We start from the raw sequence: 142,359 nt of genomic DNA on the forward strand, positions 1-142,359 counted from the left end.
CACAATGTCTTGTTGAATGATTCAACCAACCCATTAGCCAGGGCGTTGTACATAGAAGAAAAGAGCAGCTTGAAGTGATATTTCTCACAGAGTTTCTCCATGGCACTATTGGAAAAGTACTTGGCACTGTCTATGATGATGCAGCACGGAACACCATATCGTTGAATGATATTCCCTTTAATGAAGTCTATAACGTTTTCTTTCTTTATTTCCTTAAGAGGCACTGCCTCTGCCCACTTTGAAAAGGAATCCGTAGCCGCTAGAATGTATGAGTGACCGAAGAAGAATTTTGGAGTGATGGGCCCTACAACATCAAGTCCCCACACATCGAAGGGGTAGGAAGCAATCGTTGGATGCAATGGCTCTGGTGGTTGATGGATGAAGTTTGCATGAAACTAGCAAGCTTGACACCTTTGTGCATACTCCATGCAATCTTTAACCATGGTGGGCCAATAGTAACCCATCCACTTCACTTGAAAATGGAGCTTAGGACTTGACTGGTGAGCTCCGCATACTCCTAAATAAGCTTCCTCCATAGCCGTAGCAGCTTCCTCTTTCCCCAGACACTTAAGGAGTAATCCATCGAATGATCGTCAAAAAGAATCTCCTTGTAGTAGAAGAAGTGTGGTACTTTTCGTCTTATGTCCGAGCGTTACTTTGGGTCATCGGAAAGCTTATTTCGCTTGAGGTAATCAAGCAACGGGTACCTCCAGTCATCAATATCAATCACGTAAATAAAGAAAACATTAGAGTCTTCATGCCAAAGGTCAGAGATTGTCGGTACGACCCACCGTTGGCAGATTGGAAGGTGTATGATTTCATCCTCTGATAATGCCAAAGCTGCTGCTTAGTTGACCAAAGCGTCTGCCATTTGATTTTCTTTTCTTGGCACATGCGTTAGTGTGACAACACCAAAACCCTTTAAGAGTGTTGTGGCGAGCTGAAAATAAGGAACTAAATCCTCTTTCTTCACTTCATAGATAGTTAGTAATTGATCAATTACTAACTTCGAGTCTCCATACACCTCTAGATTTGAGATTTTCATTTCAGTTGTGGTTTGTAGTCCTATAATTAGCGTTTAGTACTCAGCAACATTATTGGAAGGATAAATTTCAGTTTAGTACCCTGTGGTTTGGGGTAACATCATGTTAGTCCCTACTCTTTCAATTTGATTAGCAACACCCCTGTGCTTTCAATTTCAATCAGCTATGCCCAAATTTTACTATTCCGTCCATTTTGAACGTTAACTTTGACTGGATTGACAAAGTAAAATTTGGACGGAACAGTAAAATTTGGGCACGGCTGATTGAAATTGAAAGCACAGGGGTGTTGCTGATCAAATTGAAAGAGAAGGGACTGACATGATGTTACCCCCAAACCACAGGGTACTAAACTGAAATTAATCCTTATTGGAACATAGTTCACCAAGGGTAAAGGCATAAGGCAATATCCGCCTTTGCGGAGAAATGAAGACCATACTAGCTCCTGCCCCATCTGCTCATGAAGACCCATCGAAGAACATTTGCCAAGCAGGGAGGACCTCTGTATTAAAGACTTCGCAAGTCATCTGAAATCTCCCAATCCGCAGGGATAGGATGGTCCGCTAGGACATCAGCCAATGCTTTAACCGCTTTGGCCGGTATGTAGATGATTTCATACTGATTGAGGAGTAGTGCCCATTTCACCATTCTCCCTGTTAAGACTGGTTGTGACATAACGAACTTGGCTGGGTCAGCTCGTGCCATTAGATGCACTGTGTAAGCTTGCATGTAATGTCTTAACTTTTGGATGGCGAAGACGAGTGCGAGACAGATTTTCTCTATCGGTGGATAGTTCAATTCCGGTCCTGTGAGAGTTCGACCCAAGTAATACAACACCTTCTCCTTCTTTTCTTCATTTTCTTACACTAGGAGTGCTCCGAGTGATAGCTCTTGAGCAGCAATGTAGAGGATAAGCGGTTTTCCAAGGATGGGTGCACCTAACATTGGAGGGTTTGCCAAGTACTTTTTTATAATTTCAAAGGCGTTATAGCAAGCTTCATCCCATACGAAAGGCACATCCTTCTTCAGAAGTCGACTAAAAGGCTGACAACGGCCTGTGAGGTTCGATATGAACTGTCTAGTAAAGGCGAGTCATCCTTGGAGACTTTATAACTCGCATAGATTTCTTGGCTCAGGCATGTCTTGAATGGCCTTAATCTTTGACTGGTCCACTTCAATACCACGATGTTTCACAATGAATCCAAGAAATTTACCTGAACTGACGCCAAAAGCACATTTGAGAGGATTCATCTTGAGCTGGCACTTGCGTAGTCTATCGAACACCCTTCTTAGGTCTTGCAAGTGATCCATCCTCCTTTTTGACTTGACCACTAAATCATCGACATAACATTCCACGTACTTGTGAAGCATGTCTCCTAAGATTTTCTGCATGGCACGTTGATATGTTGCACCAGCATTTTTCAATCCGAATGACATGACCTTGTAGCAATAAATGCCTTTGGGAGTGTGAAATGCAGTAAGCTCTTCATCCTCTAAAGCCATCCTTATTTGATTATATCTAGATGACCCATCCATGAAGGATAAAGCTTCATGCCCTATTGTTGCATCCACCATGAGTTCAATGATGGGCAAAGGGAAGTCATCCTTCAGACATGCGTCATTTTAAGTCGCGGAAGTCCACACATACACAGAGTTGTCCATTCTTCTTCTTGACAGGAACAATGTTTGCAATCCACTTAGGATATTGAACCTCTCTAATGAAACCTGTGTCAATCAACTTATCAACTTCAACTTCAATTTGAGGAAGGAGTTCTGTTAGAAAGCGTCGTTGTGTTTGCTTGATCGGTCGAGCCTTAGGTTTAATTGTGAGATGATGAATCGCTACCTTTGGATCAAGGCCAGGCATTTCTTTGTACGTCCATGCAAAGATGTCTTTATATTCAAGTAGCAGAGCATAGTATTCCTTTTCTTCTTCGGTACTCAGCGAAGCGCTCACGAAGATAGGTCTTGGATCTTTATCAGTTCCCAAATTGAGCTCTTTAAGCTCGTTGACAGTAACTTGCCACTCCTCTTCAAGTTCTGGAGGAGCTTCATCTACTTCATCCTCGGAATGATTATGGTAATCTTCTTCGAAAGCCTCTGTTTCTGTTACTGTGATATGATAGGCGGACTGAACAATCTCATCTTCATCATTGCCATTAACGTTGCCCATTCCAACTTGGCCAGTGAGTATAATGGTATGCTCTTTCACTTTGAGTTGTTCGCTTGAGCTCACCTCTAACACAGAGCGTCGCTTCATGCGTGGTGGGATGAGACTTTATGTGGTTCCTCATTGCGATTTCTTGCCATGCTAGATTCCACTTCCTTATTACTCACTTCTGCAGTCTTCCCTGTAAAGGGTACTCCAACTGGGAGAGCTTCCTTTACTGTTTCATCATCCACGTAGAACTTAGAATCCCTAAAGTAAGATTCAGCTTCAGTGAATGGTTTAGTGTCACCTGCTACCGTTTTTACTCCGCCATGGTAGAACTTGAAGCATTGATGAAGAGTGGAGGGGACAACACCATTTTTGTGAACCCACAGTCGTCCCAACAATAAATTGTACGAGGTCTTCACATCGATCACGTGGACCAAAGTATTCGACTTCATTTCTCCAATTGCCATATCTACTCTGATCATCCCTATAGCTCTTTGCCCCCCTTGGTTGAAGCCTTGAATCATGAGACGGCTTCAACACAACTCTTCCACATTGATGCCAAGCTGCTTCATAGTTGACCTAGGCATAATGTTTACAACAGACCCTCCGTCTCCAAGCATACGGTTTAGATTTTGATCTCGCACATACCCTATCACGAAGAGAAGTCTATTGTGCGGCTTAGAGCCTAACTGAAGGTCTTCATCCGTAAAGTGAATGGCATCATAATCTGCAACACACGTGACACATTCCTTTGGTTTTACCTTGTTAATCTCTATGGAGTACTTGCCTATGTCGATCAGCACCTGTACCAAAGCACATCTTGCCTATTTTGGCAATTGTAGTAGATCAGAAATGCTAAAGTGCAATGGTAGGTCTTCTAGCTGCTTCAACACCTCATTCTACTCTAACGTTTGGTTCGTATTGACCGTGCTTGACTCAGCCTTGGCAGAATTCTTCGAACCAATTTCGTAGCTTGTTGTCATGTGGGCAACTCTCACTTTTTCTTATTCGTTGCCTCTCTTGGGAAATGCTCTTGTTGATGAAGCCACACCATGGGATCTTCGAACGAAAGTATTGCCCCTGCCTTTGACAAATCTTGTCCCACCTTTCTCGAGACACTGACGACCTTTTTGTGATTGCTTGTATTTTGCTTCAGTAATAGGTAAACATGGTGATGGGCTCTTATGTGCCTTCCTTCGAGTGACAAGTATCCATCCCTCGTCATCGACAACTGAGTCAACTTTAGGGGTAGCAACAAGTGCGAGGCTCGCTTGCTGGATTGGCTTGACTTCCTCTAACTTTGACTTCATGCATGGTTTTCTCGAAAGCTGATATGGTGCTTTCATTGGAAGAGAAGGCAACGGGGCTGGCTCGAATGACCCAAACACGATGGTAATAAAGTTTACCTCAGCAACATTGTCGACATCAAGCTCAATCCTTCCTTGCTTGGCGAGATTCATTATTAAATCTTTCAGAACGAAGCATTTCTCAACTGGATGACTGACGATCCGGTGGTACCTGCAGTATTTCGGGTCCTTGACATGATGCATTTCCTTGGGCCGCTTGCATTCTGGAAGCTTTATCACCTTCTTGTCAAGTAAAACTTCCAACATGCCTGCCACGTCAGAATCTAGGAAGGGATATGTCTTTTGTTGTCATTCCTTCAACGAACCCTTTGTTCTGTCGTAGGTAAGAGTTAGCACTGCTTTCTTAACCTCCTTATCTTGTGTAGAGATTTTGACTAGGGCAATATTGACGGCAATTGATTCTTTTGTAGATTTCTTCGGTGCCTTGTCAATCTTGCTTCCGAAGACCTTGTCTTTCCTTTGGTCAACAATTAACTATTTCTTCCCTTTATGGCTAGCTATACTCAACTCCATGTCGTGTGCTCGTGTAGCCAGCTCTTCAAACTTACAAGGCTTTATTCCATGTAGGATGTATAGCAAATCAAAGTGCATGCCTTGGATGCACATTTGCACTACAGATACTTTTGATAGTCCATCTTTACAATCGAGACTCAACGAACGTCACCTATTGATGTAATCAAATGCGCGTTCATCCTTCCATTGCTTGGCCCTAGTAAGTTCCATCATGCTCACTATGCATCTCGTGCTATAGAAACGATTCAGGAACTCACGCTCCATTTGATCCCAACTGTCGATTAACTCAGGTTCCAAATCTATGTACCATTCGAAGGCGTTGTCTTTTAATGAACGTACAAACTGCTTAACAAGATGATCTCCCTCCGTTCCAGCATTGTTGCAAGTCTTGACAAAATAAGCAATATGTTGTTTTAGATTGCCCTTCCCCTCGAATTGCTGAAACTTGGGTAGCTGGTACCTATATGGCATCCTCAGGCTATCCACTCTTTTTTTGTATGGCTTGGAATGTGAGAGAATCACGAGAGGCGCCTCCATATTGAGCTTTGATGGAGTTATTGATCATGTCTTGCAGCTGCTGGACGGACAAATAACCAAGTAGACTTTCACTGTCTTTATCATTTGTCTTTGAAGTTTCTTCTTGTTTCTCTTTGTCATTCTTGTATGGAACCTTAGCAAAATCATCATCATTTTGTTTCTCTAGCCTGCTCCAAAGATGAGCAATCTGCATATCCTTTTCTTTGACGGTATTGGTGAGCTTTTGAACCTCCTCCATCAGATTAGCTATCTGCTCTTCGAGCGTGGTTGCCCCTGTCATCATGACTTGCATTGCTGAGAGGTGAGACGTACTGTCTGACTGCATCCCCGAAGTGTTATTTTCTTCAGCATCAGGACTTCCATGATATGATCTGGTGCTTGAGTTGTCATCAGAGGTAGGTGAGAACGACCGTTCCCTTGATTTTGTATTTGGAGCTTGTCTCTCTTCACTTCGAGGGACATGTTTCCCTGCCCCTAAACTTTCCAAGGTGATGATTGGTTGGCAGGGCTTAGAAGGCAAAGCCACAAATATTGTAGGCTGAACTTTTGCCATGCTTCGGGTGATGTGACCAGATGAGTTGCTGCTTGATTTCGAAATTGTTGGCTTGGACTTGTTTTTGGGGATGGCTTGAGTGTTCTTGGAAGCCATTGCTCGAACGGATTTGTTTGAAATTGTTTTATGGAGAAGGAGATGAGAGGCAAAGAGGTCACACTGGGCGTGCCAATTTGTAAACACGGGAATCTGAAAACAAATAGAATGCAGACACGTGTACAAAAAAAAATTTATTAAGAATTTGAGTGCGGGTTACAATCTTTGGTAATCCTCTTATTCTATCTCTGACGATGTATTTCACTCAAGGGTTTGACGCTTGATCTTAAGTCGTACGATGGTCACGAGAGTTGACACGTGACGAATGTTTTGTCTTGAGGTTATTGAGGAACTAGCTATTTCACAGCTTGATGGTTCTTCACGAGCTTGGGAAGCTTCTTAAATTTTGAGAGTGTTTTCTTCTTCTTCTTTTTTGCTGAAGTCCTTTTCTTGATTTGAGAGAGGGTATTTATAGTGTTGTTATCTCTCTCAATTTGGAATGCCTTGATGACACGTAATTAATTTCATTTCTGTAATAGCATAATTGAATCAATCAACCTTAATTAATTGATATAATCACGATCATTAAGGAATTCAGCCAATTAATTTGATGACTGATTTTAATTGTATTTCATTAATAGCATAATCAAATCAATCAGCTTTGATTAATCGATTTAATCATGACTATTAAAGAATTTAGCCAATTAATTTGATGACTGATTTTAATTGTATTTCATTAATAGCATAATCAAATCAATCAGCTTTAATTAATCGATTTAATCATGACTATTAAAGAATTTAGCCAATTAATTTGATGACTGATTTTCGTCTCGATTATCAATTTAAATAAATTGACATATAATCAGTAGACGACATTTAATGCTTGATTTTGTTCGGAATCAATTGATTTAATCTGATTGATCTGCTTTAATATCAATTGATTTAGCTGGAACAAATTCATTTATTGCCGTCAGGCTCAGGGGCGGAACCAGGATTAAGAGTTTTGGGGGGGGGTCTCCAAATGTAAAAGTAATTTTCTTTTTTGTCATCTTAACTATAAGCTTGAAGTATATATTAAAATAAACAAAGAATTAATGATAGTTAATGTCTTTTTAGTTTTTACAACTATATTAAAGGTGTTGCTAGATAAAATTTAATGTTTGATACATATTTCCCTAATGGATGTTTTGAAAATATTAAATATAAACCAGAAGCAAAAGGAAAGACTAAAATTAAGGGTTGAAGTGTAGTATGAAACTATGAAATGAGAAAATGAGAAAGGAATGATTAATGCACAGGGGCTTCTAATACAGTATATACATAGACAAATAAGGAAGCTATTCAAACTGGCAGGGGTCTGGACCCCCCCAGACCTTAACACAGGTCCGCCACTGGTCAGGCTTTTCATGTGTCACCAAGTGTCATTCTTTGAGTCTGTATGATTTTGCTTACTCACAAGCCACGTGCATATTTTGTAGGACCCACATGCCGACTAAGTTTGTTCGGTTATTTTCATTAAATTCTTATGTCTACAGGGTTGCAGGCGTTAGTTCGCACAGATGTTTTTAGATCTGGACTTGGGTTGAGGTTGTGCGTAGGCTCAGTTCGTTGGTTGGTGACTGATCACCAGCGAGGGGATCGATGGCCGCCAGAATGGAACTCAGTTGCCCTCGTTACTAAGGATTCATGGAGATCTGTTGGCTGAATGCATTCCAAACCCATGGTACTATCTAGATCCAATTTATGCTTCGTGGTCCAGTGGCCATCGTCAGCCAGAGGTTAACGCCGGTCGCTACATGATGTTCCAACTGTAGTTGAGATTCAATGGTGTCCTATCGGCTGGCTACTAACGTTCATTGCATGGAAGACGGGAAACTGGTTTGGGCCTGTGTTTTTGGGCCCCTGTTGGTGGCCTACTAGTATTTTACGTTTTAATTTTTATTTCTTGTTTTTAGTTTACTGCTTTGTTTTAACAATAAGTCCCTACGCTAAAATAGTAGGACAGGTTAGGCTATTTGTCTGTGTGTGCACTCTAAGTGCCTTATCTACCCTCACGAGGCTGCAACCTATTTCTATAGAAAATTGGGCGCAATCTCCTAGTGGTGGGATGAAAAGTCGTGTTGTCGGATTTATTTCCACATGTCAGCATATTAGGAAAGCTACTTGATTGGTTTCTGACATTCCTTTAACTTTCCAATATGTCACCATTATATGTGACACTCTTTGCTAGTAAATGCATGTTAGAATACTTTGTAATAATGGAGAATCCTGTTATTATTTGGAATGTCCTCTCTGGGCGTACTGTAAATTGGGGTTTATGCACTATGTCCTCCCCCCTCTTCTCTCCCAACAGGTGTATTCGAAAGTTTCATTTATCAAGGCTTAGGGAAACCGCACCAGCCCATATTTCAAGAAAAAGAAAAAGAAAAAAAAAAAAAAAAAAAAGGAGGTTAAACTTTTTATTGAAATGTGGAAGATTACTGCAAGCAAAATGCATTAATAAAGAAAATAAACAATAAGCAAGGAACATATGTACAAAACGCATAAAAAATACAAAGAAAACTAAAGGAATAAAAGCAATAGCGTCTCAATGTAGAGCTGATTTTGTACTACAGAATGCAGTCGTGTACTGAATTGAGTAGTCGTTGGTTTGAGTACCCATGCCAATCCAATGCACAAAATGACAAAAGACAATTTGGTGTAAAACATGGGGTACTCTTCCACCCGAAGATTGAAGCCGCCAAGGTTGTCAAAACATGGCCGTGTTTGCAGACTATCTTTCACAAAAAGATATGTACCATAAACTTGGGTCTTGAATCCAATACCAGTAATGCACAGAAGCCCCAAGCCAATCTAGCAATTGATAAACATGCAGCCCACCAAAGATAGTGGGCCGCAGTCCAAGCCCAAACCCTATTCGGATCCCAGATCCGGATCCATTTGCAAAACCCACCCGGAGCAAAACCCACCCGGATCCCAGGTCCGAATCCTTCTGCATAGCCGGTACCAAAATCAAAATTTCTGGCTCAGGCCCAGCACTACTGCTAGCTCGATCCCTGACCGCCAGCCCACTAGCTACGTGAAGAGTTCAAAGTAAAAGATCGAACCAACCTGCATAAACAAAACCAGAACCCATAATCACCAGGATCCCATAGTCCCTAAATAGCCGAGCTCGAACATGATACCTGGCCAATGTTGCCATTAGACAGAACACCACCACCATCACATGCGACCCAATCACCCAGATTCATATTCACGTGATCTATGTGAACAATTACCTGCATTGACAGACCACCAGAACGCCATCGTTCAGCCTTGGCCATAGACCATCTTTCGAAGACCATGATTAGCAAAGAGGAGCACCATTGAAAGACGTCATCGATGTGCAGCCTTAGACAGAGATCACCATCGTCAATTGTCTTGAAATTGCAGCAGTCAAACGTACTGTCACTGCCACTTTAGAGAGCGACGAAAGCAGCTAGATACATGCCTAAACCTGGTAGTGACACTATGAAAATGGAACATGTACAGGAGTGACGAACAGAAGAGGCCGCCGATTCCCAAACCCTAGCAGAGCTGGATGATGCCAAAAGAGAGTTTCCTTAGTTAAGCATCGACTAAAAACACTTGATATCAATACAATTTGTACTTTATTTAACTATGGTACCATTTTTAGTCTTTACAAGTGTCCAAGAATAAAACGGGCCCACAACTATATATTTTACCAGCACAATAACATGTCTACCAGTTGTGGGCTTACTACTTTCGTGAATGGTACGTGTAGAACATATGGTTTAAAGTTTGAACCCTAAATCTTAAGCCCTATCTTTGCCGACCCGGCCTATAGAAATGTTGAATAGACCAAGATTAGAGATTGTTTGGTGGTTGGTCCACTCATCGAGGCAAAGGCAGGATCAAGAAGGATTAAAATTTTATTTTCAATTATTATTTATTAAACAATGATTTTGTAGAAATAAAATACATGATAAATAAATAACCACATATATAAACAAACATGAATAGGAAAGGAAATTTTTTGTTCTCTTTAAAAATAATTTGTTTACTCTTCGGCTTCGTTTGGTTCACGGAAAGAAAATCAATTCTCTTATCTTTTCCATAGAGAAAGGAAACTAAAGTTCTTTTCAGGTTTCCTTTCATCTGTTTGGTAAAGCAGGGAAAGTATTCAGAAAAAACCATTTGATTTCCATTTCGGTGTTTGGTTGGTGCAAGAAAGGAAAGTAAAAATATATCAATGTTTCAATAATATCCTTGATTTTAAAATAAAAACAACATCATAAAAATTCAAAAATATACCCATTCTTTATGCAAGAAAGGGTTGTTATCCAAAATTTTTGTAACAAATACTAGGAAATGGGAAGGGAAAATCAATCCCATGGAGTCTGAGTGGAATGATTTTCCCCCTATTTTCTCCTCTGTCAGGAAAGTATCTCAGGAGTTTGTGGTTACCAAACAAAGGAATGACTTTCCTTTTCTGAGTCTTCAATTCTGCGAACCAAATGAGGCCTTCATGTTGCATGGGAGGGAATTGATCTCCTCTCGTGTAGAAATGTAGGTTTAATTTGGTGAAATTTTACTCTGCTTTCATCTCTTCATGTACCGCCCGGTGGAATTTGAAACCAATTTTTCACAAAAAACGGAATGGGGCTTTATCTAAGTGCATGGCGCCTTGTCAATTGAGATTCAGTAATTAAGCTTTTCATGAATTTATAATGCATAACAATAGCATTGTCCACAAATCAAAACAAAAAGTTATTGAATTATGATTAAGATATTGTAGTGAAATTGCACTTAAATTCAAATTATATATAGACATCATTTGTGTTAACACCAATTTGATTACAAGTAAATCAAGGAGGCCTCTAGATTTTATTGTTGATGGATCTTGGCTAAGATAGACCTCAAAATCTCACTGGTGCTTACTTGACGCCTTTATTTGTGGGATCAAAATTACATTAGTGGTTTTACCCATCTCACCGGGGGTGATTGATAAGCTTGTTTGGCGTTCCTCTAGTGATGGCAAATTGCATGACAACTACTCAGGCCTGTAACTTTCTGCAGTAACACCAACCCCGGCTCCTTGGGCAAAATGGATTTGGAACTCTTGTTTTCGTCCACGTAATTCTATTGTGCTTTGGAAACTTATCCATGGTAAGCTATTAACTAATTACTTGCAATGTCCTGGTTTCTCTTTCGCCTCTGCTTGTTCTCTTTGCTTTGCAAACACAGAATCTGTTACTCACCTCTTCTTTAATTGTGCTTTTGTCAAGGAGGTTTGAGTTAGACTGCTATAGTTGTTTCGAGTCTCTCATGCCTTTAACAATCTGGAACAAGTACTTTTATATCCCATTGCACCCAAATTCAGAATATTGGTGGGGTATGATTGGAGCAGTCTTTAATGAAACCTGGTGTGCTAGAAATATTCTTCGCTTTCATGATAGAAGGCTCTCTGCTTCTTCCATGCTTAGCATGCAAGTGCAGCATGTTTAAGACGCCAACTGATCTATATATTATTCGATCTTCCTCATGCCCCAAAAGTCATGCATTCAGGTTATTTGGCAAGCTCCTCTATTTTCACAGGTGGAAGTCAACACCAATGGAGCTGCTCATGGTTGTCCAAGTCCCGCAGGTTACGGGGGTATTTTTTTGGCATCCGTTAGAACGATCCTTGGGGGGTTATGCAGAGCCGTTGAGTTTTGCTATAACGTTAGAGGCTGAGCTTCATGAAATTTTTCATGCAATTAATATTGCATGGGAGAAAGTATGGTACTCACTTTCGATTGAATGTGACTCTTTGTTGGCTGTTTTTTTTTCCCACTTCCACTTCTGTAGTTGTCCTTTGAAAACTCACTATTTTTTGGCATAATTGTCGTATATATTCTCTTATCATAAATGAAAGTTCGTATCTCTTATATCTATAGAGAATGCAACCAAGTTGCTGACAAATTTGGTTATGTTAGTGTCTCTAATACTCATGTTTCTTCGTGAGATACTTGTCATCAAAGTGCTCAGCGCTACCTATGGCAGAAATATGTCAGGCCTTCCGGAATTTCGATTTGTTTGATTTATTTTTTGTTAGTTCTGTGATCTCCTTTTGCTTCCACTTTTGAGACCGGTTAAACTAAATTAACATTTTTGCCCTCAACTAAATTTAAATACTACAATAACTGCCACACTCTCTCTCCAGCACGTTGAAGCTCTCTCTCCTCTCGCCGGAACTCTCTCTCCTCTCTCTCACGCTGGAACTCTCTCCTCTCTCTCTCTTTAGCACACCAGACCTCTCTCTCCTCCGTCGAGATCCGGACCCCGTCGGTCCGCGACGATTGGCGTCTGATCATCCCGTTCGCCGAATTCCTGTTCACACACAAAGGCTGCCTCGAGCTCAACATCTCCAATAAGATAGCCCTGTCCCAGCAACCCGGCCCGGATCCAGATCTCTCCCGAGTCGGCTTCTTTCTCTGCACCCTGGACTCATGGATCCACGTCTTCCAGCAGCTCGAGGAGGACGAGATCGGCTACGCGCTCCATTGTGTTCAAGTTCTATTAGGGGGCAATAGACGTCTATTGAGGAGCAATAGAGGTCTATTGGGGGACAATAGACGTCTAATTGGGGCCAATAGACTATTGGGGCAACAGACGTCTATTGGGGGGCAATAAACCTTTCCGGCAACCTCTTTGGGGACCTCTAGGAAGGTTTTCAGAAAAGTCTGGCAGGCGGTGACCGTTGACCAGTGACTTGATTCCTACGAAGTTGACCGGAATCCTGCGACCGGTGACGGCTCCGGCGAAGTCTCCTATGATTTCTCTCACTTCCATTTTCTCTCTCTTTCTCTCTAAGTAACAAAAGGGTGAGGATAAAATAGTCTCAAAAATAAACAAAAATAAATAAATTAATGGGGTATTAGGGAAGTCGTTTTGGATAAGGAGAAATTAAAAAAACTTATTAGGATAAGTGGGAAAAAAATCTCTAAAAATAGGATAAATGGATAAAAACACAAAAGAATTTCTTTGTATATATGTTCGAACCACAGTTGGTCATTTTCTCTCTATCGAGAAATCGAAGAAGCTATCCAAAGATTTTACCGACCCTACTTGTATGATACCTAATCATATCGTATCGAAGCTACGTAATTCTACACACTCGTGTGATTTTTGATTTCTCTATATTCAAAAGCTACTGGAAAGGGAAGTTTTACACGTTTTGCGTTGAATCTTTCATGTTGATTAAATAATTTATGGAACTGACAACGTAATTACGTTCAAACATGATTGCACATTACTAGGTCACTTTATTAGCTCATTGTCCACAAAATTCTAAAATCAGCTTAACTATAAATGACACTATTAGTTCTAAGCAAGATTGAGAACTTATTTAAGGGATTCAAACATTACCCATATGGCCATATATATTATGAAAGAATGGGCTTGATAGGCTGATAGTTTGTCAATGCTTTAATCAAAACACAAGAAAAGACAGAATTTTATAGGCCTCATCAAAAAGCTCGTGGATCAAGTGGGCCAATGGAGGCCCGCCGGCCCGCAGGGCTTTTGGCCCGACCCGGCCGGTCAAAAAACCCTCAAAAGCCCGCCTTGGTGGGCCAATGGAGGCCCGCAAAAAAGCCTGCAAAAACCCGGCCCGGCCCGTAAAAGCCCGCAAAATATTATATATATATATATATATATGTGTGTGTGTGTGTGTGTGTGTTTATATATATATATATATATATATATATATATATATATATATATATGTATGTATGTGTGTGTGTGTGTGTGTTATATATCACTATGCCAAAAAAGCCTTCAGACGACACACCTCAGACGACATAAGTTTTGTTTTATGTCGTATGAGTTTTTCAGACGACATAATTTTTTTTTCTGTTGTCTGAATATACACTTAAACCATACTGGTTTAATTTGGAAAAATGGTGAGCATTCAGACGACACATTTGTGTAGTTGTAGAAGGTGGTGATTTCCTATCTCAATTTTGGATAAATGGTGAGCATTCAGACGACACATTTGTGTAGTTGTAGAAAGTGGTGATTTCCTATCTCAAATTTGGAGGGAATATCCAAAAGTTGATCGAGTCTTTTCCCTCTCAAATAGCCACGCCCTATTTGACTAGAAAATATTGTGACATTCAGACAACATTTAAATGTTGTCTAAATGTGGGGATTGTTTTAAAATTTCCCAAGTTATTTTGACTTGTGCTATTTGACATATATCCCTCGCAATTAAGTCACTTTCGATCTGTCCTAGCCTTGTCATCACTAGATCTCTCAGCTCGACCTAGAACGTTAACCCGGCCGCAAAAGCCCAAACACCAGCCTCGCTCTCTCCTTCTCAGTTAGCTCTATCATATCTCGATTCTCACTCTCTCCTTCATCTTCTGACTTTCTTCATCAACCTTAGTCTCTACTTCGGCTTTCACATCCAAATTAATGGAGCTCTGCAGCGACTAGTAGAGCTATTTTCGATTCGGATATTGGTAAGCAACTTAGGGTTTCAATCGTTTTTTAGTTTTGGGTTTCAACTGGGTTCAATCGATTTTAGTGTTTGATTTCGATTCGGTTTTTTTTGTTTCTATTTGGGGATGGGGCGATTGAATATCATTTTTCCTTTTATCCTCGATTCGGTGTTCCGATTACTGAAAACCCAAATCTCTCTCTCTCTCTCTCTCTCTCTCTCTCTCTCTCTCTCTCTCTCTCTCTCTCTCTCTCTCTCTCTCTCTGTGTCACCCTCCTTGACAGTAGACGGCGGCGGAACGGTGAAGGTTCATTGACTCTTGTCTTGGTGTTAGTTTGCTTTGGAATTTTGTTGAAACAGACGAAAAGAAAAGAAGAAGAAGAGGAGGAAGAAGAGAAGAAGAAGAGGGAGACGGGAAGAAATTGATGCTCAATTCCAACAGAAATTGAGTAAACTGATCATCCTAGGTATTCTTTGATGGGTTTGAATTTGTTTGATTTATTTTTTTGTCTGTCTCTCATCTTTTCCATTATTATACATAACCGTTTTGGTTTTTCAACTCTTTCATTTCATAGAAGTTTTTTCTTTTCTCAGTTTTCTACCTGTCGTAATCGGTGTTTGTTTTGTTTTTGTTAGGTCAAAAAGTGTTGGGTGATTGACGCGAACTTCTCTCTCTCTTTTTCTCTTCGTTTTTGGCTGGGCTCTTCACAGCTAGAGGTATGCAGTTGTTGGGTGATGGGTTCTACATGTCGTTGTTATGTGCATTTCTGTTCGGTTAAGCACTTATTTGTTGGGTTTTTGTGAGAGAGTGTTGGGTTTGTGTCTGATTTGGTGTTTTTGTGAGAGAGTGTTGGGTTTGTGTCTGATTTGGGCGAGAAGGTGGAGGGTGATTTTGGTAGAAATGGAAGAGAAATTCACAGCTAAAGACTAAGGGGTGGGTAAGCTATTGATTCTGGACTCAAGTATTGGCTTTGATTCTGTATGTTGGATCCCTCCAACTTACTTATGAATGATCGTATTGTATGATTTGGTTTGTAAATAATCCGATTGATTTGTGGGGTAATCGTTTAGGTTGCATCGTTCTTTTTTGGGGGGAGGGATTGGTACTGGAGAAATTGTAACTTGAAGGGAAGAGTTGTCTTCTTTTGGTTCAATCTAGTGAAAATTTTAACTCATGGTGGTTATCAAAAGAAGAAGAAGAAAGAAAATTCTTGAGTGAGGGTGTTATATTTGCTGAATACTTGAGAAAGAGAGCGCTTTTTCCTTTAACTACCTTTCTTTTACTGGTACTGATTCATTGGAAGATCCAACTGGATCTTAGTTTTCTGATGGAAGATTTGTTATATTTGCTACAAATGGATGGAAAGTTCCAGCCTTGACATATTTTGTAGAATTTTGTTCTCTTGAATTTCTTAGGAAAAGTATATGACTGAAGGGTGAGGCTATGGAGTTCAATTTTTAGTTTAATCATATTTACTTGTTTTGCATTCTAGATATGGATTAAATATCTCTTAAAGATGGATAATGGATACCACTTGTTTCTCCAAGTTTAAATTATTTGTACTGTGCTGTTAACACTGGGGAAATGGCAGACTATATTGTTCCTTTCTTAACGGTGCAAATGCATTCTGATCTAAAACTGAGTCCCCAGTCCTTTGTGTCCCTGTAATTTGAGGATTTTCCATATCTGTGGATCATGTGAATGCACAGAGTGATAGCTATGGTTGCATTATTATATATAAATCTTAACTGCTCACTATTTCTGCAATTCTTTTCCATATTAGGTATTGGGTTGTAGTAGTATAATATTTGACTGGTGTGAGTATGTCTCATTGGAGGCTTTACAGAGAATACGACCTTGGGTGAGATTTTTTGATTTTTTTTGGTTGGAAAATTGATATGGGTCTGTTATTGATTAGGGATAGCGAATTACGTTTGGAACTAACATAGAGAATTATTGGTAATGTTAGTAAGTGATGGGGCTTATATAAATAGTGTCTTACCTTCTTACATGATATTATACTTTCCCTATTCAATTGGCAGAACGGAATTTTACAGGCTTGAGAAGGTAAGTATAATATCATGTAAGAAGGTAGTCAATCTAACATGGTATCTGACTAAGCAAGGCCAAAATTAATCACCTGATATAAAAAACAATAACCCACTTATTGATTAAGCAAGGCGAAAATTAATATTATATCTCCTAGATATAACATCGGCTCCTCAAAATTGTTAGATCATGCTAAGGGATTTGTATAATTTGAAGTGCAGGTACCCTGTGATAAATTTATACTACATAATATTCTTGAGTGATCTTCATAGCTCTCACTAATTTATTTGGATTGATTTTTTTCTTGACAGCTTTTTTTTTTTTCTTTCTGGGAATTTAGTTTCCTTCAATATATTAATCTACGACACTAGAACCAGATTCACTTTTTCTTTGTGCTTTGTCAACTCCGAAATGATTTCAATTTTGATGGTACAGGTATAAGGCAAGGACAACAGCTGCTCTCAAAGTTCCAGAGTTTTAACTTGAGAGTGATCCTCTGTCTATTTATACTCAAATATGTAATAGTGCGTTGCTAAGGTACTTTCTTTTTCCTCAATATTTACTATTTCCAAAACTGGTTTTTTTTCTTTAACTTTTTCAAAGATTCATTTCTGTATAAGTAAGGTATGCTTGCTAGGAAAGACAAGATAGAAGGAAACTGTGTGGCCCTGCATCTGTGATACATATAACAATTAATAGTTTTCTGTATTATCTTGAGCTTAGTATTTTTCCTTCCCATTTGGTTTATGGTTAATGTTTTTCATCAAATCCCTTTAAAATGCTTTATCAATAATTATTGTCATAATTATTGTCAATAATTATCAAAAATTGTTTTCTGAAATCAAAATTGTGCATTTGAGAAAATAGTGTCAATATTTGAGATTGAACTTTCTCCTGTTCCGTCTGCTGCTGAATAATTAGCCCAGGTCTAGGTCTGTTTTCTAGGTTTGTTTAGTGTGTTTTTAACTTGAAAGTTTGCTCTGGTAAAATGGCTAGCTTCCTAAGCAGTTTACTAGCATTAGATGGCAGTCAAAATTGGCTATTCCATTATTTTTTGGTTTAAGACTGAGCTTATTATCTTAACACTGCACCTACTTTGATTTGGCCTGTATTAACTTGCAAAAATACAGTTCACATCCGAACTGAAAGGAACATTTAATGAGGTTGCAAATGTCTTCCAAGACTGATTCTAGCTATGATAGAAGGGTACAGATAAATTTATAAAAGAAATCTCTTGTTGTATGCCTAATTTAGGTTTAATTTGTACTGGGGATGGTTTATTTTCAGTGCAAAAGTACAATTTAGCCATTCCTTAATTAATTTCCCAATCTTTTATCTCTTGATGTATGCCTAATTTAGGTTTAATTTGTTTAAATCTTGTTGTCTTGTATTTTTTTGGTTATAATCTTGTTGTCTTGTATGTTTAAGTATTTAACCTGCATATAGCCTTTATATATTTTGGCTATAACTAATTCTATATTTTTCCCCTCTTTTTTGCAGCGTTATGTTGACTTTGGATTACAGCTTATAGGCGCTGATCTTATGTCAATACTTGGCCTTTACAAATTTGTTCAGGTATAATGACTTTATGTGGATGTCATTTTTAGATGTGTAGCCCCATGTAGAAAATACTTGTGCACTTGCTAAGCCCAAGTACAAAGCCGACTTATTAATTAAGACTCCCAGTGAAGAAGCTATAGTTGCAAAGTGTCTAGGCCAGAGTAAACTTTGATGACTTGCATAACTAAAGGCAGCTTCATAAAATACGAGTCATGTTTATGTACATATACACATATAGGAAGAACTTCCCACCCATCGAAACTGCAGTATTCATACAGTAATAATTTCTATTGAGGTTTAGGAAGTTTCAAGACAAAGTGTGCATAATATCCTGTTATTACCATGAGATCCATGACTATGAAAAGGAACTGCCATAGTTCTTATGTTTTGTAACATGTTTCTTCTGTTTTGTTGGCCTTGATAGGGAAACTTGGTGGAACAAAAGGATTTGCGAAGGAAGGCTCACTGCTAGTACTAGTGTAGAGAAAAACAGAAGGCTTTTTTTCTGTAAATTTCTGGTGAGTTTTCAATGTTTGTGCTTTATACATTATGTACGTGTTAAGACCACTCTTAGTAGTACTAGTCTTAATGAGTATATTGTATAGTAAAAGTATAAGCAACGGTATCTTTGACATAGAGACAGTATTTAAGTGTGTTTTGTTATATATGAAGGAACCTAAATATTTAAGATGGATAAGTCATGGATGCATGCTGATAGAAGGTCAAAGAAGTTTGAGCTAGGAGTAGCAGAGTTTCTCAAGTTGGCCGAGTCTAATGCCAATAACAAAAACAAGATTTCTTGTCCTTGCTTGAAATGTAGTAACACGAAGGGATTTTCTGTTGGAGTTATTAAGGATCATATATTTTGGAATGGTATTAATGAGAGTTATAAGCATTGGAGGTGGCATGGAGAACCTACTACATCTGCTATGAATGACAATAGAGTTGAATCTGAAACTATAGATTGGGAACCTGGGATAGGGGAGAATGATTGGGGCTTTGGAGAAAGTGAGGATGAGCAGATTTCCGAAGACTCTAATGAGTTTTTGAAGTATGTAGAGGATGGGGATCAACCTTTGTACCCAGGTTGTACGAAGACAACCAAGCTGAATGGTCTGATTCAGACCTTCAATTTGAAAGCAAAGCATGGAATGACCGATGCTTGCTATTCAGATATGCTTATCATGATTGGGGGTCTGCTTCCTGAAGGGAATCAGGTTCCTTTGTCTTTGTATGAAGCGAAAAAGACACTTAGTGCTTTAGGGATGGAGTATGAAAAAATTCATGCATGTCCTAATGACTGCATCTTGTATAGACAGCAGCATGCAGATGCTCTTATCTGCCCCAACTGTGGTGTTTCAAGGTGGAAATTGGGTAGGGATAAAACTGTGAAAGAAGGGATACCAGCAAAGGTTTTATGGTACTTTCCACCAATCCCAAGGTTCAAACGAATGTATCAATCGACCAACACAGCTAAGAATCTTACTTGGCATGAGTATGGTAGAAAGAAAGATGGAATGATGCGACACCCAGCTGATTCTCCTACTTGGGAATTACTTGACAAACAATATCCAGAATTCAGTAGCGACCCTAGAAACCTCAGACTAGCCCTATCTTTTGATGGATTTAACCCGCATAGTTCTCTAAGCAGCAAGTATTCTTGTTGGCCAGTTATACTGGTCACATATAACCTTCCTCCATGGCTTTGTATGAAGAGGAAGTTTATGATGTTGACATTGTTAATATCGGGACCAAAGCAACCTGGTAACGATATCGACATCTACTTGCAGCCATTAATAGATGATCTGAAAGTATTGTGGGATGGGGTTGAGGGAGTATACGATGCACTAAGAGGGGACTACTTCAAATTGAAAGCGGTCCTGCTGTGGACTATTAATGACTTTCCCGCATACGGGAACTTGTCTGGTAGCATTGTTAAAGGATACAATGCTTGTCCAATTTGCCTTGACCAGACTCGACCTTATAGGTTAAAAAGAGGTAAAAAAATGGCATTCATGAGGCATCGCAGGTTCCTACCTAGACATCATCCGTATAGGAAACAGGCTGTTGCTTTTGACAACACCGTAGAGGAGGACCTACCTCCTCTACCATTAACCGGAGAGGAGGTGTTTGCTAGAGTAGAGGGTCTGAATTGTGTGTGTGGGAAAAAGAAACGCTCTCCTCCTGCCAAGGGTGTTGAAGACCAAGGCAAACCTTGCTGGAAAAAGAAGTCTGTCTTCTTTGAACTAGAGTATTGGAAATATATTCCGGTACGACATAATCTCGATGTCATGCACATCGAGAAGAACTGTTGTGATGCCATCATTGGTACGCTGCTGAACATTCCCGGGAAGACAAAGGATGGGGTTGCAGCGCGTTTTGACATGGTGGAGATGGGTATTAGGTCTGGTTTGAACCCAGAAGTTGGTGCCAAAAGGGATAAATTACCTCTAGCTAGTTGGAACTTGATGCTTGGTGAAAAAAAAATAGTTTGCGACTCTTTTTTTGAAATGACGGTTCCTGTTAGGTTTTCGTCAAATGTAAGGAATCTTGTCTCTATGGAGGATTTAAAACTTGCTGGTCTGAAATCGCATGACTGTCACACTATCATGCAGATTCTTCTTCCTGTTGCTTTACGTTCTGTTCTTGAGAAGCCGGTTAGGTATGCGATCATCCGCTTCTGCCTTTTCTTCAAGGCAATATGTGCTAAAGTGATCGATGTTTCGAAGCTGGAAAAAATGCAAGCAGACTTGGTTGTTACTGTTTGCTTATTGGAGAAGTACTTCCCGCCTTCATTTTTCGACATTATGATCCATCTAACTGTGCATCTCGTAAGAGAAGTTCAGCTTTGTGGTCCAGTATTTTTTCGGTGGATGTACCCCTTCGAGAGGTACATGAAAGTCTTTAAAGGGTGGGTTAGATGTCGAACGCATCCTGAGGGATGCATAGCAGAGTCATATATTGTCGAAGAGGCTGTTGAGTTTTGCACTGAACGTATGCTTACTGATGCTTCTACTACTGGAATCCCTGAAAGTTCCAAACCACGAGCCCGTAATGCATCCAAACCGCTATCAGGCGCTACCATGATTTCTGTCTATGGCAAGGAGATGCATCAAGCACATCTGTGTATATTGCAGAATACCGAGGATGCAAGTCCTTATTTCATGTAAGTCATAAACTTTTAATTATCATCAGTTTTCCTACAGTCCATGAATTGATTCAATATTTTGTTACTTAAATTATTGAGTTTTGTGTGTTTGATATTCAGTGAACATCTGGAATTGTTGAAGCTTCTCAATCCAAGGTTTTCCAAAAATAAAAAGTGGCTGAAGGATAAACAAAACCAGACCTTTGCTGTCTGGTTAAAAGAGAGGGTATGTGATCATATACTTGATTGTTAATATATAAGTTGAAAAAATAAGATTTCAACATTACGCTAATGTAATCTATTATTGATTTGAAGGTTTCAAATGAACTGCAGTTTCCGGACAATAATGTTTCGGAAACAATGAGGTGGATGTCAAGTGGACCGAATCATGTAGTGCCGACCTTTAGTGGATACCAGGTTAATGGTGTTGATTTCAACACTAAGGAGCGGGACAATGTGCGATCAGTGCAAAACAGTGGGGTTTTTTTGGTGGCTGATGCAATGCAAGTTTCTAGTGCAAAGGATAAAAATCCCAAAACTAATGATATGGACTTCTATGGTGTCATACAACAAATATGGGAGCTGGACTACTACAAGTTTAGGGTACCGTTGTTTAAATGTGATTGGGTTGAGAATGTTAGGGGCATTAAAGTAGATGAACTAGGGTTCACATTGGTAAATCTGAATAGGAAAGGTCATCTTAATGATGCTTTTGTCTTAGCTAGCCATGTTAAGCAAATATTTTACATTGAGGATCCCCTCGATGCTCAATGGTCAGTGGTAGTAAGGGTGCCAGATAGAGACTATCAAGGGGCTGATTCGGATGAGGAGTTAGAAGATATTGAAGTAGAACAACAGCCATTTGAAGCAACAATGCCATCCATCGAGACTTTTGATAATATAGATGGTGATCAGCATAGCAATTATATGCGTCCTGGAGATGAAGCAATATGGGTGCAAAATGACTGCAATGAACGTGGCTGAGGAAAAAAAAAACATTTAGTGAAAGTTGTTTGTTCGTGATTGATTTGTTTTAGAATGCCTATATATATGTACTGATGTGTTTGATGAAACATGTATATTAACACTTCTAATTATGTTAGTTATTTCATTGTCTTCTGTGTTGTTTAATTTTGAGTTGCATTGTGTTAGTAATTTCATTGCTTTATGTGTTTGTTATTTCATTGTTTTATGTGTTTTTGTTTCATTTGTTTATTCACATTAATTGTTAACATATAATATGGGGCTAACTGTGTTTATTGTGTATTGCAGGTCATGGCTCCATCTGCAAGCACATCGAAAGTTGCTAGATCTATAGCCTTAAGGATAAAGGCGGTGCAGATGAAACGTAGTAGAAAAACCGTATCTGAACCACCTATTACTTCTCCAAATCGTAAACCTGCTACCCCCAAGAAAGCTGAAGCAAGACTGACAGAAGCCAACAAGGCTACCCTCCCTAGGAGAAGTCCGCGAAAACATAAAGCTACTCAGTCCAGCAAGGATGCGTCCGCCAGGAGAAGTATGCCACCGCCTAAAGCAGGAAATTCCAAGAAGGCTGTGGCAGCAAAGAAGTCATCGTCCGGTCATAAGTCTGCAAAGAGCAAGTCATCAGAGGATTTTGATGATGATGATGATAACATCACTGGTGGATTGAGGTTGCTTAAGCGAGGGATGGTAACCATGAATAAAATTACTAGGCGACTGATTCGAGGAAAGAAGCTAAAGGTGAATTCTAATGCTGATGGGGAGCCAATTGGGAAGGCAGCTAAGGAGATGCAGTCATACATTGGGGTGTTGGCACGCACCAAGATCCCAATATCTATAAATGATTGGAGAAATGTGCCTTTGGATGAAAAAGACAAGATTTGGAATAGTATTCAGGTAAACAATCAGTCTATATATAAGTTGTTGCTAGCTGTTTACTGATTTACATTTCATTATTCTTATTTTTTTTCAAAAAATAGTAATTAAAGCTATGATACTTTGTATTCATTAATGTGTAGGATGCTTATGTGGTGCCAAAAGAATGGAAGAAATTGGTGATTACATCAGCCGGCCATAAATGGAGAGAGTTCAAGAGCAAACTAACGAACTGGTACATTATTCCCTATCTGGATTCTCCTGAACTTTTACAGTTCCCTCCAGATGATTATCGATCCATTGAGGTATCTGAATGGAATACGTTCGTGGCTGATAGAACTTCACAACAATTTCAGGTTTGTCTAATACCATACTTGGACAATGCAGTTGTGGAACAGTTTATGCATTATTAGTTAGTGTTTATGCAGATACTAAAATATAATGCATAATTCTATATATGCTTTATAGGTACTCCGTGAAAAGCAGAAAAAAAATAGGAAAGAGAATAAGTATCCTCATCGAATGTCACGGAAAGGATATGCTAACTTCCAAGAAGAACTGGTCAGTATTCGTCTTACAAATCTATTTACAATATATTTGTTATTCTTTTCGGTTTACACCAAACTGATCATGATGTCACACGTATCTATTCATATTTATAGGCTGAAAAAATACCGATTGAAGAATTGGATCGTGCTACGATGTGGATAAAGGCCCGGCAAGACAAGAGCGGCAACTTCAAAGGGCCAGCAGTGAAGAAGAAGGTCGAAAAAATTGTAAGTTCAGTTTTTTGTAATTGTTTATTACTTGTTGCTTTTTTCTTTTTTTTTTTTCAGGTTTTGTATCCTAAGGATAATTTTTGTGTGCTGTGATTGATGTCTATATCAGGAAAGTTTGAAGAGGAAAGTGTTTGAAGGAGAAATCAACCCTGAAGGAACAGATGATGTTCTGACTTTGGCGTTGGGAAATCCTGAGTATCCTGGTAGGGTACGTGGTGTTGGTGGCTTCGTCAAGCCTTCGGCATATTTTCATCTACCTAAACGCCAAATGCTAAATGTAGAAGATAGTGTCAGGGTAAGTGTTAAGAAGATACTAGCAGAAGAGAAAGAAAATATCATTGCTCAGGAAAGAGCCAAATGGGAGTTGGAGATGGAGCAACAAATTGCTAGGGAAAGAGCCGCTTGGGAGGAAAGGTTTCAGAAGTTAGAAGCGATGGTTAATGGGAAAGAGATGCCAGCTGACTCACCCAAACCTGTGACACCGCTGAATGATTTAGGCTCTGGCCAAGGCAGCTGTTCAAGGCACCTTGAAAAGGCTGGTTTGAAAGCTATTGAAATTGAAGCTGCCAAAACTGCCAAGAAGAAGTTAGATTTAGGGGAGGACCAGCAGAAAGTAGTTGAGGAGAATGAAGTCTTTGTGGATGGGGAGCTGAACATCAAACTAACCTCGATTATTGAGGAGGAGGTTAGAAATGATTTAACTCCGAAAAAAAATGCAGTTGTGGAGCAAGTGCAAGTGCCTGTAATTAATCGCTACCCTAGCTTTACTTTCTTTTTCCTTACAATTAGTTTTCTTTTCTTTTTCTTTACAATTACATTTCATCAACCATATTGATGACATTGCTGCCTGAAATGTGACTAATGCTTACATATTTTTTGGTTTGAATTAGCAGGTTCAGTCCACCAATATTGTCCAGTCAGGGTGTAAACTTGCGATAGATTCATTGGACAACATAGTGGCTGAAGGAACGATCATTCAAGTGGATGTTGACTCCAGCAAGCAAACTATCCATGGTGTTCCATTGGCTGAGGAAAATGTCCGAGTATCGATCACCAAATCTATTGTTGCTAATGCTTTGCTACCAATTCCTATTAATGATGAGATTCTATTTGTCCGCGATGCAATTGGTACATGCATTGCTTGGCCTAGAGACTGGGTTATACCCACTGCAGCTGATGCAAAGGTAATGTAGTTTGCTTAAATTCATTTTTAACCTTTTTATTCTTACCAAAATGACCATGTGAGCTGCTATATTACATGATATAGAAATACTAATCATGCAATGTTATTTTTTATATCAATTGCAGCAGGAAAAGATTAAGGTTGTGAGGAGGAAAAAGAAGGATATATATGATGATTTTTTTGATCATGATGATTTGGACAAGCTGCCACCCAATTTGCCTCCACCACTTAAGACGTTGGCCACATGGGCTAATGATAACTTGAAGGATGGGATCACCATCCACACAACCTTAGGCGAGGAATTATTTGGATATCTAAAAAAGGTCGCCATCTTCAGAAGGGATGTGTATGCCATGACCAACATGAAGGAGGTTTCTGCCGGCTGCATTGTGATGTATATGAGGTTTGTAATGCATTTTAAATGAAGCTGTTAATTCAGTGTTATTGAATGATATTTTGAGACTTGTGGTTTTACAGCTTTCTTTATCAAGTGTTGAAGAAATCGAAGATGCTTGACATGATTGGCTTCGTAGATCCTGCTAATACTGGTATCATTGGCTGTGGAAATCCGACTGAACGGGCTCGTTCTTTGTCAGTTTCTTATGAAAGAGGGAAGCCTGGTCAGATTTTTTTGGTCCCCTATAATTCAGGGTACGAAAGCTTCATTCATGCATTTTTGTTTTTGTAAATATTGACTTCTGATCTCATAAATATAGCAATGCAAGTACCTAAATCAGATTCGTGTTGGTATTGATTATCATAAATTTGAATGCCAGCGGTCATTGGATGTTGACGGTGGCAAACCCCACTGAAGAAGTTGTGTATTTCATGGATCCGCTAAAGAGGCGACTCATCACCGGTGAATGGAGAACTATTGTGGACAAGTAAGTGCAGCTAGCTTGTTGGTTTTTTGTTGGTATTATGTACAAAACGGTTTAGTCCTTTTTTTTTTGGAGATATCGATTCTCAATTTATAAGTTGTTAGTTTCATCATAATTTTGTGTATTGTGTTGTTGTTGAAGCTCCATCAAAATATTCAATGCGCAAAAACATAGGAAAGGCCGAAAGACAGTTCAATGGAAAAACTGTGCAGTATGTGTTCCCCATCTAGCTAACTATTTATATTTGCATTTTTCCAGTTCAGGCGAGGTTTATTAGGTACTGAAAATATTTATTTGTTTCAGGGCATTCCGGAGCAGATGGGTGATAAGACTTGTGGTTATTGGATTATGCATTACATGAGGGATATAGTGGAGGACAAAAACCAAGAGTGGAGTGCTAAGGTAATCAGTAACTAATCTATTGTACTAGTGATTTATTGGATTAATCCATTGTGATGCATAACTGAGCTTCTGTCCTTGCAGTGGGAAAGAAAAGCAAATCACTATTACACAATGGAGAATGTTGATGCTGTCCGGGCAGAGTGGGCAAAGTATGTTATGAAGTTCAAAGATAACTAGTGCATGTGTAGGTTAACTAGTAGTTGAAGATATGTAGCACCAACTTTTGGACATGCAAAGTTGATATATATATATAGGCCAGATTTTGATTGCAGTACTGCTAGCTATTTTGCTATGTTGTTTAGTTGGTTGCCCACATTGTGTAGTGCTTCTGGTTTATTAGCAAGCAGTACTGCATGTATATATTTTGCTGGCTGCCCAGATTAGTAGATATGGGTCATTTAGAACTGATGCTGATCGATGATTAGGTTTGTGTACATGAGACGACAATGGTGGATTAATGGAAATTGTAATATGATTTTGGATGTGGATTTTATGGTTTCAGGAATAGCTAATTTTAATTTCCAGAATGCATGCATACCAATTGTACAGGGGACTACTAAAATGTGTCGTCACAAACTGCAAGCTACAACAAAAGCACACCAAAACGTGTGGTTGCAGCTGCATAGACACAACACAAAAACCAATAAGAAGTCTATTGTCTTTTTGACAATGAGACAACACAAAATTGTAGTCTGAAAGGCAAAACAACAACATAAGTTAGTTGAAAGTATTGGCTAAAGTGTATAACAACAACAAATAAGTGTGATTGGATGTGATTACAGACAACATAAAACATATATTATTAGTGGTCCTTTTTATATTCAGACCACAAATATTTGTCGTCTAAATAATCTCAAACGACAGTAAATTGTCGTCGTAATGAGACTGACATAACAGAAAGAATATGATATCCATTGTCTAAACCATTTCCCAACATCACATATGTATAATTTCAAATCCTTTCACACAACACTTAAATGTCATACAAACCTACCCTAGAACGACACTTAATTGTCCTCTGATGCTCCTTACGACCACATATAATTATCGTTTAAAGTAAATTAGCACAACCTTTAATTTTTGTTGTATGAGATAAGAGACTACATACGAGGTTTCATATTTCTTATTTAAGGGCATTCAGACCACACAAATAAGTCTTGCAAATATGCTTCACACAATAGCATTTAAAAAATTCTGTGGTTGTTTTGTCTATCAGACAATACAAAACTGTTGTTTGAATGCTTTTAAAGATACAGATCACAATGTTCCCAAAATGCAAAACTCATCAGACAACACAAGATTTTTAGTTTTTTATGTCGTCTGATTTTTCAGACGACAGAACACTTCTGTCGTCTGATGCCCCCAAGAGACGACACCGTACTAGACGACACATTTTTGTTCGTTCAGACGACAGAACAGTTCTGTCGTCTGAAGGCCTTTTTGGCATAGTGTATATAGATATATCTATATGTGTGTGTGTGTGTGTTTATAAATATATATATATATAGACACATATAGATATATATATATATATATATATTTGTGTGTGTGTTTATATAGATATATATATATATATATATATCAATATATCATATATGTGTGTGTGTTTATATATATATATATATGTGTGTGTGTGTGTTTATATATATATATAGAGAGAGAGAGAGATAGATATATATAGATATATATATATATATATATATCTATATATCAATATATCATATATGTGTGTGTGTGTGTGTGTGTGTTTATATATATATATATATATATATGTGTGTGTGTGTGTATAGAGAGAGAGAGATATATATATATATATATATATATGTGTGTGTGTGTGTGTGTGTGTGTGGAAGTTCTTATACTATTATACTTCTATATAAAATATGTGCATATATATATTCTACATATCGGTTAACCAATCCGATCGGATTCGAAAATATGGTGAAATTGGCTAAATTTTTTACCACACTCATAATTTATTGTAATAAACTCATCCAACGGTCGGTTTTTCCATTTTCTTTGAATTGATAGGGGTTGCTCTTTGGAGTGTATGATATATAAATATAGGTTTATAAGAGTAACTACGTTTGACCTAGTTGATCGAATTCGAAACGAGAACCAAATTGGTTGGATTTTCTACAACCACCATAAAACATTACAATCTCTCTATCGAGCGGTTGGTTTCTCCGAATTCATTTTCTACTTCATGGTTGCTTTAGAATGAACCTAAACAATTTAAATGCAATGTATAAGTCATACAACTATAGGAAAAAATTGGTATAGACCAATGTGTTTGTAATTAAAATTAATTTTTTTTTATCTTATGTCCACGCACATGCATTGATGGAATATATACAAACGTGATGTGAAAAAATAAGCACGTTTCGCAGTTGTCACGACATCGGTCAACCAATAAAACATATAAGTGACTACGGTTGACCAATCCGATCGGATTCGAAAATATGGTGAAATTGGCTAAATTTTTTACCACACTCATAATTTATTGTAATAAACTCATCCAACGGTCGGTTTTTCCATTTTCTTTGAATTGATAGGGGTTACTCTTTGGAGTGTATGATATATAAATATAGATTTATATGAGTAACTACGTTTGATCTAGTTGATCGAATTCAAAACGATAACCAAATTGGCTGGATTTTCTACAATCACCATAAAACATTACAATCTCTCCATCGAGCGGCTGGTTTCTCCGAATTCATTTTCTACTTCATGGTTGCTTTAGAATGAACCTAAACAATTTAAATGCAATGTATAAGTCATACAACTTTAGGAATAAAATTGGTACAGACCAATGTGTTTGTAATTAAAATTAAATTTTTTTATCTTATGTCCACGCACATCCATTGATGGAATATATACAAACATGATGTGAAAAAATAAGCACGTTTCGCGGTTGTCAAGGCATCGGTCAACCAATAAAATATATAAGTGACTATGGTTGACCAATCCGATCGGATTCGAAAATATGGTGAAATTGGATAAATTTTTTACCACACTCATAAGTTATTGTAATAAATTCATCCAACGGTCGGTTTTTCCATTTTCTTTGAATTGGTAGGGGTTGCTCTTTGGAGTGTATGATATATAAATATAGGTTTATAAGAGTAACTACGTTTGACCTAGTTGATCGAATTCGAAACGTGAACCAAATTGGCTGGATTTTCTACAACCACCATAAAACATTACAATCTCTCCATCAAGCGGTTGGTTTCTCCGAATTCATTTTCCACTTCATGATTGCTTTAGAATGAACCTAAACAATTTAAATGCAATGTATAAGTCATATAACTTTAGGAATAAAATTGGTATAGTCCAATGTGTTTGTAATTAAAATTAAATTTTTTTTATCTTATGTCCACGCACATCCATCGATGGAATATATACAAACGTGATGTGAAAAAATAAGCACGTTTCGCGGTTGCCACGCCATCGGTCAACCAATAAAACATATAAGTGACTACGGTTGACCAATCCGATCGGATTCAAAAATATGGTGAAATTGGCTAAATTTTTTACCACACTCATAATTTATTGTAATAAACTCATCCAACGGTCGGTTTCTCATTTTCTTTGAATTGCTATATGTAGCTCTTTGGAGTGTATGATATATAAATATAGATTTATAAAAAATTAGTGTCTTTAAAAATTTATTTATCAACAAATTAGTATCTATATATAAATATAGATTTTTTGGGTACATATAGTTATATAGATTGTTATCTTTGGTTGTATTTAATCATTATCTATTGAATTTCCAAAGCTTGATTAAAAAAAAAAATACTTGTGTCTTTAAATATTTATTTATAAATAAAGCCCGCAAGGCCCGGCCCAAAAAAGCCCGCAAGGCCAAGCCCGGCCCGGCCTGAAAAAGCCCGCAAAGCCCGCTTTATATGGACGGGCTTGGATCCTTTGATTTTTAATAAAGCCCGGCCCGGCCCAAGCCCGCTATGAATGGGCCCGGGCCCCGTTGACGACCCCTAGAATTTTATGTCCGAAATAATTAACAAAAAAAAAAAAAAGAGAAACCAACAAAAACTCGGAAAAAGTTTCCATTTCAAAAAATATGTGTCATCACCAACCGACTGAAGGTACCTAGTTGACAAATTATTCCATCAGCACGTAGTGTAAATCATGAAACAGGTTGATTCTGAACTCATGCTCATCTTCCTCTGGGTTCGACATGTATAGTTAGTTTATATGTGGCAGGTCGGAGAGTGAGGGGCACCCTGTGCGGTTGCATGCCCCGCTTGTTTTACGAAGATGCGTGCCGACTTATTTCCTGTGGCTTCTTGCGCTCCTTGCTTCGTGTCAATGGCGTAGTTCAGGCTTCTATGGCTTCTTTTGCATGCTAATTTGGTACGTGTTCAATCATACGGACAAAAATAAAAATATCAAACATAAACAAAAAACACAAAAAAAGAAAAGAAGGAAAAGAAACCAGTACAGTTTCCATAATAAATAGACAGTGCATCCATCCCATACTCCACCAGATATCCCAGTTCGTCAATTCCTACTATTAATTCCCGGATATACCTCAAACTATGTCTTCACAAAAAGAAGATCGAAAACCAGAACCAGAGCTTCCCTTGAGAGAAATCCCTAGGGACGATGGCGTGCCCTTCCTTGGGCCCATCAAAGATCGCCTAGACTATTTCTACAACCAAGGCAGAGACAACTTCTTCATCTCCCGAATCCTAAAGCACCAATCCACAGTCTTTCGGACCAACATGCCTCCTGGTCCCCTCATTGCTTCAAACCCCAACGTCGTCGTTCTCCTCGATGCCAAAAGCTTCCCCGTTCTCTTGGACACTTCCAAAGTCGAAAAACGAGACGTATTCACGGGAACTTATATGTCCTCGACCGCCTTCACCGGTGGCTACCGCATTTGCTCTTATCTCGACCCCTCCGAGCCGGACCATGCAGCTCTCAAGTACTGGTTCTTGTCCCAGCTCTCCGCTCGCAAAGACAGAGTTATACCACTCTTTCGAAACCACTTGTCCGACCACTTCCTCAAACTCGAGGACCAATTGTTCAAAAATGGTGAAGCAGACTTCAACAAACTAAACGACCAAATGTCCTTCAATTTCATCTTTGAGCTCTTTTGCGACAGACCACCATCGGACACAACTTTGAGGACCAAGGGTCCAATCTTTGTGTCCCTCTGGCTCTTGCCTCAGCTTTCTCCTCAGATAACACTAGGATTGCCCAAGTTTCTAAACTTTGTCGAAGATCTCTTGCTACACACTGTTCCATTTCCTGCTCTTCTTGTCAAACCATTCTACAACAAGCTTTACAATGTCTTTTGGGACTCCGCAACTTCGGCTTTGGACGAGGCCGAGAGGCTTGGGATTCCGAGAGATGAGGCTTGCCACAACCTGGTGTTCTTGGTATGCTTCAATGCTTATGGCGGCATGAAGCTTTTGTTCCCTGCTTTGTTGAAGTGGGTTGGAATAGCAGGACAGTACTTACACCGCCAACTCCGTAATGAAATCAGAACCGCTGTTAAAGAGGCCGGAGGAAAGGTAACCCTATCAGCATTGGAGAAGATGAACTTGACAAAATCGGTGGTTTATGAAGCCCTGAGGATTGAGCCGCCGGTGCCATTCCAGTACGGTAAGGCCAAGAGGGACATGATAGTCCGCAGCCATGATGCTGCGTTTGAGATCAAGGAAGGGGACATGTTGTTTGGTTACCAAACTATAGCAGAAAGGGATCCAAAGATTTTCGAGAATCCTAATGAGTTTGTGGGAGATAGGTTTGTTGAGGAGGGAGAGAAGCTGTTGGAGTACGTGTGGTGGTCCAACGGCCCGGAGACGAAGAGTCCGACGGTGGAGGATAAGCAGTGTGCAGGGAAAGATCTGGTGGTGCTCATGAATAGGATTCTGTTGGTAGAGTTCTTCCTTCGTTATGATACTTTCATTGTTGACGTGGGGATATCTTTGTTGGGACCAAAAGTGACGTTCAAAACGTTGATAGAAAATGCATCATATATTGATTAGTCCTGGGGAAACCGCGCGCTTATGGATCATACGTTCTCAGGGTGCGATTGATTCGTTCACTAGTGCTAAAACTACGAGCCTAGCTCCACTACTCTCCACTTTCGATCGATCTTCTCAACATATCTACATACATGCCTGTCTATATATTAATATATGTACATGATATAAATATGTGTGTTATATATCCATTTCTACTCTTTTTTTTTTGTGTGGTGGTTTGTTTAATGTAAAATAAAACTATATAATAAATTGAGATTAATGAAGTGCATGGCGTATGCTACTTTATTTATTTATTTATTTTTATTTATTTATTTTTGGGACGAAGTATGGTACTTTATTGGGGTCATGATCAATTACCCCATTTTAGCCTAATATTTTTCCAATCACTCCACCTTCAACTGCTTGTGCCCACTTACCCAATTTAACATTATGAGGACTATTATAGGCTCCGAAAAAAAAGTAATCACGGTAGTGCCATTACCCACTAACACACGACTGTTCAATTTTCCGTCTATTAAACGTCAAATCGATTCAAAACTCTCCCTCCCTCTCTCTCTCTCTCTCTCTCTCTCTCTCTCTCTCTCTCACACACACACACACACACACACCTCGGCACTCACAGTTCGACGGTGACTACGCTTCAATGTCCGGCAACAGTTTTCCCTTTTTTAGCTTCAAAGATATAGAAACAGGTAAAAACTCAATTTCCGACTCTTTTTTTTTTCCCCAGATTTTCATGCTTTATGCGGAATCTATTATAAAAATATTAGGTTTAAACTTCTTAATAGATTCATTTTGGTTCCATATCTGTGAAATTTGTGAGACGACTTTGCATGTGCGAAAATCTGTGAAATCTAGGGTTTCTGGTTCATACTTGTGAAATACTGTTGCGAATGTTGTTTTTCGATTTTAAACTATTAATTGAGTGAAAATGATGTCTGATTGAAAGCCTATTGTAAGGACATGTTATAAAAGATAAAACATTAGTGCCCCCCAGTAGACTTAGTATTGGGGGTCAATGATCACTGATATGTTCATTGAAGTACAGTAATCTGCTATTCCAAAGTAAATGGAGAGTTTTTCAGTTAGTCTACTGGGGGGCAGTAGACAGATTATTGACTCCCAGAAATGTTTGTACTATGGTTCATACATCAACTATAATTAAGGCTTTGATATGCATTTTGTTTTTTGAGTTTGTTATGTGGTTTTTGAAGTTTGTTAAAGAGCATTAGTCGTTAGATGAAAGGAATCGTGTTGTTTTTGTTGGTCTAGTGGGAGGCAGTAGACAGATTATTGCCCTAAAATAATATGGGTTTTGAGACATTATCTGTTGTTTTGTGTATACCGAAGTGCAATATTCAGTGAACAAATTATTGGGGGGCAGTAGACAAATTATTGTCACCCAATAAGTCTGTATTAGGGGTCAGTAATCTTATTTTGTTGATTATAAAATGATCGTGTTTGGTTTTGTTTGTGATAAATTGCAATACTAAGTGAATCTTGAAGATGGTTTATTAGGGGACAGTAGATACATTATTGCCCCCCAGTAATGTCTATTTCTTGGGTCAGAAATCTTCTCTTGTCGATTTTCAAATGATCATTTTAGTTTTGTTTCAGTGCAGAATGGGTAGACCAAAATTCACCCTAATGAGTGACTAGGAAGAAGATGCCCGGGATTCAGAGGGTTCAGATAACGGTAGTGAGTCGACGTTTAACCAACCCCTGCAAAAAAAATTGACGAAATTAGAAAGAGGAAGCGACAACAGGAAGATGAGATTTCCGATGAAGAATCTGCCGAAGAAGAAGTCAATAAAGATTCAGAAAAATCTATTGAAGAAGACTCATAATCAGAAGGCGAACAGACAACGAAAAGGTTTGTAATCAAAATAAGACAACAGCTAAAAAGGAGAACAGTTCAAGAGAAAGAGGAATCAGAAAAAGAAGAACCAAAGAGGAGGAAAGCCAGGAAGGCAAGGAAAATGACAATTAAGAAGGAAGTGCAAAAGAAAGAGGTTCAAAAAGCAAAGATTGAGTGGAAGCAGCAGAAGTGCACACTCAGTTCCTTCTGGAGAATAGTAGATGCACACAAGGAGAGAATACCATAAGAAACGAAGGAAATATTGAGGAGCACAAAATTTGGCGAAATGATTGAACCATTTTGGCAAGACAAGCTAACCGAAATACAGCTCCACAAGCATGAAGCGGACCTAGAGATAATCATGATGCACTTTGACCGGATAGCCAACAAGTGGAAGTTTGGTGATGTTGCCATGGAAATAACGGAGGAGGACGTCACGGCTTTGTTTTACCTCCCGGCTGAGGGAGAGGTATTCAATGTGAACAAGCGTGTCGTGAGGGATGAGATGGAGGACTCCCCTATATTTGGCAGCCCTTTAAAGACGCAGGCCGTCCTTAGAACAAAGGTGGAATCGGAGCTAGTGACTGAGTTGTCAAAGCCAGAAAAACAGAAAAAGCACCGAAAAATAGTTGTACTAATGATCACGTATCTATTCAGCACATTCTTCTTCAGCTGAACCGCAGCTCAAATTACATCGGATATGGTTGCCATATGTGAACGGATTGAGACCATAAACATGTACAACTGGCCAAGACTGATTCTGGACTTCTTGATGGAAGGGCTGCAAAAGTATAAGAGAAATAGTCCATCTACAATGAATGGATGCCTTCTTCTAATCTATTACTGGTTCCTTGAGAAGACCAAGGCGGACCTGGATACCTGGAAAGCAAAATGAAACTCTGCAGTTCATCCGATGGTCGATAAAGGAAATATTTAGCCTGAAGCAGTTGTACAGGAATGAGAACTTAGCTGTGGTAAGCAAATCACAATAAAATTACATGGATGTACATACCTGATTAGTACATCGAACTGACTTGTCAAAATGTAACAGGATCTGTTAAAAGATGGACCGTGGTCTGCGAAAATTGAACTGGAAGATCTCGAGCTGGGAGATGAGGTGCAGGACACACCAAGCTTTGACAACTGGGTGAGTAGCTTCACTTATCTTGTCTTCTGCCAATTTTTTGGGGAGCAGTAAATTCATTCTTGGGTACCAATAATATTTTTACAGTTGATAAGTCATAACTTAAACTAGGCCTTTGAAGTGAAAAACTGATGATTGTGTGTTTATTTAATACAATGTCTTGTTTCCCATGGAAGATTGATGTTTTATGGTGGTCTACTGGGGGGCCATAATATTATTATGGGCCCCCAGTAAATACATTATTAGGGGTCAATAACTGATAGGTATTGGTTCTATTTCTGGCAGGTCCCACAGGCAAGCCAAGCGGAAGAAGATCAAAATGAAAGACTGACAAGGAACATTAAGGAGCTACTAAGCAAGATGGAGGCAGCCATTGGTGAGACAAAGCCAACCAAAGAAATGGAGGCAAAGCTAGGAAGGCTTGCCAAAGAAAACGAGGAACTGAATGCGCAGAACAGAGATCTATGGGCCAAGCTTAAGGTTGCTGATGAGAGAATCAAAGTTCTAGAGAATGAAAAGAGGGCCAAAAGTAACCTCATCAGGGCGTTGTACATCAGGCTTGGAAAGGAGAAAGGAGAGGTCCCCCTACCCCAAAGGCAGCTTGAAATAGTTCCTTTCACTCCCAAAGTGGCCCCCCAATATGAAGTGTTGGATGAAAATCCAAACTTTGGACCAAGCATCGGAGAGGAAACCTATTACGCAGCCAGTGTGGGAAAGTCAACGGACACAGTGTCATCAGCGTTTCCTATTGCAATGGAAGTACCCGAACAACAAGAAGAAAGCCGTTTACAACTGGGGCAACAACAAGGTGGGAATGAAGAAGAAGATGAACAGCTCGACAACATAATAAGGATGATTATTGAAAAAGAAGTGATGGCAGAAGTTCGAAAGCAACAAGAGAAAGTAGGTGCCCGAATGGAACAGCAAAAACAGAAGAAAACTCCAGAGAAATATTCAATAGAAAAGAATGTGAAGACGTATAGAAGGGCTGCCAAGAAGGCTAGAGACGATGAATAGGAGTATGACACTCTCGAACAAGCAAAAATAAGGAAGAGAGCTGCACCCAAGAAAGCTGGAATCATGCCGCAGGCCCAGAGGAAAATAGAGCACAAAATAAAGATCAAAGGTGTCAACACCGATAAGCCAACATGGAGGACACTTAACCCAGCAGTGGCAAGGCACTATCGAGACTTCTTCAACGTTGCTGAGAAATATAGGTAAGTACACAGCCTGGTTTAATATGGTAAAACAATTCAATTTCTCTATTTCATCTGCATTGAAATCAAATGTCCCTGTTTGAACAGGACAGAGTATTGGATCAACAACGATCTTCTATGCCGGATAACCAAGCATGACCTCAGAGTAATCATCCAGGAGGGGGAAGTCGAAACCGATGTAAGTTTTCCAATGAATGAATTCAATTAATGTATTATGGGGGGGGGGGGGGGGGGGGGGGCAATAGGGGCCAATAGAAAGATTATTGCCCCCCAATAAATAAGGTTAATTAGGGCAATTTGACATAATCTTATTCAACTATATGGTTTTGATGGAAAATGAAATGACACAATTTCAGGTCATCAGTGTTTACATTGACTTGTTGAAGTCTGATGCCACAAAGCAAAATGCACAAGTGGGATTTCTGACTATAGATGCAGCGGTAAGTAGCTAAAACCCAGCACATTGAATTTTCAGTTTATTAAAGACTAGTAGTGTGTAAGTGGCTTTTAAAACAGAGTGCTTTTGGTTGGTATATTGGGGGGCATTAGACAGATTATTGCCCCCAATAATCTATTGACTCTATGTTATTATTTGTGGGAATTATGTTTTCAATAGCTGATACGTTTATTTGTGTTTGTAGAGGGGAAATGAATTGTTCTACTTTGGTCTATTGGGGGGCAGTAGACAGATTATTGCCCCCCAGTAATGTGATCTTTTGGAGTCATAATGGCTTATTACACAACAGTTTTGAGTCTTAACTTGAATTAAATTGGGTTATGTTGTCTATACAGTACTATGCTATAAAGTATGAAACAACAAAGAAAAAAATGAGGATACTAGGCCATTTGAGTGTGGGGTCGAGACAATGTTGTATGAACCTCTGTGATCAATCTTCCATTTGAAAAAGGTCCTACTACCAATTCACCACAGTACAAGCATGCACTACACTTTACTGGTAATTGACAATGAAAAAAGGAGCTTCACTCATATGAATTCAATGAGGCCAGCAAACAATGAATTCACCAACCAGGAGAAGTGCCACCTAAATGCAGCAAGAGTGGTATGTAATCATTTCACAATGTTTGTTTATGATTTTCATATTGTTCAGCATGCTTTTGAACAACTAAACTATTATATCTGGCTCAATACAGGCAAAGCACATCAGGAAGTTCATACATGTTGTGAACTTAACTAAGCTGAGAATCCTGAGTGACAGCCAAGATCCAGAGGTCACACGAGAAAAATGTAAAGGCGAAGATGACAAAGAAAACCTACTAATTGTTGAAGAAGAAATGACAGAGGAGGAAAAACAAACCAGAAACTGGATATTGCATAACAACATCGTGGAGACAGACTATGAACTCTATGAAGACTTTGAGTGCCCGCAACAGACCACAAAATCATAAGTAGCTCAAACCACACTGCTTGATGTTGTAAATGTGAAACATGTTATTATTGACCAGATTTCTAAATGCCACAAAACAATCTCACTACTTATTGCCCCCCAATAAAATTTAAATAAATTCATTTACTTATTTGCAGTGTTGATTGCGGACTGTTTATGCTCCATTTCATGGAGAGCATAGTAAATGGCGAAGAACCTACCAAGGGAGGCAGAGACAACATGAGGCAAAGAATGCTTGAGAGGTTCATGCACCTTCTTATGGGGAGAAAGTGAATAGCAAAATTAGGGATAACATATGTAGGAATTTAACTTTAGCATTTGAAAAGTAGGGATTGTAAAGTTATCGTACTAAACTTATTTTGAAAGTATGAACAAATGACATGCAGTATTGGATGATATTTTGCTGACATCAATTTATAACAGGTCCTTCAAAGAAATTATGGTCAATTTACATGTACTATTCGATTCATGATCCAGTGTAGTCAAGATTATTGCCCCTAATAATCTTTATATTTTGGACAGAAGAGTAATGGGTCCCAATAATAGTTAAGAAGATGGCCAAAGGTAACTCTGTAGGTACTTAAATTTGTTGGCTACCGAACAGTTGGGTTTCAAATCACATAAAGATGTAACGTTCTTGAAAAAGTCAGGCATTATTGGGGGGCAATAATGTTTCTATTGCCCCCCCCCCACCCTGGGGAAACCTCATGTAAGAAATCACTTGAACTCAAACCTGTTCAAAATTTAAATTCATTCATCTAAAAGCAACCAAAAGTAAAAATCTGTCATCCTGAAAAGAATAATTGTTGTTTGAGCCTGAATATCAACAATTATGGCTCCCCCCAATAAACCAATTAGTGCCCCCCAATAGAAAAATATAAAAGTTATAAATCCTTTATAGAAACATACATTACTGCTGAACAAGAGGTTCTGTGCAGCTCAACTTGTTATGACTGCCCGATTTGCCACACTGACCACAACGAATCAGCTTCTTTTCAACTTCTCCAACCGACTTGAACCGCTTCACCCTAGGCCTCTCAGGTGGTCTCTTCACAAGGGGAGGTAATATATAGTCAGCAGCAGATTCAGAAGAAGACAAGTCAACATTGGTTATCGGCCGGATAGGAACACCGTAGCTTTTCTTAAACATATCAACACAAAAGTACTTATCAATATAATTATATACATTTTCAGAGGCAGCTTGTATTGCAGCAAGGCCGTAAGGACAAGGAAAACAATTGATCTGCCATTTCACACATGAACAAGAATGTTCAGAAATGTTGATTACATAGGAAAAGTCAGATCGAACCTCGTAAATCCAGGGCTAGAATAATGGACACTGAAACGACGAGATTTTTCGATCTGCACCTTCAACCTTTCCTCCATTTTGGGAGTTAGTTCTGTGGTCCAACGTTGTGCCTCATCCCTCCTCTCACCCATCTGCTCCATTTGTTTTATTCTTGTCTGATCCAGCATACAATAGACCGGCATCAAACGCTCAATTGCAATCCAAGAGTTAAATGATTCAGCAATCCCGTTAGCCATAATTCCATATCGGCATCTAGTATAAAATGCACGGCACCAATTTTCAGCAGGGATTTCAGCAAGAAAATGGTCAATTATATCGGCCCCACGAACTGCTCTAAACAACTGCAAATTGAAACGGTATTCCTTCTCAGTAGAGGACTATGCAACCTTAAAAAACTTCTGCTTAACATCTTCTATCAAGACGGAATTACCTTTACCCCTATATTTACCGGCGAGGTTCGCCACTAAATGCTTGTAACAAAACAGATGAGGATGACCAGCAAATACCTTATCTAAAGCACTCAACAATCCAGTACCCCGATCACTAATAAATGTGATGACTCTTCCTTAAGGTTCAAGAAAACTCTTCAAATGCTTGATAAAGAATGTCCAATTTCTATCTGTCTCAGAATCACAAAAACATATGGCCAGAGGGTAGAAACTTGCATAAATCAAACCACAGAAAAATCAGTCTACTGGGGGCCGATAATGTTTTTATTACAGGGCAGTAAACTACCGCAGCGTGCCACTGCACTGCAAAAATGGTATCAAAAACAATGAAGGAACCTAAAACAACAAAAAAATAAACACACAGCTAAAGAAACTATAACAACAGACAATATTACTGGGACCCAATAATAAAATTATGGGGGGACAATAAAGTATACAGCTACCTTGATTCTCATTCCTTCCAGTTGCATAAAGAATCTGACCCTTGTAAATGCTTTTACCAAACGTTCCATCAACCTACAACACAGGCAAACAGAATTGGAAGCCTTCAACACAACCTCCATAAGCTACGAAAAGCCACAGAAAACAATTAGTAGACGGGTCAACTTCCAACACAAAAGAAAAGCCAGGGTTATTCTGCAAAACAGCTTCCTTATACCATGATAACTTGCTGAACGAGTCTGCAGCGGAACCATAAATCGCTTCTTTAGCCCTATGCTTTGCTTTCAAGGAAACCTTGTAGGAAATATTAAACCCATATGTTGACTTGAACTTACTCATAATCTCCCTTGGCTTCAATGATAGATTATAACTAATATCAGCAGCAATGCAAGTCTTGACAACATTGGATGCCAAAAGCTTGTGCTTTTGAGTCCTAACTACACCCTTGCAAGTGTGAGTATTATTCAACTCTGTTATATAAAGGAAACCATTGGCAGATGATGAAAGAACGCGAAGATGCCAATCACAACCTTCAGTCCCAACATTTGCACATACTGCATAAATACAGTCCAAATCATTTATGAGGAATACAAACTCGAAACCAATTGCAATTGCATACTCCTCGACATGATGAATATAAGAACTCCACTCATCAGACAAATACGCCTTGTTAACTTCAGTCTTGAATGCCTCCCCCACATAATCGTCTTCTTCAATAACTTCTGAACAACTATCCACTGAACAAGTTCTGCTGCAACTTCCACCAACCTTTAAAAGAGAAATCTCAACACAATCTAACTTATGTATTCTAGCGGCGCAAAACATCATCTGGAAATCATGATCGTTACAAAGAAAACAAACTTCACAACCAGGAACTGAATACTGAAGCTCAATAACATCACTTGGCAAAAACTGGAATGTATGGAAAATGTCCTCATACAACTCAGAGTAGCTCATACATTGATTCAAAGGAATCATATAACCTTTGCCAGAGTAAAGGCACCTAGCAACCAGAGGATCAGCCATAATCCTGGGAAAAAAAACATCACGAATCTATTAGAATACATAAACATATCATTGACCCAAATAAAAAGATTATTGCCCCCAATGATTTATTCAATTCAAAACTACCAAAACACATTAGAAGCAGTACCAAATTACTTTTAAAATAATGAAAACCATAACTAGACAACAATTACTGCGACTTAATAACACATAATGAACATTATTGCCCCCTAATACACAGATTATTGGTCCCCAATAATAAAGACAAAACTACAAAAAACCCTTCGGAAAATGTAATAAATTGCTATGAGCATAAATAAAAAGATCATTAAACAACAAATATAGAGACAAAATATCATTTAACACACATTATTGGCACCCAATAGAAATATTATTGCCTCCTAATAATATAATCAGAACTACAACAACACTTCGGTAACAGCTCAAACCCAAACACGAAACATGAATTCACCAAAAACAACACGAAGTTAATACAGAAATTCAAACCAAACACAATGCACTCAAAAAACCCTGGAAATTCAAATCAAAAATTGCAAAAACAATGCAGAAAAATCACACGAACCTTTGATTTAGAAAAATTAGTTGGAAATTAACACAACAATTCGTACGCAAAAAGACCTAAAATCAAACAGATTAAATCGAGCTAAAGTCAAACAGATTAGATCGAGCTAAAGAAAAAAATAAAACCGCAATGGAGGAACACAAAGAAGATCTCCATCTCGCTCCATGTGAAAACCGCAGCAGATCTGCTCTCGCCAGGAATCGCAAGTCTTCTATCACTAGCTCTAAATACAAATCGCAGAGCTTCAAACACTGAAATCGCCGCAGAGCTTCACACACAAAAACTGCAGCTCTAGAAAACGCACATCTCCTCTTTGCCGTCTTTAGAAAACGCACAGCTCCTCTCTCTCTCTCTAAATGGTAGAGCTCCACTCTCAAAAACCAGGGAGCTTCTCTCACTACAATTCCAGCCGATCTTCTCTCTCTCTTAAAACGGAGAGCATCACTCCCTAAAATCACGTTTCTGTTACAATTTGAAAGCCTTTCAGTTATAGAAGGCAAAACGGTAAAAAAAGAAGAAGGATAAAACAGCCCCGTTTTGAAAATGTTGGGTAAGTGGGGTTTAAAAAAGAAAAATGTTGTTTAAGTGGGCAATATCTAAGAGTGTTTGGATAAGTGGGTTTGATTAACCCTAAAAATGGGTAAATGATCATTTCCCGTACTTTATTTAACCAAGTGTGTATTATGGTACCATTTTAACATTTTTAGGTTTACATAGTCAAAGAATAAAAGGGGCCCACAACCCCATATACTAGCAATCAACACACAACATGTGCTGCAACATACAGAGACACCCTATGTGTATAATACTTATATAACCAGTAATTTTTAACCTGTTCTGCAACTTTTAGTCAACCTAATTCATAACCGCAGAAAGAGGCAAAAACCAATATCAATTTCATCACCTAATTCATCACCTAATGAATACAAACAAAGAATTTCAACAAAAATTATCTTTAAGGGGGAATCAAAGCACTTACCAAGAAACCAACGATATGTTAAATTATTAGTAACATTCGATACATCACCAAAAAGTAAATTTCAATCACTTACCTCAACGTCAAGATACTTCAGTAGCAATCATTTGAGAAAGAATTGACATAATTGCTCATGAGATGTTGAACCAATTCTTATGTGTTTGTAACTTATCTGTGTTTGGGGAAATATATATATATATATATATATATATATATATATATCTATACTATTATTAAGAAAAGAGAGTATGTCAGCTAAAACATAAAAATTTTATCAAAATATCCCTCAAATATTAAAAAATATTTGAACTGAAATATCTGAGAAAGACAAAATGGTCAATTCACAAATAAAAGAAAAGAAAAACAAAAGAAATTTATAAATATATATATATATATATATATATGTGCAGCAATTTTCTCCACATTCTGTGGAATAACTTCCCACATAATTATCTAGTAGGTCATATTATTGTGTCCTGAGAAATTGTTAATGTCACCTTATCCAAATTAAAAACTATTTCATTGTGGAAGCTCATATACCTGTGCTAAATATTTCTAATCATTCATAGTATGTTTGTGTGTGTGGGTGGGTGCGTGCGTGCATGCGTATATCATAGAGTTAGAAAGAGTAGTTGAATTCACTTTGAAGTTTAATCGTGGAATACTAAGAGGGGAGGAGTTACTTTGTTTTGGTGCAGGGCTCTTCCACGTTCTTAACCCATCTTCCTATTATTTTATTTTATTTCAATTTTTTTTTTTAATTTTTCCCTTTCTGGCTTTTGAGAATTCCACCCTTTATTATTAAAAGTTATGTAAAGTTCTTTTAATATTTGAAGGACATTATGGTAAAAAAAATCTGTTTTAGCTAACAAAGCATATTCTCTTAATAATAGTATAGATTACCAGCACAATAGCAAGTCTACCACGGTTGTGGGCTTCTAGTTTCGTGAATGAGAACATATGATTTAAATCCTATAGTCCTATCTTTGCCACCCTATATTAATACTGAATAGACCACGATTAGAGATTTTTTTTCTAGTTGGTCCACTCATTGAGGCAAAGGCAGGATCAAGAAGGATTAAAATTTTCTTTTTAATTATTCACTTATTAAACAATAATTCCGTAAAAACAAAATGTGGTGAATCTGTTCAGAGTCGTTTGGGTGCCAAAGCTTGATCTAGGGATTCGAAGATGGCTTCACAAGACGTTAACGAGGTTTGCAGAGGGGGCTTTGTTCCTCTAAGGTGGTCGGTGACAACCATGGCCTTCAAGAGAGGGTGCTGGTTTTCTAAGTAGGCAGTGGAGGTATTCCGGTGATCCTTTTTTTGAAGTAGGCTTCCGAGTCGGACTCTAGGAGGACCCAGCGATGGTGGAGGAGCGTTGGAGGCTGCCGGAACAGTGATTGGCCGAGCTGCCTTCTGGGAAGGCTAGTCTTGTCCGGCTGGTGTGAGGATATCTTGGCAATGGGCTTGGGCCTCTGCCCTATGGGTTGTGATTGCAGCCTAGTGACCTGGGCCTTGTTTTGGCCCAGCTCTCTTCTTTCCTTTTCACTTGGTTTGGGCTGGACTGGGCTTTTGGGGAGGTAGTCAGTTTTTTGTCTAGCCCTACTCTTGTCTTCTAGATGTTACCGTGTGACTGTGTTGATTTGTTGCGACGTACACCATTTGGGTCTTAGGCGTCAAGATGCTCAAGACAGTGGTTCCATCTTCAGATAGGGTAGGGTTAGGGAAGTTTTATTTTTTTCTTTTCTTTTTTACAGTTCCTTTAGGTTTTAGTTTTGTTGGTTAGTAATAATTTGGCTGCTTTGGGCAATTTGGTTAGGAGATTTTGGCTGCTTTGCGCAGTCTATATTGTGCTTGTACTTGTACTATGAGTGGTTTCTTGAAACCCTCTAACTTGACGCTGTGATGTCGTAGTATATTAGAACCTGATTCCATTTCCCTCAAAAAATACATGATAAATAAATAAACACATATATAAAGAAATATGAATAAAAGCACCCCTAAACATATTAGAGAGAGAGAGAGAGAGAGAGAGTAAATCTGGAATTTTCTCTCTCCTCGACCACTAGTTTCTAAGCATCCGTGACTCACCTCTGCCATCACTGTGCTTCCCAGTCTCCGACGAGTCATATCCAACCTCCATGTCGTCCGGCGACGCTTGAAAGGGATCTCAAGTACCAATGCCTTTGATACCTAGAATTGATTTGGACACCCACCGGCTTCATTACTCTTAGATGGTCAATTCGCAATTCAACCTGCCTTTCCGAAGGCCTCAAAAAATGACATAGAAGAAGCAAATATATATATTTTTTTAATGGAGCAGAAGAAGCACGATGTATAGGCAGATCGGGTGGAGCAGAAGAAGCAAGATGCAGAGTGTTCTTCTTATTTATTTTTTGTGAATTTAGCCCCAAAGGTTATTTTGGGAATTTAGTCTTCTTGGAGGTTCAAAGGCTGAAAAGTAAGACCCCATGTCGGCTCCAACTTAGCAAGTGACGTCACAAATGGAGGAAAATTTGAAATTTGGACGCAGTTGTTGCAATTTGGAAGCCTAGGGATGTTTGTGATTAAAAAAAGGGAAAAATGATCGGGGACCAAACTGATATTTTCCCCAAAGTTTTGGGAGTAAACTGAATTTAGTCCAAAACAAAAAATTGTTGAATTATGATGAAGATATTGCTGTGAAATTCCACTTAAATTCAAATTATATATATAGACACTAATTTGAGAGATGAATAATAACACTAATTTGCACTAATTTGATTACAAGTGAATCAAGGACGCCTCTTGATTTTATTGTTGATGGACCTCGGCTAAGACCTCATAATCTCACTATAGGTGCTTTGATGACTTTGCAGGATGAAAATTACATTAGTGGTTTTATGACTTTTATCCATCTCACCGGGGGGTGAATGATAAGCTTGTTTAGTGTTCCTCTAGTGATGGTAAGTTGACAACTACTCTAGCCTAGAACTTTTTGCACAAACACCAACCCCCGGCTCCTTGGGCAAAATGGGTTTGGTACTCTTGTTTTCGTCCATGTAATTGTATTGTGCTTTGGAAACTTATGAACTAATCCATGGTAAGCTATTAACTAATGACTTCTTGACTTGCTGCAATGTCGTGGTTAATTTCTCTTTTGCCTCTGCTTGTTCTCTTTGCCTTGCAAACACAGAATTTGTTACTCACCTCTTCTTTAATTGTGCTTTTGTCAAGGAGGTTTGGGTTAGACTACTACATTTGTTTCGAGTCTCTCATGGCTTTAACAACTTGGAACAACTATATTTATATCCTCTTGTAAGTATATTGGGCTATTTCCATTCAACACATACTTTCCCAAGACTCCTAGGAGATCAGAGGTTGCAGAGGATTAGGAGAGTACTTCTCCTACTTTCCCGGTGTTCCAAGGAGACTAAAGAAGATTGGAGGATCGGGTCACTAAGAGAAAATCAAGGTGAATCAAGCTCACTGATTTGAGGATAAAGGTGGTTTAATATTCATATCATTCTGCATGTTTCATGGTTCTAAAAATGCTATGCATATCTTCGAATTGATTTAAAGATTCTTATCTGCATTAAAAACGTTTTCATAAAATCATATCAGAAAAAGATTGTGATTGCTTATCAAAATCAATTTTGAAATCTTTCCATGCTGATCTTATGCTGTGGAAAAACAGATTTGATTAAGGGGGAGTCTTGCTCCTCTATAAAAGGCTTTCAGACTGCATTTTGGTAGATAGAGTTTTTGTGTCTAAAAAGGTGTTCATTGTGTGATGCATAGTCCTCACAAACTGTTTTAAGCAAAACTCTCTTTGATTGTTACATACGTTGGTTGTTCACTGCATTCTTCCCATGCATCATCCTTGAGAGGCTTCAATTCAAACAGAATTCACAACCATGCATCAAGTCTTTATCACTGCAATAGATTGATTTATTCTAGTTTAGAATAGGTTATTTCAAGTTGTGAACAAGTTAGCTATATTGCTTGTAAAGTCGTTGAGTTGAACTAGAGGTGGCAAACGGGCCGGGCCGGCAGGCCCTGCCCATTTTAAGCGGGCCTAGTCGTGCTTCGTGCCGGGCTTGGGCCGGCCCATTTATTATGGTGCCGGGCTTGTGCCGGCCCATTTACTTAAACATTAAACCCGGCCCGGCCCATGGCCCGAGCCCATATAGTGGCGGGCCGTGCTCGTGCCTGGTCAATAACGGGCCGTGCTCGTGCCTACCCACTATAAAGCACGATTTTAAAATCTTAATTTGAACAAATAAAAATTAATTTTATTTAACTATTTAGAAAATTAAAATAAATTAAGTTCTACAACGTTTTTCTTAATCTTAGCTTTTTAAGATTAGATTTCTAATAATTTTTTATATTTCACTATAAGAAAGAAAGAAAAAAAAAACTGAAAATATATTGTTTTTAGTATATTATTGTGAGATTAATCTTTATTAATATAATGAAGATTTAGTATCTATTATTATTTCCTTCATTCTATAGTTGTATTATTATGAGATTAGTCTTTATTAATAAGCATATATTTAATATTTACAAAAAATACTTATGTCAAAACAAGGATATAATGTTTTGTTTCATTATTTTGACAATATAAAAGAAAGCATTGGTGGAATTGTCATGAGATTTTAAATAAAAATGTCTCATATTCAAATCTCATCATTGTAGTTTTTTAATATTTTTTTTTTAAAAATGAAATTTTGTGTTTGTAACGGGCCGGCCCACAATATGTCGTGCTCGGGCCGGGCCAATGGGCCAATATTTTTAGGCCCAGCCCAACCCGTTATTCTAACGTGCTCGGGTCGTGCTGGGCCGCTTTTAAGCGTGCCGGGCCTGTGCTTAGTGGCCCGTTTGCCACCTCTAAGTTGAACACCACAGCTTGTGTCTTGTAAAGACTTGATTTCATAGTGAATTGTTTTCTTGTGTGGGCTACATAAACAGCCTCGCAGTGACGTTTCCTCAGTGGTGAGGTTTACACTGTGTTAGCAAGTTCTTGTGTTATGCTTTGTTGATTTCTTACATTAAGACTTATTCAAGCAAGATTGTTTTCTTCAAAAACTGTTCCATCTGGTGTTTTCACCTCTTCAGTGTAATTTCAACACCCAAATTCAGAATTTATGGTGAATAATGATCGGAGCAGTTTTTTATGAAATCTTGTATGCTATAAATATTCTTCGCTTTCATGATAGAAGGTTCTCTACTTCATTGTTCACATGATTTGTTTGCAGCTTAGAGATATAAATATGCCTAGCAAGTGCACCATGTTTAAGACGCTAACTGATCTATGTATATTAGATCTCTTGATGTGAATGGTCATTTTTGTCATGCCCCAAAAGTCATTGAGGTTAATTGGCAAGCTCCTCTATTTTCACAGGTGGAAGTCAAGACCAATGGAGCTGCTCATGGTTGTCCAGGTCTCGTATGTTTCAGAGGTATTTTTCATGATATCACTTAGAACACTCCTTGGAATGTAATGCATGGCCGTTGAGTTTTGCTACAGCGTTAGAGGTTGAGCTTCATGCCATTTATCATGCAATTAATATCACATGTGAGAAAATATGACTCTCACTTTGGATTGAATGCAACTCTCTGTTGGTTTGTTCATTTTCTCACTTCGACTTCCGCAGTTGTCCCTTGGAAACTCACTATTCTTTGGCATAATTGGCATACTCTCTTATCTCGAATGCAAGTTTGTATATCATATTGACTCGTAAGAGTTTAGGGGATACTTTCAAAATGACTCTCGACGGTAGAATTCAGGCTATTCAGGAAGAATCGCAACAATTCTCCAATCCTAACGAAGTAGTTCGTCTAGAATCCAATGAACAACAAGGCAACCAAGCTGCTGACAAATTGGCTTATGTTAGTGCTTCTAATACTTATGTTTCTTGGTGGGATACTTGTCATCAAAGTGCTCAGGCTGCCTATTGCCGAAATTTGTCCCGTCACACGAAATTTCGGTTTGTTTGATTCTTTTTTTTTTTTTAATTTTGCTATCTCCTTTGAGACCCATTTTTGTAATCTTCTTCTTTGTTCAATAAATTTGGTGTTATTTAAAAAAAAATAATAATAATAAAGGAGGCCTCTAACCAATACCAGCCCACATATAACACCAGCCCAAACCGCAAAACCTCCTCCTCCTTCTTCTTCAAGAAAAAGCTCTGCAAAAGCACTCAACTTGCTCGAGAACTCAGACGCTCACTGAAAATGGAACTCATTCCCGAAGAAGGCACACACAACCACGCCGACTCCTCCACTCTAATCCTGGTCTGTTCGATTTGGGTCTGTTTGGTTTCGCAAAAAGTCACAACCTTGAAAAAAAAAGGGAAACTTAAAGTTTCAATTTTTGATTTCAGCTGGCGCTGTCGATCGGAAATGTGGGCCAGCTCGCCGTGGATCTCTTAGTCGCGTCGACGAAGGCTGAGAGAGTCGGGTTTCTGGATAGTCCGTATGTCCTTCCATGTGTTGGCAACGATGCATATGGCCCTGTTCCTCAAGGCCACCTTGCTCTTCCTCTTGAAGGTTCTCATTCTCTTTGCTTCTGCTTCCTACTTACCTTTCATTATTTTTCATTTTTTGAATGGAATGAAATGAACGAAATTTGGGTTCTGCAGCTTATGAATCGTCTTCTAATGGAATGGCTTTAATCCAGCAAAGGTCACCTGTTGTTAAGGTATACTAGGACCCTTTACTGCACATTTTAGTAATGTTTTTGATTTTTTTAGTTTGATTATAGTTTTGAAGTTTGAAATGTTAATTCGAAGCAGGGCAGAGAATTGATATGTCAAGGTATAGATAGCGTTAATCTTGTCTTCTGTCGGATTGTTTGAATGGTTCAAGTTCTTTTTATGCATTTCATGCAGCTTGGTTATAGTAGTTTGTAATATTTGAATGCAGAGACTAGCAAGGGTGTTTGTATAGAAACATAGCTGATATGTTGAAGAAAACTTTATAAACTGGGAAATTTTTTGGTACTTGATAGAAAACTTTGTGAGGGTACCGGGCGTGGGGCTGAGCCTCCCAGCTAGGCTGGGTTCCAAACCCCTATTAAAAAAAAAAAAAAACTTTGTGAGATTCATAAGCATTCAACCTTCTGTTTAGGCACTTAAATGAGAGACACTATCGAATTCAATTATTACGTAAAACTTGGTCTCTTATGTCTGCCTTTACTTTATTTTCAGAGGTGAATTATGATCTAGCTAACATTAAGGAATATTTACAATCAAAAGTAGCAACAAAACTGTGTGCTTTTGGAACGTATGAAACCATGAAACTGTTGTGAAAACAAAATATTAAATGAGAAACACTATTGAATACAATTATTACGTAAAACTTGGTCTCTTATGTTTGCCTTTACTTTATTTTCAGAGGTGAATTATGATCTAGCTAACATTATGGAACATTTACAATAAAAAGCAGCAACACAACTGTGTGCTTTTGGAACGTATGAAACCATGAAACTGTTGTGAAAACAAATCATCATACATTCTTAAACATCAGTGACTGCTCTTGTTAAAGAAATGAAGCGGTTCTGAACTCTGTTTCGTGGAAATGATCTGGCTGTGAGGCCAATTCATTTGCATTTTGATTTTTCGAATTTTAAAACTTTTTTATTTTATTTTAAATTGATTTGTCTTTTGTTTACCAGTGGTTCCCAGATGCATTACCTGTCTAGCAGCAATGCCGATGGAAAAGATGATTACTGCGAACAGCTTGGGTGGAAAAGACTTCAGGATTATAACCCCAATCAGAGGTCATGGAAGTATCTTAACACATTAGCTGATGGCAATGCCATGCCAGAGGACAGCTTACCTTTTGAAGGTGAATTGGAAGAAGAAGAATACTACTACCCAAGCTTGCCTTTTTCAGCTCTCTTTTCTTCCTTAAAGGTATTCTTTTTGAATTATACCCAATAATGAAATGAGCGGACCCGGACCACAATTACACCTGAAAGTAATTAGGGTGTTGCTACCACTTGAAATACAGAAAAATTCCATGTATTATTTCCTTGCTGAACACCCTATCAATATATTGGAATTACTCTGCTCGCCTCTACTCATTGGGATCACTTCTTGCTTAACTTCTCTCACCCACAGCCACAGCCACACATGAAAAGTGAAAACCATAGATCATAAGACTGTTTAGCTTTACGAGCTAGAATTTTCAGATAATATTGAATTTTTTATCTAGGTTTGCTTTTACTGAATCAGGCAAAAGGATTGAAGGTCGCCTGTTTATTATGCTACTGCTCAGAAGGAGACAATACACCTGATGCTTTCCATTTGGCTGAAGCAGCATGCAAACTTCTGGGTGTGAGTCCCAGTAATTTCCATTGTTAGTTTCTTTTGATTTCCGTCGTTAAGTTTACTAACTAGGTGCTTCTGTTTAAGAGGATTTTGGTCCCTCATACCCATCTTGCCTCTTCAATATTGTTTTGTTAGTCTCTCTTTTTAAAGTAAACAACTACAAGTATAAAAAAGAAAGGGAGGCGCCTGGAAATTCCCATAAGCTTACGTGTGTTTCTTTCCCTGTTGTATTGGTGTGCCTGTTGTCGTTTTCATGGATGTTTTTATTTATTTATATATTTTGTTTAGATGTCATATGTAAGAACACTTTTGCATTAGTTTTAACAAGATTTATGTCTTCAAAATTAAGTTCTTTTCACCAATTGCATGCCCGGCAGTACTTCCATTAGAGACAATCTGTGTGTATGGGTGAGTCTGTGCAGATGCACACACGGTTGCTGACATGTATATGTGTTGGTGCTTTAATGCATCTGCAGTCTTGACTGCAGATTAACACATATGTACCAATAACTTCTTCACCTCTTTTATGTACTTCCAGAGTGCCAAGAGGATATTGATATTGGCAATACATGATCTGTTCTTTTTCATATCTTGTTTCTTTTTCTTCTTTTGAATTGTATAGATTAGAATCATTAGGTATCTTGTCTAAGAATGGTTAGGCATAGGCATGATTTCAAACCCAATGCACTTATAGCGTGCCTCAAATGGTTGATGGGGTGTGTAACAATAAGCCAAAAGGGTGAGATGGGTGCCATGCTTATCCCTAAGAATTGTTTCCATTAGATCTATTTCTGTTTATACAGGTTTAGAGCCCTGATATGGTGGATCTTGCTTTGGAGTTAGAGGTATACTCATCTTTTGCTAATTTGCTTTGTGCAGGCAACACTGATAATTGGTTTATTCCAATTTCTTGGAAGACTGTGTATGGACCACCCGCAGACATGTCTCTCTTTTAAGCAGGTATAGGATTCCTCTGATCTGAGGTAAGTTCCTACGGGATTCAGTACCTACTACCTCATTTGAGCTTCTTAGCCTGACTTCTTCTATTGGAAGATATTGATAAGCTATTCTAATCTAATTAGTTTTTAATACTCTTGATCAAGTGTAGTTGTGGACCGTCTAAAGCTGTGGTATAAATACCTCCAAGATGGAGAGAAAAAAATCAGAGAACTGAATCAAGTTTATCAGTTTTATCAATTTCAACTTCTCTTTTTCAGCAGAATCTAAATGGGTTGAGAAACTGAAGACGTACATCCATTCAAATAAACCACTAAAAACTAAAATATTCTATGAAGGCATATTTCTTCCATCCTGTTCAGCTGAGCACTGTTATAGTCTTAATTTGAATACCTTCTGTAATTCTTTTATAGAAGATTCTTCATAACCAGGCTAGGTAGGGGATGCTAATCTTGCTTCTGTCTTAACATTGTGCTTTAAAACTCTGAAACTTACGAAATGGTTGTCTAAGTTTGGTGTCACAGACATTTTCAATCAATTATAACACGTAGAACACTAATACCAACATTGTACCAAAACCTTAAAGCTGCTTGTTAGCTAATCATAATTAGAGCTTTTCCTGATTGGTTACTATTAGAGTATTTGGTCTAAATGACCTATGCCACCTACTTGGCATATGATGTATATGAATATGTGTTGTACATCATGGAATAAAGTGGTTATGTAAAAAATAAGGCTAAAAGATAATCTAGGTGTGACATTACTTGCACTATCACTATGCATTCAAGTAGAACTGGACTTCATGTGTTAACGTTAGAATCCGAGGGGACTCTAGTTAGCTATAAATAAAGAGAGAGAGAGAGAGAGAGAGAGAGATTGACACAAGATGTATAGTGGTTCGCCTCCGCATGAGCGGGAGACTACGTCCACTTGAAAGCTATACTAGTGTGTCGAGCCTTGCGGCCTAACAAGATTACAAGAGATGTAATGAATGTGTTGAGTTGTGGGAGGAGGCATTCCTTTTATAGATGAAGGAATGCCTCTCATTTACTTGTTCTTCGATGTGGGACAAGCAAAGCTACTATTCTAGTCTATTTAACATGTAGAAAGCTATGTTATGGGGGCATCTTGGCAAGGGCGGAAAGGTGGCTTCCCGGTGGCGGATTTGTGACTTCCGGATACCGCCGCGTAGCCTGAACATAGGGCTACACGATGCATGTCTCGGTTGGGCCTTGCCATGTCTTGTGGATGTCCCAAAGTAGGTGTTACTTATGCTTGGTGATGTAGTAAATACTCCATATTGTTGGAGGTATGTACATCATGGAAATAACATGGATAATGGTTGGTTCTGATCCAATACATTTATTTCAAGCTAGAAATGTAGTATAGGTTAAACCAGTTTTACAATTGTTCGTAGATGTTCTTTAAGATCTCACTTCTCAGGACTTTTATTATTATTCGATTATAAGATGTGCATCTTAGAATTTGATGATTAGAGCTGCAGAGAACCCTTGTTTCAATTTTCTAGTAGCAGTAATCGTTTGCAGACTTTTGTAGGTACACTGGAGGCATTTTTTCTTGTACTAGTTATTGATGGCGTTTTCAAAGGCTGACAAAATTTGAGCAGATGGGAGGTCATTACCTGTTCAGAAGCTCAATTTAGTGTCACCTCCAGCAATGTCGTTTTGTAATCCCTTGTTCCTCATTATCGGCTTTGAATACACAGATGGGATCATGAGCCAAGATATATCATAGTGTTAGCTTATTCAGTGTAGTTGTGCCGTCCCCAACTGACACTGATGTATGGCATTAGGTAGCGCTTCTTTGATTGGCAATTTGTCATTTGACAGAAATCTCATATTTAATTACTTTACTGATACGCCGAGTGAGATAGCTAGCCTCAAATCAGAACTCACCTGGACCCTTCTTAATTTATTAGGAATTATGATATTGCTCGTTTGTCACATTGTCGGTATAAAATTCTAGGGAAAATTTCGCAAACAGTACATCAATTAAAGGTTACTAATAATTCTTATACACAAAGTTTCAAACCAAATATTTCGGTACACGAAATCTAAAACTCGACCCACTATCAGTATATAACGGCAATTTTTGACACCAAAATGTCCATTATACCCTCAGTTCTTTTTTTTTTAAATAATTTTTTTCTGTTATTATTATTTTTTCCTTCGTTTTTACCTCTTTCTTCTTCCTTCTTCCGGGCTCACTCGATCTTTCGCCGTCGGGGACGGCTCTGTTCTCGGCAAGGCCTTCGGCTTCGGGACCTCAATCTGGCTGAGCAGGACCCACGAGCTTCAGTTCAACAACTGTGAGAGAGCCAAAGAGGCCCAAATCCACGGGATCGAGACCTTGATCTGCATCCCAACTTCCAACGGTGTTTTGAAATGGGTTCCTTCGGTTTGATCAGAGAGAACTAGGGGTTGATCCAGCAAGCCAAGTCGTTGTTCGGGTCGAATCAACCCAACCCGGAAACAAGACCGCTCGAGTTCATCAACCGGAACTTCTCCATTTTTGACAGCAGCATCATTGTCGGCGTGCAAGAAGAGGATCACAGCTCATACAATGACGACAAGAAATATGTTTTTGGTTCTAGCAAGAAGAAGAACGGAGCTCCGAACCCAAACCCGGACTTCGCAGATTCCGACTGCCAGATGAAAAGAGCGCCGAAGAAACTGGGCTGGGCTGAGACACGCCGCTCGACCACGTGGAGGCGGAGCGACAGTGGCGGGAGAAGCTCACCTCGCAAGGGCGGCGTTGGAAGCGAGGGAGTGAGCCCGGAAGAAGGAAGAAGAAAGAGATAAAAATGAAGGAAAAAAAAATAACTGAAAAAAAAATTATTTAAAAAAAATTGAGGGCATAATGGACATTTTGGTGTCAAAAATTGACGTCGTGTATTGATAGTGGGTCAAGTTTCAGATTTCGTGTACCGAAATGTTTGATTTGAAACTTTGTGTATAAGAATTATTAGTGACATTTACTTGGTGTACTGTTTGCGAAATTTTCCCAAAATTCTAAGATAACTAAAGCCAACCTTTCGAAAAAAAGAAAAGAAATTTTTTTTACTAAAGCCATTTTTTTTGTTTGTATTTTTTACATTGCCATTATAAAATAGCAAAGAGAAAAAAGAATTTAACACATTGAAAATATTGGTATCATTTTCATCATGCACGTTCAAATAAATGTTCTAATCTTGCTTGGCACTTACAAAGGAGCTTTGCATTGGATTGACACTATTTAGAACTCTCGAAATTTTCTGCAAACGGGGATGACATGACCCGCCGTGGTTTGACAAACTTTTACATTCAACTCTGAGTGATATTTGTGGTACATTTAGATACAAAATTGGTCAGAACTAAAATCTAAATTTATGGAGGGGGATGCTGATACCCTCCTTGGACAAACCTATCAGCTGAGACCATTTTATAAAGTGTAAACTATAATTTTGGGCTCGTTTGGTTCTTGAAAGGGAAATCAATTCCCTTGTCTTTCCCATAGGGAAGGGGAACTAAAGTTCATGTCAGGTTTCCTTTCCTCTGTTTGGTAAAGCAAGGAAAGTATTCAGGAAAGACCATTTGATTTCTCTTCCGGTGTTTGGTTTGTGCAGGAAAGGAAAGTAAAAATATATCAATATTTTAATAATACCTTTGTGCAAGAGAGGGTATTGTTGTCCAAAACTTTTGTAATGAATGCTGGGAAATGGGAAGGGAAAATCAATCTCATGAGATTTGAGTGGAATGAATTCCCCCCCTACTTTCCCCTCAAAAGTATTTCCGGAGTTTGTGGTTACCAAACAAAGAAAAGACTTTCCTTTCCTGAGTCCTTAATTCTGCGAACCAAACGAGGTCTTGGAGTAACTACCTAAACATTTTATGTTGGTTTTGCGAAAAACATGACCACTAATAGGTATATTGACATTTGAAACATAATTTGCCATTCTCCAAGGAGTTTGGCTCTATTTAGTTGGCAAATGTTGTCAAAATCCGGCGGCCGTACTATGGCTAGGATTCTAGTAGGATAAAACTAGTACACATACCTTCAATGCATGTGCTTGATGTGATTGTATGGGCAAATATCTCAATTTGATTGGAATATTTGATGATTAATAACCTTTCCGAATATTTCTTCATCACATACATTATTGTACAATAAAGTTGATGAACACATATAAATCACGGAATTCAGTTTCTCTGAGTTCTTATTAATTAAGTGCACGAGTTACTTGTGTGGATTATGATTCCATCATACCTGATCGAGTTGCGAAAACTTCTGAATAGGTGTTCATCATTTGAACTGAATTCTTTCTGGTTAAAGATAACTTCTCCAACTGAACTAAATTCTTTCTCGTTCAAGATAACTTCTACTTCCTACTATTAGATTCGAACCAAAGACTATCTTAGTTCGAAGATACACATATGTTCCATGTGATTGTGAGTTGATATGATTCGGTGCCAAGAATCTTTACTTATGATTTCATTTACTCTGTACTCTGTACTCTGTACTTAGTGTTTTCTGCTGGACTTTTTGGTCTTTGCACTTATTGAATTTCTCATTATTCTAAATATACGAAAGCTAAACTACACTTTTCCTGTTTATTTCAGAAAAGACAAAATTAATGAACAGTGAATTAACGGTTATGCCCTGCATTTTTCGGCTGTTTTACAGAATTGCCTTGGCACCCTGTCGTGCTGCTCAGTGCTACGTGTGTTTGCTTTACGCAATGACAGCACGGGTGAGAGGGAGATTCAGGTCAACCAGCTGGATAGTGAGTGAGAGTGTGAGATTTAGTTCTGAATCTGAGAGAGGTTTTGATCAACAGTTGTGGTTGTTGATTGACAGAGAAAAAAGTGCTTCGTTCTTTCCAATTTGTTGATCGAGAGAGAGAGAGAGGAAGAAAGGATAGGAGCAAGGTATTTTGCATGTTTTCGTTCTTCTAAAGTCTGCTAAATCCGACTCCTACGCATCTTCCAGCTCTGGCGCCGACAAATCTCCCGATTCTAAGGTAAACTATTTCAATTTTTTGGCAATTGATTGTTGGGTTCTTCAAAATTGAATCTTCCATGTACCAATTGGTCTATAAAATCTTGATGATTGCTCAAGTGGTTTCATTGTGGTGGTCCTTCCGAAATTCAATATTGAATTTTTCTCTTATTCTAGGATCCTTGGTGTTTGAATTTCTATGCGTACAAGGCCACATTCAGACAAAGCATATATAGTCCTTTTGGTTTGCTGCTACTGAATAATCAACCAAGTTCAGATCAGTTTTCTAGGTCTGTTTAGGTCAATTTCCAAGAACCTTACGTTTTAGTTGTATTGTTACTTTAATAAAGAATAACTTTATCTGTCTGATGATATGTCTTTCAGGGGAAAGCTAATAGATGCATACCGATTTTTACACAAAGAGAAGGACATGGAGCGTGGCTTCTCCTGGTCAGGAAATCCCATTGGAAAGTAAGACCATATGATTCATGCACATAGGAACTTGCGGTTGAAAATAAATTGGATTACTGTTGTGTTGGTCGAGTTGAAGTGATGTAGAATCATGGTGATTCCATCTGAATGTGCAATCATTAGATGTACGTACATAGGAAGTTAGGAACTGTATTATAATCATATATTGTTATTATACAGTTTTCACCACATAATAAACATACCGGGTGGCTTTCTGGCAGGTATAGAGGCAAAAGGATGAGGATAGACTACTTCATAGCTGCAGAGCAACTCAAAGATAGGATTGTTTCATGTGAGATGCACGGGCAAGGGATGAATTACAAGGTATGACTTTTTCCATTTCAAATATTACCTCTGCTGGCTGTGTATTTTCTTGCAGTAGTCGGAACTGGCATAATATATACGAATTACAGAAATAGAATATATAGTTTAAAATAGGAACAGATTCTCATTTCCAACTTAATAGGCCAGTATTACTCATCCATAAGCTCCAGTTGGTGGAGATCATAGCATGTATAAAGGCATGGTCTTCTTCTGATGGCTGACCAAATCATGTAATTTTGGTTTTCTGACATTATTAGCACATTGATTACATCCTTAAACTAAAATATAGTATTCATTGAAACAAGCTAAAGAATCAGAACACAAAGAAAATATCTCTATATTGTGTTGGTAAAAAAAGTATAGCTGAGCAATAAAAGATATTTGTTAAGTTTTACTGCTTAGTGATGTTTTCGGTGTTTATCTTCTAAGCTTGAACTTTTTTACTTTCTGTAGTAGGTTCTTGAACTATAATCATGATTGTCGAAGGTTTTGCAATACACTCATTTGAATTTGTGGTTTCAGGCATCATTTTGTGATTTCAATTAGTATAATATTTATGCTTTGTCATTGAAAGATTATTAAGGTTCCTCAGTTCCTCACAAGTTAGCAAGATCTGCAGTTACTGAATTTTATTCAGACATTATCTCCTTCATGTCATGTACAGATAATGGAGATAATTAGTTGGGTATTATGTTAAAAAAGAAAATTGATTTCTGCATATAGTTTTTCATATCGATGGAGATTTTACTAAGTCTTCAGCTTGAATAATACAAGAATGCTTTAAGTCGGTGGTTGGTAATAGGTGTTAAAAAGATGTTTGTATCATGCAAATGAGACATGTAGCATTTATACTTGCTTTCAAGGTAGATAATGACTTTCAATGGTTGGAATTTCTTTCAGTTTGCTAATGTAAAAGTGAAGCAAAGTGTGTAGAATGATCAAGAGAGATCAATGTCTGCATTAGGCTTCATTTCCTGTTCTTCGTTTCCGTCAAGTGTTTTATAAATGGAAGAATCAGAGATGACATTTGTGCGCGTATAAAGAAATTGAAATTGTTAATGGACGCTAATATTGCTATGCTGTGATGGAAATAAAATTGTTGACATTTCCTTGATCAACTGAAAAGAAAAGAAAAAAAAAAAAAGATTAAGACAAATGTACTGCAATAGCCTTTGAAGCAGCCCCATTATACATCAACTTAAGTTTTTTTCCACTGCACTGTACAGGTTTGCTGACTGCGGTGCAGAAGGACTACTTTAGACTTCTACATTATCAAGAGTTGCATTTCGATGATTGTGGAGATCGTGTTTCTCAGTTGTTACATGTTGAATTAGCTGCCCCAGCTTCACAGTTTCAAAACAATGATATTCTAGAAGACCTCATGATTCAAATTTGTGTATAGTAATTAGCTAAAGTACCAGATTTTGGATCATGTAAAACAATATTTGATGTGTATATACAACGCATTTATAGTGTACCTAATATTTGTAAATTCAGTACTGTTGAAGTCAATAATGTCTATGATATACCCGCAGCATCGCGCGGGCTATCTCGCTAGTGCATATACAAAAGTAAAATGAGATTTTTACTGTTGAATGAACAGTACTACAGTGATTTTCTGAATTTGCCCCCAAACAGATAGACATAAAAAAAATAATAATAATAAAATCTCGCTATACGCTTCTGGATATACCCAAGACCAAGTATCTCTTTTTGCGGGAAACTTCTGTTTACACCGACCTCCACTGTTAGACCCAAATTCCTAATTGTGCCGCTACCTATTCTTTCGTGTCTTCTACAGCTGTATAAGAGAGATTGAGAGAGTTTGGTTCATTGCTTTTGATCTTTAAATTTGGATTTTCTTTCTTTGTTTCTGCTCATTATTTCCTCTAATTTCAGGTGAGAGGGTTGGATTCGTTTGTTGGTTGTGTATTCTGTGTGTTTTTCAATGTGTGATTTTGTGATAGGCTTTTGATGCATTTTTCGACTTTTCGTTGGGTCTTTTATCAAGGCCATGTTCTTCTTTCTGAAATCATATCTTATTTTTAATCCGATTGATCTTTGTTACGATTTTGTCAATTATGACAGTTACTTTGATCTATGAATGTTTAGTCGAAAATTTTAGCTTAGTATTTAATTTGGTTGAAAATTTCAAATTTTGATCCAAACACTTTTGTTTTGGTTCCTTTGATTATAAATATAACTAGCTATTACGTACCTGGAATGTTTGAAAGTTTTCTCAATAATTCAAATTTTGATCCAAACACTTTTGTTTTGGTTCCTTTGATTATAAATATAACTAGCACTAGCTATTACGTACCTGGAATGTTTGAAAGTTTTCTCAATAATTCTAGATTAGTAGGATATAGCCCAGCATATGGCTGATGGCTACTGGTTAGATAAAAAAAAAAGTCTACCTTGTGGTACTATTGAAACGAATGATTTATTACAAAGTTGATTACGTTACGTATTGTTTGGAAATAACAAATTAGCTGACTGCTTACAACTCTTTCGTCTACTAAAAACCAGTTTCATGTTACGTTACGCTACTGAAAACCAGTTTCATGTTTTTGAAAATAACAAATGTTTCGTCTCAAAAACGAATAGTTTATCCTCAAATAGTTTATAGCTAGATTTCATTAACTTGATTTGTTGACTCTATTAAATCATAGGGTGAGACTATTTCCACCCTACCAAATCTTCACCTTACAATTAAATTTTTATCATGAAATTTTTAATTTCACCCTCAAATAATTTTAAAAAGAAAAAAAGATATTACCATTGAAAATGTGAAATCAGAAAAGAAAAAACCCCATGCCTTCTAGTTTCTTTTTACTCTTTTTTTTTTCCTCTTCTCTATTTTCTCTCTTCATCAACTACTATGACATAGAATCAAACACGAGTCATATGAAGTAGAACAAAATAATACTAACCAACAATGTTTTTCACTTATTGCTATAACTTGAAAATTTCGTCTAATTATTTGTTTGGTTAGCAATGAAGAAGCTAAGATGATAATTCTTTCTTTTTTTGGCATATAAAACTGTTATGATAATTAATAATTAGGATGTCTGTTGGGTAAAATTTTAATTAAAACAAAATTGATTTCTCATTTTCATGATTTTCTGTTAATAATTGTTGTTAAGGATAATTTTGGAATTTTAAAGAAAAAAATTTGTTATAGGGTGAACAGAGTATTTAATAGGGTGGAAATAAACGCACCCTAAATCAAAAGTACCACAAAGTAGATGGTAGATGGCTCTCAGTGATCGATCAGAGACTTTAATTTCTTTGTCATTCCTCTTGGCCCCTAGCAACCTAAGCAAGTCACATGGCTATAAAAAAATAGCACACGAGAATATGATGTCAACCAGGTTCAATAAGTCTAGTATAAATATATCTATATGATTCTACTATATGCTACTCAATTTGATAACAATGTCTTCATCTTCTTCTAACCCATCTAACTCATCATCATCTGCACCAGCAAAGCTTCCATTGAAACCAATCCCAGGCGACTATGGCGTACCCTTCTACGGTGCCATCAAAGATCGTTACAACTATTTCTACAACCAAGGAAAAGATGAGTTCTTCAAAACCCGAATCCAGAAGTACAACTCCACAGTCTTCCGTACCAATATGCCACCCGGCCCCTTCATCGCTCGAAACCCTAAAGTCATTGCAGTCTTCAATGCCGTGAGCTTCCCTGTTCTTTTCGACACCTCCAAAGTCGAAAAACGTAATGTCTTGGACGGCACCTACATGCCTTCTACATCCTTCACCGGCGGCTATCGCGTCTGCGCCTATCTTGACCCCTCAGAACCGAACCACGCTTCTCTCAAGCGCTTCTTATTGTCTCTACTCGCCAGTCGCCACCACAAGTTCATCCCACTCTTCCAAAACCACTTGTCCGACCTCTTTCTCAACCTGGAAACTGAAATTTCAAAAATTGGCAAAGCAGACTTCAACACCTCGAGCGATGACATGTCCTTCAATTTCGTTTTCTCGTTGTTATGTGGATCAGAAAGTACTTCATTGGGTTCTAAAGGGCCGAACCTGGTGGCTGTATGGCTAACGCCGCAACTTGCACCGCAAATCACACTCGGGTTGCCCAAGTTGCTGAGCTTTGCTGAAGATTTCTTGCTGCACACGTTTTCCTACCCTGCATTTTTGGTCAAATCGACCTACAAGAAGCTCTACGATGCGTTTTACGAGTCGTCGGCTTCGGTTTTGGATGAGGCTGAGAATAGTTTTGGGATTCCGAGAGACGAAGCTTGCCACAACCTTTTGTTTTTGGCTTGCTTCAATGCTTTTGGAGGCATGAAGCTTTTGTTCCCTACTTTAATCAAGTGGGTTGGATCTGCAGGAGAGAATTTGCACCGCCAGCTCAGAAATGAAATCAGGGCTGTTGTTAAGGAAAATGATGGGAATGTTACTTTCTCGGCGTTGGATAAGATGACTTTGACCAAGTCTGTGGTTTATGAGGCTTTGAGGATTGAACCTCCGGTTCCGTTCCAGTACGGGAAGGCCAAGGAGGATATGGTGGTCCATAGCCATGATGCAGCATTTGAGATCAAGAAAGGGGAAATGATCTTCGGATATCAACCGTTCGCCACGAAGGATCCGAAGATTTTCGAGAATCCGGAGGAGTTTGTGGGGCATAGGTTTGTAGGAGAAGGTGAGAAACTGTTGAAGTATGTTTATTGGTCGAATGGTCGCGAGACTGATGATCCAACGGTGGAGAATAAGCAGTGTGCTGGGAAGGATTTGGTGTTGCTTGTGTCTAGGTTAATGTTGGTAGAGTTTTTCCTTCGGTATGACACTTGTACCATTGATGTGACTACAGTTTCATCGGGTACTTCAGTGACATTCAGAACATTGACCAAAGCCTCCTGAATGTCATCATGGTCGATGACTTTTAAATCGTGCCTATTTCGTTCTCAATGCCGTTCACTTCTAGCATGCTTGGAGGCGTTGAGAGTTGAGCTTACTAGTTTGTCTCAAATGTAATAACCGATACATTAGGGTGTATCTTACATTAGTTGATCGAGGTATTTTCTTTTGGTTTGAAGTTGGATAGCTTATGGACTTTTGGATTATAAGACATATACTATTTTAGCCTGTTTGTAATAATATTGTAAAGACGTATTCTCTGTGTCACTGTATTTTTGCATAATTTCATATGGACCAAAAAATAGTGTAGCAGTAGTGGAGTTACATTGGATTTTAAGATGATCATAGCCTCTTCAAATTTTTATGTTGCTCATAATTAAGATGAAATTTTTTTTTTCGTGCGAAATTTGAAAGCCAAAATGGAGGACGTCACAACTTAGCAAGTTAAGTCACAAATGGAGGGAAATTTGAAATTTGGACGCGGCTGATGCAATTTGAAAGCCCAGGGATGTTCATGATTAAAAAAGAAGAAGACCAAATTGATGTTTGCCCCAAAGTATTAGGGAGTAAATTGAATATAGTCCAAAACAAAAGGGAAAAATGCACCAACAGTGTGCGGACACTTTGAGGATTGTCAAAGTAATACCTGAACTTTAAAACTTATCAATGTGATACCTGGACTTATATTTTCTTATCAACACAGTACCTATGTTAACTTTCCGTCACGGTGCCGTCAAGTTAATCACGTGTGACTGAAAAAAAGAGCTAAATGACTTATGTGCCCTTTAAAAAATAAATTTTATAATAAAAAAGAGAGAAATAAAGAAAGAAATAAAAAAAAATGTAAAAGTAAGATGGGAATATGTCTACTCGTTTCATTAGAGCATCTTTAGCAATATTAGCCATTTTTGAGTCAAATTTTAGCCAAATTAGCTAAAAAATCATTTTGGCTAGTCACTTTAGAAATACGTCTATATCAGTGCTCTCTATTTTAGCTAATTTTAAATTTATATTATTTTTTAAATGAATATTAAATAGTTTAAATATATTTATAAATTACATGAAATAACTCAAAATGAATGTTTTAAATTATAGGAGTGAGATAGCTAAAAGTTATAATAGAGAGCTACTTAGGAGTCTGGTGTAGCTGCTAAAATAGATAAAAAGCTAAACATGCTCTCCAAAATAGCTAAGGAGACAAAATAGAGAGTCTGCTAAAGATGCTCTCCAAAATAGCTAAGGAGCCAAAATAGAGAGTCTGCTAAAGATGCTCTTAGATAGTCTCTTTATATAGGGTGATGATTACAATGGTAATAGCAATTACAATAATGACAATAAAGGATGATTGAGCTGTAATCGCTAATTCCCTCTTCGTCAGTTACTTTGACCAAGGCACATAATGTGTTTTTCCTTTAACACTCCCCTTGTGCCAAGTCAAAGACTAAATGGTGCATGAATTGTTGCCTCACTAAAAACCTTGCCAAGTAACAATAAAAACCATGTGGGACAAAAAATACACTTTGGTCAAAGGAAAAGAGCGCAACGCACCTGTTACATTTGATGATGACATGTGTATGTTAGACCCCCTACCTGACGTCTACAGCCCCCCTGATCCTTACATCAGTCAAGGGAGCTTGGAAAGTCTTCGCATTCCTATGTTTTTCACATGTTTCTCAAATATGGCCTTAGACAATGATTTGGTAAACAAATCTGCCACATTCTCCTCAGACATTTCTTGATTCACTTGAATCTTGAGGAGAGCCTGTTGTTGATGATTGTAGAAAAACTTTGGCGATACGTGTTTTGTATTATCACCCTTGATATAACCTAGCTTCATCTGTTATATGCGAGCTGTATTATCTTCATAAATGCAAGTAGGCTCTTCAGTGGTAAAACTCAAATCACTAGTCCCTTAAATATGTGTAATGATAACTCTTAACTATATACACTCACAAACCGCCTCATGTAGAGCAATGATCTCAGAGTGGTTCGAGGAGGTAGCCACAAGGGTTTGCTTGGTTGATCTCCAAGATATCGCCGTGTTGCCAATGGTAAATACATAACTAGTTTGGGAACAACCTTTATGTGGGTCAAAGAGGTACCCAGCATCTGCAAAACCAACCAAAACATTATTTCGGGTTTCAGAGTAGTGGGTGGCGCTTTCGCTATCTACATTTTCTTTAGGGATTGCAGTTTCATCTGCGATCCCTCTTATCTCTCTGTAGGAAAGAACAGTCTCAAGTCAATGGTTCCTTTTAGGTATCGGAAAATGTTTTTGATACTATTCCAGTGACGCTGCGTTGGCGCTGAACTAAATCTAGCTAACAAGGTTCAATGAGAATGTAATGTCTGGTCGAGTGTATTGGTCTAAGTACAATAATGCGCCTATTGCACTTAGATAAGGAATTTCAGCTCCCAACACCTTTTCGTTATCTTTTTTTGGATGAAATGGATATTTCCTTACATCCAAACTTTGACCGATCATAAGAGTGCTAGCAGGATGCATTTTGTCCATGTTAAATCGCCTGAGCATCTTTTGGACATACGCAGATTGGTGGATTAGTATTCCACAAACTCAGTGTTCTAGTTCAAGGCCTAGACAGAGTTTTCCTAAGATCCTTCATCTTAAATTCTGATTTCAAGTAGCTCGCGGTTTCTCTTATTTCATAAGGAGTACCTATTATGTTCATTTCATCAACATATACAGCTACAATTGCAAATCCGAAACTTGTTTTCTTTATGAATACGTAGGGGCATAATTCATCGTTCTTATATCCCTTCCCAATCAAGTAGTCACTTAGACAGGTATACCACATCCGTCCGGATTGTTTCAATCCGTAAAATGAGCGTTTCAACCTAATTGCAAACGCACTCCATGGTTTAGAGTCACTTGATTTAGGTAATGTAAGGCCATCAGACACTATATATATATATATATATATATATATATATATATATATATATATATATATATATATATATATATATATATATATATATATATGAATCAAGATCCCCATAGAGATATGGACTAACCACATCCATTAGCTACATTTACAGTCCTTCGGTAATTACCAAGCTAACTAAATAGTGGAACGTTATAACGTCTGTTACTAGAGAGTATGTCTCCTCATAGTCGATTCCAGGGTGTTGTGAGAAACCTTGCATCACAAGGCTAGCCTTGTACCGCAAGACTTCATTTTTCTCATTACGCTTTCTGACAAAGACCCATTTATGTCCTACAAGATCTACACTTGGTGGGGTTAGCACTACCGGACCAAATACCTATCTCTTTGCTAGATAATCTAGTTTTGCCTGGATTGCTTCTTTCCATTTAGGCCAATCTGTTCTTTGTTGACATTCTGCAACAGAGCGCGGTTCGATATCATCGTGCATTATGATTTCTTGAGCAACAGTGTATGCAAATACATCATCAGTGTGTATGGAAGATCTTTCCATCAACTCATACACACTCATAATCCATTGAGATTTCTTAGTTCTCTGGAATCATTTCAAACATCGGAGTGTCCTCAAGTATTGATTCATGGACATAACTATAATTAGAGACAATCTCATGAGAGGGATTCTCTACATTTATGATTAATGGATTGATTTGTGCTTTACTCACCCTCTTCTTCCTTGGGTGAGTGTTAGTCGAACCAAATGGCCTCCCCCTTTTCCTTTAGGGAGCTATGGCCTTAACCACACCTCCACTAAGTGTGGTTGCAACGCCTCTATCTACAGCATCATGACCTTTATTGGGGACTTCTAACCTTGCAGGCACATTTGCAGTTGGTGTATGTGATCTCCTTACTTTTGCGATATCAGTAAACGCATCAGGCATCGAATCTGCTACGTTATGAAGATCGATTATTCTTTTCACTTCACTTTCACATTGTGAAGTGCAGGGATCAAAATGAGACAGAGTGGGGACAAACCACAACGATTCCTGTCGTTCCCTTGGAAAATCATTTTTCCTATCTCCCCCTAATGAAGGGAAGAATGTCTCATCAAAGTGACAGTCCGCAAATTTAACAGTAAATAGATCGCCTATCAAGGGTTCCAAATAGCAGATAATGGTTGGGGATTTGTATCCAACATAAATACTTAATTGTCTCTGAGGACCCATTTTGTGCGTTGTGGGGGCGCAATAGGCACATATATTGCGCAACCAAATATGCGTAAGTGTGAAATGTCAGGCTCATATCTAGTTACCAACTGGTACGCAGAAAATGGTTGTCTAGCAGTGGGTCTGAGATGAATAAGTAAAGCTGCGTGCAATATTGCATAACCCCAGGCAGATATAGGCTGGTTGGTGCGCATAACTAGTGCCTTAGCCACCATCTATAGCCTTTTGATGGTTGCTTCTGCTAGACATTTTGTGTATGCACATGGGGTACATGATGCTCTACATGGATCCCAATAGACATGCAATAATCATCAAATGCTTTTGATGTAAACTCTCCAGCGTTATCAAGCCTTATAGACTTCATAGGGTGATCAGGATGGTGAGCCCTTAAATGTATAATATGTACTAGGAGTTTTGCAAATGCAGCATTTCTTGTGGACAATAAAGCGACATGTGACCAGCGTGTCAAGGCATCCACCAGAACCATAAAGTACTTGAATGATCCGCATTATGGATGCATAGGTCCACATATATCTCTTTGTATCCTTTGTAAGAATGGCATGTTTTGTTTTGTATCTTTAGCATAGGAAGGTCTCGATCCTGTTTTTTCTAAAGAGCAGGCTTTGCAAAATGAGTGATGTGCCTTTGAAATAGTCAATGAGGCATAAGGGGTGAGAGGTAGTGCTTCTGGCACTTCAGAAGGCAGTGGCTGCATTTGAGCAGTACTAGGACCGAGATCTTGCAGTGTGACGGATTTTTATCCCATTTTATTTTTCACTCAAAAGAAGGGATGTTTGTGTGAGGTCTTTAAAATACGGATCATCATGTCACGACCAGGATGCTCTAGGCGGTCATGCCAAAGCCTGTATAAGTCAGTGTCCCACATTTCATTGTTGGTGAGACATAGGATTCAATGATCCGAATAGTAGTGAGGTACAGTCCACTAGATTGACTCGTTAGTTTCTCTAAAATGTGTTTCCTTCCATATTCATTAGAGATAATATAAAAGTATTCGGTTCCATTCTCACAGTGGGTTTCTATATGATAACCATTGGCACAAATATCTTTGAAACTTAACAAGGTTCGATTAGCTCATGGTGCATACAGAGTATCTGTGACTTTAAACATTGTGCCGTTAGGCAGCAAAAATTTGGCAGTTCCTCGCCCTTTAATTACTTGTGGTGATCCAATCATCGTAGTCATAAAGGAATTATAGGCTATTAATTCAATGAATAATTGCCTATTCCTTAATATGGTGTGGGTAATCCCACTATCAACTAAGCACTCAAGTTCTCCTCAATTCATTCCTATAAGTAAATGGGAGGTATTATTAAATAATTCAAAAATATATCTCATATTCTTTAGTGTATTTCTATTTAGGTAGAATGATAATCTTTTCATTCTAATTCTTTTTCTAGATGTATTGTTTTACATCTTTATAGCGCTATTTCAAACCATGTATATATGTGTAGTAAATAAAATAGAATAAATTGAATGCTTCAGAATAAAATCTGAAATTTATTAATAAGCCAACAATAATCAAATCAAGGTCTTGTTCAGAAATCTAATTCATCAAACCATTATTTAAACTTTAAGACCAATCAATAGTCTAATTAAAAAAAATGAGGCATTATGCCTTCACAACTATCTTTGGAAAATAAAATAAAGCAGATCAATCAAAATCTAGAGCATCCATTGACTGAGCAAGTTCCTTGTTGCCATTGAAGTATGCAATTGTAAGGTTGATGTCTGGGTCATGGCCTTCTTCTTCCATATAGTGAGCCTCTTGCTCTTTAGACTCCCTATACCTCTTGTAAATGGCTACTACTCTGTTGCTTGCTTGGAAGTTCTTGTACCAATGCCCAATAACTCCACACCTATAGCATAGTTCATTGCCAACTCTTTCCTTTTTGACTGAAAGGTTCTTAGGTGCCTTTTGCACCTTGTTTCCATGACCACTAGGGCCAGCATCACCATCTCTGCGCCATACATTGGAAGGGCCTCCACGGCCCATATCACGATCCCTATGTCCCTTTCCACGTGGTACGTTGTTGCCGCGTGGGTAGGGATCAGCACGTCCAACCCCCTTTGCATTGGGGTTCTTTCCACCTTTCACTTTGCCATAATTAGCCTCGAGAATTTTCTTTGACCTAACGGGCCTAACATTGTTGTTCAAAAGAACCTCATTATGCCTCTCAGCGACTTGCAGTAGGTTGATAAGCTTATTGAAGGTTGTGATTATGACAACTCCAGCCTATACTGGTTCGCTAGTATAAGTGCTGATGTAGGAAAAGTAGAAAGAGTCTTTTGGATCATATCATCTTCTGTGAGTTCCCTTCCACAGAAATTGAGACGTGCCTTTAAGTGCAACATTTCCTTGTTAAAGTCATTGACCATTTTGTAGTCAAGGAAGCGGATTTCATTCCACTGAACGGTCAGTTCTGGGAGCAAAGTGTCATGAATTTTCCGAAAACTTCCTTTAAGGGCATCCCACAGTTCTTTGGGTGTCTTCAACTGAAGGTACTCCCAGTGTAGGCTAGGATCAATATGTCGCCTTAGAAACATTAAGGTGCTTGCTTTCACCTTGTTTGACTGTCCATTGTCTTTGGAGTTGGTGGGAGTTACGATGGTGGCAGTGTAGTCTTTCGCCACAAAAGCGGTTTCCACATTAGAATCCTAACGATGGTACTAAAGTCCTTCTGAGTCCAAAATGTCAAATTCAGGTTGAGTTGGATCAGCCATCTTAAATGAGAGAGAAGATATATAAATTACGCAGTCATAAAGACATCCACGTGAATTATTTTCTAAGAATATGAATTAGATTTTAAGACCAAGATTCGTAATGGTCACATTTTTTTTCAATGCTATGTGAAAATACTTTATCATGGTAATTATGTATTTATAATGCGCATGAATTTTCATTATCAGGGAAAAACTCAATTTATATAACATGCGAAATAAAACAATGATAGAAGGTAGTAACATAAATTACAGGATCATGCTCAAATTTCACAAATAATATATAAAAAAAATATATGCTACCCATAATAACAGCAATAATATATCATGCTCAAATTGCAATGAATAATAAAACATAGATAAAATAACAAGGCATGCTAAAAGGATTAATATTATCTAACCATACGGGCTCAAAATTTCTAATTTTACATAAGGACAACAACAGAAAATATATGGCATGCTCAAAATAAAATAGGGGAAATGATCATTTACCCGATTTTAGGCTAAAAATTGCTCACTTGCTCCACCAACTGTTTTTTAACCCCATTTATCCAAAACACTCTAAGGGATTATTTCCCCTTTACCCAATTAATTCTTTTTTATTTTTTTTTTTGAGACTTTTTTGCCCTCTCCTTCTTTTTCACTTAGAGGGAGAAGTCATCCTCCACCTTGCCGGCCTCCAGTGACCAGTGGTAGGGCGCCGGCGACCGGTGACCAGTGGCAGGGCGCCGGAGACCGGTGACGGAATCCGGCGACCGGTCCCTAATAATATCCAGTAGCCATATTATTGCCCCACAGTAATCATATTATTGCCCCCCAATAATCATCCAATAATCATATTATTGCCTCACAAAAATCATATTATTGCCGTCCAGTGAATTGTATGAACTCCCAAAACCAAAATGAATACACTACAGGCACAATTGATCAATTTATAATCATATTATTGAGAGCTCCCAATAATCATATTATTGCCCCCCAATACAAAGTCCAATGTCTCTACTGCCTCCCAATAGACCACCAAAACTGCACTTTTTTGTAGGATTCACAGATAATTTGACTTTAATACACAGAAAACAACATGTAACTTATCAAAACACCACACTATAGTGATCCCTGTCCCTCGTATCAAAGTCTACTGGGGGCCAATAATGTGTCTACCACCCCCCAGTAGACCATCAAACAAACCCCACAGTTACATTGCAATGTCAGATTACTTACATTGTTGAACAGATAGTAGATCATTGGCCTCCAATCCAATAGACATTCAAAAAAAAAAAATGCTATTCCTTGCCAAAAAAAAGAACTGAACAACAATAAAAAACGCAGCAACCGGAGTAATCCATGTCACTCCTCCGGCGACACCAACAGCGCCGTCGCTCGGCCCAGACGAATGAGGACCTGCAGTGCCTGGGATATGCAAAGAGAGATGCAATGTCTCTGCGGCCGAGCACAAGAACCGAGGTGAGGAAGAATTGTTACAAGTCGGGGGTGGACGCCGATGTTCCTATCCGACCTGAATTCCCACATCGGGACCAGCGCCTCCGGGAGCTTCCAGCACGAGCAGCAGCGACTGGGACGATGGGCTTTGATGGTGGGCTCGAGGTCGGCGAAGATTACGCCTGCGATATGCTTGCCGGCACCGATCTCGGAGAAGAAGATGGTGGGCTCGGGTTCGGCGAAGATTACGCCTAGGACATGCTTGCCGGCACCGATCTCGGAGAAGATGGTGCTGAAGGCGTCGTGGCTCGGCATCTGGCCGTCCGGTTGGGGGGGAAGGGGGAGAGAGAGAGAGAGAGAGAGAGAGAGAGAGAGAGAGAGAGAGAGAGAGAGAGAGAGAGAGAGAGAGAGAGAGAGAGAGAGAGATTAAAATGAGGGTAATTATGTCAGTAGAAGTTAGATTGGGTAAATGGGGTCAAAAAACTCTTAGTGGAGCAAGTGGGCAATTTTTAGGTTAAAATTGGGTAAGTGGTCACGGCCCCAATAAAATATAAACAATAGCATAATATAAAGGCATGCTTAGGGATAATTATATACGCATAAATGAAAAAGGATTAATATTATCTAACCATACGGGCTCAAAATTTCTAATTTTACATAAGGACAATAACAAAAAATATATGGCATGCTCAAAATAAAATATAAACAATAGCATAATATAAAGGCATGCTTAGGGATAATTATATAAGCATAAATGAAATTCACAAAAATGCTCAAAATTTCATAATAAAAACATAAAAAATAACAAATTTAAAGCATGCTTAAACATAATTATGTAAAATTCACAAGGTATGTTGATTCCATAATTTTCCGGAGTATGAAATTAAATAAATATAAGAGAACATACTTGGTTTCGAGAAAACAAAACGATCCTAGCGCACGCCCGTATTGATGCAGGCGTGCGTAGCGATGTTTTTGGGCTTGAGAAAAATTGGGCCTTCTCCTATTTTTCTTCTTTTTTCTGGGCTGCAAGGCCTTTTTTTTTTTTTTTTTTCTTTTCTCTTTATTTTTCCTTTGATGCGTCTTCTTCTTTCTCCTTGGTAGGGCTGTTGCATCGAGGTCTGGTCACATGGGGGGGCCGCGTCGGTGAGCAGGGCTGGGTGTGCGGTTTGCAGGTGCTGCCATGCTGGGCTGGGAGCGAGACGCTAGGCAGAGGGAGCTAGTGAGGCTAGCTTGAGGGTTTGCGGCAGAGGAAGAAAAAAAGTTTTTTTATTTCTTTTTCTTGGCTATTGGCTCTGAGTGTGTTGAAAACGTTTAAAAGTAAGATGAGAATATGTCTACTCGTTTCATTAGATAGTCCCTTTATATAGGGTGAGGATTACAATAGTAATAACAATTACAATAGTAATGACAATAAAGGATGATTGAACTGTAATCGTTAATTCCCTAATTCCCTCTTCGTCAGTTACTTTGATGAAGACACATAATATATTTTTCTTTTAACAAAAAATTATTTTTTTCTCTCATTCATTGCCAGTTCTTCTTCTCCCTCATTCATTATCAGGAGATAGAACAAGGACTTTGAAAGCTTGTTTCTTTGAAATTGAATTGGGGTTGGTGTTTGGGAAATGATGATATAGGCTATATAGCGGAAGGCCCAGAGGCGAGGCCGATGGAGAGGATGGCAAGGGTGGGATTGGAGCGCGTGGGCGTGGGAGGTGGAGAAGCCATGGACGGTGTGTGTGCATGTGTAGAGGAGGTTGGTAGGGTAATGGGAAGGAGGGAGGGAGTGAAGTATGAAGGTGCACCAGACTACCGGCGGCGGTGGGAGGAGAACAGAGATGGCTTGGAATATTGTGATTAATGGATGGAATGGATTCAATTGTGATTAATGGTGGAATGAGTTTAATTGAAGTGTATGGCTAGAATAATGGGGTTGGTGGGTTTGGATCTAATGGTGAGGGTATGGGTGGCATGGATAGAAAGTTAGGGTGGTTGTGATAGGTATTTGAAGTAGGGGGAGGAGAAGAACAAAAAGAAGTTGTTAGGGCTGCATAGACGACGGTGCAGCTTCACTTCTCGCCGAGCATGAGAAGCATAATGATCTCGAGCAGCAATGAGTTTTCGATTTTTCGATCTTTTTGGTTCTTGGTAGTTCCCAGATATTCCATTTCTCTTCCAAAATGGGAAAATGGGTTTGTCAAGTTTGTGAAGATGAACATGAATGGGTGAAGAACATGAACAATTGCTGGGATTTTTTTTTTGCTGGGTTTAAGAAGATGAACATGAACAATATCTAGTTCAAATACTTATCTTTGTTGTTGTCATTGAAGAATTGCTCGTGTTGATGGGGATAATATCCAATCATATTGATTGGATTCAGATTTTTTATTATTTTTATGATGTATTGGATTGGGATCTTAGTTAATAGAACAAAGCAAAAAGATTTATTCAACTTTTATTTTCAAAAATTTATTCAGTTTTTATTTTAAATTTTAAATTTATTCATTTAGGATTTGATGGAGTAAAAGTCTTTTTTGCCCTCATTTTCGGCCTCGCGTGCATCACACGTGGTCATAATTGACGGCATCGTGACAGAAAGTTAACGTAGGTATTTTGTCAAAAAATATAAGTCCGGGTATCACATTGATAAGTTTTAAAGTTCATGTATCACTTTGACAGTCCTCACAATATCCGAACACTGTTGGTTCATTTTTCCCAAAACAAAAAAAATTGTTGAATTATGATGAAGATATTGTTGTGATATTGCACTTAAATTCAAATTATATATAGGCATTAATTTGAGAGATGAATGATAACACTAATTCAAGGAGGCCTCTAGATTTTATTTTTGATGGACCTTGGCTAAGACCTCATAATCTCACTATAGGTGCTTTGACGACTTTGTGGGATGAAATTACATTAGTGGTTTTACAACTTTTATCCATCTCACCGTGGGTGAATGATAAGCTTGTTCGGCGTTACTCCTGTGATGGTAAGTTGACAACTACTCTAGCCTAGAACTTTTTGCACAAACACCAACCCCCGACTCCTTGGGCAAAATGGGTTTCGAACTCTTGTTTTCGTCCACGTAGTTCTATTGTGCTTTGGAAACTTATGAACTTTTCCATGGTAAGCTGTTAACTGATGACTTGCTGACTTGCTGCAATGTCGTGGTTTCTCTTTTGCCTATGCTTGTTCTCTTTGCCTTGCAAACACAGAATTCGTTACTCAACTGTTCTTTAAATGTGCTTTTGTCAAGGAGGTTTGGCTTAGAATACTACATTTGTTTCGAGTCTCTCATGGCTTTGACAACCTGGAACAACTATTTTTATACCCTCTTCGGTGTAATTTCAACACCCACATTCAGAATTTATGGTGAATATATGATTGGAGCACTCTTCATGCCATTTGTCATGCAATTAATATCACATGTGAGAAAATGTGACACTCACTTTGGATTGAATGCGACTCTTTGGTGGTTGTTCATATTCTCACTTCGACTTCCGCAGTTGTCCCTTGGAAACTCACTATTCTTAAGCATAAGTATCATACTCTCTTATCTAGATTGCAAGTTTGTATCTCTCATATGTATAGGAAAGACAAATTAACTTATGTTAGTGTCTCTAATACTCAAGTTTCTTGGTGGGATACTTGTCATCAAAGTGCTCAGGCTGCCTATAGCCGAAATATGTCCGGTCCCTTGGAACTTCGGTTTGTTTAATTCATTTTTTTAAAAAAAAAATTTGTAATTCCTTTTGCTCTCTCCTTTGAGACCTATTTTTGTAATCTTTTTCTTTGTTCAATAAATTTGGTGTTATTTAAAAAAAAAAAAAAAAAATCAAGGAGGCCTCTAACCAATACACGAAACCAGCCCACATACAACACCAGCCCAAACCGCAAAAACTTTCTTCTTCTTCTTCTTCTTCAAGAAAAAGCTTTGCAAAACCACCCATATACTTGCTCGGGAACTCAGACGCTCATTGAAAATGGAATTCATTTCCGAAGCAGGCACACACAACCACGCCGACGCCTCCACTCTAATCCTGGTCTGTTCGATTTTGGGTCTGTTTGGTTTCTTAAAAACTCACAACCTTGAAAAAAAGAAAAGGGAAACTTAAAAGTTTCAATTTTTGATTTCAGCCGGCGCTGTCGATCGGAAATGTGGGCCAGCTCGCCGTGGATCTCTTAGTCGCGTCGACGAAGGCGGAGAGAGTCGGGTTTCTGGATAGTCCGTATGTCCTTCCATGTGTTGGCAACGATGCATATGGGCCTGTTCCTCAAGGCCACCTTGCTCTTCCTCTTGAAGGTCCTCATTCTCTTTGCTTCTGCTTCTTAAATACCTTTTATTATTTTGCATTTTTTGAATGGAATGAAATTTGGGTTCTGCAGCTTATGAATCGGCTTCTAATGGAATGGCTTTAATCCAGCAAAGGTCACCTGTTGTTAAGGTACACTAGGACCCTTTACTGTACATTTTAGTTATGTTTTTGATTTTTTTTAGTTTGATTATAGTTTTGAAGTTTGAAATGGTAATTCTAAGCAGGGTAGGATGATTGAGTTTGCTAAGAAGTTGGCTGATTATGTTGCTGCCAGTGGGAAGAAGCATGTGATTGTGCTTTCGAGCTTGGACTTTGGGAGGTGGCAGAGAATTGATATGTCAAGGTCTAGATAGCATTAATCTTGTCCTCTGTTGGCTCGTTTGAATGGTTCAACTTTATATTATGCATTTCATGCAGCTTGGTTATAGTAGTTCGTAATCTTTGCAGAATCTGGGGAGGATGTTTGTATAGAAACATAGCTGATATGTTGAAGAAAACTTTATAGACTGGGAAAAATTTTGGTACTTGATAGAAAACTTTGTGAGATTCATAAGCATTCAACCTTCTGTTTAGGCACTTAAATGAGAAACACTATCGAATACAATTATTATGTAAAACTTGGTCTCTTATGTTTGCCTTTACTTCATTTTCAGAGGTGAATTATGATCTAGCTAACATTATGGAACATTTACAATCAAAAGTAGCAATGAAACTGGAACGTATGAAAGCATGAAACTGTTGTGAAAACAAAACATCATCCATTCTTAAACATCAGTGACTGCTCTTGAAAGAAATTATGTGGTTCTGAACTTTGTTTCGTAGAAATGATCTGGCTGTAAAGCCAATTCATTTGCATTTTGATTTTGATTTTTTAAATATTTTGATTTTATTTTAAATTGATTTGTCTTTCGTTTACCAGTGGTTCCCAGATGCATTACCTATCTAGTAGCAATGCCGATGGAACAGATGATTACTGCGAAAAGCTTGGGTGGAAAAGACTTCAGGATTATAACCCCAATCAGAGGTCATGGAAGTATCTTAACACATTAGCTGATGGCAATGCCATGCCAGAGGACAGCTTACCTTTTGAAGGTGAATTGGAAGAAGAAGAATACTACTACCCAAGCTTGCCTTTTGCAGCTCTCTTTTCTTCCTTCAAGGTATTCTTTTGGAATTATACCCAATAATGAAATGAGCGGACCCGGACCACAGTTATTCCTGAAAGTAATTAGGGTGTTGCTACCACTTGAAAAACAGAAAAATTCCATGTATTATTTCCTTGATGAACACCCTATCAATATATTGGAATTACTGTGCTCACCTCTACTCATTGGGATCAATTCTTGCTTAACTTCTCTCACCCACAGCCACAGCCACAGCCACACATGAAAAGTGAAAACCATAGATCATAAGACTGTTTAGGTACATGCTAGAATTTTCAGATAATATTGAATTTTTTATCTAGGTTTGCTTTTACTGAATCAGGCAAAAGGATTGAAGGTCACCTGTATATTATGCTACTGCTCAGAAGGAGACAACACACCTGATGCTTTCCATTTAGCTGAAGCAGCATGCAAACTTCTGGGTGTGAGTCCCAGTAATTTCCATGGTTAGTTTCTTTTAATTTCCGTGGTTAAGTTTACTAACTAGGGTGTTCTGTTTAAGAGGAGTTTGGTCGCTCATACCCATCTTGCCTCTTTAATTTTGTTTCGTTAGTCTCTCTTTTTAAAGCAAACAACTACAATTATAAAAAAGAAAGAGAGGCGCCTGGAAATTCCCATAAGCTTACGTATTTTTCATTCCCTGTTGTCTTGGTGTGCCTGTTGTCATTTTCACGGATATTTTTTTATTTATTTATATATTTTTTTAGATGGCATATGTAAGAACACTTTTGCATTAGTCTTAACAAGATTTATGTTCTTCAAAATTAAGTCCTCTTCACCAATTGCATGGCCGGCAGTACTTCCGTCAGAGATAATGTGTGTGTATGGGTGAGTCTGTGCAGATGCACACACGGTTGCTGACATCTATATTTATTGGTGGTTTAATGCATCTGCAGTCTTGACTGCGGATTAACACATATGTGCCAATAAGTTCTTCATCTCTTTTATGTACTTCCAGAGTGCCAAGAGGATATTGATATTAGCAATACATGATCTGTTCTTTTTCATATCTTGTTCCTTTTATTTATTTATTTTTTAATTATTTTTTATTATAGTTTTTTTTTTTTTTTTTGTATTGTATTGTATAGATTAGAATCATTAGGTATCTTGTCTTAGAAGGGTTAGGCATAGGCATGATTTCAAACCCAATCCACTTATAGCCTGCCTTAAATGGTTGATGGGGTGCATAACAATAAGCCAAAAGGGTGTGATGGGTGCCATGCTTATCCCTAAGAATTGTTTCCATTAGATCTATTTCTGTTTCTAGAGGTTTAGAAGTTGGGAGAAGATGTTATTAATTCGGACAAATGTGTTAGGAGGATATGAGTTTGAGGAGAAGTAGAGGAGGGAATGATAGCAATACTTTGAAACTTTCAATTGTATTGCTTAACTTGTTCTTTTTTTATTACAAGGGTACATCACATATTTATAGACATTGATGGATCATTCTAGACCTTCCTAGACTTGTTAGATATTCTAGATCTTAATTACACTTTACATGATCAATCTAGAGCCTTATCATTCTTACATGATAGTTCTAGTGACTTCCTACACTTACATGGTAACTCTAGAAACTTCTTTGGAGTTAGAAGTATACTCATCTTTTGCTAATTTGCTTTCTGCAGGCAACACTGATAATTGGCTTATTCCAATTTCTTGGAAGACTGTGTATGGACCACCTGCAGATATGTCTCTCTTTTAAGCAGGAGTAGGATTCCTCTTATCTGAGGTAAGTTCCGCAGGGATTGAGTACCTACTACCTCATTTGAGCTTCTTAGCCTGACTTCTTCTATTGGAAGATATTGATAACCTATTCTAATCTAATTAGTCTTTAATACTCTTGATCAAGCGTAGTTGTGGACTGTCTAAAGCTGTGGTTTACTTTCCTACTTTGGTTCCTTTAGTTTTGTATAAATACCTCCAAGATGGAGAGACATAAATTAGATAACTGAATCAAGTTTATCAGTTTTATCAATTTCAACTTCTCTTTTTCAGCAGAATCTAAATGGGTTGAGAAACTGAAGACGTACATCCATTCAATTGAACCACTAAAAACTAAAATATTCTATGAAAGCATATTTCTTCCATCCTGTTCAGCCAAGCACTGTTGTAGTATTAAATTCTTAATTTGAATACCTTCTCTAATTCTTTTGTAGAAGATTCTTCATAACCAGGCTAAGTAGGGGATGCTAATCTTTCTTCTGTCTTAACATTGTGCTTTAAAACTCTGGAACTTACGAAATGGTTGTATAAGTTTGGTGTCACAGACATTTTCAATCAATTATAACATGTAGAACGCTAATACCAACATTGTACCAAAACCTTAAAGCTGCTTGTTGGCTAATCATAATTAAAGCTTTTCCTGATTGGTTACTATTAGCGTATTTGGTCTAAATGACCCATTCCACCTACTTGGCATGTGATGTTTTTGAGTAGTCAATGATATGTGTTGTACTTGTACATCATGGAATAAAGTGGTTATGTAAAAAATAAGGCTAAAAGATAATCTAGGTGTAACATTACTTGCACTATCGCCATGCATTGAAGTAGAACAAGACTTCATGGATATGGTTGGTTCTGATATCAGTAATTTCTAATACATTTATTTCAAGCTAGAAATGTAGTACAGGTTAAACCAGTTTTACAATTGTTTGTAGGTGTTCTTTAGGATCTCACTTCTCAGGACTTTAATTTTTAACTGATTATAAGGTGTGCATCTTAGAATTTGATGACTAGAGCTGCAGAGAAGTAGAGAACTCTTTTTTCAATTTTCTAGTAGCAGTAATCGTTTGCAGACTTTTGTAGGTACACTGGAGGCGTTTTTTCTTGGACTAGAAATTGAAGGCGTTTTCAAAGGCTGACAAGATTTGGGCAGATGGGAGGTCATTACCTGTTCAGAAGCTCAATTTCGTGTCACCTCCAGCAATGTCGTTTTGTAATTCCTTGTTCCTCATTATCGGCTTTGAATACATAGATGGGATCATGAGCCAAGATATATCTTTAGTGTTAGCTTATTCAGTGTAGTTGTGCCGTCCCCCAACTGACAGTGATGTGTGGCATTAGGTAGCACTTCTTTAATTGGCAATTTGTCATTTGACAGAAATCTCATATTTAATTTACTCTACTGAGGTATATGCCAAGTGAGATAGCCTCAAATCAGAATTCACATGGACCCTTTTTAATTTATTAGGAATTAGGATATTGCTCGTTTGTCACACTGTCGGTATAAAATTCTAAGATAACTAAAGCCGACCTTTCGGAGAAAAAAAATTAATAACTAAAGCCATGATTTATTTAGTGTGTGTATTTTTCACATTGCCAGTATAAAATAGCAAAGAGAAGAAAGAATTTAACACATTGAAAATATTGGTATCATTTTCATCGTGCTTGTTCAAATCAACGGTTTAGTCTTGCTTGGCACTTATAAAAGAGCTTTGCATTGGATGTCACCTTTTAGAACTCTCGAAATATTCTGCAAATGGGGATGTCATGACCGTGGTTCGACAAACTTTTGCCTTCATTTGCGAGTGATATTTGTGGTACGTTTAGATACAAGAATGGTCGGAACCAAAACCTAAATTTATGAAGGCAACGGCAACGATATTTGTTTTACGGAAAACATGACGAGTGATGGCATTATTACGAAGTTAGAATTGAACATTTGAAACATAATGTGCCATTCTCCTTGGAGTTTGGCTGTGTTAGTTGGCAAATGTTTTCTAAATCCAGCAGCTGAACTATACGTAGGATCTTTGTAGGATCATATCTTCTATGCATGTGCTTCATGTGATTCGCGTGGTGTAATATCTCCATCCAATTTAAATGTGTTGACTAATCCTTTCAGCATAGTTCTTCGTCACATATTATAGTACCATAAAGTTGATGAACATATTGAAATCACTGAAAAATCATGCGGTGTTTTCATCTCTCTACGACTCTGTTTACTCTTCTTAATTGGTTAAAAGAGATGAAAGTTGCGGGTCTGTCTTTCACTTACTAATAAAGTTAATGAGGATTCAATTTTTTTTTTCGAAATTATTGAAATTTTTATAGTTTGACAGTACTGATAGTTGGTCTATATGCAAAATATTTTTGAAAAAAAAAACTGTTTAATAATGTTTGTTGACATTTATCAATATTTAAATTGACATCCAAAATTTTTGTAAATCCAAAGTACCAAAACTTACATAAAAACTGAAATTGCAAACTTTTACATGACTGCATAAGTTCCATGTGCATGTGGTTAATAATGTAGAGTTAATGCTCATACACTCCGAATCTGTCAAAATACTTCACATACAACCCAACAATTTATTTCTGTTCCTCTTCACACAAGTCCTTTCCGTCCTACCTACCCATCTTATCCTTTGTTATACCATCAGTACCCCCCTTTTTCTTTTCTCTTCTGATTGCTTCTTTGCATATTTACTATTTATTATATTACTTTTGATGAAATGTGGTGGACCCATCCTGAAACTACTTGTTTAAATATAAGTGCAGTAGTTTTCATCCTCTATTTCAAAGGTAAACAGTACGCTTTACTATTCATAATTTCGATTGTTGACAGACTTGAGTTAGTTGCTATCTGTAACAATACTAGCAAAGAATTGAAAAAAGAAAAAGAAAAGTTGAGAAAGTTGAAAACTTTAGAGATAATCTTAGTAGATAAATTCCCGATTACTGGGATATTATCCATAGATTACAAACTAGAATCTATAAAATAGAACAAGATATTGAAGATATCTTATATACTCTCAAAGAGGAACAAAAACCTCTTGATTATCTGAGCATTGGTTATATCCGCACGTCACTGGTATCAAAGCTTGTAAAATAGCTCAAAAGAGGAATCCCCAATGGGGACAATGTTTGATTTAATATTAGAGAAGTTGAATTCTCTACTGAAATCTTCTGATGAGAAACATCAGATTTTGCTGAAAGAATTATCTAGATGTCAAGATCATCTAGAAAAATTACCTGCTATAATCTACCAATTAGAAAAATTGGAAAACAAAATAGATTATATCAAAGAACTTCCAAACAAGGAAGAAGAAAAGCTAACAAGTGTTAGCAGAAAAATCAATGAACAGCAAAAAACGCTAGATTCTATGAAAAATATACTGAAGGACAAGAAAGTGCCTACAGTAAAACCAAAGAAAGCTAATGGATTTAAACCATTAGAAAAACCTGAGAAGAATCCTGTTCCAAACATGATTTTTCTTGGACCTTCTACTAGTCAAACTAGTATTCAGTATGAATACCCGAAAGATACAAGAGATGTCAAGATGATGAGTATCTTCGGGAAAAAGAAAGGAGTACAACTCCTAAATGCTGAAGAGTTCGAATATAATGAAATCGAACATGAGGTAAAAAACTCCTCAATTCCAAAGTTAGATTTTAAACAAATCTACAAAAGGGGAACGTTTAATCTGATGGATAGCCATCATTTCAAATTACTGGAATTTACAACTCCCTCTACAACAGGAGAAACCGATCTACTGATGATCACTCCTACAGAAGTTGCCCGAGCAAGAACAAAAAATTACCAATTTATGCATATTGGAGCAGTCCAAGTAGGCATAAAACTTCTTGCCCGTGAAGGCATAAACTGCTCAGTTCTATGTGTCCTACAAGACAATAGACTAACAGATTTTCAAGCTAGTCTGTTGGGAACCCTTGAGGCATCTTTATGCAATCAAGTGGCATATTTCAACTACTTCCCAAATTTCTCAACTAGCTTGAAAGATGCAGCTCACTGTGTACGACTGAGAGTCAAGACAGATGGCATATCAATGAAAAAAGATATGCAAGAACTAGCCATAGTATACATGATATACTATAAACTGATGAGTACCACAGTTGAGCCTAAGACTAGCTAGGATATCAAATATCCCAGGTCTTACTAATGGTTTCCTCACTAGCCAGAAGAACCATTCATAATAGATTCACAAGGTTACTTGGAATGAAGTAACTTTTCCTATTGAATGGAAATTGTCTGGTCCTAAAAAACCAGCAGAAAATGCCAAAGCGGCAATTTATGAAAGCAGAAAGACTGGAGATATCAGTCTAAAATTCGACGATCACAGAAAAAGTGACGTCTGTCCTGAAAATATCAGGATAAATAACAATCTTATCAGAAGAAGCTACAACACTAGAGAAGCTAGTGTTAGTGGTACTAAATACTCTGAAGAATCATCAGAGTCCATCACTAAAGAAGAATTAGAAGCTGATCTGAACAGACCAGTAAAAATACTTAGAGCACAAAAGGTCTATGATCTCTATCATGAAGCAGAGTCCTGCGAAAATCTCGAACGATTAGAAAAATTAATCGAAGAAATGAAAATTTTCAAAACAGGAAAGACAAGAAAAGTCCTTCCCTATCAAGATATAGATATGGAAGAAGGAGAAAGCTCCAAAACAGTCATCATAAGAGAAAAGGGAAAAGTAAAACTCCCTTTACAGAAAGCCCCTACGGGCGAAAATGGAGAAAGAAATTCTCAGAGATTTGTCCCAGAGGACAATATACCCAGAATACCAATTTCCACTCATGGTATCTAGCTAAATGTAGACAAAGCTCTAGACAAGAGAAAAACTCTTGACCAATGGGTTGATAGCCTGATGATGGCTTCTGCTCTAACCCTTGGAAAATTTAAAGCACCAGATCTTCAGGTGTATTATGAAACTACTCTCACCGGGGTAGCAAAAAAGTATTATTTATCTTTTAAAGAGACTGCCAGAGGGAAAGACTGGCTAGAAGAAATTAAAAATTCAAAATCTTCGTATGATTTTGCAGTACCCCTGTATGATCAGTTTTGTGGAGATCTCTCAAATCTAAGTGAAAAGGCTAAAGAAACGGTCAAATCAAATATCTATGCTCTCAAAATCTGTGACATGAGATATTTTGAAGAATATTTGAATGAATTTCAAGAATATTACTGTACAATTGGAGAACTAGAGAATACTGATCTAGTCAACCTATTGCACAGGAAACTCCCTGAACCATGGAGAACAACTGTGAGAGAAAACATAGCTGAAAAACCAATTGAAAGATTTTCAGTTGGAGGAATTGCCGACAGAATTAGTCAATTACTAAAAGAACAATGCAAAGCCAATCTTAGAGCCAAGATGGCCAAGAAACAACTCAAAGGAGTTGAAAATTTCTGTTATGGAATAATGGATATGCCAACCAACTGGGGATGTCATGACTCCAAGTTCCACAGAAAAAGAAAAGAAAAATATTACTTGAAAAAATTCAAAAGGAGTAATAAGAAAAAGGATTGGAAATTCAAGAAAAGTTCCAATTACAAGAAACAACAGAATGAAGATCCTAAAAAGAAATTCTTCAAGAAAAAGAATAATAATAGAGTCAACCATCAGAATACTCAACCAGGCAAGAAAGCTTGCATATGCTGGTTATGTAAAGCTGAAGGGCACTATGCCAATGAATGCCCAGAAAAAGGGTAAAAGATCTACTAAAGTTCTATTCGAAGAATATGAGCCTATAGTAGAAACAGCAAACATGAAGGGCTACGAAATAGCCTACTCTGATGATGAAGATGACGACATGTCAGTTTATTCTGCCTGGTCTGAAGAAGAAGAATCATCTGATTTGGAAGTAGATTCTGAAGTGGAGCACTTGGAATCTAGACAGATGAATGTTCTACATGTCAAAAACTGGGAAGAAAGTGCCTTGGTACATTTATCTGTGACTACTGCTTATGTCACGAAAAGAATGGACTTCCTATGTTCTGTGAAAGGTCAAAAAAGACTAATCACAAAGAATGCTTCATAGTTGAAGCAAGAAAAAAGACCAAGAATGGCCTTGTCAGCCAATTGGTAGAACAAGAATATGAAGAATATTTCTTTGAGCAAAAAGAGAAAGAGTTAGAAACCATGTTCCAAAAAACTATGGAATTCTCTTCTCCAAAAAAGGAAGAAAAACTCGATGCAACTATAGAACTGGTTCAAATACTAGAAAATGTTCCAGAAGAATGTAAACCATTCATACCTCAGGAACAAGCTAAAAAAAATGAGCCACAACCATCGAAAGTCGTCTCTACTAGTAGATATAGCAACTACATAGAGATTGGACTCAAATTCCCTGATCATAAAAAATATCATCTACATGCATTTGTAGACAATGGATAAGGATTTACAATTGCAAAGAGATTTACAATTCCAGAAGAACTCTGGAAAGAAGATAAGAAAAGAATAGCTACAGGTGTCACGTTTGATGGAAGCCATCTCACAATGAATAAAGTAGCAAAAAATGTTCACATCACCATTGGTGGAGGAACATTTATCATTCGCAACATTTGGCAATCTGAAGGCCAAGGATCAGATTTCTTGTTGGGAAATGACTTTATTCTCCAACAGAGATTCATCCAAGACGAAGAAGCGATAGGCTTCAAAAAAGGAGAATGGGTGTTCTGGGCAGACAGGCTTACACAAGCCAAAAGTGTAGTAGGTTCCAACTTTACTACACAATATTAGAGATCGCAACAGAATTGTGGTGATCTTACCCCCTACAAACCCAAATTTGAAACCATCCTCCAAATCAAACAACAAGAAGAACTACTTGTTGAAGACTCATCTTCTGAAGATGAAGAAGAAGAAGAAGAAACAACTAGCACAGATGAAGAAGCTAGTTTCATTCATGAGCATAACCTTAAGCACTTCCAGAACAAGCTTGAGTCTCAGAAAATTCTCACTCTTGATAAAATCAAGAAACTACTCGAGCAGAATATCGATGTAGACCCTTAGAAGTTTTGGGAAAAAAACCCAGTGGTCTGTGAATTAAGACTACATGATATGAATGCCATCTGTCATGTAAAAACTATTCCTCAGTACAAAGAGGAAGACCAGAAAGAATTCAGAAAAGTTATTGAAGATCTCCTGAACAAGAGATTAATTCAACTATCTACTAGCCCTCATCATGCTCCAGCATTCTACGTGAGAAATCATGCAGAAAACCTCAGAGGCAAAGCTAGAATGGTGATTGACTACTGAGATGTCAATAACAAGACTGTCAAAGACAGTTATCAAATTGCTCAAGTAAGAGTACTGATCTACCAGCTCAGAGGAGCTAAAGTCTTTTCAAAATTTGACGCAAAGTCGGGTTTCTGGCACTTCAAAATGTACCCTGAGAGTGTTCCTCTCATTGCATTCGGAACACCACAAGGTCATTACGAATGGTTAGTAATGCCTTTTGGTCTAAAACAAGCCCCTTCAATCTTCCAAAGAAAGATGGACAACATCTTCAAACATGTGGTTGAATTCTGCATCGTCTATATTGATGACATCCTTGTCTTATCCAAAAACAGAGAAGAACACATGAAACACCTCCATGAGGTTGCAAAGCTGATAGTTCAGCATGGAATTATCCTAGGTGAAAAAAAAATCTTCTTTATCCTCGATGAAGTTGATTTCCTAGGAATAAATATCAAGAATGAAGTAATAAAACTCCAACCTCACATCCTTGAGAAAATCTAGAAGTTTCCAGATAGAATTCCTAATGCTAAGAGTTTAGAGAGATTCTTAGGAGTCATAAATTATGGGAGAGATTTCATTCCCAAAATCTCAGGACTAACATCAATGTTATCTCCTAAAACAAGTTCCAAGAGAAAATGGAATTTCACTACAGATGATGAAAAAATTGTGAAGCAGATAAAAGACCTCTGCAAAAACCTCCCTCCTCTACAACAACCAGAGGAAAATGATGAAATTATCCTCCAAACAGATGCGCGAGTGATAATTACTAGTCTGATGTGGTTCTGGCAAAAACGTCTGGAACTAACATTGAAAAGATCTGCAAATTTTGTAGCGGCAAGTTCAGCCCTGCAAAACTAAATTATCCCACAAGGGAAAAAGAAATTTTGGTTGTCAAGAAAACAATTTTAAATTCTCCAGCTTTTCTTGGAAAACCCTTTACTGTCCGCACCGATTGTGCTAGAGTAAAGAATTTCAAAAATTTTAAACTTGATAAAGCTGCTGACAGAGGAAGATTAGCAAACTGGCAATTATTTCTTAACCAATATGATTATAATGTTGAATTAATTGCAGGAAACAAGAATTATCTTCCCGATGCTTTAACTAGAGAACTGGCAATGTTCAGCCGAAAAGATGATGACGAAGGTCGCAATCCAAGAAGCAGAAGAATTGGGAAAGAACATGAAACCACTGAGGATCCCAAAGAAAAAAAATCCTCAAAAGGTTCTTGCTAGGTCCAAAAGGCTAGCCATAACTGATCAATCTCAGGGTAAAGGATTGGATAGCCCGTCTCAAACGACAGACGGTAAAGGCTCATCAAGACCGTTGACGGCTGTCGCTTTGCCAAAAAGCAAACCAACTCCAACTGGAGTTATAAATGTTTTTAATTATGAATTAAGAACCTTTGCTGATCCCATGTTTAGAACTGGCAAGAGGCTAGCTTACCACCAGAAGGTAATCCTGGATAATCTCTTATTTTCCTTTCAAGAAAGAAACAGTGGTATTATGTTCCCAGCTTTGTTCGCATTAGCTGAAGAACTCCATGAAAATGCTAGACCACAGCATGAAGAAGTTCAGATACAACAGAGTGCTGTTAGAAGTGAAAACATTCACTATCTTGAAGATCCAGAAAGTGCTAGAGTTCTTATCATATCACTAAAAGAATCAGATTGGTTTGAATTCCATAATCTGATTGGAAGCCATAATTCTGAAAACTGCATTCCTCCAACCCTCTTCATTGTTGCAGGACCTTATGTTGGAAGATATAGTGTAAATGTTCAGAGTGAACATCCTCAAGAACACAAGCTCTGGCTTGTTGAAAATGGTTTTGTCCATAATTTATGGACCAAAACAAATGATGATCTCAAAGGCCTACCCCCTATCATCGTCAACACAGTCAAAAATGTCAGAAAAAATGACTGCATGCTTAGACTGAAGTTCAGATCCACTCCTCCAAAATGGATTCAAAAGGAAAATGGAGAAGTAGAATATATCTCTCCATATCATTATGTTCGGATCATTCAAAGGAAATATCTTCAGCCCGCTTGTGTTGGCTACAATGGTCAACCAAATTCAAGCATCCCGTGGATGAAAGCCATGTCTCTTGAATACATCAAAAAAATCATTGAAGAAGACACCAGAAATACATTCCTGGCAGCAGGAGAGAAGATACTAATCATTGCTTATGATCATTCTGAAGTAATCAGCAGTGACCTTTTCCTGTCTCTCACAAAAAGAGAAATCGACTGTACCTTAGCATGCTTACGCTGGGTGGAAAAGTTGGAAAAGGACAACCACTACAAAATGTATGCAGATACAGATGTAGACGATAATGCAACCATTGCCAGAATGGCTGGGATGGATAGCGACTCCTTTGTCCTTGGCCACAACTCAGAAACTGACGAGAATATGTAAATCAAAAGGTGTAGGAAAAACACCAAAAGGCAACTGTAGACTTTTAGACTTTTCCAAAAGCTACTTTTGCTTTTCAAAAAAAGAAAAGGAAAAGAAGAACAAGGTGAAACATTTCACCAGGGAATCTGCTTTTGGCCATCCGACCTCCATCATCAGGAGCACTCACAAAAGCAGAAAATCACGGAGTCTTTCTGTACATTTTTATGTTTTGAATTCCATTTTGGAGTCCCCTCCCTATATAAGGAGCTTTAAGTTCCATTTTTAAGGCATCAGAAAATTGAGTAGAAGAGTCTTCTCTCAAGAAGTAAGAAAGCCATAGTAGTAGTGTGCTCTTCTCTTCCTGTCTAGTGTGAAGTAGTGTGCTTTCCTTCAAAGTAAGTATCTGTAATCATTCTTATGGATAGCTAAACAGCCTTTTGCTGTTTACCTGAGAATGAGGCTCTGAAATACTAGCATGTATTTATATTTCAATAAATAATTTCAGATTGCTCATCCACTTCGTCAAAATTATCAAATTAAGATATATATTATGTTTATACTTTTATCTGTTCTATGCATGCATCCTGTAGGAATCTGAAGTTTTAGATTTACTATCTACCAAAAAAACTAGTTTTGACTTAGGATTAAGACAAGCAGCAGTGATTCCGCCTGTTAAAGTAACCGTTAGGTGAAAAATCTGGGCATGTTGAAGGCTAGTTTTGTTTTTTTTCAGAAGTCTAAAATGAAGTTCTTAAGGAAGACAGTTAAGTCCAAAAACCTAAAAGTCAACATAGGATACAAGTTGCATTACTCTAAAGAGACTACCCTTTTAGTCTTTTCCTAAAATAATAGTAGAATACAGAATTGTTGGTGCTAGTGGGCACAATACACAAGCTTTCTGGGTATATGGGGAAAACCCCAATAATGTATCTACTCCCACATTTTGCATTCATTAATTTCTTTAAACCTTCTGTAAAGTCTTGAGATTATGATCACATATGGTGCATGAAGAATTCCTCTCCACTTTTGATAAGCAAAGATAAAGCCTCTCATCTTTTTTGGTCTTTTTTTTTTGGGACGAAATCATCTTAATTGTTTGGTTAAAATGTTGTATACATGTACGAATTAAGAGTCTATACACATATGTTCCATGTGATTGTGAATTGATACGATGCCCATGCCATGCCAAGCCAAGAGTACTCCTTGTTACTCTGTACCCTGTACTGCCATCTATATTGTGGTACATTAAAATTAGGCCTGACATTTAAACCTGTAACCCGCAAACCCGCACGATACCCGCACGCTAAAAATCCGCACAAACCCGCACGATACCCGCACGCTAAAAATCCGCACAAACCCGCTCGTTAATTAATCCGGGCTAAAAAAAGCCCACACGCAAAAAACCTGCAAATTAACGGGTTTTGCGGGCTAAACCCGTTGGAACTAGGCCTGACATTTAAACCCGTAACCCGCAAACCCGCACAAACCCGCCCGTTTATTAATCCGGGCTAAAAAACCCGCAAATTAACGGGTTTTGCGGCCTAAACCTGTTGGAACCCATTAACTCAAAACCCTTTCCAAAAACCCATTTCTAGCAAACTTTTAGGATTTTTAATTTTTTTAAATTTGATTTACTCTCAAACTTTATCTTATTCTAGCAATCATTACCAAACGAGGCATTAATTATAAAAATACGTGATCCGTGAGGATTCGATCGTTGGATCGTAATATAATTTTGTGAGGATGATTCTAAAGGCGATCTGGGACGATCCAATTGTTAGATCTTCACATAATTTTGAGAGGATGATCCTAAAGGAGATCCATGAGGATCCGACCGATGGATCGTCATATAATTTTGTGAGGATGATTCTAAGGGCGATTGAGGACGATCCAACCGTTGGATCTTTGTATAATTTTGAGAGGATGAACCTAAGGGCGATCCGTGAGGATCTGACCATTGGATCTTCGTATAATTTTGAGAGGATGAACCTAAGGCGATCCGTGAGGATCCGACCGTTGGATCATCGTATAAATCGGTAAAGATGATCCTCTAGGTGATCTGTGAGGATTCGATCATTGGATCGTCGTATAATTGTGATTTGTGAATTATTTTTTGTCAAAAAAGGAAAGGAAAAAAAATCTAAAAAGATAGAAAATTAAAATTTTCAAAATAGAAAACCAAAAAAGTTCATATAGAGAAAATGGCAAATGCGGGGTTATATACATAAATCTTAATTGGTTTTAGTAGCTTTGATAAAAAGTTAAAAAAAAAAAAAATGTTTACGGGTCTTAACGTGTTCCAACGGAAAACCCGCAAACCCGCCGGGTTTAGCCCACAAAACCCGTTAAACTAACGAGTTCTTACTGGGTCGACCCGTTAAGAACCCGCACTATACCCGCACGTTGCCAGGCCTAGTTGGAACCCGTTAACTAAAAACCAAGGTTCTAAAAATCTTTAGGCGTTAGTCAGGCGGTGGTCATGGGACTAGCCGCCTAGGCGGTTTTGTATTTTTTTAATTTTTATTTTATTTTTGTAGTATATAATTATATAATTAAGAATATATACTCTTAAAAGAGAATAATAATTGTTAAAGAGTAAAAGAATTGATTACACAAGGGCACCTCAAGCCCACACCTGTAATCAAACAGGGCAGCACGTACATGATCAATTCAAATTTTTTTCTTCACGTGTCATGAGCACACCATATCCATTCTTCTTGCCTTAGCAGCCACATACCGAGAAAGGCCACCTCAATCATCAATTCATCACTGATTCATCTCTTCCTCGTTCTCGCAAATAAACCCAGGAATATTTTCAAAAAAGTCAAAAACAAAAACTCATTGCACAGTTGCAGCAATATTACGACTACGATTTCCAACATATCTCCTTCTACCTCTGCCAACATATCTCCTTTTGCCTCTGCGATCCAACTTCCACGATCTCCACCAACACTGGAAAGAGCCTTCCTCCACCAATGCTATTCGCGCGCCTCCGGCATCGGAATTATCATGCTCAACACGTACGCTGACTAGTCCACCATGCTTGCCGTGAATTCTGTTGTTTGGTATAAGCTTCACCTCGAATTCCGCCTAGCCCAACCACCTAGCCTATTCCGCCCAGCCTCCTAGGCGCCCGCCCAAACCGCCTAGGCCCCCGCCCAAATCTAGAATGCCTAGAGCCACCAATTACCCATAGGTGAGTCGGAGAGCTGCCGCCCAGCCCCTAGGCGGCTTAGGCAGTCAAGTTTTAGAACACTGCTCAAAACCCTTCCCAAAAACCCATTTCTAGCAAACTTTTAGGATTTAAAATTTTTTTTTTTCAACCAGGGCATTTTTATAATTTTTCTTATTCCCCATGAGGATCTGACAGTTGGATCTTCATATAATTGTGAACAGACGATTCAAAAGGAGATTCGTGAGGATTCGATCGTTGGATCGTCATATAATTTTGTGAGGATGATTCTAAGGGCGATATGGGACGATCCAACCATTGGATCTTCACATAATTTTGAGAGGATGATCCTAAGGGCGATCCGTGAGGATCCGACCGTTGGATCGTAATATAATTTTGTGAGGATGATTCTAAGGGCGATCTGGGACGATCCAACCTTTGGATCTTAGTATAATTTTGAGAGGATGAACTTAAGGGCGATTCGTGAGGATCTGGCCGTTGGATCATCGTATAAATTGGCAAAGATGATCCTCTAGGTGATCCTTGAGGATCTGACCCTTGGATCTTCGTATAATTTTGAGAGATGAACTTAAAGGCGATCCGTGAGGATCTGACCGTTTGATCATAGTATAAATCGATAAAGATGATCCTCTAGGTGATCTGTAAGGATCCGACCGTTGGATCGTCGTATAATTGTGATTTGTGAATTATTTTTTGTCAAAAAAGGAAAGGAAAAAAAAAATCTAAAAAGATAGAAAATAAAAAATCTCAAAATAGAAAACCAAAAAAGTTCATATAGAGAAAATGACAAATGCAGGGTTATATACATAAGTCTTAATTGGTTTTAGTTGCTTTGATAAAAAGTTAAAAAAAAAAAAAATGTTTACGGGTTCCAACGGATAACCCGCAAACCCGCCTGGTTTAGCCCTCGAAACCCGTTAATCTAACGGGTTTTTACCGGGTCAACCCGTTAAAAACCCACACTATACCCGCACGTTGCCAGAGCTAATTAAAATGAATGATTATCACAAAGTAAATTGTTTGGTTAAAATGTTGTACTCATGTACGAATTAAGAGCTAGCCTATACACATATGTTCCATGTGATTGTGAATTGACACGATGCCCGTGCCATGCCAAGTCTCTATCACTCTGTACCCTGTACTGCCATCTACATTCTGGTACATTGAAATGTGGTATTATTGAAAGGCGCGCCATTTCATGTTCAGCTAATTTGCTTAGAACTCTTTCGACTTAAAAACGAAGAAATCTATCCTCAAAAGTACTTAACTTAATTTCTAATTAATAAATCAAAAGTACCACAAAGCAGAAGGTAGATAGATCTTAACAAATTACATGCATGAAATCATGAACTGATACAGCCCCACACGTTAACTTCTTTGTCATTCCTCTTGGCCCCTAGCAACCTAAACAAGTCACATGGCTATAAAAAATACCGCACTTGTAAAATGAGAATATGATGTCAACCAGGTTCAATAAGTCTAGTATAAATATATCTATATGATTCTACTATATACTACTCAATTTGATAACAATGTCTTCATCTTCTTCTTCTTCTTCAAACCCATCTGACTCATCATCATCTGCACCACCAAAGCTCCCATTGAAACCAATCCCAGGTGACTATGGCTTACCCTTCTTCGGTCCCATCAAAGATCGTTACAACTATTTCTACAACCAAGGAAAAGATGAGTTCTTCAAAACCCGAATCCAAAAGTACAACTCCACAGTCTTCCGTACAAACATGCCTCCCGGCTCCTTCATCGCTTCAAACCCTAAAGTCATCGCAGTCCTCGACGCGGTGAGCTTTCCTATTCTCTTCGACACCTCCAAAGTCGAAAAACGTAACGTCTTGGACGGCACTTACATGCCCTCCACATCCTTCACCGGCGGCTATCGCGTCTGTGCCTATCTAGACCCCTCAGAACCGAACCACACTTCTCTCAAGCGCTTCTTCTTGTCTCTACTCGCCAGTCGTCACCACAAGTTCATCCCACTCTTCCAAAACCACTTGTCAGACCTCTTTCTCAACCTGGAAACTGAAATTTCAAAAAATGGGAAAGCAGACTTCAACACCCCGAGCGACGACATGTCCTTTAAGTTCGTCTTCTCGCTGTTCTGCGGGTCAGAAAATACTTCATTGGGTTCCAAAGGGCCAAACTTGGTGGCCGCATGGCTCGCGCCACAACTGGCTCCGCAGATCACACTCGGGTCGCCCAAGTTGCTGAGCTTTGCTGAAGATTTGTTGCTGCACACGTTTTCCTACCCTGCATTTTTGGTCAAATCGACCTACAAGAAGCTCTACGATGCGTTTTACGAGTCGTCGGCTTCGGTTTTGGACGAGGCCGAGAATAGTTTCGGGATTCCGAGAGACGAAGCTTGCCACAACCTTTTGTTTTTGGCTTGCTTCAATGCTTTTGGTGGCATGAAGCTTTTGTTCCCTGCTTTAATCAAGTGGGTTGGATCCGCAGGAGAGGATTTGCACCGCCAGCTCCGAAATGAAATCAGGGCCTTTGTTAAAGAAAACGATGGGAATGTTACTTTCTCGGCGTTGGATAAGATGAATTTGACCAAGTCCGTGGTTTATGAGGCTTTGAGGATTGAACCTCCGGTTCCGTTCCAGTACGGGAAGGCCAAGGAGGATATCATGGTCCATAGCCATGATGCAGCATTTGAGATCAAAAAGGGGGAAATGATCTTCGGATATCAGCCCTTCGCCACAAAGGATCCGAAGATTTTCGAGAATCCGGAGGAGTTTGTGGGGCATAGGTTTGTAGGAGAAGGTGAGAAATTGTTGAAGTATGTTTATTGGTCAAATGGTCGCGAGACCGATGATCCGACGGTGGAGAATAAGCAGTGCGCGGGGAAGAATTTGGTGTTGCTTGTGTCGAGGTTAATGTTGGTAGAGTTTTTCCTTCGATATGACACTTGTACCGTTGATGTGACTACGGCTTCATTGGGTGCATCAGTGACGTTCAAAACATTGACCAAAGCCTCCTGAATGTCATCATGGTCGATGGCTAATAAATCGTACCTATTTCATTCTCAATGCTGTTCACTACTAGCATGCTTGGAGAGGTTGACAGTTGAGCTTACTAATCTCAAATGCAATATCACCAATACATTAGGGTGTATCTTACTTGATTGAGGTATTTTCTTTTGGTTTGAAGTTGGCTGGCTTATGGACTTTTGGATTGTATTGTGAGTCATATACTATTTTAGCCTCCTGTTTGTAATAATATCGTAAAGACGTAGTCTCTGTGTCACTGTATTTTTGCATAATTTCATATGGATCAAATAATAGTGTAGCAGTAGTGGAGTTACATTGGAGTTTAAGATGATCATAGCCTCTTCAAATTTTTATGCGGCTCATAATTAAGATGAAATTAATTTTTTTGGGTACAAAAGAGAAGGAAACTCGTCTGACAATCGAGCAAGAACGTTCATCTACAGTCATAGTGATCCAAAGATCACCGGCCACAAATCACGCTCTGATCATATGGCTATGCTTTTCATCCACCAGGTTTAAATTCCTATCTTGTCAAGGACATAGATGTACGTACAATCCTATAGAACAAATGTTACAAGTAAGGTCGTCAATAAGACGTTACTTTAAAAACATGCATTTACTTAAAGAAAAACATGCATACGCTCTAAGAAAAACATGTTTTTAAGTAGCTAGCCTACTGGGAGTGAGCAAACGAAGAAAATGAATGCAAAACACTGTTGGCCGCCTGATAGGACATTTAACATGACAAACGTGCCAAGCCGGCACAGAGTAACAGAGGAGGAAAATAAAAGCAAGCCAAACATGAGACCCAACTGTGACGCAAAGTGAAAGTGAACAAAACAAAATTATAGCCTTCGAAGAAAGAAAGAAGAGCAGGGCTCGAGTTCTACCAATGGGAAAATCACTCTCAAGTTCGAAAGGAAGAGGGGTTAAGTCAAATCTAGAAATAAAGTTGAAAAGCTTAGCGAATGTCTAGTATAAGCTTTTTGTATTGTTGGCCTTATTTTCTATATAAAATATTGGATTTAGGCTTAGATTGGATTCGAGCAAATGAGATTGAGGATCAATTCCATCAAAGTTTTGAAGAACATATTCCCAAACTGTACGTAAAAGTATGTAATAACATAAATTTCTTTAATCCGAGGTTGTTGATCTATTTCATGGTTCTTTTTTAGACAACTGTTTGATTAACAGACTTGGCTATGGGGATGATTTTAAGCACAACCTATCTTTGAGATAATTCTTTGCAAGTTTTGTAGCTTTCGTCTATGTGGACGGGGTAAACTATAAAAATGCTCTCGTTTTCTTCTTTTTGTTCAAGCAGCTGCCGGCATAGAACCCTTGGCGTTGCCTTGATTAACCATCTAATCGAATTAAATTCGTAAACGAGAGGTTGAGAGACGACTCTGGTCATCAACTAACATGAAATGGCCATCGACTTCTTGTTTTTCTTGCCCTTCGTGGTGAGGTGTATGGCTTCACTCGCCGAGTTCAACATGCTTTTGGTTCCTTTGGGCGGCTGGGGTTCCGGGGCTTCGGCGGCGGTAATATGTTCGCTGATGTCATCAACGCTAGGCAACAATGCTATCTGATCCAATCCGATTGTTTGAAGGCAACTCGGTGGAGGAGTTGCATTGGGGGAGCAAGAGGCTGCATGGTGATGATGAATCACGAGGATAGGATAGGATAGGGTTTGTTATGTTGTATTGTCGTTGAATTATTAATGAATTAACAATTTCTCCCCCAAAAAAAAGGTTGGAGGTTGTCGATCTGTCCCATGATTGGTATTAATTGTCTACATGATTGGCTTATCAGTTCAGAGCACGCATGCAGAAAAATCAATAGTTGAGAACTCTTGAGAATAGTTTGATACCAGTGAGTGTAAAAACATTGAAGGGGTAAGAAGGAAAAGCAAGACAGAATAAATTCGTCTGTCTCTCTAGTCAGTTATGGGAGGCAATCTACCTTTGATAAGCAAGATTGGGCTCGCCCTCTTTATAGATTCCTTTTATGGACGGCGTTACTTACCTGTCTCCCTTGATTTACCACCACGGTGCCGCCGCCATAACTCATCAGAATTTGAAGCACACCAAGCTAGAACAAGTCCCAGCCTGCAAAGTTGTTGTTGCCGCCGTCACGATTAGAAAACAGAGACGTGTCCTACCCTTCAACTTCGTAGCCACCTCCACGAGTGGAAAACCACAGCCAACACACATAAGCAATGCCACCACTATTGCGGTCGAAGACTCCTAAATCTCTGCCGTCATCTGAGACAGAAAGTCGACCTAGACTAACCGAATCCCACCAGCCTCCGCCACCATCATCTACCTTCCAATCACCTCCAGGAGCCGTCAGCCATGCCGCCCCAAAAGTCATACCATCTCCGTCCATCTTAATCTGAGGATCAATGACCTGAAACCAATCCAAGACCCGGCCCTATCGGCCGAGAGCCAGGTTTCCAAAGCCGCTGTGCAGATTAGGTATGGCCTTGTTGGGCCGGGTGGGCCTTCAATTGGAACAAAGGCTTTCTAGGTGGCTACTGGGCTTGCTGTTGGGCTCACAGCTCCTTGAGTGTTTTATTTTATATTTTAACTAGAAACGGTGTCCACGTTTTACCGCGGAATTTGTTGTTGCTAACAAATTATAACCATGAAATGCATAATTGAAAATAACTTCATTCTACTGAAATAGCATTGAAGATTTACTTATATGTAATGCAGGCATCATCCAAAAATACATAGATACTCAAATTAGTTACATTTCAGTCATTAAGTTCAAACCATGGAGGGCTTTCCTTACATTTTTCATTCCAGTTGAAGTCTATTCAAAATTAGGTTAACCTAGTTAAACTTGTTGCTGGAGTATATTTAAATATGTAGCTGCTCCAGTTGTACCAGTACAAAAAGGGTAGCTGCTCCAGTTGTAACTGTACAGAGTAGGTTAGCGTAGCGAAAGTTGCCGCTGGAGTTGCTTCACCTGGCTGCTCCAGCCGTTGAACAAAAATTGGTTCAACAATAGTTACAATCATATACACGTTGAGTCATTTCTTCTGCTTCCTAGGTTGTGCTTTGCTGTTGATGTTGTTGCTGGCTCATGGTCAGCTTGCCTGTCACTTTAAAACGAAGAAAATAGAGTTAGAGGTTAACCTAAAAGCATTAGTGTGGGAGGATGTTTATAATGAGGATCTGTGGATTGTTTATGAAGACCGCATTGGCATATAGCAAAGAGCTCTTATAGTTAAGTTAGTGCAACCATCTTGTATTGAAAAGTTAACGGAAAATAACTATAAGTTAATGAAGAAGAAACTACATCTCTCCTACCTTTTTTGTCTGAATCAGAGATGAATAAAAATGTGTATGAATGCAATTGTGATCATTATTGGCTATGTTCTTTTATTTATTTACTTTTTCTTTTTCTAAGATATTTTTTCCCCTGTTTCTGTTGTGGTAATTTGGAAGTTATTAAAGTGAGGTTAGAGTGTTCGTGACAGAGTCACCCTTTCAAGAAGCAAGACACATAGGAGGCTATCATTTCTCTTGGGATTGATTCACTTTGCTCTCCATAATCTGCATATAAAACCTGATTTTGAAGTGGGTTTGATTTTGAAGTTGAATTCATGAGGTTGCATTTCTCTCGTTACATGGAGCTTTCTAAAACTAAAGGATTTTCAGATGTTTAATTTGATCAGGGAAAAAAGGAAGTAAAAGAAATAGAAAAGAATGATGATGATTCTAAAAATTTGTGAATTTAAAGCTCCATAGATAATTGAAGTTTATGATCCTCCATAATTTAATTACTGCAGGTGGATTTCGGTTTTAAGATTTGGTTGCATGTGGCTTAAGAGAAGTATGTTTGAAGCATCAATTATAAGTAGTGAAAGCAGTTTTTTTAGAAAATATGTTTACTACCTTGCTTATAAAAGTCTGGGAGCAAAATATAAGAGTTTCCAGATTGCTAGTGAGCTCATGAAGGATGTTATCAGTGACGTGAGATTTGAAACAGATGGTATTACATGGGATAAAGGGTATCTAGAAGTGAGCTACAGGGAAAGAAAAAGAGATTGGACCGCATGGCAAACTCTATTAGCAAACTGAAAAACTTCTTTCAAACTATAAGCAAACAAAAAGAAAACCAATTACTGATTGACTAAAAGTTAAAATCTTAGAAAGGCTTGTGATAGCATAAATCAACAAAAACTCAACTGACAATACATGCCCACAAAAAAAAATAATAATAAAAATAAAATAAAGAGGAAAAAACACAAAACTTCCCAAGAAAGACAGATATAACATATACATACATACATATACAGATACAGAACAGAAACATAAGATAAGAAGGACTTGCCTGAGAGAGAGAGAGTTCTTGCACTTGTAGGGATATAGCAACCGAGTCAGTGAAATGCTAAGTGATAAAATGACTGACATAAAACTTTTGCTTCTTTGTTACCAACTGAAACAACCCTGTGCAAACATAGCAAGTTAAATTGAATCACAATGATAGAAATAAGCAAAAGGTTAAAGATGTTTCTGATCAAGTGACAAACTGAAATTTCTAAATAAATAGCTTATAGAGAAGCAAGTTTCTTGAATCACTCAAATAAGTCGTTGCATGAATTGAAACAATTCAATATTTCATTGACACATGTGCATTTTCACCATATCGAAAGTGAGTAGAATTTTAATGTTTGCTGCAAATAAAATGTGTGATTATGAACGACATTCAAGATATGTACAGTAATCAAATGAGGCCTTTACTGGCAAATTGGGGTTTTTTTTTTTGGTCAAATACCGGCAAATTGAGTTCAAATGAAACTAACATATTGTGTTATTTATATGCAAAGGGAGTTGATGTATTCCTGTAGAGTCTAGTAGGGCATTTACCTTGAGTTGAGTCACAACGGAAAGAAAATTAAAAGGTTAAAGTTTTACATATATCCACTTAACTTAAGTGTGAAAGAGGCTGCTAGAGATGGATCAAGTTTTGAAGCTGTGAGTTAAAGCCACCAAGTCCATACAGTAAAAATAAAAAATAAAAAAAATGAAATCACAAAAAACATTAAAAGTCTATCAACTGAATCGATTCTCACATCATCCATATAACAACATGAAACAAAACACTTAAAAATCGAACCTTTAGAGCTGCAATTTAATCAGCGTGCAATTTTTCCAGCTTAGGATCCTAAAAATAACCAAAATTTACATATTAGATCAATCTTTAGTAAAAATTGGAATGCAATTTGCAAGAAAGAATTGAACTTGTAACAATGACATTAGTGAGATTTATTCCAAATATGAGATTGGAGTACCTTACAGCTGCTGCATCTCTTCCTCTGCCATATGATGGAAGGGCTTTAAGCACAGGCCACTCATTCAAGTCCTGAAACTCAGTTACTTGGTTGAGTTAATATGACCAAGCAAAGCACATGGTAAATATAAGCAAATCTATCAAACATATCATAAGAAACCAAAATTCAAATTTACCTAGTTACTCTTCAAGTCCATACTAATTATTCTCGGAATACCTTTACAATGTAGACCTATTTTCTTAACATTGCTATCATTTCTTTCAATCTGGTGGAATGCTTCATCAACAAACTGCAATTGAACAGAAGTGATGTAGGCTTAGATCATAATCTTGAAAGATACATGACCATGATGACCCTTAAAACAAAAACTTACACAAACAAACTGCAGTGATACTCTTGACTCCAGATCACCCAGCTGGAAATTGACAAATATAGTTGCATCATCTTTCTGACCAAATGGATTAGGCTTTGTAATTTCATGCATTGATATGCAGCGTAAAGGATCAATTTTGCTTTCCCAGTCCATCAGAGCATAAAAGTCTTCCTGAAAAGATTATGTATTGGCATCTTTTATCAATGAAATCAGGAAAATGATTCGTTGTGGGAGATACTTGTAGAAAATTAGAAACTATAAGTGGTACTACTATTTCTAAACCTCTATGTCTACCACACATGAAATTGGGATAGCTTATTACCAATGTCATGAACCTTCCTTTCTGATTCCAAAAGCTCATCAGCATCTTGATAAGTTTAGATGAAGATGAATAACAGTATGTAAGGTACTGAAATATTAGGTAATGTCTCTTTCAAGGAATTTTAGATGCTGGTGCAAATGATAACTTTTAGTCACCTTATCAATATTATGATCCAATAATTGTTTTCATGGCATTTCCCTCTTCTGTTTCTTCTTATTCCCTTCTTAAAAACAAAACAACATATACAAATCAGAGTCATCAAACAATGTCTATAACAGCATTAAAAAAATCCAAAAACAAAAAAAATATTTAATAAGCATTACGCCAAGGTTGAGAATTTTGTGCCGCCCTGGCCACCACTACATGGTATGATAAATCTAATTCCAATAAATGATTTGCTGAGTATAAAATCAAATACCGAGATGGAGAGCCACTTGTTTTCATTTCTTTTGTTTCTTCCTCTCTTCCCTTTTCTTTCTTCATCTGAATCTCTTCTTTTTTCCCTTCTTCCCCTGTTATCTTGTTTTTTTTTTTTATTATTATTATTTTTTTTTTTATGCAATCCAAATTGAGAAAGCTTGATTGTTTTCAAACTCAATCTTTGGACAGCAACAGCAGGTTATATATGTTAACATAAAGTACAGTTGGTGTACATGCTTTTCTCAATTTACTCTATTCAAACCTAAACCCAAAGTAAAGAATAAGCAGAATGTCTCTTTATTCACAAATGAGAGAAGTAGGCTTTTCAAGGTGTAGAATTTACTGAGACCTTCTTATTCACATTTGAACTTTGATTTATTCATTCATAGCTCTACCTCAAACACAAAAACAAATATAGTATCATTATTCGAACTTTTATTCATCATCTACAATACAGTGACAAATGTAGACTACTAAACTCTTAATTAAAGACAAACAAACTCTATTAAGTTGGAATAAGTGTCAGTATAAATAGGTTTTCATCAAGTCTGCTATTCTTCAGTCCTAATGTCACTATGATCTTAAAGAATTTCTGAGTTATGAATTGCATATATCAATATGGGTGCCCCAATATGTTATAAATTGCATGAATTCTGATCAAATATGAATGAAAGAGTAAAAGTATAAAAACACATTTTGAAATCGATTACATAGGATCAAATGTTTTAATTACCTGGTTCAAGCTGAAGAATGATCGATGAAACCTTGAGGCCTCTGCAAACCCCAATCCAATTTGAAACTCTCCTTGACAAATCGATAAACCAGAAATCTGAACACCTGAAAAGAATGTATGAATTAAACCACAAATCGACAAAAACCAACTATATAAACCTTTACTCAATCTGAAAAAACTGGAGAAAAAATATTGAAGGAATTAGAAAATGGTTAATTGGATGGTGATGTTTATTTCAAAGCAGTATATTCATTGGTTGATGTTTATTTGAAAGCAGTTTCTAATGTTTCATTTAAATGCAGTTCGAATCTTTCATGTATTGTATAATCTTGTTAAGTAAATGATCCCGCCCACAGTCTAAACCCTTGCAACCATGTCAAAATTGCATGTATTAGATCATCTTGAGTTAGTAATTTGAATTCTCTCCTGTCCAAATCCCCAGGAAGCAGACTAAAGAAAATGAAATGGCAGACAGTCAATTCATTACAGCTATAGAATATTGCATGAATTAGAAAATGATTAATTCCTTCCAATCATAACTCTGTACGTATGGTCACGAAAATTTATAGGATTTAAGTAATTGTAGAGTTGTGGATGCCGGAAATGTTATCAAAAACAAAAAATTGTAAAGTTATCCTATCCTACACATTCAGGCCATAAAACCCAGAAGCCAAAATCTTAAAAAGATGAAAACTTTCAAGTCGAGATTACCTTTTAAATGCTGTAGATGCTATTGGGGTGTCAAATTGAAAAAAACAACAGATAGACTGCAGGCAACCTTCACTTGAGCAATCAGAGTGTTGTGGTTGAAGCAAAAGAGCCTCTTCGCTTTACATAAACTGATTAGCAAACCTGGATTTGCCCAAATCTCCAGTCTGATCATGGTTCTCTGCTTTTCTCTTTCTCTATGTAAAGTTGAGAGGGAGGAGAGCGACAAAGCGAAAAATGAGGCAGAAGGCGGCCATGTGCGATTTCTTTTTTCTTGTGAAAAATTCTGATTTGGACACCCTTTCTGCGTGAAGTTGGTGCTGGCTGTATAATTACAAAAAAATTATTGTTTAGCATTTTACCTCGTAAAGTTGGCGTATGTCATTTGATTATATATGACTTGTCTTCTGATGGCAACGATTGTCTATTCACTTTATTGCTTCACTTGGATGACGGTGATATGGATGGTTACTTAAATAGCTTTTAGTTCCTTTTTTGCTGTGAGCTTTGTTTCTCCGACCGGAAGGTCGGCAAATCTAAAGCCCATCTTCAATTTTTTACCTTCCTTTTAGTTTTCAGTTCTTGACACAACGTAAATTTAAAAGGAAGGTGAAACTAATCTCCATTTGGCATCAGAGTGAGTCTCTCATACTTGGTGACATTCATGGGGTAGGAAAGATAAATCGAGTTATGAGTGAGGAAGAGATTCACACCTATTTGTTAAACTTTTCTTACTAGTCTTTTGTGTAAAAAGAGGAAAGGTGGCCCTGTTGTAAAACAAAAATAAAAGAATTTGAGCGAGAGAGAATTTGGACGCAGAGGAATTGTGTGTTTCTATTCACCTCACCATGAGGTTTATATAGGATGTACACAAAACATAAATACTTAACAGTTACACCAATTACTCATACGATTACAAATCAATCAATCACTAATTACAAGTCAGTCAATCACCAATCAATAGTGATTGACACAGATCACGCAACACCTATAACTATTTACATGAATAGCCACAGTTGTTTTCAACATTCCCCCTTGGTTATTCCATGTCAATAGTGTTGTCTCCGCTGTGCGCTTCTAAATTGCCTCATCAAATTTTTTTTCAAGTAATAAAAACCCTGTGGGAACAAAAACAACCTTAGTTGAAGGAGAAAAAGAGTACAATCCGTGTGAGTGTGGAATGGTCAAATTACAACCTCAGAATCAGGTGAAGTGAAGTCTTCTCATCGAGATCATAAACAGATAGTATGTTTACAAGAGAGATGCATTAGAGTTGATTTTAATAAGACGACTAAGAAAGTTATCAAGTGTTTTGTGTGTCATAGAGTTGGTCATTTTTGCTACTGATTGTGCAAACAAAAGGCAAACCCACAATTAAGTATAATGATGAAGCCTATTTAGAGTGATTTTGAGGTAGAAACTCAATTTGCAAAATGAGGAAGAACACATTGCTTCAACTATTTCTATTCAGAAGATCCTCACATGAATTAGGTGATGATGAGTATTCAAATGAACTGTGGTTAGATAAATATGAGAAGCTGTGTATTACCTTAATGAAGATGATCAAAATAAATGAAAATTTGAAGCATAACCTAATGTTGATTGAGGGAGAGAGAAAAAGAGAATTGTTTAGAGAGGAAATAGAGAGAACTGATTATATATGTTGATTGACTCCAGGTTTTGCAAGACTATCTGACTACTTTTGTAAAATTCCCATACTTACAAAGAATTGAGTCTTGAAACTGACCTTAAAGAGTCCCAACATCAATTCTCTAAATTTTCAACAGCTTCAAATAAAGTCTCCAAAATGTTTGGAATGAGTAAGAGAGAAGGTGACGAGAGATTTAAACTTATGTTTTGATGTGAATTCTATTACTAATAAGCGTAATAGAATGATGTTAGAAAATTAGGCCCAAGCACTTGTTTAAACTTAGGGTCCTTGACCAAAAGCCCCAAAATGAGCCAAAGTTATCCCACTTCAGCAAGAGAATTTTATTCCCACCTACCCTATTTGAAGTAAAATGACTATTTTGCCCTTAAAGTAATTAATTAATTACATTTGCCACTCTCTCTCTCTCTCTCTCTCTCTCTCTCTCTCTCTCTCTCTCTCTCTCTCTCTCTCTCTCTCTCTCTCTCCCCCTCCGATTTGCTCTCTCTTCAATCTCTCTCTCTTGGCTCAGAAAGACGGCACCGGAAGATTCATCGACGGTAGAAACAGAAACTCGGCGAGTTTGATGGTCCGCCGGAATTGTGAGCTCGGAGAGTTGTGGTTTGCCGTCTCCGATTCCAAGCATCGTCGCTACGCGAAGAAGAACTCCCAAGCTCCATCGATGATGCTCGGCCTCTGGAAGGACTTTCCGGCCAAGCTCCACCACAAGGTCTACAGATTCTCAATGTCACCGGTAACCGCCTCTCCAGCGAAATCAAAACCGGAGCTCATTTCTGGCGAGATTTGGCGCTCGAGCTCGACCTTCGGTGCTCGACACAGGGCGGTGGCAGAGGAAAACGTTGATCTGCTATACCGGTGGCAGAGGAAAGCCCACATATATGTATATCCAACCTATTTGATAACAAAAACGAAACAAGAACGAATTGCCCGTTATCTTACAATGGTCAAAATTGGTTCTTGCTGGGTATGTGTCATCAGAGTTTGCCTCAATCCCAAAATTGGGATTCATTGCGATTATGGGCAAATGAAGCAATATTGCTCCGTGTTTTGTAGTCAAAGAAGTTTGTTTGTGATTGCACTCTAAAATTGCTTCCGTTGCGTACTATTGATGTAGTCAAGAATGGAATTTTGCTTCGTATTTAGAAAATTGCAAGTGGTTCTGCATCAGAACTGCATAATTGCATGAATTATTCTCCTTTAGTTATTTATGAAACTTGTTTTATAAATTTTATAAATTTTGTTGGATATTGTCTACATATGTGAATCTATGTCTCGATGCAGGTCTATCAAGCAATTGTTGCTTATACAAATAACAACAACTTTGTGTTTTTCTCTCAGTATTGATATTATTGTTTATAATAAGTTGAAAAGCAAGGAAGATGGATATGTGGCTTTCTGGGAATACTATGGAAGATGGAGCCATAGCACTTTTTTGTTGTTGTAAAATGGGTCAAAAGCCCAAAACGGAAAAAAAAAAAAAAAAGTTCTATTGGGGCAATAGAGACTCGTAAAATGTCTATTGGGGGGCAGTAAACGTCTATTGAAGGGAAATAGACGTTTTGAATTGATGTAATCGATCTCTTCTCTTTTTTTCTTTAATGGAAGTTTTATTTGTTTAATTTAGAAAAATTAGTTCCCATTCCGGTGATCGAAAGTTGTATTGGGGGGCAACAGACGTCTATTGGGGGGCAATACAAGTGTATTGGGGGACAATAGACGTCACGTTTATTGGGGGGCAATACATGACTGATAGACCTTTATTGGGAGGCAATAAATATCTATTAGGGGGCAATAAATGTCTATTGGAGGCAATAAACCTTTTCGGTGAGGTTTTCAGAAAAGTCTGGTAGGCGGTGGCCGGTGATCGGAATTTGGCGAAAGTTGGCCGGATTCCCGCGACCGGTGACAAGCTTGGGCGAAGTCTCCTATGGTTTCTCTCTCTTCCATTCTCTCTCTGTCTCTCTCTCTAAGTAACAAAGGGATGAGAGGTAAAATAGTATTATAAAAAAATTAAAACAAAAAAAAAATCTTAATGGGGTATTAGGGAAGACTTCCTTAGAGTATATTGGGTAAGAGAGAATTAAAAAAACTTAATGAGATTAGTGGGAAAAAAAATCCCTAAAAATGGGGTACATGAACAAAAACCCTTAAACTTATGTTTCTATTGGTTTTGTACTTGATCGATAGAATTCATTGTTGTCCATCCATGTCATTGAAGTAGTTGGAAAATCAGGCCCAAGCACTTGATGATGATCGATAAATGCAATGCAAGTTTGGAACGATGTTAGGTACTGTTACAAAGGCCCAAGAGCTTCAACATCACAAACTGGAAGTATTTACTGACATAATAAAAAATGGTCTATGGTTAGTGGCTTACTCGTATAATAAATTTTATTTACTCAATTCTCATCGACAATTGTACAATAATTCAACCACTTATCACCGAATTATTTCACGGCTGAAAGTAGATGGTGTAATTGGAGGTGGCCGTGATTTGATCCGCGATAGAGGGGAGCGATGACGGAGTTAGATTGAAAGTGAATTTGTTTAATTTTTCTGGGCTATCAACTCCCACTGTACGAAGAGGAAAAGGGCAATGTATGGTAAGAATTTCTCAATTTGAAAATGACATTGGAGCACCGTGATTATAATCCTCTCATTTGGATGAATAGTTCCACTAGGGGATCATCTTTTGGTCTAAGCCCCCATCACCAAGGCATGGTGCAACACACTCGATCCATTTATTGCAAACTGCCAAAACACCCCTACAATTCTACAAACATGGAAGAATAGTAACCAATGTCGATGGAAGCCAATGAAATAAAAGCCAACAAAACTTGCCAGCGAAACGAGCAAGTCGGTAAACCAACGAGAACCACTAGTACAGAACAACAGCGAGCTAACACAAACCCCACAAATGAGAACGACTGGCTGATCACAGTGTCCGGATAACATTATTTTCTCCCAACATGCCCAAGATATTTCTTGTTTTGGACAACAGGGCGTAGGCATCGGCCCAAAAATAGGATAAGAATCCCAAGATATTTTGGCTTTTCATGATGCCTGAGATATGTGGCAAGCTATAATATTGTTGTTGAATTAATAATTAGATTGTATCGGGTAATTAATAGACGTCAGACAATTAAAAATACAATTATAAAGGACTAGTACAACAATCAGTCCAACCACAGAAAATAGCTTGGATGAGTCGAACGTTCCAGGCGATACAGTTGAAACTTCAATAGGATAATTTGTAAACGATATTTCAATATCCAATTTACAAAAATTAAAAATATAATTTAAGTGTATAATTTAAAACGAATATCTAATTAATATATCGATATACTTACGTGACATGGTAGTCTTACACAAAATTATTTCTTCTTCTGTAATGGAAAATAAAGTAATAACTCAGTCGACATCACCAACACAGCTGTGGCAATTGATCACCGGCCAAAAATTATTGGTGAGAGTCCACACTGACACGTGGCGCCTCACACTCAACAGTACAGCTCACTAGATTCGCTTTCCTTTATAAGATCATCTGAAACAGACTCGGGTGTTTCTCGAGTCATCTTTCGCTTCTCTCTCTCTGTGTTTCGGTCGGAAACAGACGTAGAAAGAAAGTTGGAGATCCCGATGGGGAAGGGCTACTTGAGAATGAAGACTGACTCGGTTTCCGGCGATTTGATCAATGCCGATTTCAAAGACCTTGCTGCCGCTGCTAAGAAGCTTGCAACTCATGCCGTCCACCTCGGAAGCTTAGGCTTTGGTACCACTTTTCTTGAATGGATCGCTTCTTTTGCTGCAATGTATGTCACTCTACACTGCTTCATTATATTTCTACGAATCCAGTTCGTGGGTTCTGTGTCGTGGTTCATGAATAATGTATGTTTCCGGGTAGTGATCATTTTTGATCTATTATGTGTCTCTTGTCTAGCTGAGATTGATTTCTATTCTAGTTTTCTTTGATTTTGTTTCACCTTCCTATTTTCAATTTGGGTATTGATTCCTGAACTTGCTATGTACTCTTATGATATTTTGATTTTCACTTCTGATCTGAGAACGTGTTTAACCTGTTCATTCTTGGTTTTTGCTGTAGTTATCTGTTGGTCTTGGATCGGACAAACTGGAAAACAAACATCCTCACAGGGCTGTTAATCCCGTACATATTCTTTAGCCTTCCGTCACTGATTTTCTCTATCTTCAGGTGATTTTCACCACCGAGTGTAGCTGCTCTATTGTATAGATATCCTATCATGATTCCTATGTATTGTCTTTCATGTCCATTCTTTTGAAAAGCTATAATTGTTTAATTATGCAGGGGAGAAATTGGAAGCTGGATTGCCTTCGTTGCGGTTATCTTGCGACTCTTTTTCCCTAAACGATTCCCAGGTAAAGTGTTTATACTATGGAGTTATGTTCTTTTATGGTTTGATCTACTGCAGAAGAAGCAGTTTGTGTTAAAATGGCTAGTTGATCCATATTGTTGCTTGCATCTATGAGTTATACCTGCACAAAATAAAACTAGCATGGTTCTAATAGGATTCTCTTTACTGTCTTTGGTAATAATTATGATGGAAACTTCAGAATGGGCTGAATTGCCGGCTGCGCTGATTCTTCTAATGGTTGTGGCTCCGAGTTTAATTGCAACCACTGTGAGGGATGACTGGATCGGCGTTGCAATATGTCTCGTCATTGCAGCTTACTTGCTGCAAGAACACATCCGGGCATCGGGTGGATTCAGAAAAGCTTTCACACAACCCCGTGGCGTATCAAACACTGTCGGCATAATTTGTCTGTTCATCTACCCTGTTTGGGCGTTGGTCCTTGACATCCTATAGTTCCCTGCACCCTGATATTCTTTTCGGGGTTGTAGATTTTGTGATGTTTTATATTTTTACCTTCAATTTGTTTGGACCCTAAATTAAAGTTGTTCTATTCTTTTCATATATGTATTACCCTCTGAGCAAAACCCGGTGCAAGACTACATCTTTTTTCATGGTGAAGAAGCACAATATGTGGCCCAAAGGATTCTTGAAGGACCTCGTTTCATTACCTATTGTCAGCGATAAGGTGACGCAGACGGATTGATAACTAGGTTTACCAGCAATAAATCTAAGCAAAAAGTTTCTGGAGTCCACCAGAGATAAAAGAGAATAATCTCAATTGTATTGATAAAAGATGATAAGATACCTCCTGCAGCCTTTAGGCGGCTTATTTATAAGAAAATAAACCCTAGGGCGACTAACATTGAAACCCTAAAGCCCATGGGTAAAAACGAAAACAATCCGAAAACAACTAGAAAAACCAAAACGTCAGAAAACCAGAGATAAAAAAAAATAATCTCAATTGTATTGATAAAAGATGATAAGATACCTCCTGCAGCCTTTAGGCGGCTTATTTATAAGAAAATAAACCCTAGGGCGACTAACATTGAAACCCTAAAGCCCATGGGTAAAAACGAAAACAATCCGAAAACAACTAGAAAAACCAAAACGTCAGAAAATAGAAAAATGCAATTTTGAGGCCCTAAACGACCCCGGAAGCCCGAAAAAGGTCACAGGTCGTGGCATAGCGACGAGTTTGATTTCTGGCGCGATTCCCTTTCCGGAAAGGTAAAGTGCGTCCCAATCGGACTCTGGAAGCCCATTTCACGTCTACTAGTCACTTTTCGTTTTCCACCTTTGGCACAATCCAATTGTTCTTCAAATTGGACTGCCATCTGTTCTGCATCAGTCTCCTCCACCTCCGAAGAACTCGACCCCGAGTTCTCTTCAGGATAAAGAGCCTCATCTTCACGGAACTCATGTAGATCAGCCACATTGAAAGTGTTAGAAATGCCCATTGAATCTGGAAGTGCAACAACATAAGCATTATCATTGATCTTCTTCACCACCTTAAAAGGGCCATATTTTCTGGGCTTCAACTTGTTATAGGTACCAACAGGAAATCGCTCCTTCCTCAGAAACACCATCACGTCATTACCTTCCTGGAACACTTTAACTCGCTGATGCTTGTCAGCTGCAGCTTTATACTTTGCATTAGTTTGTTCTAATTTGGCCTTAACTGATTCTCTCACAAACTGCACATCCTTGGCCATGCTTTCAGCAGCAACACTAACACCAGGAACTTTAGGAAGCTTTACCAAATCCACCACATGTCGAGGAATAGCAGTATAAACTAAGGAGAATGGGGACTTCCCTGTTGCACTATGCACCGCATTGTTATAAGCAAACTCCACCTGTGGCAAAGCATAATCCCATTGTTTGTGTAATACCCCGAAAATTCATATTATTTTCCGATGACATTTTGGAAATGATTTCGTGGCCATGGGCGAAAGTACGAAGCTTAGAAGAATTGTGAAATTAGTTCGATCGATTTTATTTCGAAAACGTATGTGATTTAGGGGGTCTAAAAAAAAGTGACTTTTTATACGTACCGAATTTGGGAAAATTTCCTTCATGAAAGTTGTAGAGCTCGTCCATACGATCGCGTGCATATGTGGAACGCAATAGTCGGAGTTCGTATGAATAAGTTATGAATATTTGAAAAATGGGAATTTTCTATAAATAGAGGAAATTTCTGATTTTTTTCATAAGGACGAAAAAAAATCCATATTGCTGAACAGTCCCTCCCCCGGTTCTCTCTCTGTCTCGCTCGAAACCCCCCCGCCTGCAGACCCGCCGACCCGACCCGGACTTTTCTCCTTCCTCCGGCGTCCTCCGGCCTCGGACCCGGACACCACCATGATCGCCGCTCCACGCCCAGACGACCTCCGGTGTCTCCTTGTCCCGCCGCGGCCCAGATAGCTGGATCGAAGGAGCCCAGACGAAGGAATCGGACCCGGCCGGAAAATGACTTTTCCGGCGATTCATGGGCCGATCGTTCCCATTTTGGTGATCTACTCCTCCCACTGATCATCCTCATATCCTCCTTACATCACGATTTGAAGTGTAGGGCAAAAGATCAAGCGTTGAAGATTGACGGCTCTGATTTGATCTAGAAACGTGATCGACGCACCAGATTAATCCAAACTTCAAAGCTTGATCTAAGACGATCTAGACCAAATCTCGCTTAGCTCCAGGTATGAAAGTTGATCACCCTTTTATTCTGAAGAAGTTTTTAGTTGGTCACTTTGCCATCGGAGGTGGTTGACCCGGCGTTGACCGCCGCTTGTGGCGGCGCGTGGCGGCGCGTCCGGCCTTATTTTTGTGTTCTGTTATCAGTTTATTCATCTATGCATCCATACGAGCGTTTTGATATATTACAAGGTTATTTTAGAAAAAGTTGATAAATAGTGGATTTACGTTTTTACGTTTATCTTCGGTTTTCGATCTGTGAAGATCAGACCATCGGTTTTACTTGAAATTTTAATATGTTGATCGTATGACTGTCCCGGTGACTTTGTGAGGTCACGGGCGAAGATCCGACCGTTGGATCTTCGTATAATTGTGATTTAGTGATTCGGAAGGCTATTCGTGAGAATCCGACCGTCGGATTTTCATGAAATTTTGTGGAGATGTTTATAAGGACGATTCAGGAAGATCCGACCGTTGGATCTTCGTGATATTCTTGGAGGATGATCCTAAGGGCGATCCGTGAGGATCCGACCGTTGGATCATCATATAATTTCGATCCGACCGTTAGATCACCTTTATTTTCGGATCCGACCGTTGGATCATCTTTATTTTCGAATCCGACCGTTGGATCGTCTTTATTTTAGAATCCGACCATTGGATTGTAGTATTTGTGTGGTTTATGAATGATTTGCTAAGTTAAGATCGTATCTGATTAGGTGATTGACGGTTTGAGTTGGTGGACGATTGTGAATCGTTGTTTGAGCTGTTAAGAAGACGCAGCTGGATTAAAGGTGAGTAAACCTCACGTGGTTCATATTACGAACCGAGCACTTTTAAATTAATTTATTTTGTCGTAATTGTGTGAAAAATATTTATGGAATAAATATTTGTTTTTAATCATATGGACTTGATCAACTACGGTCCATAGGTAAGTAAAATGTTTTAATTATACAAAATGAATTTCCTGATTTTCTTGTTTGATTTATAGTTGGTATTAGTGATTATCCCTGTGCGGATGATTACGTATATATATATTTACGTGGATATATATATGGGATGGTGTGACATTGAGGTGGGTGTGGAATTATGATAATTTGGTTGAGATATGATATTGTATTGGAAATTACCATGATTGTTTATGATGATGTTAACCGATAAATGTGTGTGATAATCATGTTGACCTTCTGAGTTGATTAGAGGGTAGAATTGTAGTGCTCTGAGGACTGGGAGTCTGAAGACCGCCGGTTAGATAATAACCGAGATGTAGTGCTCTGAGGACTGGGAGTCCGAAGACCGCCGGTTAGATAATAACCGAGATGTAGTGCTCTGAGGACAGGGGAAAAGTCCGAAGACCGCCGGTTAAATAATAACCGAGATGTAGTGCTCTGAGGACAGGGAAAAGTCCGAAGACCGCCGGTTAAATAATAACCGAGATATAGTTGGATCCAAACAGTTGGGATGGACCAAAGTAGTGATATTGTGGATTAGAGGATTGTGGAAATGTATTCGTTGTGGATTTTCCGTGTTTGGTTTGATGTTTCCTTACAGATGTTGAGATTGTTGGTTGTTTACTTGAGTTAAAAGAAATATGATTTAAAATCAACATTTCCTTCTTATTTACTCACGAGCTGTCAAAAGCTTACCGGGTTTGGTGTTGTTGCAATCCCGGTACACTATTCAAATTTTGTAGCGGGTAATCCTGCAGGTTAGGAGAATCAGGGCGTGATCGTGCGGGTTAGAGTAATTGTTATAGTTTTACAGTGATTGTAATAGTGAGGTGAGTTAAGCTCAATTGAGCCTTACAATTTGATTTGATGAGAGTGTGCTGTAATAATTAACTGGAGAAATTGGTTTATTGTATTATTGAGAGGTGTGAAGTGTGGTTGTTTTGAGAAAAAAATTTAGGATGTTTATTTGTAATAGTTATTATTCATGTTTCGGATTTGAATTGTTTATTCAAAATTCGGGGCGTGACAGTTTGGGCCTATCTCCACAAACACTCCGAACCATGTTGCCCAAAGTTCTGTTAGTAACCTCTGTCTGTCCATCAGTTTGAGGATGAGCTGTGCTGCTACGGTTCAAGGTTGTTCCAAACATTCTCCACAACGTAAGCCAAAAGTGACTAAGGAATTTCGTGTCTCTATCAGAGGTGATGGACTTGGGCACTCCATGCAAACGAACCACCTCCCTGAAAAATAGTTTGGCTATATTGGATGCGTCAGCAGTTTTCTTACAAGCTATAAAGTGCGCCATCTTAGAGAACCTGTCAACTACCACAAACACAGAATCCACACCTCTTTGTGTACGGGGTAATCCCAGCACAAAATCCATAGCAAGATCCTGCCAAATATCATTAGGAACAGGTAAAGGAAGATAAAGTCCTGTGTTTTGGGACTAGAAACCTGGCAGGTGTAGCACTTCCTCACGATAGTTCCTGCATCCTTTTTCAACTGTGGCCAGAAATACCTCTCCTCAAGGCTAGCAATAGTTTTGTCTCGGCCCAAGTGTCCACTCAATCCCCCTCCATGCAGATCTCTAATCAGTTTTTCTCGCAATGAAGAACTAGGGATACAAAGACGATTGCCTTTGAATAAATATCCTTCATTCACATAAAAATCTGCAACTGCATTATTGCTACTGCACTTGGTCCAGATCTCCTTAAAATCAGTATCTTCCTCATACAACTCCTTCAAGAGCTCAAACCCCACAATCTCCTGAGCTAAGGTGACCAGTAAGGAAGCCCTCCTACTCAAAGCATCTGCCACCCTATTAAGAGTACCAGATTTATGTTGAATCACAAAAGGAAATTTCTGCAGAAAACTCACCCACCTTGCATGCATCTTATTCACAGTTTTCTGACTATTAAGGTACTTCAAAGCTTGATGATCCGTGAACAGTACAAATTCTCTTTGAATCAGGTAGTGCTCCCATTGCCTCAATGCTCGGAACACTGCATAAAATTCTTGATCATAAGTACTCCACTTCTGGCGAGCTTCACTCAGCTTTTCACTAAAGAATGCTACTGGTTTCTTCTCTTGTGACAATACAGCTCCTACTCCCACACCACTAGCATCACATTCAACCTCAAAAACCTTATCAAAATTAGGAAGAGCGAGAACTGGTGCAGTACAAACCTTCTCTTTAATCAAGGCAAAACTCTTCTCTTGTTCTTCTCCCCACTGGAATTTACCTTTCTTCAAGCATTCAGTAATAGGAGCAGTAATGGTACTGAAGTTCTTCACAAACCTCCTGTAGAAGGTAGCTAAGCCATGAAAGCTCCGCACCTCCGAAGCTGTTTTTGGAGCTGGCCATTCTCTTATAGCTCGTACCTTCTCTTCATCAACCTGAATACCTTCTTCTCCAACCACAAATCCCAGAAATAATAGCTTGCTGGTGCAGAATGTACATTTTTTTAGGTTGATGTACAGTTTATTCTCTTGTAAAGCTCCCAAAACCTGCTTCAAGTGCACCAGATGTTCTTCTTTGGTCCTGCTATATATCAGTATATCATCAAAATACACTACTACAAAGGAACCTATAAAAGGGCGAAGAACCTGGTTCATAAGCCTCATAAAAGTGCTGGGTGCATTAGATAATCCGAATGGCATAACCATCCACTCGTACAAGCCATCCTTGCTCTTAAAAGCTGTCTTCCATTCATCTCCTGGCTTGATTCGAATCTGGTGATATCCACTTCGAAGGTCTATCTTGATAAACACTTTGGAACCCTCTAGCTCCTCAAGCATGTCTTCCAAACGAGGAATAGGGAACCTTTACTTCACAGTTATCTTATTAATGGCCCTGCTATCAACACACATCCGCCATTGATTGCCCTTCTTAGGAACAAGGAGGACTGGAACTGCACAAGGACTCATACTCTCTCGAATGAACCCTTTTTTCAACAAGTCTTCAATCTGCTCTCTCAAAATCTCATTCTCCTTGGGACTCATGCGGTAATGTGGCAGATTGGGCAAGCTAGCTCCAGGCACCAAATCAATCTGATGTTGAATGTCTCTCATAGGTGGCAGTTCGTTGGGCAACTCATCCGAGATCAGCTCCTCAAATTCCCCCAACATGTCCTGCACTTCCTTGGGGATCACCACTTCTTCCTTTTCTGCAGACAACAACCCCTTTATCACCACTGGACAGAAAACCTCAGATTCTTTAAAGGCTCTCTCCATCTCAAGTTCACTGCTAGACAAGGTCAGGAAACTCTCCCCTTTCTTCACACCAGATTTCTCAAATTGACAAACAGGAGCCATAGCAATTTTATGGTTATTCCACACAAACAACATCACATTGTCCCTGCCTTTATAAGTCACATCCACATCATATTGCCAAGGTCGTCCAAACAAAATATGACAAGCATCCATATCAATAATGTCACACAAAACCTCATCTTTATAATGCTTACCAATGGATACTGGTACCTTGCAGGACTCCACAACTCGAACTTGTGGACCCTTCTTGACCCACCCGAGGGAATAAGGTGTCTCATGAGGCTGCGTAGGTAACTGCAAATACTCCACCAGTTTCTTGGCTACAAAATTTTCGCAGCTTCCATTATCCACAATTAAATTGCACACTTTGTTATTAATGGAACAAAGTGACCTGAAAATATTGCGCCGCTGCCCCTCTTCTTTAGGACATAGTAGAACCCGCTGCAACACAATATTAACCTTCTCAGGAGATTCCTCCTCTGCAAACTCAGCCCCATCATAGTCGCCATCTCTTCCAACTTCTTCTTCTTCCTCATCATAATCGTCTATAAGGGCGGCTCTCCTCTCAGGGCATACATTAGATCTATGACCAGGTTTGTTGCATCGATAACAAACTTCTGTTGTAGGCCTAGCATAGGGATTATTAAACCTCTGGTTCGGGGCCCTGTTTTGAGCACCACTGGAACTGCCAGCCCCTTTAAAAGGAGGATTGGAAGCCCTAAAAACACCTTCTGTCTTCTGCAGTTCTGTCTTCTGCAGTGTGGGTTTACCTTTGTCAGTTGAGGCGTTTGCTAAATATGTGCTCCTTTGGTAGTTATATCTCTGGAAAGAAGAAGCTCGTGAAGGCTTCTCTAACAACTCTGCCTTCAATGCTAGGTTTGAAGCTTCTGCCATAGTATGAACAGTTTGCAACCCGATTTTCTCCTGAATGGAAGGCTTAAGCCCATTGACATATCGAGCCACCTTCTGCCCCTCAGTTTCTCCTAATTCGTTATGCTCTGAGTAGCGTAAGAACTCAGCGGTGTAATCAGCCACTGTCCTGGTTCCCTGGACACATTCAATATACAATCTATACAAAATCTGCTCATAATCGTCCGGTAAGAACCTCTCCATCATCAACTGCTTCATTCTTCGCCATGTTTTTACACCCTGCTTCCTCTGCTTCTTTCGAGTGTTCTGCACTTTATCCCACCAAACTGCAGCAGTACTCTTCAATCTCCATGCAACATGCTTAACCTGCTTGTGTTCAGGAACTTCCATAATCTCAAAGAACCTGTCCACCTGAAGCTGCCAGTCTAGATAATCTTCTACACCCAAGTTGCCCGAAAAGAAAGGAATTTCGGCCTTGACTTTGTAATCTTGATCAGCTTGTCCTTGAGGTTCATCTTGCACGATCTCTTCTTCAGACTCAGATTCTGAAGTATGCACAACAACATCTCTACGTGGAGCCCTAACTCGCTGGGCTCCTTCCCTGCCTCTATTCCGATCGTTGTTGTTGTTGTTGTGGTTGTTTCTCTCTCCCAACAACCACGAATTTCTCCAACCTGCTGCTCCATCCGATTGTTCATGGTGTTGATGGCAGCGGTAAACGCTGCCGTGAAAGCTTCGATATCTGATTTTGTAACTTCACCCATTGCTACCAAGGTAAATAGGAGAGACAGGGAAGACCTGCTCTGATACCACCTGACGCAGACGGATTGATAACTAGGTTTACCAGCAATAAACCTAAGCAAAAAGTTTCTGGAGTCCACCAGAGATAAAAGAGAATAATCTCAATTGTATTGATAAAAGATGATAAGATACCTCCTGCAGCTTTTAGGTGGCTTATTTATAAGAAAATAAACCCTAGGGCGACTAACATTGAAACCCTAAAGCCCATGGGTAAAAACGAAAACAATCCGAAAACAACTAGAAAAACCAAAACGTCAGAAAATAGAAAAATGCAATTTTGAGGCCCTAAACGACCCCGAAAGCCCGAAAAAGGTCACAGGTCGTGGCATAGCGACGAGTTTGATTTCTGGCGCGATTCCCTTTCCGGAAAGGTAAAGTGCGTCCCAATCGGACTCTGGAAGCCCATTTCACGTCTACTAGTCACTTTTCGTTTTCCACCTTTAGCACGATCTAATTGTTCTTCAAATTGGACTGCCATCTGTTCTGCATCATAAGGCAGTGGCCTTTGAAATCTTTTTTTTTTTTTTTTAGGAAATGGGGATCAATTAAGTTGTCCCAAACTAGCCAAAAAGGCTGAAAATAGAACCAACTAGTAAGTCCGATGGACAAGCCTAAACAGACAATAACGAAAAGGAAACTTAATTTTCAACTGGGTTCAGAAAGCCAGTATAAGGAAATTGACTCTTGTAAAAAAAACTAATACATAGGCCCAAAGAACAAGTCTAATCCATAACTGAAAACCTAGCTACTGCAGACCACCTCACGCCGCCGACCATGTAGAATCGCTGATGTGTCGCCAGAAGCAGTACACCAAGTAGTTCCATGTTGAATAACCGATGCCAATCAAAACCCATGACACAAATCATATGAAAACCAACAACCCAGGGAAGAAGATCCCTCAAAACAACCTTATCCTGTCCACCATCAAGACCCAAACCAAGAAAGAGTCGTGGCTGCTGAAAGAGGATCGAGAACCAGAGCCGAGAACCAGAACCATGGAGAATGGGGGGTGACGAACCCATGAGTGAGCACCCATACTCCCTTAGGTAAGTGCCTTGCACTTTATCATTGCAGCCACAGTAGCTCTCATGGAGGTTGAAAGTGAAATGAGAAGACTTGTTTTGGGGTTGGGTAACCAAAGATCTGGAAAGATGTGGGATTGATTGACATTGAGAAAGACAAAAAGAGGTGAGGAACAATGTCCTCCCGATCTGGACAGTGCCAGGAATGAACTGGACATAGCCAGAAAATACCACAAAGGGAGCAAAAGAACACCATAAAGGTGAGACGAGAGCAGCAGATTCTTGAGGACGCTGAAAAGGATCAAGGAGAAGCTTAAGCCTTCAATCTAGATCCAGAGGGATTAAGATTGGGCACAAGGGAAGGGGGAGGGGTTTTTTTTTCCAGATCTACTCTCTCTCTACAGTTTAGAGAGAGAGGGTCTCGGTTTGTTTGATAATCTTTAGCAATGGGATATATAAACTATGGATTTGGTTTCAGAATTCATGGACTTCAAGAGTAACTCTGCAGTATTGCAGATAGGCTTACACACTTTCCAATGATGATGTCGATTGAAATACTTGAGAGAAACTAGTAAGTATCAGGATTCTTTCCAAAAGATAATCGTATATAGCAATAAGTTCCTTTGTGCACATATGGAAATCAATAGCTTGAAAAATCTGATAAAAGGTTCTGTCAGTTTGCAACCAAAACACATAGCTATGAAAGAGCCTCATGTTCAACAGAACAGAGGACTTGTATAACTACTAATGCAACAATTGCAGGCTACATGAACCACCAACAATAACATGCCTATAAATGCATTAAAGCTCCATATTGTATGAAATATGCTTCAAATGCTGTGGTCCTCAACAAACACAGATTTCTTAACCAAGACTCTAAACTGGATGTGTTTCTTACCATCTATGGAGATGCCTCTTGCTGTTTTAATAAATCCAATAACCCAAAACTGATAATTGGCTATTTCACATCCATATAAAATACATAAATAGTCAACATGTCATTCAAATGAAGAATCCAATGACAGTTGGAGTCATGAGATCCCTCTGTATGTCAAAGGGGTTAGCTTCCAAATGAACTGCTTTTAACAACTCAAACCCTCGAAGCTGCAATGTAAATGTGTTTTAAGTCGGATGACTAATCAATCAACATAGCATAAATTTAGCAACAGCGATGGACCACACACTTGCTGTTTCTAAGATGTGCTATTGAGCTGCTCATTGAGCTCATCCAAAATGTATTTTCCTGCCTTCAGGTTTTGACACAATGATTTGTAGTCATCAGTCAAATGATGCTCAGCTGCCCAGTCCTGCAAGGCCTTTCTGTCAGGAACAACCAAGCAACAAGAAATGACTTGAAGGTGTTTCCATAAACCCATATCTGCCAACCAGATGAAAGTTATGATGTTAAGATATCTGTCGATAACTTCAGATAACAAGAAAGAAGGGTACATGAAACTAGAATAAATTTCAAATGTAGCACAAAGACAAACAAAAACTCATTTATTCATGAAATAAAGGTAAGTACTCTTGTTATCATACAAGTACAATATAGAAGTTGGTGACATACCGATGTGATAAGGGGGCATTGCAAGTATTTGCTTTCAATTCTTTCCACAGCAACATATTCACCTTGAGACAGTTTAAATATGTTCTTTTTCCTGTCTATAACTTTCATTGCTCCATTAGGCTGCCATTCTCCAATATCGCCTCCGGATAGATAGCCCATACAATGTGCTGTAGTTTGACAGCAAAATTAGTTCATGTCTACGGGTTGGTGATGGACTAAAAATTATTGCCATGTGTAAATCAACAAGCACCTCAGTGTCCTTCATAAGTTACTTAACCTTTACATCGATCAGCTCAATCACACCAAAATATTGTCCTTCAATCCTCAACAAATTCAGTTTGTCCTAGCCCAACCTCTGATTTAACTTTGGTTTCCATTGACTTATAGAGAAAGGTCTTCCCTTAACTCCATAAATAGCTACAGATCTAAGATGTCATAATACTTCAGAACTCTCTAATCACCATCATCACTCAGTTTCCTCTCCTTGTGAACCTTGATTGAAATTAAGTAGTCTGAGATTTTATCATAGTTCAGGACTAATAATACATTTTTACAGTACTAGTAAAAAGGTCCATTAAGGACCTAGTTATGAGACCAATACCATCTACATCTATGCTATGGCCAATAATATATGCATATGTTCTATTTTAACCCATAGCAATGAAGCAATACCCTCTACTCATAGTTTCCAACACCTGCTTATCTGATGGGAAAGTTTTTGGTTTTCTGAAGGTAAATTTGGACAAGGCTGGTTGCCTCAGAGACACACTTGACCACAAGGACAGATCAATATATCCAAAGCAACCAATCCATTTTGTGTAGATTGTGATGGATAATCTGAGATGCAGGCAAGTAAATTGGTAAACAAATTTGACAATTGGGGCACAAACAGTCTTAGTTTTATATGTTTCTTGTAGTATCAGTTCTTAAAAAAAGAAAGCAATACATTGTTTGAATGTAAAACCAGTTCGTTCGAAAAATCGAATGATGAAGGACAGAATTACTGACCTTTTTAAAGCCAAGCTTGTGCTTCGTCTTTTGGAAGACACTACTTCAGATATCCCAACTTCTTGTTATTTAAACCTTTCAGTAGTCATAAGACTACTGCCAATGAAAATGCAAATGCAAAGTTTCAACTGATGAGCTGGCTATGGTTCCACCGGAGGAAACTATACTCAATACCTGCAGGAACAAATTTAGGCATCAATTATACAATAACAATAGACAAGGGCAAATATTTCTCAGTTAATTATAATGTAGTGGTAAACAAGAAACTGATCAAATGAAAGAAGAAAATAATTGCAATTACATAAAACTAATTGGAAACTGCATGTGAAATAACTTGATTTCACTTTTCTCAAATCATGCCTTCGATCAAGTAGATATCATTCTAAATCAGACGCTGAAAATATATGTTTGTTGATTGATCGACACAATCATAATCTGAACTTTTTACTTTTGAATGAGAAAATAATATCAGATAACAATGCTATAAACTCAGAAAATACAAATACCTTAAAAGAATTCAGTGAATTATGACTAGTACACTAGCTCAAACTTCAAAAACAAATTTAGTATCACCTTCCATAATGCAATTTTTCATTTATTAGTTTCATGGAACCAGGCTTGGAAAACTAGTTCAACTACTATATCCGCACAAATGGAGAATGCCAAAGAGAGTTGATATTATTTATTACAAACTAACTCTCAAACTCCAAAGATATCAAAAAAGAGGGAGAATCTGGACTGTAACCTTATTCGTCACATTGATCCATACACAATGCTTTACCAATATTGCTGCACTAGTACTAATTACAGCTTTTCATTCTCCAGTTGTGCGTCAGTATATATTACTTTGCAGTCAGTCCACTGTTCGGGATGATAACTTTCCATTAGTCCTGCAATAGCATAATTGTTGAGATGTCAGTCCTCTATTTTGCTACAAATGTCCATTATTATCTCTGAAACTACTGAGGCAAAAATGAGGAAATCTTTTACAAAAGGAAACGATCATATTGAGGCAAATACAGCTGTATAACCAAGTATTGGTAATACTTCAATGAAGTTACTTTGGAAAAAAATGTAAACTATAAAATAATCTGCTTTCACAGGATGACTTTACTCAAAATTGTATTAGACTATTAGTACCCTTATATAAATTAGTTGGTAAAAAATCTGTAATTTGATGGCCAACCACAAAGATTTCAGCATGGTTTGATCTAATTCTAATATAGGGTCCAACATCTGCCAAAATGAAAGTATAAATTTCCCCTAGTTGAGGGACAGTACAACCCCCAACTTTGATCATCCTGACATAGTTAACACTGCTAACACCACCAAATAGAAAGCAACCAATTGGTTCAACAAGCTCATTGCAAAGTGAAATTCTTTTTATCCCTAGACAAAACCGTCTTGGAGAATGACGTCCTCACATGTTGTCTTGGCAAAAACAACAAATCTTGGAAATGTTACAATAAACTATAACTGCTTGCTAAATTGGGTTGCATCCACATGATTAAAATTTTTCTTGGCAAAACTAGCATTTTAATCAGGCAGATGAAACAGATTAAGGATCGATAATTTCATTTGAGAATGACGAAATAATTTCATATTGATAATGCTACAAAATTCGAAACGAAAATAGTCTTGTATTGGCCTTTTCAGCAACAAAACTACTAAATCTCCATGACCAAAATGTTCTCTGCTAGTTTATTTGCCTCTGACATAAAATGAGGTACATTTATGCTTTAAAATTGTCCAATAGACCAAACATAGGTAGAGGACCTGGTGAAATCCAACACCAGATTGCACTCCAAATAACTCATGCCAAGTTACAGGAGCTATTCTGCCTCTATATAAATTTTTTTTATTTTTTTTTTCAAGAGGCAGAAGAAGCACTAATTCAGAAACAAGAAGATAGAATATGTTAAAAAGCTAGAATATTGAAATATCAAACTGTGTTAAGTAGTTGTTTCTGTTAGGAAAAGTATACGGTCTGTTGACAATACCTCTGACTTTAATGTTGCATTAGTAACAATTACACCTTTTGGTTCTCCAGTTGTTCCACATGTATAAATTATTGTGCAACAGCAGTCCTATGTTTTGGAGGTACTTCACAATCTGAATTTCTCTGAAGATGAAAGATGATAAAATTTTTATATTGCTCTAGTTAATGGGCAATCCTTTACTGAAAACAAGAACTTATGTGAGATGAACAGTGTTAAGACTTAAGAAATTACCAACTGAAAGAATTCCTCCCACGAAAAGCAAGATACGCCTAGTTCTTCTGCCTTTGAGTGCTAGAAACATTTGTGAAGCTGACAATTGCTGAAAAACACGGATGTATACCTTAAATACAATCCCAACAACTTGGACCTCGAATTTCAAGTATCTAAGGAAATAGTATATGACCTACTTTTTACATGCGCAGAACAGTTTGAAAAGCATGATAAAATCTGCAGAAATAATTACCACCTAAGGATCTTAGGAAACATGAAAAGGTGAGGGGAATAATTTTATATAAACGGAGTGCCATAATAGGAAGAAACCAAGATAACAATCAAAGGGTCAAAATATACAAGGCAAGTTGGTCTTTGTATTTATATCATGTTTACTACAACAAAATTGGATTATGAAGGTTCTAGTACCGAAATATAAGACAGCAGTGGCTTCAAACATATATCTAGTTATGATAATGACATTATAGTTTGGAAAATAACTCACAGCAGGGAGTTTGTTCTCTTGAACAAAAGCTATTGAAACTTCAGCATGGTTGATGATGAAGTCAACTGCATTAGCACCTGCAGCATAAGCAAGAAAAGTTGGTCAAATAAATTTCAAGGCAAACTGAAAATGCACAGTCCAATATTCTCCCTGGACCCACCACAAGTTAACTCCTACAGAATTGAAACACTGTTTGACAAGTTTGGTGGTTCACTACTGAACTTTCATTGTGGCTGGCTTTCAAACACATGGTACTGTTCAGTAGTTTCCAGTTGTTGCCGAGAGTTCGATAGGCAACTATCAAGCATTGATTAGCCAGTCACTAAGTTCAATTTACAAAAGAAGGTGAATTGGTATATTTTGGAAAGGTAAAAGTCAAGACCATTTAGAATTCCCTTCATTTACTCAGAAGAAAGCACCACCACTGAAGTTCACTAACCGTAACTCGAAAGTAATACATGCATGATGCATTGAGAATTATTGAAAAGGAAAAGGAAGTGTACCGAGGGTGACATAAACTGGGAATATATGTAATGGCATGGCTGTTACATGCCTGTAAACATCAAACATTAAGCATAAGACTAAAAGGTCACATTTTTTCTAGTAAGATTCAGCCCCAATATATTCAGTTTGATTTATTCAATACTTCAACCAGTCACAAAATCGGCTCTCAACAATACCTCTTCTCCAATCAAGTGTCTTGCATAATATGCTCAAATATGAAACAAAGAAAAGAAATACAGTATTATTATTACCTCCACTGGGGGCAATTTGATTGGGGACTTCACTTACAGGATTGAGACCGCAGTTTCTGATTGTTGAACCCGCCAGTCATTGAGCTCTGAGATTCAATGGGTTGTTGCTATTGCTCAAATGAAAATGGTGGTACCTTCTTCCCAACCACTTTCACATTGACCGACAGAGCTTCTTCATTCAAGTGTCTTGCATGATATGCATATATCTGAAATACAGTATTATGTCCATTGCAATAAGCCACTGGCAGAAATTTGATTTATATATACCACAACGATGTCCCTGCAAACGTTAAAACATATCAAAATCCAATCGTTTGCCATATGCACATCCACTAATAATGAATGAGGGAATAGAACGTTGTACAAAATGGATATATAGCCCATAAAATGTGCTTTATTTTGGCAGAAAATTAGTTCATGTCTATGGTTGGTGGTGGAGTGAAAAATTATTGCCTTATGTAAACCAACAAGCACCTCGATGTTCTACATAATTTACATAATCTGTAGAAGAACTCAATCACATGAAAATATTGTCCTTCATTCCTCGACAAATTTAGATCATTATTTCATTAACTCATTAAGTAGCTAGAGATCTAAGTTTCTTCAGAACTCTCTAATCACCATCATCACTCGGTTTCCTCTCTTTGAATCTTGATTGAAATTAAATAGTCTTAGATGTGATCATAGTTCAGGACTAGTAACACATTATTACAATACAAGTAAAGGTCCAATAAGGACCTATTATGACCAATAGCATTTGCATCTTTGATATGGTCATATACAGAGTACAAGTGAATATTAGATGCATTTGTCCTATTGTAACCCATACATAGCATAACAGCAATTCCCTCTACTCATACTTTCCAATACCTGCTTTTCTAAAGGGAAAATTTATTGTTTCTGAGGTGAAGTTGGAAGAGGCTGGTTGCTTTGAAAATACACTTGACCACAAAGACAAATAATATGCAAAGCAACAAATCCATTTTGTGTATGTTGTGATTGATATTTTGAGAGATGCAGGCAAGCAAATTTGTAAACAAAAACGACAATTGGGACACCAGATTCTCAGTTTTCTATATTTCTTTTAGTGTATGTTCTTTAAAAAAGAAAGCAGCACATTATTTGAATGTAAACCAGCTACTTCAAATAATGGAATGATGAAGGATAGAATTACTGACCTTTGTAAAGTCGAGCTTGTGTAGGCAAGGTGGTGCTTCACCTTTTGGAAGACCTTTCTTCTGATATCCCATCTGCTTGTTATTTAAACCTTTGTAGCTTAGAATAAGACTGCCAATGAATATGAAAATGCAAAATATCAACTGATGAGCTGGTAAAGTTGTATGCATATTGGAACAGTGTATGTTTCCAGAAGAGGGAACTATATTTTCCTGCAGGAACAATATAAGGCATACATAAATTTTACAATTACAAAAACAAAGGATAGATATTTCCCAAGTTCAATATAATGTAGTGGTGAGCGGTAACTGAACAAGAAACTGATAAAATAAAAGAAAAAAATAATTGCAATTACACTGCATTCATTGGACAATGCATGTGAATAAACTTATTTCCATACCTTAAGTCATGCCTTCAAGTAAATATCATTCTAATCAGACGCCGTAAATATATGTTTGGCATGGTGACCGATCGAAACAATCATGATTTGAACTTCTTGAATGGGAAAATAAATTCAGAAAACTATGCTATAAACTCAGAAAATGGAAAGACCTTGAAAGTGCCTTTCGGAAGAGAAAAACATCTACAAGTTCATCAGTGAGTTTAGTGAAGTAGATTTAGTGCACTAGATCAAGCTTCTAAACTACAAATTTAATATTCCTTTCACTGATGCAATTTTGCACTTATTAGTTACATGGAATTGGGCATGGACTGCATGGTAAACTAGTTCAACTCTATCCACACTTATGGAGAATGCCAACAAAGAGTTGATATTACAAACCAATTTTGAAACTCCAAAGATATCAAAGAAAGGGAGAATTTGAAAATGTAAACCTGTATTCGTAACACTGGTCCATAGACAATGCTATGCTGCATCAGTAATAATTACAGCTTTTCGTTCTCCAGTTGTGCATCAGTATATAATTCTTTGCTGTCAGTCCTCTGTTTGGGACGATAATTGTCCCAGGGGTCCTGCAATAGCAATTTTTGTTCTCCGTTCAAATTTTCACAAAAGGAAACGATACCTTTCCAATTTCATCATCGGAAAGTTCACTGGTGAGGTTCTCTGCACGGATTAGCTTCATAGTAACGTCTTCATTGGGTGGCATTACAAGGTGGACACCACAGCTTTTTATGGAGGACTTAGAGACCTTATATTGATAAATAATGACTCGACACGTAAAAGGGGGCAATGGACGCATATAACCAAATCGCCACATTTCAAGGAAGGGAACATAGTGCAGCCACACATGATCCGACTCTCCTGAATCAACCCACTGTGTGCCGAGAGTTGAAACACTTACTTCATTGATGTGAATATAGACTGTAAAACCAGTCCAAGGATCTTGCAGGTTTTGATCAACAGCAACACAGAGAGCCAATCCTGCGTTGTCCCATTTGAAATTTGCAAGTGTTTCGATATAAAATTCAAACCGTCGATGCCCCATGAAATCCATTTGACAGCTGAACCACTTTGGAACCTCGCTTCTTGGAACTGGAAATTTAATTGTGAATTTGGATTGCTGAGAAGATAGGAGTCGAGAGAAGAGATCAGCGTGCACTTCATCATCATCATCCTTGTTTGCCATCTCAACCAAATTTTGACAGAGTCTCCAGCAATTAGTCAAGTCCATCTCCTCAATCATTATTTGTGATTCTTTACGCTCCAAAATGTTTGACAACTTCGAAATTCTTTCCAATGATACGCAATCCCTCACATCCAACCATCTAATACTCGGTGGAAGCTCTGGAATTTCTACGAGCCTCATGCAGCCGATCAAATTGAGACCCCTCAAGTTGACAAATTTGTTGATGATGCATTCGGGAAGGATAACAATGGGGCTTTCTGATAAATCAAGTTCATATAAAGTGGATGCACAATCAAGGGACGCGAGGAAATCAATATTAGACAAATTGCATCCACTCGCCCAGAAGGAAAATAGACAAGGAAGCGCCGAATTGAATTCAGTGTCTGGCTCTGGCTCCAATGAACTGCCTGGAAGCCACCTATTTCTTTTCGATAAAGAAATAGGTGGAACCTTTGAGTAAGTTGGAAGCACTTCAGACTCCACCTTATTTGGGAATCTTACGAGTTTTGGGCACTTCCACAAATAAACCCTCCATAACTTCTGCAATTCATAAATGCTGCAGGGTAGATCTGTGAGGTTTCCACAATCTTGTATCTCCAACTGTTCAAGGTTAATTAGATATCCAATGGATGAAGGCAATGCTTTGATGCCAGTGTTGTATAGCATCAAGCGTGTCATGTATTTCATCTCTCCCTCAATTTCAGGGAAACTCTCCAGCCTTGTGCAGTCGTCGAGATGAATGGATCGGAGGGATCTCCAGTTGACTTTTCCAGGTAGCCTCTCAAGGTTAGAGCATCTGTAAAGATTCAGGTCAACAAGCTTTTTGAGGGATCCAACCGAAGGGTGAACCTTCTTTAAACTTTCACACCTGCTTAGATCCAGGAACTCTAAGTTTGGGCTTCCAGACAGGTCTGGGCTTTGTGCTAGGAATTTACATCCACTCAAATTTAAGGATTTCAGATTTTGCATTCTCTGTCATACCAAAGAAGAAGCAAAAATCAAATGAAAAATTGGTAAGGTGTAAAGACTTTAATAAAGTAAATTCTTGAAAATTTATAAATACCTTGAATACTTCTCCAAAACGTGGAATGCAGCTCCAAGGGATAATAAGTTGAACCAAATTCTTCAAATTAAAATAGGAGGGCAAAGATGTTACCGGACAGTCACGCCAATCAAGTACCCGCAACTGATTCGGATAATAATCAACCTTTCCACATAACCGTCCATTGACGTTTATAAAAATTTTAAGATTTGTCATCTTTTTGAAGCATTTAGGACTCAAGCGTATCTCATCAGTTGTAGGCATCTTTATCATTATACCTTCAATTTTACTTGTTCCCTAATGAAAAAGGCAACCGTATTAGCAAAATGAGTACTTTATATAATAAAGTGTTTTGAAATTTCATTTTTCTATTCAAAAATTCAAAAAGAAAATTATATTATACATATTATCCATAAATTAGTTGCCAAAATGGATAGAAGTATAGAACTGCACACTTACTGTGTTCTCTGTTAGAACTTGGAGAACATCATTGTGATACCACAATCTGCTGCGCCGACCAGGCTCTTTAGGCGACTCTTCATGAACTATTTTTTTCCCCATGTCTTCTAGCAAATCATGCATGAAAATATAAGCATCTTCAATATTTAGGAGGGCCTTTTTTTCAAGAACTTCAATACTAGACGTAGGGTGTCTGTAACCACAACCTTCTAATAAACCTATCACATCGTTCTTATATCTATATTTGAAGAAGCATGCAATGTGAAGGAATATTTCTCTCTCTGGTTCTTCCAGTGAATCGTAACTGATTTTGAGAATCTTTTGAATGCCTTGAAGAGGAATTCTTCTATGACCATCTAATAAAGCTTGCCACTGATGTATAGGTTTACTGCACAGATGTGAACCTAAAACTTTCAGCGCTAATGGAAGGCCTTGAGCATATTTAACAATAGTATTAACTGCGAGTTTTTCTCCGTTATCCATATTTCTATCAGTCATCAAGGCATTTGCACAGAAGAGCTCACGAGCTTCATCACAATCTAGTCTCCGGACGTTGTATATTTGATTCACTTGATGAGCAATCAGCAAATGCTTATCTCTTGTTGTTATGATAACTCTACTGCCGCTGTGAAACCAATCTGGTCCCCCAGCTAATTTCTCTAACTGGTCCAATTGATCCACATCATCAAGAACTAAAAGAATCCTCTTATATCTCAACCTTTCGCTCAACAAAGTAATTCCTTGATCAGCATTCATTACTTTCAATTCTGTGCCCCCTAAAATCTTAAAAAGAATATTGTTTTGTAGGTTGACTAGACCCTCATGCGGCACTGAACATTCTCTAACATTTGCCAAAAAGCAACTATCTTCAAACTCATTAGCAATTGAATTGTAAACAGCTTTAGCAATTGTTGTCTTCCCTATTCCTCCGGTTCCCCATATCCCAACCATGCGTATATCACTTCTTCCAACATCTAAGAGTTCAAGCATATATTGTACACGAGATTCTATCCCGACTGGAAACTTTGCCACATTCAAAGGGGTTTGTTTTATTACTTGTGCAGAAATATCTTCAATGATTTCATCAATAAATTTAGATTCATACCTGCCGAGTTAAAATTAAATGAAACATTTAATAAAAATAAAATCCCTTACCTATGGTTTTCAAAATAAAAAGCAAAGATTTAATACTCACTCAAGCTTAAAAAAGCAAAGATGGAACAAGCATATATTTAATGAAAAGAATGCATATTTTATGACAAACGATTATATAGGAAAACTAGAATGTACCCGCCCGGGAAATGCCACCCAGATAAATTTGCTGCTTTTGAAAGAGCTGCTCTCCATCTTAACACCTTGTTCTCGTCATCTTTGTATCGGCGCTCATGCTCTGCAAGGGCCTTACTAAATGTGCCTCTTTGGTGTCTCACGTCCGATGGATCCACTTTGTAAAAGATTGGCCGAACCATTTGGTTCTTTGATCTTCTACATTCAAGGATATGAACCAGTTCATCCAAACACCACTTTGAGGATGCATAGTTTTCAGAGAACACAATGAGAGAGAGCTTTGATCCTTCAATGGCTTGGAGAAGTGCTTGTGATATTGTCTCTCCTCGTGTAAGATGATCATCTATGAAAGTGTTGATCCCCCTTCGAACCAAATTTCTGTGCAAATGATCTGTAAAATTGTAGCGTGTATCCTCGCCTCTAAAACTCAGAAACACATCATGTCTCCAGGAACCGGTGGAAGAAGCAGAGGAGAGAGAAGAAGAAGCTCTCAATTGGATGGCCATTGAATCTAGCTTTTTGTTTGATTTCACGCTCACCTCGCTGATGGAATGAAGAAGGAGCGGAAGAGGAAGAAGAACTGAAAAGGAGCACAGCTCAAATATAGGTACACTGCTTGATCACAGTTTCCTGGGAGCTTCGATCAACGTCAGTGTGAAGTCAAAGGCGTGTAAGATGAAACGAAACTACCAAGAAAAGGAGAAGAAGAGAAGGTAAAGTGGAAAAAGCAGAAACAGATTGTATGTGTATGAAGTATGAACGGGTGGAAAAAGCAGGAACGGTTGTTGTTTGACTGCTGGTGAAATGAAGAAGGGGCAGAAGAGGACGAGGCTCTCGGTAGGTGCACTGATCACAGTTTTTCCTGTAAGATGAAGCGAAACTACCAAGAAAAGAAGAAAAGGCAATGGAAGACTCTTCCAGGAAGAGAACTGGATCAGTCAAGTCACCGCCGAATGAGTGGGAGATATTTTGCCAATGCAATTATTGGTTTGGTTGAGAGGTAGATGCAATTGCCTGATTGCCAACGACTATCTCTTGATTTAGTGGTAAAATTGTAAAAGAATAAAGAAAGAAGTTTGTTTAGAAGCAAAGCTTAATGGAACTGGCAACCAAGTGAGATTGATTATTGAGAGTTTGGTAAAATGAGAGACGACACATTTGTATATCGACCGGTGGAAGAAACTGCAATTCTTTTTTTTTTTTGACTTCATGCATTATTTCTTGGACTGAATGGCAAAACTGGAAAAGCACACTATATTCATCATCAGAACATAATTTTAGTTCAAAGAATTTCTTCTTTTTATGGGTTGCAGAAGTAGGACTCATTGCTTTCTTCTTTTTCGAAAAACATGACACTAAGTACTTTTATTATTATTGATTCTAAAATTAAAAAACAAATTTTATTGTTGATTTTTTTTCTTTTCTGAGAGTAAAACTTTATTGTTGATTACTTAACCCATACTTTTATACAATTAAGTTCACTGCTACCTGCTAGTTAAAGCGAAACAGTTGGTTAAAGACATTTATGTAGCTCTAATTTCACAATTGTCAAGTCTTTTGTTAATTTTGACCTTACGTTTTCAGAAGTTGTCCCCAAAAGAAAAGAAGAGAGAGTGAACCAGTTGGTCTTTCACACATGATTTTAATCGCTTTCGGAGTAAGTAGCACACTAGTTTCACCATCTGAAATGATCAACTAAATGTTACACCTCGTTAAATGCAAGCACAACATTTGGGATCAACACGAATTCTAGAATAAACAAGAAATATTTTATCTTGGATGAAAGGATAAACATTAAAATTTCATACGATCTTTACTTATCTATACACAAACTTAGAACAAATGTCAATATGGGTAAATCCCGGCTAGATATTCTTTTACAGTCGTATGTAGTTTTTCATCAACAAAAGATCAGGCAATCGAAATTTTGGGAAAGTGATGTAGCTAGATTTATCCAATAGTTGCTTCCAGCTCTGTTCTTATAATTTTCCACCCTTTGCTCCACTACAAAGTTTTTCAACTTGGTCCTGCAGATGATATAATTCAACATACTTAGGATTAACTTATCAAAGTTCCAACCTTTTCTTATCTAAGTAGAAAATCATACCTTGTAATATTTGAGTAATTGCGGTCTTTTCAGTTTGAAAGTTGGAGTCATGAGATCCCTCTCTATGTCAAAGGGGTTTTGGCTCCAAATGAACTGCTTTTAACCACTCAAACCCTCGAAGCTGCAATAAAAATGTCTTTTAAGTCAGATGACTAAACTTAAGCAACATAGCATGAAACAGGGATGAAGTACATGCTGTTTCTGACCCATACTATTGAGCTCATCCAAAATGTATTTTCTTGCCTTCATGTTTTGACACAATGATTTGTAGTCATCAGTCAAATGATGCTTAGCTGCCCAGTCCTCCAAGGCCTTTCTGTCAGGAACAACCACAGCAACAAGAAATGACTTGAAGCTGTTCTCATAAACCCAAATCTGCCGACCAGATAAAAGTTAGGATGTTAAGATATCCGTCTGTAACTTCAGAAAACATGAAAGAAGGGTGAAGGACACTAGCACAAAATTCAGATGTGGCACAAAGACGAACACAATCCCAATCATAGGATAAACATTGCCAATGGACGTAAAACAGCCACCACAGCTTTCAGTAAGGCCTACAATATTTAACAAACTGATGAACTCTAGTTCTCTTCGTTAGAATGTAACTCATAAAATAGAAGTAATGTGTTGTTCGAATGTAAAACCAGATATTTCAAGAATGAAAAGGTGAAGGATAGAATGACTGACCTAGTTAAATACAAGCTTGTCCAAGAGAGGTGCCGCTTTTTCTTGTGGCAAACCCTTCTCCAGATTTGCCAACTTGCTGGAATACATATATTAATTAGTTTATGGTAGGAATACAAATGCAAACCAAAAAGGAGGTCTTAGTGAGACGTACTAGTTATATGCATACTGGAAAAGGGTCTACCTAAGCACACCACCAGATGAAACTTTACTAGCAGTACCTTCGGAAATAATATTTAAGCCAAATATTAACAACAATGAAATTCAAGGACATGTTAACAATATTTAAGCCAAATATTAACAACAAAGAAATTCAAGGACATACATCTATACAGTTCAAATTGATGAATCTGTTTTACCAGTGTATATATGATCATAAACTCAAGGAACCCCACAAAACATAGTAGGCTTTAATTCCTGAAGGTTGTCCAGTGAAAACCTGACATCCTGCAAGTCCAACGGCAATCACATTGGACAGATATTGAAGTTGGTAAGTAAGGAAGAGGATATCAATCAAGTTTAATAAGGAAACTAAAGAAAAAGAACATAGCAAGAATGACACATATACTTACGCGGTTACGCCTCACCAGAAGCCTATTGAAGATCCCTTGTAGATGCAATAGCTCGCAATTATTTGGTCATATATATGGGCCAACGGGAGACGAAAAATATGATTCTTCTTCGGCACACTGTCATAGAATTTATTTTATGTCAGTAATCAATATTATTGCCATCAGGGAAATGTCAAATTGTTAATTGCGTTCAGTAACTAAAGTTCATAAAAATATATAATCCTTAACCACCTATTGGTAATACTTCATCTGAGTTACTTTGGAAAAAAAGAAAAATATGAACTATAAAACAAATCTGCAAATAAGCATCTTTCAGCGGATGACTTTACTCAAAATTTTATTAGTACCCTTAGTTCAATTAGTTGGTAGAAAATCTGTAATTTGATGGCCAACCACAAAGCTTTCAGCATAATTTGACTAATATGGATCCAAGTTGAGGGTTACGGTACAACCTCCAACTTTTATCAATCATGTCTTGGCAATAGCAACACGTCTTGAAGATGTTACTATAAACTATAACTGCTTGCTAAATTGGATTGCATCTACATGATTTAGATTTTTGTCTGCATAAAAGCATTTAAACAGGCACCACATATATGTATGGAAACAGAACAAGGATTGCAATTTTCATTTAATAATGAGGAAATAATTTCATATTGATGATGCTACAAAATCCAAAATAAAATCGGCCTTATATTGGCCTTTTCAGTGACAAAACTACTAAATCTCCACGACCGAAACATGTTCTCTACAAGTCTATTTGCCTCTTCACATATAAATGAGGTACATTTATGCTTCAAAACTATGCAATAGACCAAACATAGGTACATGACCTGGTGAAAATTAATCACCAGATTACACCCCCAAACAACTCGGGACAAGTTACAGGAGCTATTCTGCCTCTCTTATTTATTTTTTTTTTTAGAGAGGCAGAGTAAGCATTAATTCAGAAACATCAAGATAGAATAAAAAGCTAAAAAATTGAAGATGTTAACTGTGTCAAGTTATTTACCACTCTATTTGTTAGGAAAAGTATACGTCTATTGACAATTCTTCTGACATTAATGCTGCATTAGTAACGATTACGCCCTTTGGTTCTCCAGTCGTTCCACTTGTATACATTATTGTGCACACAGCGGTCCTCTGTTTTGGGCGTAGTTCAGAATCTGAATTTCCCTGAGAATATGAAAGATAATATATGATTTTATATTGTTAAAAGTTAATGGTCAATCCTTTACTGAAAACAAGAACTTCACTGAGAAACAGTGTTGAGAAGTTACCAACTGAAGGAATTCCTCCCACAAAAAGCAAGATTCCCCCAGTTCTTCTGCTTCCTTCTTTTGAGTGGCAGAAACATTTGTGAAGCTGACAATTACTGAACAACGCAGATGTATACCTTAGATACAATCCTAACAACTTGGCCTTTAAATTTGGAAGTATTAACGGAAATAGTATATGACCTACTTTTTAAATGCATAGAACAGTTTGGAAGGATTGATATAATCTGCAGCAAAAATTACCATGTAAGGATCTTAGAAAGCAGGAAAAGGAGAGGGGAACAAATTTTATATAAATGGAGTGCATATTAGGAAAGGAACTAAGATTAACCATCAAGTATACAAGCCAAGTTGGTCTTTGTATTTATATCATGTTTTCTACAACTCAATTGGATTATGAATGTTCTAGTACCAAAATATTAGACATCAGCAGCTTCAAAGTTAAAACAAATATCTAGTTATGAACTTATGATGATAACACATAGTTTGGAAAATAACTTACAGCAGGGATTTTGTTCTCTTGAACAAAAGCTATTGAAACTTCAGCACGGTTGATGATGAACTCAACTGCATTAGCACTTGCAACTGAAACCATGAAATGTCAATCAAATAAATTTCAAGGGAAACTGAAAATGCAGCTTCCAATTTTCTCCCTAGACCCCCCACAACTTTTTTCCCAAAACTTCCCCTTATACCTGTAGAATTCAAAAACTGTTTGGCATGTTTAGTGGTTGGCTACTAAACTTTTGTTATGGCTAGCTAGCAAACACTTTTTACTGTCCAGTAGTTTCCGATAGACAACTATCAAGCATTCAGCAGCCAGCCGCTGAACACAGCTCAATCCAGATTTACAAATGATGGCAAAGTGGCAGATTTTGAAAAGGAAAAAGTTAACACAATTTAGAATTTCCCTTCAGTTAATCAAACTTGAGCACCATTATTGAAGTTCACTATCTGCCACTGGAAAATATTACAATGCACTAAGAATTCTTGAAAAAGAAAAGGAAGCATACCAAGGGTGTCATAAAGGGGAACATATGTAATGGCATGGCTGTCACAGGCCTGTAAAAAAATATAATAATAAAAATAAAAATAAATTAAAACACACACACAAGTATAAGGCTAAAAAGTCGCAATCTTTCTAGTAAGATTCAGTCCCCAATATCAGATTCAGTTGTTCAATCCTTCCACCAGTCACAAAAATGTGCTCCCAATAGTCAACATAGCATTTCTTCATTGAATTCTCTTGCATAATATCCACAAATATGAAAAGGAAAACATTACAGTATTATTACCTCCATTGCAATAATCCATTGGGGGCAATTTGATCCATATATAGTTATATACCACAATTATCTCCCGGCAAACATTGAAACAATATAAAATAAAAAAACAATATCTTTCCATTTCACAGTTACTATTCTCACTACCACTACCATCAACTCTATAACACATACACCTATATTACCAAGAACACATTTTCTTCCATAAAAATGTTACACACACACATACATAAACACATAAGTGGAGAGGTGTGACTTACAGGATTGACACCATGGCTTCTGATGGCTGAACCCACATGAATGGCTGCATCATACACCTCTTGATATGTAGTCCACACATATGGACCCGCCTGTCATTTTGCATTAAACAAAATTGGCATTAGTATTTCCTATTAGCAAAATTGAGCTCCTGGGTTTCAATGGGTTGCTGCCATTGCTCAAATGGAAATGGAAAGTACCTTCTTCTCGTTGACTTGGCGTTGACCAAGCATTTGACCGCTTGGGTTCCTCTTAATAGTCAATGCCAGTGAAAACAGAGTTTCAGCCATCATCTCATACTAATAATTTGAATCGAATCACACCAGTGAGCCTTTCTAAGTGCTCATATCCCACTACCATATTCACTCCTTGTATCTAATTCTTATCCAACTTATCAACTGGCATATTAGCTCAGCTGGTTAAAGCATTGTGCCAATAACGCAAAGCTCACAGTTTCAAGACTTGTATGGGCCATTTTTCGTTTACACTTTTTTCAATTTTTACCCATTTTTCTTTTCGGGCCATTTGACCTGTTTTCTTATATTAACTTCTTCCAAGTTCCAATTAACAGACTGAAAAATGAATAAAAATATGATATGCTATGATTCTGTTTTTTTTTTTTTTTGGCTATGATTCTACTTTGTATAAGCTCAGTAGCATTCACAATACCTGTGATACTTGATTTAACGTACAAGATCAATCCCATAACTGCCACGGTGTCTGATACCTGAGAAACTGCCACAGTGACTCCAACAGCCCATCTTTGGTTAGACCTTGTAGCTTGTGGTAACCAGAAAACAAGGTTTTTCCTCTCAGGGAAATCTCTCCACGTGGCACACTAGAAATTGCATCATATCCCAGTTCTGGGACCAACTCAAGCCATGCTTCAATAGTTGTCAGGGGGAAAGCAACCACAGCTTTCAGTAAGGCCTGCACGATTTAACAAACTAATGAAATGTAGATCTCTTCTTTTCAGATATATCTGCTTCTGGTGTGTTGTGGTAGCTAATTTAGAAAATTAAGGTCATTTCAATGACCACAAAAGCATTCATAGGCCAAACACATATATGATGAATTAAGGTGAGAAAGCACGTTGAGTTAAATACTTAACCTTGTTTAATTTCCTGAATCTTCGCTATGATTTGAACTGATTCAAGTATATATTAATTATGATATGCAGTCAACTTATGCACAATCCTAACAACTTGCACCTCAAACATCAATATCCAAAGAAATAGCTTATCACCTACTTTTTAAATGTACAAAACAGTTTGGTAGGCAAGATAAAATGACTCCTTCACTCCTAAATCTCTGCCGTCATCTGAGACAGAAAGTCGACCTAGACTAACCGAATCCCACCAGCCTCCGCCACCATCATCTAGCTTCCAATCACCTCCAGGAGCAGTCAGCCATATGACCCCCCAAAAGTCATACCATCTCCGTCCATCTTAATCTGAGGATCAATGACCTGAAACCAATCCAAGACCCTATCGGCCAAGAGCCAGGTTTCCAAAGCCGCTGTGCAGTTTAGGTATGGCCTTGTTGGGCCGGGTGGGCCTTCAATTGGAACAAAGGCTTTCTAGGTGGCTACTGGGCTTGCTGTTGGGCTCACAGCTCCTCGAGTGTTTTATTTTATATTTTAACTAGAAACGGTGTCCACATTGTGCCGCAGAATTTGTTGTTGTTAACAAATTATAACCATGAAATGCATAATTGAAAATAACTTCATTCTACTAAAATAGCATTGAAGATTTACTTATATGTAATGCAGGCTTCATTCAAAAATGGGAAAAATTCACCAACGGTGTCTGGACACTTTGGTGACTTTCAGAATGATACCTGAACTCTGAATGTTATCAATGTGATACCTAGACTTTACTTTTCGTATTATCGTCATACCTCTGGTGAACTTTCGTCACATCTCCATTAACTGTGAGCACGTGTGACTCACGTGAGCCTAAAAATGAGGGTAAAAAAGACATTCTGCCCTCAGTTTGTTTTAGGAAAAAATTCACTAATGGTGTCTGGACACTTGGGGGACTTTCAGAATGATACCTGAACTTACAAAACTATCAATGTTATACCTGGACTCATTTTTTCGTATCAACGTCGTACATACGACCAATTTCCATCACTGAGCCGTTAAATTTTGCACGTGAGTAACTTAATGAAGATAAAAAGACTGATTTACCCTCAAAAGTTTTTTTTTTTTTTTCCCTTTTATTTCTTTCTTTCTTTATTCTTCTTTCTTTCTCTCTTCTTCTTCTTCTTCTTCTTTTTTGGTTTCTTCTTCCCCTGATTTGAATCATCAAGATTTAAATCATCTTGCTCGTCCGATTCCCACGGCCGATTGCCGATCAAACACCGCCGCTGTGTCTCAATCCACCTTCATGCACCGCAAATGTTTATGGTTCCCCCCACTTCAAATCCTACAACAAATTGAAATTGCACTGAGGCTTCGCCGCTCACTCCGAATTCATCCCCGCCGCCGCCGCCGACGACTTAGCCACCACCTCTCTCGTTCTCTCCTCCGACCTCCTTTTATACACCATTGATCAGAAACTCAGACCCTGCCAGCCCTCCACTCTCAAATCACAGCTCCAATCCCACCCTGCCATCCTCTCCGTCGTTCCCGACATGCAACACCACCTCCACACCATCCTCACCTGCAACTTCATCGGTCTAGCAGACAACTTCGGCCTCTAGCCAAACTTCGATCAGAAGCAATTGTAGGCAGCCAAAGATTAACAACTTTGGCCTCCACACCATCCTTACCTGCAGAAAATTCGAGCTGTTCTGATTCACCAGCTCTGCCACTCAGCTGCTACCCACCATTGCACCTCGCCGATTAGCAGACAAAGAACTCGGAGCCTCCACCATCGAGAAATGGAGGCTCGCGTTCTGCGTGTCCTGTGCGGCGGATATAGACACCGTCGGAGAAGAAGTTGTCTGAACAGAAATTGAGTTCGGGTTCCACGGCGGCAGCTCGTCGATTGTGGCCTTGGATTTCTTGATGATCCAATCGACGACCTTGCTGGGCCGGTCGTATCCGAGCCGGTCTTGCACGTCATAGAATTGAATGGCGGTGTGGGCGACGAGCTGGACGCGGTGGTCCCTGGGGCCTTTGGAGGTGTAGACCTTGTTGTGGCTGTCCTTCCGGTCGGTGGCCCTTAGAATGTGGCCTCGAGCCTCCACAATTTCGCTGGCGATGGAGGAAGAAGCAGTCCTTATACCCAAACCCAATCGAGAAGGAACGGAGGACGACGTCATTGCCCGGTGGTGGAGGTTGTTGTGGCTCTCCCCCATTTTTCTTCCTGCATATTCCATGGTGGGTTCTCCGAAAGCGGTGGTGTTGGCAAGGAGAGAAGGAGAGAATAAAGAAACCGAAAAAGAAGAAGAAGAAGAATAAAGAAAGAAAAGGAAAGGAAAAAAAAAAACTTTTGAGGGTAAATCAGTCTTTTTGTCTTTATTAAGTGACTCACGTGCATCGCACGTGCAAAATTTAACTGCTCCGTGACCAAAATTGGTCGTAGGTACAACGTTGATATGAAAAAATGAGTCTAGGTATCACATTGATAACTTTGTGAGTTCAGGTATCATTCTGAATGTCCCTTAAGTGTCCAGACACTGTTGGTGAATTTTTCTCGAGGGTAAATCGGTCTTTTTGTCTTCATTAAGTGACTCGCACGTGTAAAATTTAATGGCTCTGTGACGGAAATTGGTCGTAGGTATGACGTTGATATGAAAAAATGAGTCCAGGTATCACATTGATAACTTTGTAAGTTCAGGTATCATTCTGAAAGTCCCCTAAGTGTCCAGACACCGTTGGTAAATTTTTCCCTTCAAAAATACATAGATACTCAAATTACTTACATTTCAGTCATTAAGTTCAAACCATGGAGGGCTTTCCTTACATTTTTCATTCCAGTTGAAGTCTATTCAAAATTAGGTTAACCTAGTTAAACTTGTTGCTGGAGTATATTTAAATATGTAGCTGCTCCAGTTGTACCAGTACAAAAAGGGTAGCTGCTCCAGTTGTAACTGTACAGAGTAGGTTAGCGTAGTGAAAGTTGCCGCTGGAGTTACTTCACCTGGCTGCTCCAGCCGTTGTACAAAAATTGGTTCAACAATAGTTACAATCATATACACGTTGAGTCATTTCTGCTGCTTCCTAGGTTGTGCTTTGCTATTGATGATGTTGCTGGCTCATGGTCAGCTTGCCTGTCACTTTAAAACGAAGAAAATAGAGTTAGAGGTTTAACCTAAAAGCATTAGTGTGGGAGGATGTTTATAGTGAGGATTTGTGAATTGTTTATGAAGACGCATTGGCATATAGCAAAGAGCTCTTATAGTTAAGTTAGTGCAACCATCTTGTATTGAAAAGTTAACGGAAAATAACTATAAGTTAATGCAGAAGAAACTACATCTCTCCTAGCTTTTTTGTCTGAATCCAAGATGAATAAAAATGTGTATGAATTCAATTGTGATCATTATTGGCTATGTTCTTTTATTTATTTACTTTTTCTTTTTCTAAGATATTTTTTCCCTGTTTTTGTTGTGGTAATTTGGAAGTTATTAAAGTGAGGTTAGAGTGTTCGTGACAGAGTCACCCCTTTCAAGAAGCAAGTGGGATTGATTCGCTTTGCTCTCCATAATCTGCATATAAACCCTGATTTTGAAGTGGGTTTGATTTTGAAGTTGAATTCATGAGGTTGCATTTCTCTCGTAGTCTCGTTACATGGAGCTTTCTAAAACTAAAGGATTTTTAGATGTTTAATTTGATCGGGAAAAAAAGGAAGTAAAAGAAATAGAAAAGAATGATGATGATCGTAAAAATTTGTGAATTTAAAGCTCCATAGATAATTGAAGTTTATGATCCTCCATAATTTAATTACTGCAGGTGGATTTCGGTTTTAAGATTTGGTTGCATGTGGCTTAAGAGAAGTATGTTTGAAGCATCAATTATAAGTAGTGAAAGCAGTTTTTTTAGAAAATATGTTTACTACCTTGCTTATAAAAGTCTGGGAGTAAAATATAAGAGTTTCCAGATTGCTAGTGAGCTCATGAAGGATGTTATCAGTGACGTGAGATTTGAAACAGATGGTATTACATGGGATAAAGGGTATCTAGAAATGAGCTACAGGGAAAGAAAAAGAGATTGGATCGCATGGCAAACTCTATTAGCAAACTGAAAAACTTCTTTCAAACTATAAGCAAACAAAAAGAAAACCAATTACTGATTGACTAAAAGTTAAAATCTTAGAAAGGCTTGTGATAGCAGAAATCAACAAAAACTCAACTGACATAACATGCCCACAAAAAAAAAAAATATAATAAAAATAAAATAAAGAGGAAAAAACACAAAACTTCCCAAGACAGACAGATATAACATATACATACATACATATACAGATACAGAACAGAAACATAAGATAAGGACTTGCCTGAGAGAGACAGAGTTCTTGCACTTGTAGGGATATAGCAACCCCGAGTCGGTGAAATGCTAAGTGATAAAATGATTGACATAGAACTTTTGCTTCTTTGTTACCAACTGAAACAACCCTGTGCAAACATAGCAAGTTAAATTGAATCACAATTGATAGAAATAAGCAAAAGGTTAAAGATGTTTCTGATCAAGTGACAAACTGAAATTTCTAAATAAATAGCTTATAGAGAATCAAGTTTCTTGCATCACTCAAATAAGTCGTTGCATGAATTGAAACAATTCAATATTTCATTGACACATGTGCATTTTCACCATATCGAAAGTGAGTAGAATTTTAATGTTTGCTGTAAATAAAATGTGTGATTATGAACGACATTCAAGATATGTACAATAATCAAATGAGGCCTTTACTGGCAAATTGGGGCTTTTTTTTTTTGTCAAATACCGGCAAATTGAGTTCAAATGAAAATAATATATTGTGTTATTTATATGCAAAGGGAGTTGAGGTATTCCTGTAGAGTCTGGTAGGTTAAAGTTTTACATATATCCACTTAAGTGTGAAAGAGGCTGCTAGAGATGGATCAAGTTTTGAAGCTGTGAGTTAAAGCCACCAAGTCCATACAGTAAAAAAAAAAATGAAATCACAAAAAACATTAAAGTCTATCAACTGAATCGATTCTCACATCATCCATATAACAACATGAAACAAAACACTTAAAAATCGAACCTTCAGAGCTGCAATTTGATCAGCGTGAAATTTTTCCAGCTTAGGATCCTAAAAATAACCAAAATTTACATATTAGATCATTCTTTAGTAAAAATTGGAATGCAATTTGCAAGAAAGAATTGAACTTGTAACAATGACATTAGTGAGATTTGTTCCAAATATGAGATTGGACTACCTTACAGCTGCTGCATCTCTTCCTCTGCCATATGATGGAAGGGCTTTAAGCACAGGACACTCATTCAAGTCCTGAAACTCAGTTACTTGGTTGAGTTAATATGACCAAACAAAGCACATGGTAAATATAAGCAAATCTATCAAACATATCATAAGAAAATATAACAATGCAACTACAGAAAATAGCTTGGATCAGTCGAACGTTCTAGGCGACGCAGTTGAAACTTCAATAGAATAATTTGTAAACGATATTTCAATATCCACTTTACAAAAAAAAAATTAAAAAAAAAGTATTTTGAGTGTATAAGTTAAAATAAGTCTCCAATTAGTATATCGATATACTTACGTGACACGGTAGCCTTGCTCAAAATTGTTTACTCAGTCGACATCACTAACACAGCTGTGGCAATTG

General features: G+C 38.1%; 10 protein-coding genes and 4 long non-coding RNA genes across 20 annotated transcripts; 9 read left to right on the forward strand and 5 right to left on the reverse strand.

Annotated features, from left to right (window-relative positions):
• The first annotated feature begins 14,546 nt into the window (after window positions 1-14,546).
• On the forward strand, window positions 14,547-27,194 carry LOC112169528. Its single transcript, XM_040508453.1, has 18 exons — window positions 14,547-14,711; window positions 14,974-15,156; window positions 17,175-17,276; window positions 18,240-18,314; window positions 18,724-18,817; window positions 22,720-23,328; window positions 23,451-23,663; window positions 23,776-23,868; window positions 23,970-24,083; window positions 24,196-24,828; window positions 24,980-25,270; window positions 25,395-25,672; window positions 25,747-25,920; window positions 26,046-26,153; window positions 26,292-26,361; window positions 26,454-26,552; window positions 26,634-26,701; window positions 27,055-27,194. The coding sequence occupies exons 6-18, from the start codon at window positions 22,723-22,725 to the stop codon at window positions 27,062-27,064; spliced, it is 2,757 nt and encodes a 918-aa protein (XP_040364387.1). The 5' UTR covers window positions 14,547-14,711; window positions 14,974-15,156; window positions 17,175-17,276; window positions 18,240-18,314; window positions 18,724-18,817; window positions 22,720-22,722; the 3' UTR covers window positions 27,065-27,194.
• Window positions 18,989-22,431, forward strand: LOC121049959. Its single transcript, XM_040508452.1, has 3 exons — window positions 18,989-21,465; window positions 21,568-21,673; window positions 21,763-22,431. Exons 1-3 carry the CDS (start codon window positions 18,989-18,991, stop codon window positions 22,429-22,431), a joined length of 3,252 nt encoding a protein of 1,083 aa, XP_040364386.1.
• A 3,920-nt stretch (window positions 27,195-31,114) lies between the features above and the next one.
• On the forward strand, window positions 31,115-32,572 carry LOC112170912 (allene oxide synthase). Its single transcript, XM_024308181.1, has one exon. It carries the CDS (start codon window positions 31,115-31,117, stop codon window positions 32,570-32,572), a length of 1,458 nt encoding a protein of 485 aa, XP_024163949.1.
• Window positions 32,573-49,091: 16,519 nt separating this feature from the next.
• On the forward strand, window positions 49,092-79,879 carry LOC112169958 (proteasome assembly chaperone 2). 3 transcript variants are annotated; one of them, XM_040508313.1, is made up of 8 exons: window positions 49,092-49,238; window positions 75,372-75,537; window positions 75,621-75,679; window positions 75,775-75,893; window positions 76,470-76,710; window positions 77,036-77,159; window positions 78,339-78,442; window positions 79,509-79,879. In XM_040508313.1, exons 1-7 carry the CDS (start codon window positions 49,179-49,181, stop codon window positions 78,413-78,415), a joined length of 846 nt encoding a protein of 281 aa, XP_040364247.1. In that variant the 5' UTR covers window positions 49,092-49,178; the 3' UTR covers window positions 78,416-78,442; window positions 79,509-79,879. The 3 variants fall into 3 exon arrangements, with proteins under 3 accessions (XP_040364247.1, XP_024162848.1, XP_024162849.1); XM_024307080.2 differs by lacking the exon at window positions 49,092-49,238 and adding an exon at window positions 75,106-75,277; XM_024307081.2 differs by lacking the exon at window positions 49,092-49,238 and adding an exon at window positions 75,106-75,277 and having other exon boundaries at window positions 79,519-79,879.
• Window positions 57,030-59,519, forward strand: LOC112169960. Of its 2 annotated transcripts, none has more exons than XR_005801607.1 (5): window positions 57,030-57,254; window positions 57,410-57,522; window positions 57,617-57,828; window positions 57,925-58,027; window positions 59,254-59,519. It is a non-coding gene; the product is annotated as an uncharacterized LOC112169960 (long non-coding RNA). The 2 variants fall into 2 exon arrangements; XR_002924967.2 differs by having other exon boundaries at window positions 57,617-57,703.
• On the forward strand, window positions 61,461-63,184 carry LOC112169957 (allene oxide synthase 1, chloroplastic). The gene has a single exon (XM_024307079.2). The coding sequence runs from the start codon at window positions 61,466-61,468 to the stop codon at window positions 62,921-62,923; it is 1,458 nt and encodes a 485-aa protein (XP_024162847.1). The 5' UTR covers window positions 61,461-61,465; the 3' UTR covers window positions 62,924-63,184.
• A 12,888-nt stretch (window positions 79,880-92,767) lies between the features above and the next one.
• LOC112173396 (allene oxide synthase 1, chloroplastic-like) lies at window positions 92,768-94,606 on the forward strand. The gene is made up of 2 exons (XM_040507874.1): window positions 92,768-94,353; window positions 94,407-94,606. The coding sequence occupies exon 1, from the start codon at window positions 92,818-92,820 to the stop codon at window positions 94,282-94,284; it is 1,467 nt and encodes a 488-aa protein (XP_040363808.1). The 5' UTR covers window positions 92,768-92,817; the 3' UTR covers window positions 94,285-94,353; window positions 94,407-94,606.
• A 4,711-nt stretch (window positions 94,607-99,317) lies between these two features.
• On the reverse strand, window positions 99,318-102,372 carry LOC112171902 (exocyst complex component SEC3A). Of its 4 annotated transcripts, XM_024309036.2 has the most exons (8): window positions 102,228-102,372; window positions 101,450-101,520; window positions 100,452-100,520; window positions 100,297-100,341; window positions 99,975-100,145; window positions 99,818-99,890; window positions 99,602-99,686; window positions 99,413-99,474 (listed from the first exon to the last, which is right to left on the reverse strand). In XM_024309036.2, the coding sequence occupies exons 4-8, from the start codon at window positions 100,339-100,341 to the stop codon at window positions 99,429-99,431; spliced, it is 420 nt and encodes a 139-aa protein (XP_024164804.1). In that variant the 5' UTR covers window positions 100,452-100,520; window positions 101,450-101,520; window positions 102,228-102,372; the 3' UTR covers window positions 99,413-99,428. The 4 variants fall into 4 exon arrangements, 3 of the variants coding, with proteins under 3 accessions (XP_024164805.1, XP_024164804.1, XP_024164802.1); XM_024309034.2 differs by having other exon boundaries at window positions 101,450-102,372; XM_024309037.2 differs by lacking the exon at window positions 100,297-100,341 and having other exon boundaries at window positions 99,318-99,474; window positions 101,450-102,372.
• A 5,000-nt stretch (window positions 102,373-107,372) lies between these two features.
• LOC112171897 (cold-regulated 413 plasma membrane protein 1) lies at window positions 107,373-108,808 on the forward strand. Its single transcript, XM_024309028.2, has 4 exons — window positions 107,373-107,638; window positions 107,929-108,036; window positions 108,151-108,221; window positions 108,417-108,808. Exons 1-4 carry the CDS (start codon window positions 107,466-107,468, stop codon window positions 108,668-108,670), a joined length of 606 nt encoding a protein of 201 aa, XP_024164796.1. The 5' UTR covers window positions 107,373-107,465; the 3' UTR covers window positions 108,671-108,808.
• Window positions 108,809-111,503: 2,695 nt separating this feature from the next.
• Window positions 111,504-112,828, forward strand: LOC112171935. The gene is made up of 2 exons (XR_002925185.2): window positions 111,504-111,699; window positions 112,599-112,828. It is a non-coding gene; the product is annotated as an uncharacterized LOC112171935 (long non-coding RNA).
• Window positions 112,829-118,758: 5,930 nt separating this feature from the next.
• Window positions 118,759-130,534, reverse strand: LOC112171890 (disease resistance protein RPV1). The gene is made up of 13 exons (XM_040508223.1): window positions 129,423-130,534; window positions 128,133-129,237; window positions 127,695-127,970; window positions 125,877-127,603; window positions 125,045-125,254; window positions 123,615-124,146; window positions 123,112-123,188; window positions 122,628-122,715; window positions 122,397-122,518; window positions 121,142-121,286; window positions 120,397-120,570; window positions 119,389-119,555; window positions 118,759-119,199 (listed from the first exon to the last, which is right to left on the reverse strand). Exons 1-4 carry the CDS (start codon window positions 129,923-129,925, stop codon window positions 126,041-126,043), a joined length of 3,447 nt encoding a protein of 1,148 aa, XP_040364157.1. The 5' UTR covers window positions 129,926-130,534; the 3' UTR covers window positions 118,759-119,199; window positions 119,389-119,555; window positions 120,397-120,570; window positions 121,142-121,286; window positions 122,397-122,518; window positions 122,628-122,715; window positions 123,112-123,188; window positions 123,615-124,146; window positions 125,045-125,254; window positions 125,877-126,040.
• Window positions 130,535-131,171: 637 nt separating this feature from the next.
• Window positions 131,172-131,623, reverse strand: LOC112171929. The gene is made up of 2 exons (XR_002925180.2): window positions 131,527-131,623; window positions 131,172-131,446 (listed from the first exon to the last, which is right to left on the reverse strand). It is a non-coding gene; the product is annotated as an uncharacterized LOC112171929 (long non-coding RNA).
• A 590-nt stretch (window positions 131,624-132,213) lies between these two features.
• Window positions 132,214-132,776, reverse strand: LOC112171930. Its single transcript, XR_005801588.1, has 2 exons — window positions 132,365-132,776; window positions 132,214-132,289 (listed from the first exon to the last, which is right to left on the reverse strand). It is a non-coding gene; the product is annotated as an uncharacterized LOC112171930 (long non-coding RNA).
• An 877-nt stretch (window positions 132,777-133,653) lies between these two features.
• Window positions 133,654-137,076, reverse strand: LOC112171903 (long chain acyl-CoA synthetase 2-like). The gene is made up of 8 exons (XM_024309038.2): window positions 136,851-137,076; window positions 135,801-136,530; window positions 135,603-135,692; window positions 135,073-135,121; window positions 134,562-134,644; window positions 134,247-134,286; window positions 134,063-134,157; window positions 133,654-133,958 (listed from the first exon to the last, which is right to left on the reverse strand). Exons 2-8 carry the CDS (start codon window positions 135,891-135,893, stop codon window positions 133,806-133,808), a joined length of 603 nt encoding a protein of 200 aa, XP_024164806.2. The 5' UTR covers window positions 135,894-136,530; window positions 136,851-137,076; the 3' UTR covers window positions 133,654-133,805.
• Between the last annotated feature and the right edge of the window lie 5,283 nt (window positions 137,077-142,359).

This window comes from Rosa chinensis, chromosome 6, assembly GCF_002994745.2.
Source record: "Rosa chinensis cultivar Old Blush chromosome 6, RchiOBHm-V2, whole genome shotgun sequence".
Taxonomy (NCBI): domain Eukaryota; kingdom Viridiplantae; phylum Streptophyta; class Magnoliopsida; order Rosales; family Rosaceae; genus Rosa; species Rosa chinensis.

Excerpts from the sequence above, each read along its gene's own strand:
- LOC121049959 (XM_040508452.1), top strand. The coding sequence starts at position 18,989 with ATGGATAAGTCATGGATGCATGCTGATAGAAGGTCAAAGAAGTTTGAG. Across the intron at positions 21,466-21,567 it reads GATGCAAGTCCTTATTTCAT|TGAACATCTGGAATTGTTGA; the intron begins GTAAGTCATAAA and ends TTTGATATTCAG. Across the intron at positions 21,674-21,762 it reads CTGTCTGGTTAAAAGAGAGG|GTTTCAAATGAACTGCAGTT; the intron begins GTATGTGATCAT and ends ATTGATTTGAAG.
- LOC112169528 (XM_040508453.1), top strand. The coding sequence starts at position 22,723 with ATGGCTCCATCTGCAAGCACATCGAAAGTTGCTAGATCTATAGCCTTA. Across the intron at positions 25,271-25,394 it reads CCACTGCAGCTGATGCAAAG|CAGGAAAAGATTAAGGTTGT; the intron begins GTAATGTAGTTT and ends TATCAATTGCAG. Across the intron at positions 26,362-26,453 it reads TTCAATGGAAAAACTGTGCA|GGCATTCCGGAGCAGATGGG; the intron begins GTATGTGTTCCC and ends TATTTGTTTCAG.
- LOC112170912 (XM_024308181.1), top strand. The coding sequence starts at position 31,115 with ATGTCTTCACAAAAAGAAGATCGAAAACCAGAACCAGAGCTTCCCTTG.
- LOC112169958 (XM_040508313.1), top strand. The coding sequence starts at position 49,179 with ATGGAACTCATTCCCGAAGAAGGCACACACAACCACGCCGACTCCTCC. Across the intron at positions 75,894-76,469 it reads CAGAGAATTGATATGTCAAG|TGGTTCCCAGATGCATTACC; the intron begins GTCTAGATAGCA and ends TTCGTTTACCAG. Across the intron at positions 76,711-77,035 it reads CTCTCTTTTCTTCCTTCAAG|GCAAAAGGATTGAAGGTCAC; the intron begins GTATTCTTTTGG and ends TTACTGAATCAG.
- LOC112169957 (XM_024307079.2), top strand. The coding sequence starts at position 61,466 with ATGTCTTCATCTTCTTCTAACCCATCTAACTCATCATCATCTGCACCA.
- LOC112173396 (XM_040507874.1), top strand. The coding sequence starts at position 92,818 with ATGTCTTCATCTTCTTCTTCTTCTTCAAACCCATCTGACTCATCATCA.
- LOC112171902 (XM_024309036.2), bottom strand. The coding sequence starts at position 100,341 with ATGCTGATGAGCTTTTGGAATCAGAAAGGAAGGTTCATGACATTG. Across the intron at positions 100,146-100,296 it reads AAGGAAGGTTCATGACATTG|GAAGACTTTTATGCTCTGAT; the intron begins GTAATAAGCTAT and ends TAATCTTTTCAG. Across the intron at positions 99,475-99,601 it reads AGAGATGCAGCAGCTGTAAG|GATCCTAAGCTGGAAAAATT; the intron begins GTACTCCAATCT and ends GGTTATTTTTAG.
- LOC112171897 (XM_024309028.2), top strand. The coding sequence starts at position 107,466 with ATGGGGAAGGGCTACTTGAGAATGAAGACTGACTCGGTTTCCGGCGAT. Across the intron at positions 108,037-108,150 it reads CTGATTTTCTCTATCTTCAG|GGGAGAAATTGGAAGCTGGA; the intron begins GTGATTTTCACC and ends TTAATTATGCAG. Across the intron at positions 108,222-108,416 it reads TTTCCCTAAACGATTCCCAG|AATGGGCTGAATTGCCGGCT; the intron begins GTAAAGTGTTTA and ends TGGAAACTTCAG.
- LOC112171890 (XM_040508223.1), bottom strand. The coding sequence starts at position 129,925 with ATGGCCATCCAATTGAGAGCTTCTTCTTCTCTCTCCTCTGCTTCTTCC. Across the intron at positions 129,238-129,422 it reads GGGTGGCATTTCCCGGGCGG|GTATGAATCTAAATTTATTG; the intron begins GTACATTCTAGT and ends TTAACTCGGCAG. Across the intron at positions 127,604-127,694 it reads GTTTTGGAGAAGTATTCAAG|AGAATGCAAAATCTGAAATC; the intron begins GTATTTATAAAT and ends TTGGTATGACAG.
- LOC112171903 (XM_024309038.2), bottom strand. The coding sequence starts at position 135,893 with ATGATGGCTGAAACTCTGTTTTCACTGGCATTGACTATTAAGAGGAAC. Across the intron at positions 134,158-134,246 it reads CTGTTCTATGCATTTAAAAA|TAATTGTCAGCTTCACAAAT; the intron begins GTAGGTCATATA and ends TGCGTTGTTCAG. Across the intron at positions 133,959-134,062 it reads GGGAGGAATTCCTTCAGTTG|GGAAATTCAGATTCTGAACT; the intron begins GTAACTTCTCAA and ends TCATATTCTCAG.